Source organism: Schistocerca gregaria, unplaced genomic scaffold (assembly GCF_023897955.1).
Source record: "Schistocerca gregaria isolate iqSchGreg1 unplaced genomic scaffold, iqSchGreg1.2 ptg000350l, whole genome shotgun sequence".
Lineage (NCBI taxonomy): Eukaryota > Metazoa > Arthropoda > Insecta > Orthoptera > Acrididae > Schistocerca > Schistocerca gregaria.
The window spans coordinates 3864273-4008451 of NW_026061810.1; the positions used below are offsets into that span (position 1 = coordinate 3864273).

Below are 144179 nucleotides of genomic sequence, written 5' to 3' on the forward strand. Positions count from 1 at the left end.
CAGCATCTCTCCATGCTGCCTAATGTTTTCCTAACGTCACACTCGTCACGTACTTCACTTTTATGTCATAATCATTTCTGAGAGGCAAAGAAATTGCATGACAACAAGCAGAGCTAGTGGCGTCAAAATTAACACACATACTTTATGTGACTCAAAAGCCGAACGAGTTACTTTCCGACGTTGTTTTAGATGTGCAAGTGCCAGTCAAAACTCGCGGTGTCGGCACTCTGCCGACCATTTCGCTAGTTAACACCGGTCTTGCTGTGTGTGTTTCAAGCTCAAGAGCATCTCCAAGCAAAAAATGGTCAACAGCAACATTCAGACGGTTTCGTACTGCTCAATTGCTACATTAAAACGGTATGTTTCTTTTTCAGAACTGGAAAAACACAAGCGTGACAGCATTCGAACCTGTAATCTTCAGAGCCGAAGTCCGACGCCTTATCCATTAGGCCACACGGTCACTGACGACCAACATTTACATGTATACGACTCATCTCGAAACGCTCACACCCCTGAGGATTTGTGTTTTCGTTCTACACAGCCGCTGCCCCTTGCTCTTTCCCACCCATTCGTTACATTCAACCTCTGACGTGACCGACCAAATATAGACTGAGAAACCAGACCACACACTTTGTGCATTCGGAATCGAAGGCATGGCGTCCCTCGCCGCATTTGCTACGATGGCCATTTTCTACTTCTGCAGAAGCGGCGGCGGCGGCGGCGACGACGACGACGAAGATCGCGAGGGGCTCTGAGATATGTGAGAAATACATCTATAAAATGTAATTCAGACTGCCTCGTCCCACCTTATGCTGTACCGCTTTGGCAAATGCTTTATCTGCGCCATTCGCCTTAATCACATCTGAGAGTAAATCTTAAAAAAACGCCTGTCGCTAATTGTTCGTCATCACAGGTACTGTTTGCTATACGGCCACGACGCGCAACTGATTTCCAAAATTCATCTTTCTCCTGTGAGGAGGGAACTTACAACCCCTGGTTTATTAGACCAGTGCTCTACCACTGAGCTAAAGAGGCGCGGCCTAGCGGTACTCTTGGGTACTTCGTCCTTACGGTCGTCTGCATCATCAGACTTTAGCTGACAACAATTCATATTATCGGCTAATATTTGCAGCTATGGCGACAAATTACTGCTTGGCTACACATCTGACACGTAACCGATGTGCTCTCCAAACCACAACACTTGCATTTCAGAACATGTCTTTTACACATATCTACAAAATCACCTTCACCTTCAAATACAGTTTCCTTGCGACTGACAGAGACGTAGGCAAAGTTTAAAGTTGCTATTTCCATTAAATCTCGTTAATAAGAAAAACGGTAATTTACACCTGCAGCGGAACAAAATTCCGTTTCGCCCAGCGTCTGGCTCGAACCCACAACCCTGGGATTAAGTGTCTGACGCTCTACCGACTGAGATAGCCGGCTACCTCGGTGAATACTTGCCGGGTAGCACGTCACACAGTACTCGTTTGGGTTGGGTGGTCCCATACAGCATCTCTCCATGCTGCCTAATGTTTTCCTAACGTCACACTCGTCACGTACTTCACTTTTATGTCATAATCATTTCTGAGAGGCAAAGAAATTGCATGACAACAAGCAGAGCTAGTGGCGTCAAAATTAACACACATACTTTATGTGACTCAAAAGCCGAACGAGTTACTTTCCGACGTTGTTTTAGATGTGCAAGTGCCAGTCAAAACTCGCGGTGTCGGCACTCTGCCGACCATTTCGCTAGTTAACACCGGTCTTGCTGTGTGTGTTTCAAGCTCAAGAGCATCTCCAAGCAAAAAATGGTCAACAGCAACATTCAGACGGTTTCGTACTGCTCAATTGCTACATTAAAACGGTATGTTTCTTTTTCAGAACTGGAAAAACACAAGCGTGACAGCATTCGAACCTGTAATCTTCAGAGCCGAAGTCCGACGCCTTATCCATTAGGCCACACGGTCACTGACGACCAACATTTACATGTATACGACTCATCTCGAAACGCTCACACCCCTGAGGATTTGTGTTTTCGTTCTACACAGCCGCTGCCCCTTGCTCTTTCCCACCCATTCGTTACATTCAACCTCTGACGTGACCGACCAAATATAGACTGAGAAACCAGACCACACACTTTGTGCATTCGGAATCGAAGGCATGGCGTCCCTCGCCGCATTTGCTACGATGGCCATTTTCTACTTCTGCAGAAGCGGCGGCGGCGGCGGCGACGACGACGACGACGACGACGACGACGACGACGACGAAGATCGCGAGAGGCTCTGAGATATGTGAGAAATACATCTATAAAATGTAATTCAGACTGCCTCGTCCCACCTTATGCTGTACCGCTTTGGCAAATGCTTTATCTGCGCCATTCGCCTTAATCACATCTGAGAGTAAATCTTAAAAAAACGCCTGTCGCTAATTGTTCGTCATCACAGGTACTGTTTGCTATACGGCCACGACGCGCAACTGATTTCCAAAATTCATCTTTCTCCTGTGAGGATGGAACTTACGACCCCTGGTTTATTAGACCAGTGCTCTACCACTGAGCTAAAGAGGCGCGGCCTAGCGGTACTCTTGGGTACTTCGTCCTTACGGTCGTCTGCATCATCAGACTTTAGCTGACAACAATTCATATTATCGGCTAATATTTGCAGCTATGGCGACAAATTACTGCTTGGCTACACATCTGACACGTAACCGATGTGCTCTCCAAACCACAACACTTGCATTTCAGAACATGTCTTTTACACATGTCTACAAAATCACCTTCACCTTCAAATACAGTTTCCTTGCGACTGACAGAGACGTAGGCAAAGTTTAAAGTTGCTATTTCCATTAAATCTCGTTAATCAGAAAAACAGTAATTTACACCTGCAGCGGAACAAAATTGCGTTTCGCCCAGCGTCTGGCTCGACCCCACGACCCTGGGATTAAGTGTCTGACGCTCTACCGACTGAGGTAGCCGGCTACCTCGGTGAATACTTGCCGGGTAGCACGTCACACAGTACTCGTTTGGGTTGGGTGGTCCCATACAGCATCTCTCCATGCTGCCTAATGTTTTCCTAACGTCACACTCGTCACGTACTTCACTTTTATGTCATAATCATTTCTGAGAGGCAAAGAAATTGCATGACAACAAGCAGAGCTAGTGGCGTCAAAATTAACACACATACTTTATGTGACTCAAAAGCCGAACGAGTTACTTTCCGACGTTGTTTTAGATGTGCAAGTGCCAGTCAAAACTCGCGGTGTCGGCACTCTGCCGACCATTTCGCTAGTTAACACCGGTCTTGCTGTGTGTGTTTCAAGCTCAAGAGCATCTCCAAGCAAAAAATGGTCAACAGCAACATTCAGACGGTTTCGTACTGCTCAATTGCTACATTAAAACGGTATGTTTCTTTTTCAGAACTGGAAAAGCACAAGCGTGACAGCATTCGAAACTGTAATCTTCAGATCCGAAGTCCGACGCCTTATCCATTAGGCCACACGGTCACTGACGACCAACATTTACATGTATACGACTCATCTCGAAACGCTCACACCCCTGAGGATTTGTGTTTTCGTTCTACACAGCCGCTGCCCCTTGCTCTTTCCCACCCATTCGTTACATTCAACCTCTGACGTGACCGACCAAATATAGACTGAGAAACAAGACCACACACTTTGTGCATTCGGAATCGAAGGCAGGCCGTCCCTCGCCGCATTTGCTACGATGGCCATTTGCTACTTCTGCAGAAGCGGCGGCGGCGACGACGACGACGACGACGACGACGACGACGACGACGACGAAGATCGCGAGAGGCTCTGAGATATGTGAGAAATACATCTATAAAATGTAATTCAGACTGCCTCGTCCCACCTTATGCTGTACCGCTTTGGCAAATGCTTTATCTGCGCCATTCGCCTTAATCACATCTGAGAGTAAATCTTAAAAAAACGCCTGTCGCTAATTGTTCGTCATCACAGGTACTGTTTGCTATACGGCCACGACGCGCAACTGATTTCCAAAATTCATCTTTCTCCTGTGAGGATGGAACTTACGACCCCTGGTTTATTAGACCCGTGCTCTACCACTGAGCTAAAGAGGCGCGGCCTAGCGGTACTCTTGGGTACTTCGTCTTTACGGTCGTCTGCATCATCAGACTTTAGCTGACAACAATTCATATTATCGGCTAATATTTGCAGCTATGGCGACAAATTACTGCTTGGCTACACATCTGACACGTAACCGATGTGCTCTCCAAACCACAACACTTGCATTTCAGAACATGTCTTTTACACATGTCTACAAAATCACCTTCACCTTCAAATACAGTTTCCTTGCGACTGACAGAGACGTAGGCAAAGTTTAAAGTTGCTATTTCCATTAAATCTCGTTAATCAGAAAAACAGTAATTTACACCTGCAGCGGAACAGAATTGCGTTTCGCCCAGCGTCTGGCTCGAACCCACGACCCTGGGATTAAGTGTCTGACGCTCTACCGACTGAGGTAGCCGGCTACCTCGGTGAATACTTGCCGGGTAGCACGTCACACAGTACTCGTTTGGGTTGGGTGGTCCCATACAGCATCTCTCCATGCTGCCTAATGTTTTCCTAACGTCACACTCGTCACGTACTTCACTTTTATGTCATAATCATTTCTGAGAGGCAAAGAAATTGCATGACAACAAGCAGAGCTAGTGGCGTCAAAATTAACACACATACTTTATGTGACTCAAAAGCCGAACGAGTTACTTTCCGACGTTGTTTTAGATGTGCAAGTGCCAGTCAAAACTCGCGGTGTCGGCACTCTGCCGACCATTTCGCTAGTTAACACCGGTCTTGCTGTGTGTGTTTCAAGCTCAAGAGCATCTCCAAGCAAAAAATGGTCAACAGCAACATTCAGACGGTTTCGTACTGCTCAATTGCTACATTAAAACGGTATGTTTCTTTTTCAGAACTGGAAAAACACAAGCGTGACAGCATTCGAACCTGTAATCTTCAGAGCCGAAGTCCGACGCCTTATCCATTAGGCCACACGGTCACTGACGACCAACATTTACATGTATACGACTCATCTCGAAACGCTCACACCCCTGAGGATTTCTGTTTTCGTTCTACACAGCCGCTGCCCCTTGCTCTTTCCCACCCATTCGTTACATTCAACCTCTGACGTGACCGACCAAATATAGACTGAGAAACCAGACCACACACTTTGTGCATTCGGAATCGAAGGCATGGCGTCCCTCGCCGCATTTGCTACGATGGCCATTTTCTACTTCTGCAGAAGCGGCGGCGGCGGCGGCGACGACGACGACGACGACGACGACGACGACGACGACGACGACGACGACGAAGATCGCGAGAGGCTCTGAGATATGTGAGAAATACATCTATAAAATGTAATTCAGACTGCCTCGTCCCACCTTATGCTGTACCGCTTTGGCAAATGCTTTATCTGCGCCATTCGCCTTAATCACATCTGAGAGTAAATCTTAAAAAAACGCCTGTCGCTAATTGTTCGTCATCACAGGTACTGTTTGCTATACGGCCACGACGCGCAACTGATTTCCAAAATTCATCTTTCTCCTGTGAGGATGCAACTTACGACCCCTGGTTTATTAGACCAGTGCTCTACCACTGAGCTAAAGAGGCGCGGCCTAGCGGTACTCTTGGGTACTTCGTCCTTACGGTCGTCTGCATCATCAGACTTTAGCTGACAACAATTCATATTATCGGCTAATATTTGCAGCTATGGCGACAAATTACTGCTTGGCTACACATCTGACACGTAACCGATGTGCTCTCCAAACCACAACACTTGCATTTCAGAACATGTCTTTTACACATGTCTACAAAATCACCTTCACCTTCAAATACAGTTTCCTTGCGACTGACAGAGACGTAGGCAAAGTTTAAAGTTGCTATTTCCATTAAATCTCGTTAATCAGAAAAACAGTAATTTACACCTGCAGCGGAACAAAATTGCGTTTCGCCCAGCGTCTGGCTCGAACCCACGACCCTGGGATTAAGTGTCTGACGCTCTACCGACTGAGGTAGCCGGCTACCTCGGTGAATACTTGCCGGGTAGCACGTCACACAGTACTCGTTTGGGTTGGGTGGTCCCATACAGCATCTCTCCATGCTGCCTAATGTTTTCCTAACGTCACACTCGTCACGTACTTAACTTTTATGTCATTATCATTTCTGAGAGGCAAAGAAATTGCATGACAACAAGCAGAGCTAGTGGCGTCAAAATTAACACACATACTTTATGTGACTCAAAAGCCGAACGAGTTACTTTCCGACGTTATTTTAGATGTGCAAGTGCCAGTCAAAACTCGCGGTGTCGGCACTCTGCCGACCATTTCGCTAGTTAACACCGGTCTTGCTGTGTGTGTTTCAAGCTCAAGAGCATCTCCAAGCAAAAAATGGTCAACAGCAACATTCAGACGGTTTCGTACTGCTCAATTGCTACATTAAAACGGTATGTTTCTTTTTCAGAACTGGAAAAACACAAGCGTGACAGCATTCGAACCTGTAATCTTCAGAGCCGAAGTCCGACGCCTTATCCATTAGGCCACACAGTCACTGACGACCAACATTTACATGTATACGACTCATCTCGAAACGCTCACACCCCTGAGGATTTGTGTTTTCGTTCTACACAGCCGCTGCCCCTTGCTCTTTCCCACCCATTCGTTACATTCAACCTCTGACGTGACCGACCAAATATAGACTGAGAAACAAGACCACACACTTTGTGCATTCGGAATCGAAGGCAGGCCGTCCCTCGCCGCATTTGCTACGATGGCCATTTTCTACTTCTGCAGAAGCGGCGGCGGCGACGACGACGACGACGACGACGACGACGACGACGAAGATCGCGAGAGGCTCTGAGATATGTGAGAAATACATCTATAAAATGTAATTCAGACTGCCTCGTCCCACCTTATGCTGTACCGCTTTGGCAAATGCTTTATCTGCGCCATTCGCCTTAATCACATCTGAGAGTAAATCTTAAAAAAACGCCTGTCGCTAATTGTTCGTCATCACAGGTACTGTTTGCTATACGGCCACGACGCGCAACTGATTTCCAAAATTCTTCTTTCTCCTGTGAGGATGGAACTTACGACCCCTGCTTTATTAGACCAGTGCTCTACCACTGAGCTAAAGAGGCGCAGACTAGCGGTACTCTTGGGTACTTCGTCCTTACGGTCGTCTGCATCATCAGACTTAAGCTGACAACAATTCATATTATCGGCTAATATTTGCAGCTATGGCGACAAATTACTGCTTGGCTACACATCTGACACGTAACCGATGTGCTCTCCAAACCACAACACTTGCATTTCAGAACATGTCTTTTACACATGTCTACAAAATCACCTTCACCTTCAAATACAGTTTCCTTGCGACTGACAGAGACGTAGGCAAAGTTTAAAGTTGCTATTTCCATTAAATCTCGTTAATCAGAAAAACGGTAATTTACACCTGCAGCGGAACAAAATTCCGTTTCGCCCAGCGTCTGGCTCGAAACCACAACCCTGGGATTAAGTGTCTGACGCTCTACCGACTGAGATAGCCGGCTACCTCGGTGAATACTTGCCGGGTAGCACGTCACACAGTACTCGTTTGGGTTGGGTGGTCCCATACAGCATCTCTCCATGCTGCCTAATGTTTTCCTAACGTCACACTCGTCACGTACTTAACTTTTATGTCATAATCATTTCTGAGAGGCAAAGAAATTGCATGACAACAAGCAGAGCTAGTGGCGTCAAAAGTAACGCACATACTTTATGTGACTCAAAAGCCGAACGAGTTACTTTCCGACGTTGTTTTAGATGTGCAAGTGCCAGTCAAAACTCGCGGTGTCGGCACTCTTCCGACCATTTCGCTAGTTAACACCGGTCTTGCTGTGTGTGTTTCAAGCTCAAGAGCATATCCAAGCAAAAAATGGTCAACAGCAACATTCAGACGGTTTCGTACTGCTCAATTGCTACATTAAAACGGTATGTTTCTTATTCAGAACTGGAAAAACACAAGCGTGACAGCATTCGAACCTGTAATCTTCAGAGCCGAAGTCCGACGCCTTATCCATTAGGCCACACGGTCACTGACGACCAACATTTACATGTATACGACTCATCTCGAAACGCTCACACCCCTGAGGATTTGTGTTTTCGTTCTGCACAGCCGCTGCCCCTTGCTCTTTCCCACCCATTCGTTACATTCAACCTCTGACGTGACCGACCAAATATAGACTGAGAAACAAGACCACACACTTTGTGCATTCGGAATCGAAGGCAGGGCGTCCCTCGCCGCATTTGCTACGATGGCCATTTTCTACTTCTGCAGAAGCGGCGGCGGCGGCGACGACGACGACGACGACGACGACGACGACGACGACGAAGATCGCGAGAGGCTCTGAGATATGTGAGAAATACATCTATAAAATGTAATTCAGACTGCCTCGTCCCACCTTATGCTGTACCGCTTTGGCAAATGCTTTATCTGCGCCATTCGCCTTAATCACATCTGAGAGTAAATCTTAAAAAACGCCTGTCGCTAATTGATCGTCATCACAGGTACTGTTTGCTATACGGCCACGACGCGCAACTGATTTCCAAAATTCATCTTTCTCCTGTGAGGATGGAACTTACGACCCCTGGTTTATTAGACCAGTGCTCTACCACTGAGCTAAAGAGGCGCGGCCTAGCGGTACTCTTGGGTACTTCGTCCTTACGGTCGTCTGCATCATCAGACTTTAGCTGACAACAATTCATATTATCGGCTAATATTTGCAGCTATGGCGACAAATTACTGCTTGGCTACACATCTGACACGTAACCGATGTGCTCTCCAAACCACAACACTTGCATTTCAGAACATGTCTTTTACACATGTCTACAAAATCACCTTCACCTTCAAATACAGTTTCCTTGCGACTGACAGAGACGTAGGCAAAGTTTAAAGTTGCTATTTCCATTAAATCGCGTTAATCAGAAAAACAGTAATTTACACCTGCAGCGGAACAAAATTGCGTTTCGCCCAGCGTCTGGCTCGAACCCACGACCCTGGGATTAAGTGTCTGACGCTCTACCGACTGAGGTAGCCGGCTACCTCGTTGAATACTTGCCGGGTAGCACGTCACACAGTACTCGTTTGGGTTGGGTGGTCCCATACAGCATCTCTCCATGCTGCCTAATGTTTTCCTAACGTCACACTCGTCACGTACTTCACTTTTATGTCATAATCATTTCTGAGAGGCAAAGAAATTGCATGACAACAAGCAGAGCTAGTGGCGTCAAAATTAACACACATACTTTATGTGACTCAAAAGCCGAACGAGTTACTTTCCGACGTTGTTTTAGATGTGCAAGTGCCAGTCAAAACTCGCGGTGTCGGCACTCTGCCGACCATTTCGCTAGTTAACACCGGTCTTGCTGTGTGTGTTTCAAGCTCAAGAGCATATCCAAGCAAAAAATGGTCAACAGCAACATTCAGACGGTTTCGTACTGCTCAATTGCTACATTAAAACGGTATGTTTCTTTTTCAGAACTGGAAAAACACAAGCGTGACAGCATTCGAACCTGTAATCTTCAGAGCCGAAGTCCGACGCCTTATCCATTAGGCCACACGGTCACTGACGACCAACATTTACATGTATACGACTCATCTCGAAACGCTCACACCCCTGAGGATTTGTGTTTTCGTTCTGCACAGCCGCTGCCCCTTGCTCTTTCCCACCCATTCGTTACATTCAACCTCTGACGTGACCGACCAAATATAGACTGAGAAACCAGACCACACACTTTGTGCATTCGGAATCGAAGGCATGGCGTCCCTCGCCGCATTTGCTACGATGGCCATTTGCTACTTCTGCAGAAGCGGCGGCGGCGACGACGACGAAGATCGCGAGAGGCTCTGAGATATGTGAGAAATACATCTATAAAATGTAATTCAGACTGCCTCGTCCCACCTTATGCTGTACCGCTTTGGCAAATGCTTTATCTGCGCCATTCGCCTTAATCACATCTGAGAGTAAATCTTAAAAAAACGCCTGTCGCTAATTGTTCGTCATCACAGGTACTGTTTGCTATATGGCCACGACGCGCAACTGATTTCCAAAATTCTTCTTTCTCCTGTGAGGATGGAACTTACGACCCCTGGTTTATTAGACCAGTGCTCTACCACTGAGCTAAAGAGGCGCAGACTAGCGGTACTCTTGGGTACTTCGTCCTTACGGTCGTCTGCATCATCAGACTTAAGCTGACAACAATTCATATTATCGGCTAATATTTGCAGCTATGGCGACAAATTACTGCTTGGCTACACATCTGACACGTAACCGATGTGCTCTCCAAACCACAACACTTGCATTTCAGAACATGTCTTTTACACATGTCTACAAAATCACCTTCACCTTCAAATACAGTTTCCTTGCGACTGACAGAGACGTAGGCAAAGTTTAAAGTTGCTATTTCCATTAAATCTCGTTAATCAGAAAAACGGTAATTTACACCTGCAGCGGAACAAAATTCCGTTTCGCCCAGCGTCTGGCTCGAACCCACGACCCAGGGATTAAGTGTCTGACGCTCTACCGACTGATATAGCCTGCTACCTTGGTGAATACTTGCCGGGTAGCACGTCACACAGTACTCGTTTGGGTTGGGTGGTCCCATACAGCATCTCTCCATGCTGCCTAATGTTTTCCTAACGTCACACTCGTCACGTACTTAACTTTTATGTCATAATCATTTCTGAGAGGCAAAGAAATTGCATGACAACAAGCAGAGCTAGTGGCGTCAAAAGTAACGCACATACTTTATGTGACTCAAAAGCCGAACGAGTTACTTTCCGACGTTGTTTTAGATGTGCAAGTGCCAGTCAAAACTCGCGGTGTCGGCACTCTTCCGACCATTTCGCTAGTTAACACCGGTCTTGCTGTGTGTGTTTCAAGCTCAAGAGCATATCCAAGCAAAAAATGGTCAACAGCAACATTCAGACGGTTTCGTACTGCTCAATTGCTACATTAAAACGGTATGTTTCTTTTTCAGAACTGGAAAAACACAAGCGTGACAGCATTCGAACCTGTAATCTTCAGAGCCGAAGTCCGACGCCTTATCCATTAGGCCACACGGTCACTGACGACCAACATTTACATGTATACGACTCATCTCGAAACGCTCACACCCCTGAGGATTTGTGTTTTCGTTCTGCACAGCCGCTGCCCCTTGCTCTTTCCCACCCATTCGTTACATTCAACCTCTGACGTGACCGACCAAATATAGACTGAGAAACCAGACCACACACTTTGTGCATTCGGAATCGAAGGCATGGCGTCCCTCGCCGCATTTGCTACGATGGCCATTTGCTACTTCTGCAGAGCGGCGGCGGCGACGACGACGAAGATCGCGAGAGGCTCTGAGATATGTGAGAAATACATCTATAAAATGTAATTCAGACTGCCTCGTCCCACCTTATGCTGTACCGCTTTGGCAAATGCTTTATCTGCGCCATTCGCCTTAATCACATCTGAGAGTAAATCTTAAAAAAACGCCTGTCGCTAATTGTTCGTCATCACAGGTACTGTTTGCTATACGGCCACGACGCGCAACTGATTTCCAAAATTCATCTTTCTCCTGTGAGGATGGAACTTACGACCCCTGGTTTATTAGACCAGTGCTCTACCACTGAGCTAAAGAGGCGCGGCCTAGCGGTACTCTTGGGTACTTCGTCCTTACGGTCGTCTGCATCATCAGACTTTAGCTGACAACAATTCATATTATCGGCTAATATTTGCAGCTATGGCGACAAATTACTGCTTGGCTACACATCTGACACGTAACCGATGTGCTCTCCAAACCACAACACTTGCTTTTCAGAACATGTCTTTCACACATGTCTACAAAATCACCTTCACCTTCAAATACAGTTTCCTTGCGACTGACAGAGACGTAGGCAAAGTTTAAAGTTGCTATTACCATTAAATCTCGTTAATCAGAAAAACGGTAATTTACACCTGCAGCGGAACAAAATTCCGTTCCGCCCAGCGTCTGGCTCGAACCCACGACCCTGGGATTAAGAGTCTGACGCTCTACCGACTGAGATAGCCGGCTACCTCGGTGAATACTTGCCGGGTAGCACGTCACACAGTACTCGTTTGGGTTGGGTGGTCCCATACAGAATCTCTCCATGCTGCCTAATGTTTTCCTAACGTCACACTCGTCACGTACTTCACTTTTATGTCATAATCATTTCTGAGAGGCAAAGAAATTGCATGACAACAAGCAGAGCTAGTGGCGTCAAAATTAACACACATACTTTATGTGACTCAAAAGCCGAACGAGTTACATTCCGACGTTGTTTTAGATGTGCAAGTGCCAGTCAAAACTCGCGGTGTCGGCACTCTGCCGACCATTTCGTTAGTTAACACCGGTCTTGCTGTGTGTGTTTCAAGCTCAAGAGCATCTCCAAGCAAAAAATGGTCAACAGCAACATTCAGACGGTTTCGTACTGCTCAATTGCTACATTAAAACGGTATGTTTCTTTTTCAGAACTGGAAAAACACAAGCGTGACAGCATTCGAACCTGTAATCTTCAGAGCCGAAGTCCGACGCCTTATCCATTAGGCCACACGGTCACTGACGACCAACATTTACATGTATACGACTCATCTCGAAACGCTCACACCCCTGAGGATTTGTGTTTTCGTTCTGCACAGCCGCTGCCCCTTGCTCTTTCCCACCCATTCGTTACATTCAACCTCTGACGTGACCGACCAAATATAGACTGAGAAACCAGACCACACACTTTGTGCATTCGGAATCGAAGGCATGGCGTCCCTCGCCGCATTTGCTACGATGGCCATTTGCTACTTCTGCAGAGCGGCGGCGGCGACGACGACGAAGATCGCGAGAGGCTCTGAGATATGTGAGAAATACATCTATAAAATGTAATTCAGACTGCCTCGTCCCACCTTATGCTGTACCGCTTTGGCAAATGCTTTATCTGCGCCATTCGCCTTAATCACATCTGAGAGTAAATCTTAAAAAAACGCCTGTCGCTAATTGTTCGTCATCACAGGTACTGTTTGCTATACGGCCACGACGCGCAACTGATTTCCAAAATTCATCTTTCTCCTGTGAGGATGGAACTTACGACCCCTGGTTTATTAGACCAGTGCTCTTCCACTGAGCTAAAGAGGCGCGGCCTAGCGGTACTCTTGGGTACTTCGTCCTTACGGTCGTCTGCATCATCAGACTTTAGCTGACAACAATTCATATTATCGGCTAATATTTGCAGCTATGGCGACAAATTACTGCTTGGCTACACATCTGACACGTAACCGATGTGCTCTCCAAACCACAACACTTGCTTTTCAGAACATGTCTTTCACACATGTCTACAAAATCACCTTCACCTTCAAATACAGTTTCCTTGCGACTGACAGAGACGTAGGCAAAGTTTAAAGTTGCTATTACCATTAAATCTCGTTAATCAGAAAAACGGTAATTTACACCTGCAGCGGAACAAAATTCCGTTCCGCCCAGCGTCTGGCTCGAACCCACGACCCTGGGATTAAGAGTCTGACGCTCTACCGACTGAGATAGCCGGCTACCTCGGTGAATACTTGCCGGGTAGCACGTCACACAGTACTCGTTTGGGTTGGGTGGTCCCATACAGAATCTCTCCATGCTGCCTAATGTTTTCCTAACGTCACACTCGTCACGTACTTCACTTTTATGTCATAATCATTTCTGAGAGGCAAAGAAATTGCATGACAACAAGCAGAGCTAGTGGCGTCAAAATTAACACACATACTTTATGTGACTCAAAAGCCGAACGAGTTACATTCCGACGTTGTTTTAGATGTGCAAGTGCCAGTCAAAACTCGCGGTGTCGGCACTCTGCCGACCATTTCGTTAGTTAACACCGGTCTTGCTGTGTGTGTTTCAAGCTCAAGAGCATCTCCAAGCAAAAAATGGTCAACAGCAACATTCAGACGGTTTCGTACTGCTCAATTGCTACATTAAAACGGTATGTTTCTTTTTCAGAACTGGAAAAACACAAGCGTGACAGCATTCGAACCTGTAATCTTCAGAGCCGAAGTCCGACGCCTTATCCATTAGGCCACACGGTCACTGACGACCAACATTTACATGTATACGACTCATCTCGAAACGCTCACACCCCTGAGGATTTGTGTTTTCGTTCTGCACAGCCGCTGCCCCTTGCTCTTTCCCACCCATTCGTTACATTCAACCTCTGACGTGACCGACCAAATATAGACTGAGGAACCAGACCACACACTTTGTGCATTCGGAATCGAAGGCATGGCGTCCCTCGCCGCATTTGCTACGATGGCCATTTGCTACTTCTGCAGAAGCGGTGGCGGCGACGACGACGACGACGACGACGACGACGAAGATCGCGAGAGGCTCTGAGATATGTGAGAAATACATCTATAAAATGTAATTCAGACTGCCTCGTCCCACCTTATGCTGTACCGCTTTGGCAAATGCTTTATCTGCGCCATTCGCCTTAATCACATCTGAGAGTAAATCTTAAAAAAACGCCTGTCGCTAATTGTTCGTCATCACAGGTACTGTTTGCTATACGGCCACGACGCGCAACTGATTTCCAAAATTCTTCTTTCTCCTGTGAGGATGGAACTTACGACCCCTGCTTTATTAGACCAGTGCTCTACCACTGAGCTAAAGAGGCGCAGACTAGCGGTACTCTTGGGTACTTCGTCCTTACGGTCGTCTGCATCATCAGACTTAAGCTGACAACAATTCATTTTATCGGCTAATATTTGCAGCTATGGCGACAAATTACTGCTTGGCTACACATCTGACACGTAACCGATGTGCTCTCCAAACCACAACACTTGCATTTCAGAACATGTCTTTTACACATGTCTACAAAATCACCTTCACCTTCAAATACAGTTTCCTTGCGACTGACAGAGACGTAGGCAAAGTTTAAAGTTGCTATTTCCATTAAATCTCGTTAATCAGAAAAACGGTAATTTACACCTGCAGCGGAACAAAATTCCGTTTCGCCCAGCGTCTGGCTCGAACCCACGACCCAGGGATTAAGTGTCTGACGCTCTACCGACTGATATAGCCGGCTACCTCGGTGAATACTTGCCGGGTAGCACGTCACACAGTATTCGTTTGGGTTGGGTGGTCCCATACAGCATCTCTCCATGCTGCCTAATGTTTTCCTAACGTCACACTCGTCACGTACTTAACTTTTATGTCATAATCATTTCTGAGAGGCAAAGAAATTGCATGACAACAAGCAGAGCTAGTGGCGTCAAAAGTAACGCACATACTTTATGTGACTCAAAAGCCGAACGAGTTACTTTCCGACGTTGTTTTAGATGTGCAAGTGCCAGTCAAAACTCGCGGTGTCGGCACTCTTCCGACCATTTCGCTAGTTAACACCGGTCTTGCTGTGTGTGTTTCAAGCTCAAGAGCATATCCAAGCAAAAAATGGTCAACAGCAACATTCAGACGGTTTCGTACTGCTCAATTGCTACATTAAAACGGTATGTTTCTTTTTCAGAACTGGAAAAACACAAGCGTGACAGCATTCGAACCTGTAATCTTCAGAGCCGAAGTCCGACGCCTTATCCATTAGGCCACACGGTCACTGACGACCAACATTTACATGTATACGACTCATCTCGAAACGCTCACACCCCTGAGGATTTGTGTTTTCGTTCTGCACAGCCGCTGCCCCTTGCTCTTTCCCACCCATTCGTTACATTCAACCTCTGACGTGACCGACCAAATATAGACTGAGAAACCAGACCACACACTTTGTGCATTCGGAATCGAAGGCATGGCGTCCCTCGCCGCATTTGCTACGATGGCCATTTGCTACTTCTGCAGAAGCGGCGGCGGCGACGACGACGACGACGACGAAGATCGCGAGAGGCTCTGAGATATGTGAGAAATACATCTATAAAATGTAATTCAGACTGCCTCGTCCCACCTTATGCTGTACCGCTTTGGCAAATGCTTTATCTGCGCCATTCGCCTTAATCACATCTGAGAGTAAATCTTAAAAAAACGCCTGTCGCTAATTGTTCGTCATCACAGGTACTGTTTGCTATACGGCCACGACGCGCAACTGATTTCCAAAATTCATCTTTCTCCTGTGAGGATGGAACTTACGACCCCTGGTTTATTAGACCAGTGCTCTACCACTGAGCTAAAGAGGCGCGGCCTAGCAGTACTCTTGGGTACTTCGTCCTTACGGTCGTCTGCATCATCAGACTTTAGCTGACAACAGTTCATATTATCGGCTAATATTTGCAGCTATGGCGACAAATTACTGCTTGGCTACACATCTGACACGTAACCGATGTGCTCTCCAAACCACAACACTTGCATTTCAGAACATGTCTTTTACACATGTCTACAAAATCACCTTCACCTTCAAATACAGTTTCCTTGCGACTGACAGAGACGTAGGCAAAGTTTAAAGTTGCTATTTCCATTAAATCTCGTTAATCAGAAAAACAGTAATTTACACCTGCAGCGGAACAAAATTGCGTTTCGCCCAGCGTCTGGCTCGAACCCACGACCCTGGGATTAAGTGTCTGACGCTCTACCGACTGAGGTAGCCGGCTACCTCGGTGAATACTTGCCGGGTAGCACGTCACACAGTACTCGTTTGGGTTGGGTAGTCCCATACAGCATCTCTCCATGCTGCCTAATGTTTTCCTAACGTCACACTCGTCACGTACTTCACTTTTATGTCATAATCATTTCTGAGAGGCAAAGAAATTGCATGACAACAAGCAGAGCTAGTGGCGTCAAAATTAACACACATACTTTATGTGACTCAAAAGCCGAACGAGTTACTTTCCGACGTTGTTTTAGATGTGCAAGTGCCAGTCAAAACTCGCGGTGTCGGCACTCTGCCGACCATTTCGCTAGTTAACACCGGTCTTGCTGTGTGTGTTTCAAGCTCAAGAGCATCTCCAAGCAAAAAATGGTCAACAGCAACATTCAGACGGTTTCGTACTGCTCAATTGCTACATTAAAACGGTATGTTTCTTTTTCAGAACTGGAAAAACACAAGCGTGACAGCATTCGAACCTGTAATCTTCAGAGCCGAAGTCCGACGCCTTATCCATTAGGCCACACAGTCACTGACGACCAACATTTACATGTATACGACTCATCTCGAAACGCTCACACCCCTGAGGATTTGTGTTTTCGTTCTACACAGCCGCTGCCCCTTGCTCTTTCCCACCCATTCGTTACATTCAACCTCTGACGTGACCGACCAAATATAGACTGAGAAACAAGACCACACACTTTGTGCATTCAGAATCGAAGGCAGGGCGTCCCTCGCCGCATTTGCTACGATGGCCATTTTCTACTTCTGCAGAAGCGGCGGCGGCGGCGACGACGACGACGACGACGACGACGACGACGACGACGACGAAGATCGCGAGAGGCTCTGAGATATGTGAGAAATACATCTATAAAATGTAATTCAGACTGCCTCGTCCCACCTTATGCTGTACCACTTTGGCAAATGCTTTATCTGCGCCATTCGCCTTAATCACATCTGAGAGTAAATCTTAAAAAACGCCTGTCGCTAATTGTTCGTCATCACAGGTACTGTTTGCTATACGGCCACGACGCGCAACTGATTTCCAAAATTCATCTTTCTCCTGTGAGGATGGAACTTACGACCCCTGGTTTATTAGACCAGTGCTCTACCACTGAGCTAAAGAGGCGCGGCCTAGCGGTACTCTTGGGTACTTCGTCCTTACGGTCGTCTGCATCATCAGACTTTAGCTGACAACAATTCATATTATCGGCTAATATTTGCAGCTATGGCGACAAATTACTGCTTGGCTACACATCTGACACGTAACCGATGTGCTCTCCAAACCACAACACTTGCATTTCAGAACATGTCTTTTACACATGTCTACAAAATCACCTTCACCTTCAAATACAGTTTCCTTGCGACTGACAGAGACGTAGGCAAAGTTTAAAGTTGCTATTTCCATTAAATCGCGTTAATCAGAAAAACAGTAATTTACACCTGCAGCGGAACAAAATTGCGTTTCGCCCAGCGTCTGGCTCGAACCCACGACCCTGGGATTAAGTGTCTGACGCTCTACCGACTGAGGTAGCCGGCTACCTCGGTGAATACTTGCCGGGTAGCACGTCACACAGTACTCGTGTGGGTTGGGTGGTCCCATACAGCATCTCTCCATGCTGCCTAATGTTTTCCTAACGTCACACTCGTCACGTACTTCACTTTTATGTCATAATCATTTCTGAGAGGCAAAGAAATTGCATGACAACAAGCAGAGCTAGTGGCGTCAAAATTAACACACATACTTTATGTGACTCAAAAGCCGAACGAGTTACTTTCCGACATTGTTTTAGATGTGCAAGTGCCAGTCAAAACTCGCGGTGTCGGCACTCTGCCGACCATTTCGCTAGTTAACACCGGTCTTGCTGTGTGTGTTTCAAGCTCAAGAGCATCTCCAAGCAAAAAATGGTCAACAGCAACATTCAGACGGTTTCGTACTGCTCAATTGCTACATTAAAACGGTATGTTTCTTTTTCAGAACTGGAAAAACACAAGCGTGACAGCATTCGAACCTGTAATCTTCAGAGCCGAAGTCCGACGCCTTATCCATTAGGCCACACGGTCACTGACGACCAACATTTACATGTATACGACTCATCTCGAAACGCTCACACCCCTGAGGATTTGTGTTTTCGTTCTGCACAGCCGCTGCCCCTTGCTCTTTCCCACCCATTCGTTACATTCAACCTCTGACGTGACCGACCAAATATAGACTGAGAAACCAGACCACACACTTTGTGCATTCGGAATCGAAGGCATGGCGTCCCTCGCCGCATTTGCTACGATGGCCATTTGCTACTTCTGCAGAAGCGGCGGCGGCGACGACGACGACGACGACGACGAAGATCGCGAGAGGCTCTGAGATATGTGAGAAATACATCTATAAAATGTAATTCAGACTGCCTCGTCCCACCTTATGCTGTACCGCTTTGGCAAATGCTTTATCTGCGCCATTCGCCTTAATCACATCTGAGAGTAAATCTTAAAAAAACGCCTGTCGCTAATTGTTCGTCATCACAGGTACTGTTTGCTATACGGCCACGACGCGCAACTGATTTCCAAAATTCATCTTTCTCCTGTGAGGATGGAACTTACGACCCCTGGTTTATTAGACCAGTGCTCTACCACTGAGCTAAAGAGGCGCGGCCTAGCGGTACTCTTGGGTACTTCGTCCTTACGGTCGTCTGCATCATCAGACTTTAGCTGACAACAATTCATATTATCGGCTAATATTTGCAGCTATGGCGACAAATTACTGCTTGGCTACACATCTGACACGTAACCGATGTGCTCTCCAAACCACAACACTTGCATTTCAGAACATGTCTTTTACACATGTCTACAAAATCACCTTCACCTTCAAATACAGTTTCCTTGCGACTGACAGAGACGTAGGCAAAGTTTAAAGTTGCTATTTCCATTAAATCTCGTTAATCAGAAAAACAGTAATTTACACCTGCAGCGGAACAAAATTGCGTTTCGCCCAGCGTCTGGCTCGAACCCACGACCCTGGGATTAAGTGTCTGACGCTCTACCGACTGAGGTAGCCGGCTACCTCGGTGAATACTTGCCGGGTAGCACGTCACACAGTACTCGTTTGGGTTGGGTAGTCCCATACAGCATCTCTCCATGCTGCCTAATGTTTTCCTAACGTCACACTCGTCACGTACTTCACTTTTATGTCATAATCATTTCTGAGAGGCAAAGAAATTGCATGACAACAAGCAGAGCTAGTGGCGTCAAAATTAACACACATACTTTATGTGACTCAAAAGCCGAACGAGTTACTTTCCGACGTTGTTTTAGATGTGCAAGTGCCAGTCAAAACTCGCGGTGTCGGCACTCTGCCGACCATTTCGCTAGTTAACACCGGTCTTGCTGTGTGTGTTTCAAGCTCAAGAGCATCTCCAAGCAAAAAATGGTCAACAGCAACATTCAGACGGTTTCGTACTGCTCAATTGCTACATTAAAACGGTATGTTTCTTTTTCAGAACTGGAAAAACACAAGTGTGACAGCATTCGAACCTGTAATCTTCAGAGCCGAAGTCCGACGCCTTATCCATTAGGCCACACGGTCACTGACGACCAACATTTACATGTATACGACTCATCTCGAAACGCTCACACCCCTGAGGATTTGTGTTTTCGTTCTACACAGCCGCTGCCCCTTGCTCTTTCCCACCCATTCGTTACATTCAACCTCTGACGTGACCGACCAAATATAGACTGAGAAACAAGACCACACACTTTGTGCAATCGGAATCGAAGGCAGGGCGTCCCTCGCCGCATTTGCTACGATGGCCATTTTCTACTTCTGCAGAAGCGGCGGCGGCGACGACGACGACGACGACGACGACGACGAAGATCGCGAGAGGCTCTGAGATATGTGAGAAATACATCTATAAAATGTAATTCAGACTTCCTCGTCCCACCTTATGCTGTACCGCTTTGCAAATGCTTTATCTGCGCCATTCGCCTTAATCACATCTGAGAGTAAATCTTAAAAAACGCCTGTCGCTAATTGCTCGTCATCACAGGTACTGTTTGCTATACGGCCACGACGCGCAACTGATTTCCAAAATTCATCTTTCTCCTGTGAGGATGGAACTTACGACCCCTGGTTTATTAGACCAGTGCTCTACCACTGAGCTAAAGAGGCGCGGCCTAGCGGTACTCTTGGGTACTTCGTCCTTACGGTCGTCTGCATCATCAGACTTTAGCTGACAACAATTCATATTATCGGCTAATATTTGCAGCTATGGCGACAAATTACTGCTTGGCAACACATCTGACACGTAACCGATGTGCTCTCCAAACCACAACACTTGCATTTCAGAACATGTCTTTTACACATGTCTACAAAATCACCTTCACCTTCAAATACAGTTTCCTTGCGACTGACAGAGACGTAGGCAAAGTTTAAAGTTGCTATTTCCATTAAATCGCGTTAATCAGAAAAACAGTAATTTACACCTGCAGCGGAACAAAATTGCGTTTCGCCCAGCGTCTGGCTCGAACCCACGACCCTGGGATTAAGTGTCTGACGCTCTACCGACTGAGGTAGCCGGCTACCTCGGTGAATACTTGCCGGGTAGCACGTCACACAGTACTCGTGTGGGTTGGGTGGTCCCATACAGCATCTCTCCATGCTGCCTAATGTTTTCCTAACGTCACACTCGTCACGTACTTCACTTTTATGTCATAATCATTTCTGAGAGGCAAAGAAATTGCATGACAACAAGCAGAGCTAGTGGCGTCAAAATTAACACACATACTTTATGTGACTCAAAAGCCGAACGAGTTACTTTCCGACATTGTTTTAGATGTGCAAGTGCCAGTCAAAACTCGCGGTGTCGGCACTCTGCCGACCATTTCGCTAGTTAACACCGGTCTTGCTGTGTGTGTTTCAAGCTCAAGAGCATCTCCAAGCAAAAAATGGTCAACAGCAACATTCAGACGGTTTCGTACTGCTCAATTGCTACATTAAAACGGTATGTTTCTTTTTCAGAACTGGAAAAACACAAGCGTGACAGCATTCGAACCTGTAATCTTCAGAGCCGAAGTCCGACGCCTTATTCATTAGGCCACACGGTCACTGACGACCAACATTTACATGTATACGACTCATCTCGAAACGCTCACACCCCTGAGGATTTGTGTTTTCGTTCTACACAGCCGCTGCCCCTTGCTCTTTCCCACCCATTCGTTACATTCAACCTCTGACGTGACCGACCAAATATAGACTGAGAAACAAGACCACACACTTTGTGCAATCGGAATCGAAGGCAGGGCGTCCCTCGCCGCATTTGCTACGATGGCCATTTTCTACTTCTGCAGAAGCGGCGGCGGCGGCGACGACGACGACGACGACGACGAAGATCGCGAGAGGCTCTGAGATATGTGAGAAATACATCTATAAAATGTAATTCAGACTGCCTCGTCCCACCTTATGCTGTACCGCTTTGGCAAATGCTTTATCTGCGCCATTCGCCTTAATCACATCTGAGAGTAAATCTTAAAAAAACGCCTGTCGCTAATTGTTCGTCATCACAGGTACTGTTTGCTATACGGCCACGACGCGCAACTGATTTCCAAAATTCATCTTTCTCCTGTGAGGATGGAACTTACGACCCCTGCTTTATTAGACCAGTGCTCTACCACTGAGCTAAAGAGGCGCAGCCTAGCGGTACTCTTGGGTACTTCGTCCTTACGGTCGTCTGCATCATCAGACTTAAGCTGACAACAATTCATATTATCGGCTAATATTTGCAGCTATGGCGACAAATTACTGCTTGGCTACACATCTGACACGTAACCGATGTGCTCTCCAAACCACAACACTTGCATTTCAGAACATGTCTTTTACACATGTCTACAAAATCACCTTCACCTTCAAATACAGTTTCCTTGCGACTGACAGAGACGTAGGCAAAGTTTAAAGTTGCTATTTCCATTAAATCTCGTTAATCAGAAAAACGGTAATTTACACCTGCAGCGGAACAAAATTGCGTTTCGCCCAGCGTCTGGCTCGAACCCACGACCCAGGGATTAAGTGTCTGACGCTCTACCGACTGAGATAGCCGGCTACCTCGGTGAATACTTGCCGGGTAGCACGTCACACAGTACTCGTTTGGGTTGGGTGGTCCCATACAGCATCTCTCCATGCTGCCTAATGTTTTCCTAACGTCACACTCGTCACGTACTTCACTTTTATGTCATAATCATTTCTGAGAGGCAAAGAAATTGCATGACAACAAGCAGAGCTAGTGGCGTCAAAATTAACACACATACTTTATGTGACTCAAAAGCCGAACGAGTTACTTTCCGACGTTGTTTTAGATGTGCAAGTGCCAGTCAAAACTCGCGGTGTCGGCACTCTGCCGACCATTTCGCTAGTTAACACCGGTCTTGCTGTGTGTGTTTCAAGCTCAAGAGCATATCCAAGCAAAAAATTGTCAACAGCAACATTCAGACGGTTTCGTACTGCTCAATTGCTACATTAAAACGGTATGTTTCTTTTTCAGAACTGGAAAAACACAAGCGTGACAGTATTCGAACCTGTAATCTTCAGAGCCGAAGTCCGACGCCTTATCCATTAGGCCACACGGTCACTGACGACCAACATTTACATGTATACGACTCATCTCGAAACGCTCACACCCCTGAGGATTTGTGTTTTCGTTCTGCACAGCCGCTGCCCCTTGCTCTTTCCCACCCATTCGTTACATTCAACCTCTGACGTGACCGACCAAATATAGACTGAGGAACCAGACCACACACTTTGTGCATTCGGAATCGAAGGCATGGCGTCCCTCGCCGCATTTGCTACGATGGCCATTTGCTACTTCTGCAGAAGCGGCGGCGGCGACGACGACGAAGATCGCGAGAGGCTCTGAGATATGTGAGAAATACATCTATAAAATGTAATTCAGACTGCCTCGTCCCACCTTATGCTGTACCGCTTTGGCAAATGCTTTATCTGCGCCATTCGCCTTAATCACATCTGAGAGTAAATCTTAAAAAAACGCCTGTCGCTAATTGTTCGTCATCACAGGTACTGTTTGCTATACGGCCACGACGCGCAACTGATTTCCAAAATTCATCTTTCTCCTGTGAGGATGGAACTTACGACCCCTGGTTTATTAGACCAGTGCTCTACCACTGAGCTAAAGAGGCGCGGCCTAGCGGTACTCTTGGGTACTTCGTCCTTACGGTCGTCTGCATCATCAGACTTTAGCTGACAACAATTCATATTATCGGCTAATATTTGCAGCTATGGCGACAAATTACTGCTTGGCTACACATCTGACACGTAACCGATGTGCTCTCCAAACCACAACACTTGCTTTTCAGAACATGTCTTTCACACATGTCTACAAAATCACCTTCACCTTCAAATACAGTTTCCTTGCGACTGACAGAGACGTAGGCAAAGTTTAAAGTTGCTATTTCCATTAAATCTCGTTAATCAGAAAAACGGTAATTTACACCTGCAGCGGAACAAAATTCCGTTCCGCCCAGCGTCTGGCTCGAACCCACGACCCTGGGATTAAGAGTCTGACGCTCTACCGACTGAGATAGCCGGCTACCTCGGTGAATACTTGCCGGGTAGCACGTCACACAGTACTCGTTTGGGTTGGGTGGTCCCATACAGAATCTCTCCATGCTGCCTAATGTTTTCCTAACGTCACACTCGTCACGTACTTCACTTTTATGTCATAATCATTTCTGAGAGGCAAAGAAATTGCATGACAACAAGCAGAGCTAGTGGCGTCAAAATTAACACACATACTTTATGTGACTCAAAAGCCGAACGAGTTACTTTCCGACATTGTTTTAGATGTGCAAGTGCCAGTCAAAACTCGCGGTGTCGGCACTCTGCCGACCATTTCGCTAGTTAACACCGGTCTTGCTGTGTGTGTTTCAAGCTCAAGAGCATCTCCAAGCAAAAAATGGTCAACAGCAACATTCAGACGGTTTCGTACTGCTCAATTGCTACATTAAAACGGTATGTTTCTTTTTCAGAACTGGAAAAACACAAGTGTGACAGCATTCGAACCTGTAATCTTCAGAGCCGAAGTCCGACGCCTTATCCATTAGGCCACACGGTCACTGACGACCAACATTTACATGTATACGACTCATCTCGAAACGCTCACACCCCTGAGGATTTGTGTTTTCGTTCTACACAGCCGCTGCCCCTTGCTCTTTCCCACCCATTCGTTACATTCAACCTCTGACGTGACCGACCAAATATAGACTGAGAAACAAGACCACACACTTTGTGCAATCGGAATCGAAGGCAGGGCGTCCCTCGCCGCATTTGCTACGATGGCCATTTTCTACTTCTGCAGAAGCGGCGGCGGCGACGACGACGACGACGACGACGACGACGAAGATCGCGAGAGGCTCTGAGATATGTGAGAAATACATCTATAAAATGTAATTCAGACTGCCTCGTCCCACCTTATGCTGTACCGCTTTGGCAAATGCTTTATCTGCGCCATTCGCCTTAATCACATCTGAGAGTAAATCTTAAAAAACGCCTGTCGCTAATTGTTCGTCATCACAGGTACTGTTTGCTATACGGCCACGACGCGCAACTGATTTCCAAAATTCATCTTTCTCCTGTGAGGATGGAACTTACGACCCCTGGTTTATTAGACCAGTGCTCTACCACTGAGCTAAAGAGGCGCGGCCTAGCGGTACTCTTGGGTACTTCGTCCTTACGGTCGTCTGCATCATCAGACTTTAGCTGACAACAATTCATATTATCGGCTAATATTTGCAGCTATGGCGACAAATTACTGCTTGGCTACACATCTGACACGTAACCGATGTGCTCTCCAAACCACAACACTTGCATTTCAGAACATGTCTTTTACACATGTCTACAAAATCACCTTCACCTTCAAATACAGTTTCCTTGCGACTGACAGAGACGTAGGCAAAGTTTAAAGTTGCTATTTCCATTAAATCGCGTTAATCAGAAAAACAGTAATTTACACCTGCAGCGGAACAAAATTGCGTTTCGCCCAGCGTCTGGCTCGAACCCACGACCCTGGGATTTAGTGTCTGACGCTCTACCGACTGAGGTAGCCGGCTACCTCGGTGAATACTTGCCGGGTAGCACGTCACACAGTACTCGTGTGGGTTGGGTGGTCCCATACAGCATCTCTCCATGCTGCCTAATGTTTTCCTAACGTCACACTCGTCACGTACTTCACTTTTATGTCATAATCATTTCTGAGAGGCAAAGAAATTGCATGACAACAAGCAGAGCTAGTGGCGTCAAAATTAACACACATACTTTATGTGACTCAAAAGCCGAACGAGTTACTTTCCGACATTGTTTTAGATGTGCAAGTGCCAGTCAAAACTCGCGGTGTCGGCACTCTGCCGACCATTTCGCTAGTTAACACCGGTCTTGCCGTGTGTGTTTCAAGCTCAAGAGCATCTCCAAGCAAAAAATGGTCAACAGCAACATTCAGACGGTTTCGTACTGCTCAATTGCTACATTAAAACGGTATGTTTCTTTTTCAGAACTGGAAAAACACAAGCGTGACAGCATTCGAACCTGTAATCTTCAGAGCCGAAGTCCGACGCCTTATCCATTAGGCCACACGGTCACTGACGACCAACATTTACATGTATACGACTCATCTCGAAACGCTCACACCCCTGAGGATTTGTGTTTTCGTTCTACACAGCCGCTGCCCCTTGCTCTTTCCCACCCATTCGTTACATTCAACCTCTGACGTGACCGACCAAATATAGACTGAGAAACAAGACCACACACTTTGTGCAATCGGAATCGAAGGCAGGCCGTCCCTCGCCGCATTTGCTACGATGGCCATTTGCTACTTCTGCAGAAGCGGCGGCGGCGACGACGACGACGACGACGACGACGAAGATCGCGAGAGGCTCTGAGATATGTGAGAAATACATCTATAAAATGTAATTCAGACTGCCTCGTCCCACCTTATGCTGTACCGCTTTGGCAAATGCTTTATCTGCGCCATTCGCCTTAATCACATCTGAGAGTAAATCTTAAAAAAACGCCTGTCGCTAATTGTTCGTCATCACAGGTACTGTTTGCTATACGGCCACGACGCGCAACTGATTTCCAAAATTCATCTTTCTCCTGTGAGGATGGAACTTACGACCCCTGCTTTATTAGACCAGTGCTCTACCACTGAGCTAAAGAGGCGCAGCCTAGCGGTACTCTTGGGTACTTCGTCCTTACGGTCGTCTGCATCATCAGACTTAAGCTGACAACAATTCATATTATCGGCTAATATTTGCAGCTATGGCGACAAATTACTGCTTGGCTACACATCTGACACGTAACCGATGTGCTCTCCAAACCACAACACTTGCATTTCAGAACATGTCTTTTACACATGTCTACAAAATCACCTTCACCTTCAAATACAGTTTCCTTGCGACTGACAGAGACGTAGGCAAAGTTTAAAGTTGCTATTTCCATTAAATCTCGTTAATCAGAAAAACGGTAATTTACACCTGCAGCGGAACAAAATTGCGTTTCGCCCAGCGTCTGGCTCGAACCCACGACCCAGGGATTAAGTGTCTGACGCTCTACCGACTGAGATAGCCGGCTACCTCGGTGAATACTTGCCGGGTAGCACGTCACACAGTACTCGTTTGGGTTGGGTGGTCCCATACAGCATCTCTCCATGCTGCCTAATGTTTTCCTAACGTCACACTCGTCACGTACTTCACTTTTATGTCATAATCATTTCTGAGAGGCAAAGAAATTGCATGACAACAAGCAGAGCTAGTGGCGTCAAAATTAACACACATACTTTATGTGACTCAAAAGCCGAACGAGTTACTTTCCGACGTTGTTTTAGATGTGCAAGTGCCAGTCAAAACTCGCGGTGTCGGCACTCTGCCGACCATTTCGCTAGTTAACACCGGTCTTGCTGTGTGTGTCTCAAGCTCAAGAGCATATCCAAGCAAAAAATGGTCAACAGCAACATTCAGACGGTTTCGTACTGCTCAATTGCTACATTAAAACGGTATGTTTCTTTTTCAGAACTGGAAAAACACAAGCGTGACAGCATTCGAACCTGTAATCTTCAGAGCCGAAGTCCGACGCCTTATCCATTAGGCCACACGGTCACTGACGACCAACATTTACATGTATACGACTCATCTCGAAACGCTCACACCCCTGAGGATTTGTGTTTTCGTTCTGCACAGCCGCTGCCCCTTGCTCTTTCCCACCCATTCGTTACATTCAACCTCTGACGTGACCGACCAAATATAGACTGAGGAACCAGACCACACACTTTGTGCATTCGGAATCGAAGGCATGGCGTCCCTCGCCGCATTTGCTACGATGGCCATTTGCTACTTCTGCAGAAGCGGCGGCGGCGACGACGACGAAGATCGCGAGAGGCTCTGAGATATGTGAGAAATACATCTATAAAATGTAATTCAGACTGCCTCGTCCCACCTTATGCTGTACCGCTTTGGCAAATGCTTTATCTGCGCCATTCGCCTTAATCACATCTGAGAGTAAATCTTAAAAAAACGCCTGTCGCTAATTGTTCGTCATCACAGGTACTGTTTGCTATACGGCCACGACGCGCAACTGATTTCCAAAATTCATCTTTCTCCTGTGAGGATGGAACTTACGACCCCTGGTTTATTAGACCAGTGCTCTACCACTGAGCTAAAGAGGCGCGGCCTAGCGGTACTCTTGGGTACTTCGTCCTTACGGTCGTCTGCATCATCAGACTTTAGCTGACAACAATTCATATTATCGGCTAATATTTGCAGCTATGGCGACAAATTACTGCTTGGCTACACATCTGACACGTAACCGATGTGCTCTCCAAACCACAACACTTGCTTTTCAGAACATGTCTTTCACACATGTCTACAAAATCACCTTCACCTTCAAATACAGTTTCCTTGCGACTGACAGAGACGTAGGCAAAGTTTAAAGTTGCTATTTCCATTAAATCTCGTTAATCAGAAAAACGGTAATTTACACCTGCAGCGGAACAAAATTCCGTTCCGCCCAGCGTCTGGCTCGAACCCACGACCCTGGGATTAAGAGTCTGACGCTCTACCGACTGAGATAGCCGGCTACCTCGGTGAATACTTGCCGGGTAGCACGTCACACAGTACTCGTTTGGGTTGGGTGGTCCCATACAGAATCTCTCCATGCTGCCTAATGTTTTCCTAACGTCACACTCGTCACGTACTTCACTTTTATGTCATAATCATTTCTGAGAGGCAAAGAAATTGCATGACAACAAGCAGAGCTAGTGGCGTCAAAATTAACACACATACTTTATGTGACTCAAAAGCCGAACGAGTTACTTTCCGACGTTGTTTTAGATGTGCAAGTGCCAGTCAAAACTCGCGGTGTCGGCACTCTGCCGACCATTTCGTTAGTTAACACCGGTCTTGCTGTGTGTGTTTCAAGCTCAAGAGCATCTCCAAGCAAAAAATGGTCAACAGCAACATTCAGACGGTTTCGTACTGCTCAATTGCTACATTAAAACGGTATGTTTCTTTTTCAGAACTGGAAAAACACAAGCGTGACAGCATTCGAACCTGTAATCTTCAGAGCCGAAGTCCGACGCCGTATCCATTAGGCCACACGGTCACTGACGACCAACATTTACATGTATACGACTCATCTCGAAACGCTCACACCCCTGAGGATTTGTGTTTTCGTTCTGCACAGCCGCTGCCCCTTGCTCTTTCCCACCCATTCGTTACATTCAACCTCTGACGTGACCGACCAAATATAGACTGAGGAACCAGACCACACACTTTGTGCATTCGGAATCGAAGGCATGGCGTCCCTCGCCGCATTTGCTACGATGGCCATTTGCTACTTCTGCAGAAGCGGCGGCGGCGACGACGACGAAGATCGCGAGAGGCTCTGAGATATGTGAGAAATACATCTATAAAATGTAATTCAGACTGCCTCGTCCCACCTTATGCTGTACCGCTTTGGCAAATGCTTTATCTGCGCCATTCGCCTTAATCACATCTGAGAGTAAATCTTAAAAAAACGCCTGTCGCTAATTGTTCGTCATCACAGGTACTGTTTGCTATACGGCCACGACGCGCAACTGATTTCCAAAATTCATCTTTCTCCTGTGAGGATGGAACTTACGACCCCTGGTTTATTAGACCAGTGCTCTACCACTGAGCTAAAGAGGCGCGGCCTAGCGGTACTCTTGGGTACTTCGTCCTTACGGTCGTCTGCATCATCAGACTTTAGCTGACAACAATTCATATTATCGGCTAATATTTGCAGCTATGGCGACAAATTACTGCTTGGCTACACATCTGACACGTAACCGATGTGCTCTCCAAACCACAACACTTGCTTTTCAGAACATGTCTTTCACACATGTCTACAAAATCACCTTCACCTTCAAATACAGTTTCCTTGCGACTGACAGAGACGTAGGCAAAGTTTAAAGTTGCTATTTCCATTAAATCTCGTTAATCAGAAAAACGGTAATTTACACCTGCAGCGGAACAAAATTCCGTTCCGCCCAGCGTCTGGCTCGAACCCACGACCCTGGGATTAAGAGTCTGACGCTCTACCGACTGAGATAGCCGGCTACCTCGGTGAATACTTGCCGGGTAGCACGTCACACAGTACTCGTTTGGGTTGGGTGGTCCCATACAGAATCTCTCCATGCTGCCTAATGTTTTCCTAACGTCACACTCGTCACGTACTTCACTTTTATGTCATAATCATTTCTGAGAGGCAAAGAAATTGCATGACAACAAGCAGAGCTAGTGGCGTCAAAATTAACACACATACTTTATGTGACTCAAAAGCCGAACGAGTTACTTTCCGACGTTGTTTTAGATGTGCAAGTGCCAGTCAAAACTCGCGGTGTCGGCACTCTGCCGACCATTTCGTTAGTTAACACCGGTCTTGCTGTGTGTGTTTCAAGCTCAAGAGCATCTCCAAGCAAAAAATGGTCAACAGCAACATTCAGACGGTTTCGTACTGCTCAATTGCTACATTAAAACGGTATGTTTCTTTTTCAGAACTGGAAAAACACAAGCGTGACAGCATTCGAACCTGTAATCTTCAGAGCCGAAGTCCGACGCCGTATCCATTAGGCCACACGGTCACTGACGACCAACATTTACATGTATACGACTCATCTCGAAACGCTCACACCCCTGAGGATTTGTGTTTTCGTTCTGCACAGCCGCTGCCCCTTGCTCTTTCCCACCCATTCGTTACATTCAACCTCTGACGTGACCGACCAAATATAGACTGAGGAACCAGACCACACACTTTGTGCATTCGGAATCGAAGGCATGGCGTCCCTCGCCGCATTTGCTACGATGGCCATTTGCTACTTCTGCAGAAGCGGCGGCGGCGACGACGACGAAGATCGCGAGAGGCTCTGAGATATGTGAGAAATACATCTATAAAATGTAATTCAGACTGCCTCGTCCCACCTTATGCTGTACCGCTTTGGCAAATGCTTTATCTGCGCCATTCGCCTTAATCACATCTGAGAGTAAATCTTAAAAAAACGCCTGTCGCTAATTGTTCGTCATCACAGGTACTGTTTGCTATACGGCCACGACGCGCAACTGATTTCCAAAATTCATCTTTCTCCTGTGAGGATGGAACTTACGACCCCTGGTTTATTAGACCAGTGCTCTACCACTGAGCTAAAGAGGCGCGGCCTAGCGGTACTCTTGGGTACTTCGTCCTTACGGTCGTCTGCATCATCAGACTTTAGCTGACAACAATTCATATTATCGGCTAATATTTGCAGCTATGGCGACAAATTACTGCTTGGCTACACATCTGACACGTAACCGATGTGCTCTCCAAACCACAACACTTGCTTTTCAGAACATGTCTTTCACACATGTCTACAAAATCACCTTCACCTTCAAATACAGTTTCCTTGCGACTGACAGAGACGTAGGCAAAGTTTAAAGTTGCTATTTCCATTAAATCTCGTTAATCAGAAAAACGGTAATTTACACCTGCAGCGGAACAAAATTCCGTTCCGCCCAGCGTCTGGCTCGAACCCACGACCCTGGGATTAAGAGTCTGACGCTCTACCGACTGAGATAGCCGGCTACCTCGGTGAATACTTGCCGGGTAGCACGTCACACAGTACTCGTTTGGGTTGGGTGGTCCCATACAGAATCTCTCCATGCTGCCTAATGTTTTCCTAACGTCACACTCGTCACGTACTTCACTTTTATGTCATAATCATTTCTGAGAGGCAAAGAAATTGCATGACAACAAGCAGAGCTAGTGGCGTCAAAATTAACACACATACTTTATGTGACTCAAAAGCCGAACGAGTTACTTTCCGACGTTGTTTTAGATGTGCAAGTGCCAGTCAAAACTCGCGGTGTCGGCACTCTGCCGACCATTTCGTTAGTTAACACCGGTCTTGCTGTGTGTGTTTCAAGCTCAAGAGCATCTCCAAGCAAAAAATGGTCAACAGCAACATTCAGACGGTTTCGTACTGCTCAATTGCTACATTAAAACGGTATGTTTCTTTTTCAGAACTGGAAAAACACAAGCGTGACAGCATTCGAACCTGTAATCTTCAGAGCCGAAGTCCGACGCCTTATCCATTAGGCCACACGGTCACTGACGACCAACATTTACATGTATACGACTCATCTCGAAACGCTCACACCCCTGAGGATTTGTGTTTTCGTTCTGCACAGCCGCTGCCCCTTGCTCTTTCCCACCCATTCGTTACATTCAACCTCTGACGTGACCGACCAAATATAGACTGAGGAACCAGACCACACACTTTGTGCATTCGGAATCGAAGGCATGGCGTCCCTCGCCGCATTTGCTACGATGGCCATTTGCTACTTCTGCAGAAGCGGCGGCGACGACGACGACGACGACGACGACGACGACGACGACGACGAAGATCGCGAGAGGCTCTGAGATATGTGAGAAATACATCTATAAAATGTAATTCAGACTGCCTCGTCCCACCTTATGCTGTACCGCTTTGGCAAATGCTTTATCTGCGCCATTCGCCTTAATCACATCTGAGAGTAAATCTTAAAAAAACGCCTGTCGCTAATTGTTCGTCATCACAGGTACTGTTTGCTATACGGCCACGACGCGCAACTGATTTCCAAAATTCATCTTTCTTCTGTGAGGATGGAACTTACGACCCCTGCTTTATTAGACCAGTGCTCTACCACTGAGCTAAAGAGGCGCAGCCTAGCGGTACTCTTGGGTACTTCGTCCTTACGGTCGTCTGCATCATCAGACTTAAGCTGACAACAATTCATATTATCGGCTAATATTTGCAGCTATGGCGACAAATTACTGCTTGGCTACACATCTGACACGTAACCGATGTGCTCTCCAAACCACAACACTTGCATTTCAGAACATGTCTTTTACACATGTCTACAAAATCACCTTCACCTTCAAATACAGTTTCCTTGCGACTGACAGAGACGTAGGCAAAGTTTAAAGTTGCTATTTCCATTAAATCTCGTTAATCAGAAAAACGGTAATTTACACCTGCAGCGGAACAAAATTGCGTTTCGCCCAGCGTCTGGCTCGAACCCACGACCCAGGGATTAAGTGTCTGACGCTCTACCGACTGAGATAGCCGGCTACCTCGGTGAATACTTGCCGGGTAGCACGTCACACAGTACTCGTTTGGGTTGGGTGGTCCCATACAGCATCTCTCCATGCTGCCTAATGTTTTCCTAACGTCACACTCGTCACGTACTTCACTTTTATGTCATAATCATTTCTGAGAGGCAAAGAAATTGCATGACAACAAGCAGAGCTAGTGGCGTCAAAATTAACACACATACTTTATGTGACTCAAAAGCCGAACGAGTTACTTTCCGACGTTGTTTTAGATGTGCAAGTGCCAGTCAAAACTCGCGGTGTCGGCACTCTGCCGACCATTTCGCTAGTTAACACCGGTCTTGCTGTGTGTGTCTCAAGCTCAAGAGCATATCCAAGCAAAAAATGGTCAACAGCAACATTCAGACGGTTTCGTACTGCTCAATTGCTACATTAAAACGGTATGTTTCTTTTTCAGAACTGGAAAAACACAAGCGTGACAGCATTCGAACCTGTAATCTTCAGAGCCGAAGTCCGACGCCTTATCCATTAGGCCACACGGTCACTGACGACCAACATTTACATGTATACGACTCATCTCGAAACGCTCACACCCCTGAGGATTTGTGTTTTCGTTCTGCACAGCCGCTGCCCCTTGCTCTTTCCCACCCATTCGTTACATTCAACCTCTGACGTGACCGACCAAATATAGACTGAGAAACCAGACCACACACTTTGTGCATTCGGAATCGAAGGCATGGCGTCCCTCGCCGCATTTGCTACGATGGCCATTTGCTACTTCTGCAGAAGCGGCGGCGGCGACGACGACGACGACGACGACGACGAAGATCGCGAGAGGCTCTGAGATATGTGAGAAATACATCTATAAAATGTAATTCAGACTGCCTCGTCCCACCTTATGCTGTACCGCTTTGGCAAATGCTTTATCTGCGCCATTCGCCTTAATCACATCTGAGAGTAAATCTTAAAAAAACGCCTGTCGCTAATTGTTCGTCATCACAGGTACTGTTTGCTATACGGCCACGACGCGCAACTGATTTCCAAAATTCATCTCTCTCCTGTGAGGATGGAACTTACGACCCCTGGTTTATTAGACCAGTGCTCTACCACTGAGCTAAAGAGGCGCGGCCTAGCGGTACTCTTGGGTACTTCGTCCTTACGGTCGTCTGCATCATCAGACTTTAGCTGACAACAATTCATATTATCGGCTAATATTTGCAGCTATGGCGACAAATTACTGCTTGGCTACACATCTGACACGTAACCGATGTGCTCTCCAAACCACAACACTTGCTTTTCAGAACATGTCTTTCACACATGTCTACAAAATCACCTTCACCTTCAAATACAGTTTCCTTGCGACTGACAGAGACGTAGGCAAAGTTTAAAGTTGCTATTTCCATTAAATCTCGTTAATCAGAAAAACGGTAATTTACACCTGCAGCGGAACAAAATTCCGTTTCGCCCAGCGTCTGGCTCGAACCCACGACCCTGGGATTAAGAGTCTGACGCTCTACCGACTGAGATAGCCGGCTACCTCGGTGAATACTTGCCGGGTAGCACGTCACACAGTACTCGTTTGGGTTGGGTGGTCCCATACAGATTCTCTCCATGCTGCCTAATGTTTTCCTAACGTCACACTCGTCACGTACTTCACTTTTATGTCATAATCATTTCTGAGAGGCAAAGAAATTGCATGACAACAAGCAGAGCTAGTGGCGTCAAAATTAACACACGTACTTTATGTGACTCAAAAGCCGAACGAGTTACTTTCCGACGTTGTTTTAGATGTGCAAGTGCCAGTCAAAACTCGCGGTGTCGGCACTCTGCCGACCATTTCGCTAGTTAACACCGGTCTTGCTGTGTGTGTTTCAAGCTCAAGAGCATCTCCAAGCAAAAAATGGTCAACAGCAACATTCAGACGGTTTCGTACTGCTCAATTGCTACATTAAAACGTTATGTTTCTTTTTCAGAACTGGAAAAACACAAGCGTGAGAGCATTCGAACCTGTAATCTTCAGATCCGAAGTCCGACGCCTTATCCATTAGGCCACACGGTCACTGACGACCAACATTTACATGTATACGACTCATCTCGAAACGCTCACACCCCTGAGGATTTGTGTTTTCGTTCTACACAGCCGCTGCCCCTTGCTCTTTCCCACCCATTCGTTACATTCAACCTCTGACGTGACCGACCAAATATAGACTGAGAAACAAGACCACACACTTTGTGCATTCGGAATCGAAGGCAGGGCGTCCCTCGCCGCATTTGCTACGATGGCCATTTGCTACTTCTGCAGAAGCGACGACGACGACGACGACGACGACGAAGATCGCGAGAGGCTCTGAGATATGTGAGAAATACATCTATAAAATGTAATTCAGACTGCCTCGTCCCACCTTATGCTGTACCGCTTTGGCAAATGCTTTATCTGCGCCATTCGCCTTAATCACATCTGAGAGTAAATCTTAAAAAAACGCCTGTCGCTAATTGTTCGTCATCACAGGTACTGTTTGCTATACGGCCACGACGCGCAACTGATTTCCAAAATTCATCTTTCTCCTGTGAGGATGGAACTTACGACCCCTGGTTTATTAGACCAGTGCTCTACCACTGAGCTAAAGAGGCGCAGCCTAGCGGTACTCTTGGGTACTTCGTCCTTACGGTCGTCTGCATCATCAGACTTTAGCTGACAACAATTCATATTATCGGCTAATATTTGCAGCTATGGCGACAAATTACTGCTTGGCTACACATCTGACACGTAACCGATGTGCTCTCCAAACCACAACACTTGCTTTTCAGAGCATGTCTTTCACACATGTCTACAAAATCACCTTCACCTTCAAATACAGTTTCCTTGCGACTGACAGAGACGTAGGCAAAGTTTAAAGTTGCTATTTCCATTAAATCTCGTTAATCAGAAAAACGGTAATTTACACCTGCAGCGGAACAAAATTCCGTTCCGCCCAGCGTCTGGCTCGAACCCACGACCCTGGGATTAACAGTCTGACGCTCTACCGACTGAGATAGCCGGCTACCTCGGTGAATACTTGCCGGGTAGCACGTCACACAGTACTCGTTTGGGTTGGGTGGTCCCATACAGAATCTCTCCATGCTGCCTAATGTTTTCCTAACGTCACACTCGTCACGTACTTCACTTTTATGTCATAATCATTTCTGAGAGGCAAAGAAATTGCATGACAACAAGCAGAGCTAGTGGCGTCAAAATTAACACACATACTTTATGTGACTCAAAAGCCGAACGAGTTACTTTCCGACGTTGTTTTAGATGTGCAAGTGCCAGTCAAAACTCGCGGTGTCGGCACTCTGCCGACCATTTCGTTAGTTAACACCGGTCTTGCTGTGTGTGTTTCAAGCTCAAGAGCATCTCCAAGCAAAAAAGGGTCAACAGCAACATTCAGACGGTTTCGTACTGCTCAATTGCTACATTAAAACTGTATGTTTCTTTTTTAGAACTGGAAAAACACAAGCGTGACAGCATTCGAACCTGTAATCTTCAGAGCCGAAGTCCGACGCCTTATCCATTAGGCCACACGGTCACTGACGACCAACATTTACATGTATACGACTCATCTCGAAACGCTCACACCCCTGAGGATTTGTGTTTTCGTTCTACACAGCCGCTGCCCCTTGCTCTTTCCCACCCATTCGTTACATTCAACCTCTGACGTGACCGACCAAATATAGACTGAGAAACAAGACCACACACTTTGTGCATTCGGAATCGAAGGCAGGGCGTCCCTCGCCGCATTTGCTACGATGGCCATTTGCTACTTCTGCAGAAGCGGCGGCGGCGACGACGACGACGACGACGACGACGACGACGACGACGACGAAGATCGCGAGAGGCTCTGAGATATGTGAGAAATACATCTATAAAATGTAATTCAGACTGCCTCGTCCCACCTTATGCTGTACCGCTTTGGCAAATGCTTTATCTGCGCCATTCGCCTTAATCACATCTGAGAGTAAATCTTAAAAAAACGCCTGTCGCTAATTGTTCGTCATCACAGGTACTGTTTGCTATACGGCCACGACGCGCAACTGATTTCCAAAATTCATCTTTCTCCTGTGAGGAGGGAACTTACAACCCCTGGTTTATTAGACCAGTGCTCTACCACTGAGCTAAAGAGGCGCGGCCTAGCGGTACTCTTGGGTACTTCGTCCTTACGGTCGTCTGCACCATCAGACTTTAGCTGACAACACTTCATATTACCGGCTAATATTTGCAGCTATGGCGACAAATTACTGCTTGGCTACACATCTGACACGTAACCGATGTGCTCTCCAAACCACAACACTTGCTTTTCAGAACATGTCTTTCACACATGTCTACAAAATCACCTTCACCTTCAAATACAGTTTTCTTGCGACTGACAGAGACGTAGGCAAAGTTTAAAGTTGCTATTTCCATTAAATCTCGTTAATCAGAAAAACGGTAATTTACACCTGCAGCGGAACAAAATTCCGTTCCGCCCAGCGTCTGGCTCGAACCCACGACCCTGGGATTAAGAGTCTGACGCTCTACCGACTGAGATAGCCGGCTACCTCGGTGAATACTTGCCGGGTAGCACGTCACACAGTACTCGTTTGGGTTGGGTGGTCCCATACAGAATCTCTCCATGCTGCCTAATGTTTTCCTAACGTCACACTCGTCACGTACTTCACTTTTATGTCATAATCATTTCTGAGAGGCAAAGAAATTGCATGACAACAAGCAGAGCTAGTGGCGTCAAAATTAACACACATACTTTATGTGACTCAAAAGCCGAACGAGTTACTTTCCGACGTTGTTTTAGATGTGCAAGTGCCAGTCAAAACTCGCGGTGTCGGCACTCTGCCGACCATTTCGTTAGTTAACACCGGTCTTGCTGTGTGTGTTTCAAGCTCAAGAGCATCTCCAAGCAAAAAATGGTCAACAGCAACATTCAGACGGTTTCGTACTGCTCAATTGCTACATTAAAACGGTATGTTTCTTTTTCAGAACTGGAAAAACACAAGCGTGACAGCATTCGAACCTGTAATCTTCAGAGCCGAAGTCCGACGCCTTATCCATTAGGCCACACGGTCACTGACGACCAACATTTACATGTATACGACTCATCTCGAAACGCTCACACCCCTGAGGATTTGCGTTTTCGTTCTACACAGCCGCTGCCCTTGCTCTTTCCCACCCATTCGTTACATTCAACCTCTGACGTGACCGACCAAATATAGACTGAGAAACAAGACCACACACTTTGTGCATTCGGAATCGAAGGCAGGGCGTCCCTCGCCGCATTTGCTACGATGGCCATTTGCTACTTCTGCAGAAGCGACGACGACGACGACGACGACGACGACGACGAAGATCGCGAGAGGCTCTGAGATATGTGAGAAATACATCTATAAAATGTAATTCAGACTGTCTCGTCCCACCTTATGCTGTACCGCTTTGGCAAATGCTTTATCTGCGCCATTCGCCTTAATCACATCTGAGAGTAAATCTTAAAAAAACGCCTGTCGCTAATTGTTCGTCATCACAGGTACTGTTTGCTATACGGCCACGACGCGCAACTGATTTCCAAAATTCATCTTTCTCCTGTGAGGATGGAACTTACGACCCCTGGTTTATTAGACCAGTGCTCTACCACTGAGCTAAAGAGGCGCGGCCTAGCGGTACTCTTGGGTACTTCGTCCTTACGGTCGTCTGCATCATCAGACTTTAGCTGACAACAATTCATATTATCGGCTAATATTTGCAGCTATGGCGACAAATTACTGCTTGGCTACACATCTGACACGTAACCGATGTGCTCTCCAAACCACAACACTTGCTTTTCAGAACATGTCTTTCACACATGTCTACAAAATCACCTTCACCTTCAAATACAGTTTCCTTGCGACTGACAGAGACGTAGGCAAAGTTTAAAGTTGCTATTTCCATTAAATCTCGTTAATCAGAAAAACGGTAATTTACACCTGCAGCGGAACAAAATTCCGTTCCGCCCAGCGTCTGGCTCGAACCCACGACCCTGGGATTAAGAGTCTGACGCTCTACCGACTGAGATAGCCGGCTACCTCGGTGAATACTTGCCGGGTAGCACGTCACACAACACTCGTTTGGGTTGGGTGGTCCCATACAGAATCTCTCCATGCTGCCTAATGTTTTCCTAACGTCACACTCGTCACGTACTTCACTTTTATGTCATAATCATTTCTGAGAGGCAAAGAAATTGCATGACAACAAGCAGAGCTAGTGGCGTCAAAATTAACACACATACTTTATGTGACTCAAAAGCCGAACGAGTTACTTTCCGACGTTGTTTTAGATGTGCAAATGCCAGTCAAAACTCGCGGTGTCGGCACTCTGCCGACCATTTCGTTAGTTAACACCGGTCTTGCTGTGTGTGTTTCAAGCTCAAGAGCATCTCCAAGCAAAAAATGGTCAACAGCAACATTCAGACGGTTTCGTACTGCTCAATTGCTACATTAAAACGGTATGTTTCTTTTTCAGAACTGGAAAAACACAAGCGTGACAGCATTCGAACCTGTAATCTTCAGAGCCGAAGTCCGACGCCTTATCCATTAGGCCACACGGTCACTGACGACCAACATTTACATGTATACGACTCATCTCGAAACGCTCACACCCCTGAGGATTTGTGTTTTCGTTCTACACAGCCGCTGCCCCTTGCTCTTTCCCACCCATTCGTTACATTCAACCTCTGACGTGACCGACCAAATATAGACTGAGAAACAAGACCACACACTTTGTGCATTCGGAATCGAAGGCAGGGCGTCCCTCGCCGCATTTGCTACGATGGCCATTTGCTACTTCTGCAGAAGCGGCGGCGGCGACGACGACGACGACGACGACGACGACGAAGATCGCGAGAGGCTCTGAGATATGTGAGAAATACATCTATAAAATGTAATTCAGACTGCCTCGTCCCACCTTATGCTGTACCGCTTTGGCAAATGCTTTATCTGCGCCATTCGCCTTAATCACATCTGAGAGTAAATCTTAAAAAAACGCCTGTCGCTAATTGTTCGTCATCACAGGTACTGTTTGCCATACGGCCACGACGCGCAACTGATTTCCAAAATTCATCTTTCTCCTGTGAGGAGGGAACTTACAACCCCTGGTTTATTAGACCAGTGCTCTACCACTGAGCTAAAGAGGCGCGGCCTAGCGGTACTCTTGGGTACTTCGTCCTTACGGTCGTCTGCACCATCAGACTTTAGCTGACAACACTTCATATTACCGGCTAATATTTGCAGCTATGGCGACAAATTACTGCTTGGCTACACATCTGACACGTAACCGATGTGCTCTCCAAACCACAACACTTGCTTTTCAGAACATGTCTTTCACACATGTCTACAAAATCACCTTCACCTTCAAATACAGTTTTCTTGCGACTGACAGAGACGTAGGCAAAGTTTAAAGTTGCTATTTCCATTAAATCTCGTTAATCAGAAAAACGGTAATTTACACCTGCAGCGGAACAAAATTCCGTTCCGCCCAGCGTCTGGCTCGAACCCACGACCCTGGGATTAAGAGTCTGACGCTCTACCGACTGAGATAGCCGGCTACCTCGGTGAATACTTGCCGGGTAGCACGTCACACAGTACTCGTTTGGGTTGGGTGGTCCCATACAGAATCTCTCCATGCTGCCTAATGTTTTCCTAACGTCACACTCGTCACGTACTTCACTTTTATGTCATAATCATTTCTGAGAGGCAAAGAAATTGCATGACAACAAGCAGAGCTAGTGGCGTCAAAATTAACACACATACTTTATGTGACTCAAAAGCCGAACGAGTTACTTTCCGACGTTGTTTTAGATGTGCAAGTGCCAGTCAAAACTCGCGGTGTCGGCACTCTGCCGACCATTTCGTTAGTTAACACCGGTCTTGCTGTGTGTGTTTCAAGCTCAAGAGCATCTCCAAGCAAAAAATGGTCAACAGCAACATTCAGACGGTTTCGTACTGCTCAATTGCTACATTAAAACGGTATGTTTCTTTTTCAGAACTGGAAAAACACAAGCGTGACAGCATTCGAACCTGTAATCTTCAGAGCCGAAGTCCGACGCCTTATCCATTAGGCCACACGGTCACTGACGACCAACATTTACATGTATACGACTCATCTCGAAACGCTCACACCCCTGAGGATTTGCGTTTTCGTTCTACACAGCCGCTGCCCCTTGCTCTTTCCCACCCATTCGTTACATTCAACCTCTGACGTGACCGACCAAATATAGACTGAGAAACAAGACCACACACTTTGTGCATTCGGAATCGAAGGCAGGGCGTCCCTCGCCGCATTTGCTACGATGGCCATTTGCTACTTCTGCAGAAGCGACGACGACGACGACGACGACGACGACGACGACGAAGATCGCGAGAGGCTCTGAGATATGTGAGAAATACATCTATAAAATGTAATTCAGACTGTCTCGTCCCACCTTATGCTGTACCGCTTTGGCAAATGCTTTATCTGCGCCATTCGCCTTAATCACATCTGAGAGTAAATCTTAAAAAAACGCCTGTCGCTAATTGTTCGTCATCACAGGTACTGTTTGCTATACGGCCACGACGCGCAACTGATTTCCAAAATTCATCTTTCTCCTGTGAGGATGGAACTTACGACCCCTGGTTTATTAGACCAGTGCTCTACCACTGAGCTAAAGAGGCGCGGCCTAGCGGTACTCTTGGGTACTTCGTCCTTACGGTCGTCTGCATCATCAGACTTTAGCTGACAACAATTCATATTATCGGCTAATATTTGCAGCTATGGCGACAAATTACTGCTTGGCTACACATCTGACACGTAACCGATGTGCTCTCCAAACCACAACACTTGCTTTTCAGAACATGTCTTTCACACATGTCTACAAAATCACCTTCACCTTCAAATACAGTTTCCTTGCGACTGACAGAGACGTAGGCAAAGTTTAAAGTTGCTATTTCCATTAAATCTCGTTAATCAGAAAAACGGTAATTTACACCTGCAGCGGAACAAAATTCCGTTCCGCCCAGCGTCTGGCTCGAACCCACGACCCTGGGATTAAGAGTCTGACGCTCTACCGACTGAGATAGCCGGCTACCTCGGTGAATACTTGCCGGGTAGCACGTCACACAGCACTCGTTTGGGTTGGGTGGTCCCATACAGAATCTCTCCATGCTGCCTAATGTTTTCCTAACGTCACACTCGTCACGTACTTCACTTTTATGTCATAATCATTTCTGAGAGGCAAAGAAATTGCATGACAACAAGCAGAGCTAGTGGCGTCAAAATTAACACACATACTTTATGTGACTCAAAAGCCGAACGAGTTACTTTCCGACGTTGTTTTAGATGTGCAAATGCCAGTCAAAACTCGCGGTGTCGGCACTCTGCCGACCATTTCGTTAGTTAACACCGGTCTTGCTGTGTGTGTTTCAAGCTCAAGAGCATCTCCAAGCAAAAAATGGTCAACAGCAACATTCAGACGGTTTCGTACTGCTCAATTGCTACATTAAAACGGTATGTTTCTTTTTCAGAACTGGAAAAACACAAGCGTGACAGCATTCGAACCTGTAATCTTCAGAGCCGAAGTCCGACGCCTTATCCATTAGGCCACACGGTCACTGACGACCAACATTTACATGTATACGACTCATCTCGAAACGCTCACACCCCTGAGGATTTGTGTTTTCGTTCTACACAGCCGCTGCCCCTTGCTCTTTCCCACCCATTCGTTACATTCAACCTCTGACGTGACCGACCAAATATAGACTGAGAAACAAGACCACACACTTTGTGCATTCGGAATCGAAGGCAGGGCGTCCCTCGCCGCATTTGCTACGATGGCCATTTGCTACTTCTGCAGAAGCGGCGGCGGCGACGACGACGACGACGACGACGACGACGACGACGAAGATCGCGAGAGGCTCTGAGATATGTGAGAAATACATCTATAAAATGTAATTCAGACTGCCTCGTCCCACCTTATGCTGTACCGCTTTGGCAAATGCTTTATCTGCGCCATTCGCCTTAATCACATCTGAGAGTAAATCTTAAAAAAACGCCTGTCGCTAATTGTTCGTCATCACAGGTACTGTTTGCCATACGGCCACGACGCGCAACTGATTTCCAAAATTCATCTTTCTCCTGTGAGGAGGGAACTTACAACCCCTGGTTTATTAGACCAGTGCTCTACCACTGAGCTAAAGAGGCGCGGCCTAGCGGTACTCTTGGGTACTTCGTCCTTACGGTCGTCTGCACCATCAGACTTTAGCTGACAACACTTCATATTACCGGCTAATATTTGCAGCTATGGCGACAAATTACTGCTTGGCTACACATCTGACACGTAACCGATGTGCTCTCCAAACCACAACACTTGCTTTTCAGAACATGTCTTTCACACATGTCTACAAAATCACCTTCACCTTCAAATACAGTTTTCTTGCGACTGACAGAGACGTAGGCAAAGTTTAAAGTTGCTATTTCCATTAAATCTCGTTAATCAGAAAAACGGTAATTTACACCTGCAGCGGAACAAAATTCCGTTCCGCCCAGCGTCTGGCTCGAACCCACGACCCTGGGATTAAGAGTCTGACGCTCTACCGACTGAGATAGCCGGCTACCTCGGTGAATACTTGCCGGGTAGCACGTCACACAGTACTCGTTTGGGTTGGGTGGTCCCATACAGAATCTCTCCATGCTGCCTAATGTTTTCCTAACGTCACACTCGTCACGTACTTCACTTTTATGTCATAATCATTTCTGAGAGGCAAAGAAATTGCATGACAACAAGCAGAGCTAGTGGCGTCAAAATTAACACACATACTTTATGTGACTCAAAAGCCGAACGAGTTACTTTCCGACGTTGTTTTAGATGTGCAAGTGCCAGTCAAAACTCGCGGTGTCGGCACTCTGCCGACCATTTCGTTAGTTAACACCGGTCTTGCTGTGTGTGTTTCAAGCTCAAGAGCATCTCCAAGCAAAAAATGGTCAACAGCAACATTCAGACGGTTTCGTACTGCTCAATTGCTACATTAAAACGGTATGTTTCTTTTTCAGAACTGGAAAAACACAAGCGTGACAGCATTCGAACCTGTAATCTTCAGAGCCGAAGTCCGACGCCTTATCCATTAGGCCACACGGTCACTGACGACCAACATTTACATGTATACGACTCATCTCGAAACGCTCACACCCCTGAGGATTTGCGTTTTCGTTCTACACAGCCGCTGCCCCTTGCTCTTTCCCACCCATTCGTTACATTCAACCTCTGACGTGACCGACCAAATATAGACTGAGAAACAAGACCACACACTTTGTGCATTCGGAATCGAAGGCAGGGCGTCCCTCGCCGCATTTGCTACGATGGCCATTTGCTACTTCTGCAGAAGCGACGACGACGACGACGACGACGACGACGACGACGAAGATCGCGAGAGGCTCTGAGATATGTGAGAAATACATCTATAAAATGTAATTCAGACTGTCTCGTCCCACCTTATGCTGTACCGCTTTGGCAAATGCTTTATCTGCGCCATTCGCCTTAATCACATCTGAGAGTAAATCTTAAAAAAACGCCTGTCGCTAATTGTTCGTCATCACAGGTACTGTTTGCTATACGGCCACGACGCGCAACTGATTTCCAAAATTCATCTTTCTCCTGTGAGGATGGAACTTACGACCCCTGGTTTATTAGACCAGTGCTCTACCACTGAGCTAAAGAGGCGCGGCCTAGCGGTACTCTTGGGTACTTCGTCCTTACGGTCGTCTGCATCATCAGACTTTAGCTGACAACAATTCATATTATCGGCTAATATTTGCAGCTATGGCGACAAATTACTGCTTGGCTACACATCTGACACGTAACCGATGTGCTCTCCAAACCACAACACTTGCTTTTCAGAACATGTCTTTCACACATGTCTACAAAATCACCTTCACCTTCAAATACAGTTTCCTTGCGACTGACAGAGACGTAGGCAAAGTTTAAAGTTGCTATTTCCATTAAATCTCGTTAATCAGAAAAACGGTAATTTACACCTGCAGCGGAACAAAATTCCGTTCCGCCCAGCGTCTGGCTCGAACCCACGACCCTGGGATTAAGAGTCTGACGCTCTACCGACTGAGATAGCCGGCTACCTCGGTGAATACTTGCCGGGTAGCACGTCACACAGCACTCGTTTGGGTTGGGTGGTCCCATACAGAATCTCTCCATGCTGCCTAATGTTTTCCTAACGTCACACTCGTCACGTACTTCACTTTTATGTCATAATCATTTCTGAGAGGCAAAGAAATTGCATGACAACAAGCAGAGCTAGTGGCGTCAAAATTAACACACATACTTTATGTGACTCAAAAGCCGAACGAGTTACTTTCCGACGTTGTTTTAGATGTGCAAATGCCAGTCAAAACTCGCGGTGTCGGCACTCTGCCGACCATTTCGTTAGTTAACACCGGTCTTGCTGTGTGTGTTTCAAGCTCAAGAGCATCTCCAAGCAAAAAATGGTCAACAGCAACATTCAGACGGTTTCGTACTGCTCAATTGCTACATTAAAACGGTATGTTTCTTTTTCAGAACTGGAAAAACACAAGCGTGACAGCATTCGAACCTGTAATCTTCAGAGCCGAAGTCCGACGCCTTATCCATTAGGCCACACGGTCACTGACGACCAACATTTACATGTATACGACTCATCTCGAAACGCTCACACCCCTGAGGATTTGTGTTTTCGTTCTACACAGCCGCTGCCCCTTGCTCTTTCCCACCCATTCGTTACATTCAACCTCTGACGTGACCGACCAAATATAGACTGAGAAACAAGACCACACACTTTGTGCATTCGGAATCGAAGGCAGGGCGTCCCTCGCCGCATTTGCTACGATGGCCATTTGCTACTTCTGCAGAAGCGGCGGCGGCGACGACGACGACGACGACGAAGATCGCGAGAGGCTCTGAGATATGTGAGAAATACATCTATAAAATGTAATTCAGACTGCCTCGTCCCACCTTATGCTGTACCGCTTTGGCAAATGCTTTATCTGCGCCATTCGCCTTAATCACATCTGAGAGTAAATCTTAAAAAAACGCCTGTCGCTAATTGTTCGTCATCACAGGTACTGTTTGCTATACGGCCACGACGCGCAACTGATTTCCAAAATTCATCTCTCTCCTGTGAGGATGGAACTTACGACCCCTGGTTTATTAGACCAGTGCTCTACCACTGAGCTAAAGAGGCGCGGCCTAGCGGTACTCTTGGGTACTTCGTCCTTACGGTCGTCTGCATCATCAGACTTTAGCTGACAACAATTCATATTATCGGCTAATATTTGCAGCTATGGCGACAAATTACTGCTTGGCTACACATCTGACACGTAACCGATGTGCTCTCCAAACCACAACACTTGCTTTTCAGAACATGTCTTTCACACATGTCTACAAAATCACCTTCACCTTCAAATACAGTTTCCTTGCGACTGACAGAGACGTAGGCAAAGTTTAAAGTTGCTATTTCCATTAAATCTCGTTAATCAGAAAAACGGTAATTTACACCTGCAGCGGAACAAAATTCCGTTTCGCCCAGCGTCTGGCTCGAACCCACGACCCTGGGATTAAGAGTCTGACGCTCTACCGGCTGAGATAGCCGGCTACCTCGGTGAATACTTGCCGGGTAGCACGTCACACAGTACTCGTTTGGGTTGGGTGGTCCCATACAGAATCTCTCCATGCTGCCTAATGTTTTCCTAACGTCACACTCGTCACGTACTTCACTTTTATGTCATAATCATTTCTGAGAGGCAAAGAAATTGCATGACAACAAGCAGAGCTAGTGGCGTCAAAATTAACACACATACTTTATGTGACTCAAAAGCCGAACGAGTTACTTTCCGACGTTGTTTTAGATGTGCAAGTGCCAGTCAAAACTCGCGGTGTCGGCACTCTGCCGACCATTTCGTTAGTTAACACCGGTCTTGCTGTGTGTGTTTCAAGCTCAAGAGCATCTCCAAGCAAAAAATGGTCAACAGCAACATTCAGACGGTTTCGTACTGCTCAATTGCTACATTAAAACGGTATGTTTCTTTTTCAGAACTGGAAAAACACAAGCGTGACAGCATTCGAACCTGTAATCTTCAGAGCCGAAGTCCGACGCCTTATCCATTAGGCCACACGGTCACTGACGACCAACATTTACATGTATACGACTCATCTCGAAACGCTCACACCCCTGAGGATTTGTGTTTTCGTTCTACACAGCCGCTGCCCCTTGCTCTTTCCCACCCATTCGTTACATTCAACCTCTGACGTGACCGACCAAATATAGACTGAGAAACAAGACCACACACTTTGTGCATTCGGAATCGAAGGCAGGGCGTCCCTCGCCGCATTTGCTACGATGGCCATTTGCTACTTCTGCAGAAGCGACGACGACGACGACGACGACGAAGATCGCGAGAGGCTCTGAGATATGTGAGAAATACATCTATAAAATGTAATTCAGACTGCCTCGTCCCACCTTATGCTGTACCGCTTTGGCAAATGCTTTATCTGCGCCATTCGCCTTAATCACATCTGAGAGTAAATCTTAAAAAAACGCCTGTCGCTAATTGTTCGTCATCACAGGTACTGTTTGCTATACGGCCACGACGCGCAACTGATTTCCAAAATTCATCTTTCTCCTGTGAGGATGGAACTTACGACCCCTGGTTTATTAGACCAGTGCTCTACCACTGAGCTAAAGAGGCGCAGCCTAGCGGTACTCTTGGGTACTTCGTCCTTACGGTCGTCTGCATCATCAGACTTTAGCTGACAACAATTCATATTATCGGCTAATATTTGCAGCTATGGCGACAAATTACTGCTTGGCTACACATCTGACACGTAACCGATGTGCTCTCCAAACCACAACACTTCCTTTTCAGAGCATGTCTTTCACACATGTCTACAAAATCACCTTCACCTTCAAATACAGTTTCCTTGCGACTGACAGAGACGTAGGCAAAGTTTAAAGTTGCTATTTCCATTAAATCTCGTTAATCAGAAAAACGGTAATTTACACCTGCAGCGGAACAAAATTCCGTTCCGCCCAGCGTCTGGCTCGAACCCACGACCCTGGGATTAAGAGTCTGACGCTCTACCGACTGAGATAGCCGGCTACCTCGGTGAATACTTGCCGGGTAGCACGTCACACAGTACTCGTTTGGGTTGGGTGGTCCCATACAGAATCTCTCCATGCTGCCTAATGTTTTCCTAACGTCACACTCGTCACGTACTTCACTTTTATGTCATAATCATTTCTGAGAGGCAAAGAAATTGCATGACAACAAGCAGAGCTAGTGGCGTCAAAATTAACACACATACTTTATGTGACTCAAAAGCCGAACGAGTTACTTTCCGACGTTGTTTTAGATGTGCAAGTGCCAGTCAAAACTCGCGGTGTCGGCACTCTGCCGACCATTTCGTTAGTTAACACCGGTCTTGCTGTGTGTGTTTCAAGCTCAAGAGCATCTCCAAGCAAAAAATGGTCAACAGCAACATTCAGACGGTTTCGTACTGCTCAATTGCTACATTAAAACTGTATGTTTCTTTTTTAGAACTGGAAAAACACAAGCGTGACAGCATTCGAACCTGTAATCTTCAGAGCCGAAGTCCGACGCCTTATCCATTAGGCCACACGGTCACTGACGACCAACATTTACATGTATACGACTCATTTCGAAACGCTCACACCCCTGAGGATTTGTGTTTTCGTTCTACACAGCCGCTGCCCCTTGCTCTTTCCCACCCATTCGTTACATTCAACCTCTGACGTGACCGACCAAATATAGACTGAGAAACAAGACCACACACTTTGTGCATTCGGAATCGAAGGCAGGGCGTCCCTCGCCGCATTTGCTACGATGGCCATTTGCTACTTCTGCAGAAGCGACGACGACGACGACGACGACGACGACGACGAAGATCGCGAGAGGCTCTGAGATATGTGAGAAATACATCTATAAAATGTAATTCAGACTGCCTCGTCCCACCTTATGCTGTACCGCTTTGGCAAATGCTTTATCTGCGCCATTCGCCTTAATCACATCTGAGAGTAAATCTTAAAAAAACGCCTGTCGCTAATTGTTCGTCATCACATGTACTGTTTGCTATACGGCCACGACGCGCAACTGATTTCCAAAATTCATCTTTCTCCTGTGAGGATGGAACTTACGACCCCTGGTTTATTAGACCAGTGCTCTACCACTGAGCTAAAGAGTCGCAGCCTAGCGGTACTCTTGGGTACTTCGTCCTTACGGTCGTCTGCATCATCAGACTTTAGCTGACAACAATTCATATTATCGGCTAATATTTGCAGCTATGGCGACAAATTACTGCTTGGCTACACATCTGACACGTAACCGATGTGCTCTCCAAACCACAACACTTGCTTTTCAGAGCATGTCTTTCACACATGTCTACAAAATCACCTTCACCTTCAAATACAGTTTCCTTGCGACTGACAGAGACGTAGGCAAAGTTTAAAGTTGCTATTTCCCATTAAATCTCGTTAATCAGAAAAACGGTAATTTACACCTGCAGCGGAACAAAATTCCGTTCCGCCCAGCGTCTGGCTCGAACCCACGACCCTGGGATTAAGAGTCTGACGCTCTACCGACTGAGATAGCCGGCTACCTCGGTGAATACTTGCCGGGTAGCACGTCACACAGTACTCGTTTGGGTTGGGTGGTCCCATACAGAATCTCTCCATGCTGCCTAATGTTTTCCTAACGTCACACTCGTCACGTACTTCACTTTTATGTCATAATCATTTCTGAGAGGCAAAGAAATTGCATGACAACAAGCAGAGCTAGTGGCGTCAAAATTAACACACATACTTTATGTGACTCAAAAGCCGAACGAGTTACTTTCCGACGTTGTTTTAGATGTGCAAGTGCCAGTCAAAAGTCGCGGTGTCGGCACTCTGCCGACCATTTCGTTAGTTAACACCGGTCTTGCTGTGTGTGTTTCAAGCTCAAGAGCATCTCCAAGCAAAAAATGGTCAACAGCAACATTCAGACGGTTTCGTACTGCTCAATTGCTACATTAAAACGGTATGTTTCTTTTTCAGAACTGGAAAAACACAAGCGTGACAGCATTCGAACCTGTAATCTTCAGAGCCGAAGTCCGACGCCTTATCCATTAGGCCACACGGTCACTGACGACCAACATTTACATGTATACGACTCATCTCGAAACGCTCACACCCCTGAGGATTTGTGTTTTCGTTCTACACAGCCGCTGCCCCTTGCTCTTTCCCACCCATTCGTTACATTCAACCTCTGACGTGACCGACCAAATATAGACTGAGAAACAAGACCACACACTTTGTGCATTCGGAATCGAAGGCAGGGCGTCCCTCGCCGCATTTGCTACGATGGCCATTTGCTACTTCTGCAGAAGCGGCGGCGGCGACGACGACGACGACGACGACTAAGATCGCGAGAGGCTCTGAGATATGTGAGAAATACATCTATGAAATGTAATTCAGACTGCCTCGTCCCACCTTATGCTGTACCGCTTTGGCAAATGCTTTATCTGCGCCATTCGCCTTAATCACATCTGAGAGTAAATCTTAAAAAAACGCCTGTCGCTAATTGTTCGTCATCACAGGTACTGTTTGCTATACGGCCACGACGCGCAACTGATTTCCAAAATTCATCTTTCTCCTGTGAGGAGGGAACTTACAACCCCTGGTTTATTAGACCAGTGCTCTACCACTGAGCTAAAGAGGCGCGGCCTAGCGGTACTCTTGGGTACTTCGTCCTTACGGTCGTCTGCACCATCAGACTTTAGCTGACAACACTTCATAATACCGGCTAATATTTGCAGCTATGGCGACAAATTACTGCTTGGCTACACATCTGACACGTAACCGATGTGCTCTCCAAACCACAACACTTGCTTTTCAGAACATGTCTTTCACACATGTCTACAAAATCACCTTCACCTTCAAATACAGTTTCCTTGCGACTGACAGAGACGTAGGCAAAGTTTAAAGTTGCTATTTCCATTAAATCTCGTTAATCAGAAAAACGGTAATTTACACCTGCAGCGGAACAAAATTCCGTTCCGCCCAGCGTCTGGCTCGAACCCACGACCCTGGGATTAAGAGTCTGACGCTCTACCGACTGAGATAGCCGGCTACCTCGGTGAATACTTGCCGGGTAGCACGTCACACAGTACTCGTTTGGGTTGGGTGGTCCCATACAGAATCTCTCCATGCTGCCTAATGTTTTCCTAACGTCACACTCGTCACGTACTTCACTTTTATGTCATAATCATTTCTGAGAGGCAAAGAAATTGCATGACAACAAGCAGAGCTAGTGGCGTCAAAATTAACACACATACTTTATGTGACTCAAAAGCCGAACGAGTTACTTTCCGACGTTGTTTTAGATGTGCAAGTGCCAGTCAAAACTCGCGGTGTCGGCACTCTGCCGACCATTTCGTTAGTTAACACCGGTCTTGCTGTGTGTGTTTCAAGCTCAAGAGCATCTCCAAGCAAAAAATGGTCAACAGCAACATTCAGACGGTTTCGTACTGCTCAATTGCTACATTAAAACGGTATGTTTCTTTTTCAGAACTGGAAAAACACAAGCGTGACAGCATTCGAACCTGTAATCTTCAGAGCCGAAGTCCGACGCTTTATCCATTAGGCCACACGGTCACTGACGACCAACATTTACATGTATACGACTCATCTCGAAACGCTCACACCCCTGAGGATTTGTGTTTTCGTTCTACACAGCCGCTGCCCCTTGCTCTTTCCCACCCATTCGTTACATTCAACCTCTGACGTGACCGACCAAATATAGACTGAGAAACAAGACCACACACTTTGTGCATTCGGAATCGAAGGCAGGGCGTCCCTCGCCGCATTTGCTACGATGGCCATTTGCTACTTCTGCAGAAGCGGCGGCGGCGACGACGACGACGACGACGACGAAGATCGCGAGAGACTCTGAGATATGTGAGAAATACATCTATAAAATGTAATTCAGACTGCCTCGTCCCACCTTATGCTGTACCGCTTTGGCAAATGCTTTATCTGCGCCATTCGCCTTAATCACATCTGAGAGTAAATCTTAAAAAAACGCCTGTCGCTAATTGTTCGTCATCACAGGTACTGTTTGCTATACGGCCACGACGCGCAACTGATTTCCAAAATTCATCTTTCTCCTGTGAGGATGGAACTTTCGACCCCTGGTTTATTAGACCAGTGCTCTACCACTGAGCTAAAGAGGCGCGGCCTAGCGGTACTCTTGGGTACTTCGTCCTTACGGTCGTCTGCATCATCAGACTTTAGCTGACAACAATTCATATTATCGGCTAATATTTGCAGCTATGGCGACCAATTACTGCTTGGCTACACATCTGACACGTAACCGATGTGCTCTCCAAACCACAACACTTGCTTTTCAGAACATGTCTTTCACACATGTCTACAAAATCACCTTCACCTTCAAATACAGTTTCCTTGCGACTGACAGAGACGTAGGCAAAGTTTAAAGTTGCTATTTCCATTAAATCTCGTTAATCAGAAAAACGGTAATTTACACCTGCAGCGGAACAAAATTCCGTTCCGCCCAGCGTCTGGCTCGAACCCACGACCCTGGGATTAAGAGTCTGACGCTCTACCGACTGAGATAGCCGGCTACCTCGGTGAATACTTGCCGGGTAGCACGTTACACAGTACTCGTTTGGGTTGGGTGGTCCCATACAGAATCTCTCCATGCTGCCTAATGTTTTCCTAACGTCACACTCGTCACGTACTTCACTTTTATGTCATAATCATTTCTGAGAGGCAAAGAAATTGCATGACAACAAGCAGAGCTAGTGGCGTCAAAATTAACACACATACTTTATGTGACTCAAAAGCCGAACGAGTTACTTTCCGACGTTGTTTTAGATGTGCAAGTGCCAGTCAAAAGTCGCGGTGTCGGCACTCTGCCGACCATTTCGTTAGTTAACACCGGTCTTGCTGTGTGTGTTTCAAGCTCAAGAGCATCTCCAAGCAAAAAATGGTCAACAGCAACATTCAGACGGTTTCGTACTGCTCAATTGCTACATTAAAACGGTATGTTTCTTTTTCAGAACTGGAAAAACACAAGCGTGACAGCATTCGAACCTGTAATCTTCAGAGCCGAAGTCCGACGCCTTATCCATTAGGCCACACGGTCACTGACGACCAACATTTACATGTATACGACTCATCTCGAAACGCTCACACCCCTGAGGATTTGTGTTTTCGTTCTACACAGCCGCTGCCCCTTGCTCTTTCCCACCCATTCGTTACATTCAACCTCTGACGTGACCGACCAAATATAGACTGAGAAACAAGACCACACACTTTGTGCATTCGGAATCGAAGGCAGGGCGTCCCTCGCCGCATTTGCTACGATGGCCATTTGCTACTTCTGCAGAAGCGGCGGCGGCGACGACGACGACGACGACTAAGATCGCGAGAGGCTCTGAGATATGTGAGAAATACATCTATGAAATGTAATTCAGACTGCCTCGTCCCACCTTATGCTGTACCGCTTTGGCAAATGCTTTATCTGCGCCATTCGCCTTAATCACATCTGAGAGTAAATCTTAAAAAAACGCCTGTCGCTAATTGTTCGTCTTCACAGGTACTGTTTGCTATACGGCCACGACGCGCAACTGATTTCCAAAATTCATCTTTCTCCTGTGAGGAGGGAACTTACAACCCCTGGTTTATTAGACCAGTGCTCTACCACTGAGCTAAAGAGGCGCGGCCTAGCGGTACTCTTGGGTACTTCGTCCTTACGGTCGTCTGCACCATCAGACTTTAGCTGACAACACTTCATAATACCGGCTAATATTTGCAGCTATGGCGACAAATTACTGCTTGGCTACACATCTGACACGTAACCGATGTGCTCTCCAAACCACAACACTTGCTTTTCAGAACATGTCTTTCACACATGTCTACAAAATCACCTTCACCTTCAAATACAGTTTCCTTGCGACTGACAGAGACGTAGGCAAAGTTTAAAGTTGCTATTTCCATTAAATCTCGTTAATCAGAAAAACGGTAATTTACACCTGCAGCGGAACAAAATTCCGTTCCGCCCAGCGTCTGGCTCGAACCCACGACCCTGGGATTAAGAGTCTGACGCTCTACCGACTGAGATAGCCGGCTACCTCGGTGAATACTTGCCGGGTAGCACGTCACACAGTACTCGTTTGGGTTGGGTGGTCCCATACAGAATCTCTCCATGCTGCCTAATGTTTTCCTAACGTCACACTCGTCACGTACTTCACTTTTATGTCATAATCATTTCTGAGAGGCAAAGAAATTGCATGACAACAAGCAGAGCTAGTGGCGTCAAAATTAACACACATACTTTATGTGACTCAAAAGCCGAACGAGTTACTTTCCGACGTTGTTTTAGATGTGCAAATGCCAGTCAAAACTCGCGGTGTCGGCACTCTGCCGACCATTTCGTTAGTTAACACCGGTCTTGCTGTGTGTGTTTCAAGCTCAAGAGCATCTCCAAGCAAAAAATGGTCTACAGCAACATTCAGACGGTTTCGTACTGCTCAATTGCTACATTAAAACGGTATGTTTCTTTTTCAGAACTGGAAAAACACAAGCGTGACAGCATTCGAACCTGTAATCTTCAGAGCCGAAGTCCGACGCCTTATCCATTAGGCCACACGGTCACTGACGACCAACTCTTACATGTATACGAGTCATCTCGAAACGCTCACACCCCTGAGGATTTGTGTTTTCGTTCTACACAGCCGCTGCCCCTTGCTCTTTCCCACCCATTCGTTACACTCAACCTCTGACGTGACCGACCAAATATAGACTGAGAAACAAGACCACACACTTTGTGCATTCGGAATCGAAGGCAGGGCGTCCCTCGCCGCATTTGCTACGATGGCCATTTGCTACTTCTGCAGAAGCGGCGACGACGACGACGACGACGACGACGACGACGACGAAGATCGCGAGAGGCTCTGAGATATGTGAGAAATACATCTATAAAATGTAATTCAGACTGCCTCGTCCCACCTTATGCTGTACCGCTTTGGCAAATGCTTTATCTGCGCCATTCGCCTTAATCACATCTGAGAGTAAATCTTAAAAAAACGCCTGTCGCTAATTGTTCGTCATCACAGGTACTGTTTGCTATACGGCCACGACGCGCAACTGATTTCCAAAATTCATCTTTCCCCTGTGAGGAGGGAACTTACAACCCCTGGTTTATTAGACCAGTGCTCTACCACTGAGCTAAAGAGGCGCGGCCTAGCGGTACTCTTGGGTACTTCGTCCTTACGGTCGTCTGCACCATCAGACTTTAGCTGACAACACTTCATATTACCGGCTAATATTTGCAGCTATGGCGACAAATTACTGCTTGGCTACACATCTGACACGTAACCGATGTGCTCTCCAAACCACAACACTTGCTTTTCAGAACATGTCTTTCACACATGTCTACAAAATCACCTTCACCTTCAAATACAGTTTCCTTGCGACTGACAGAGACGTAGGCAAAGTTTAAAGTTGCTATTTCCATTAAATCTCGTTAATCAGAAAAACGGTAATTTACACCTGCAGCGGAACAAAATTCCGTTCCGCCCAGCGTCTGGCTCGAACCCACGACCCTGGGATTAAGAGTCTGACGCTCTACCGACTGAGATAGCCGGCTACCTCGGTGAATACTTGCCGGGTAGCACGTCACACAGTACTCGTTTGGGTTGGGTGGTCCCATACAGAATCTCTCCATGCTGCCTAATGTTTTCCTAACGTCACACTCGTCACGTACTTCACTTTTATGTCATAATCATTTCTGAGAGGCAAAGAAATTGCATGACAACAAGCAGAGCTAGTGGCGTCAAAATTAACACACATACTTTATGTGACTCAAAAGCCGAACGAGTTACTTTCCGACGTTGTTTTAGATGTGCAAATGCCAGTCAAAACTCGCGGTGTCGGCACTCTGCCGACCATTTCGTTAGTTAACACCGGTCTTGCTGTGTGTGTTTCAAGCTCAAGAGCATCTCCAAGCAAAAAATGGTCTACAGCAACATTCAGACGGTTTCGTACTGCTCAATTGCTACATTAAAACGGTATGTTTCTTTTTCAGAACTGGAAAAACACAAGCGTGACAGCATTCGAACCTGTAATCTTCAGAGCCGAAGTCCGACGCCTTATCCATTAGGCCACACGGTCACTGACGACCAACTCTTACATGTATACGACTCATCTCGAAACGCTCACACCCCTGAGGATTTGTGTTTTCGTTCTACACAGCCGCTGCCCCTTGCTCTTTCCCACCCATTCGTTACACTCAACCTCTGACGTGACCGACCAAATATAGACTGAGAAACAAGACCACACACTTTGTGCATTCGGAATCGAAGGCAGGGCGTCCCTCGCCGCATTTGCTACGATGGCCATTTGCTACTTCTGCAGAAGCGGCGGCGGCGACGACGACGACGACGACGACGACGACGAAGATCACGAGAGGCTCTGAGATATGTGAGAAATACATCTATAAAATGTAATTCGGACTGCCTCGTCCCACCTTATGCTGTACCGCTTTGGCAAATGCTTTATCTGCGCCATTCGCCTTAATCACATCTGAGAGTAAATCTTAAAAAAACGCCTGTCGCTAATTGTTCGTCATCACAGGTACTGTTTGCTATACGGCCACGACGCGCAACTGATTTCCAAAATTCATCTTTCCCCTGTGAGGAGGGAACTTACAACCCCTGGTTTATTAGACCAGTGCTCTACCACTGAGCTAAAGAGGCGCGGCCTAGCGGTACTCTTGGGTACTTCGTCCTTACGGTCGTCTGCACCATCAGACTTTAGCTGACAACACTTCATATTACCGGCTAATATTTGCAGCTATGGCGACAAATTACTGCTTGGCTACACATCTGACACGTAACCGATGTGCTCTCCAAACCACAACACTTGCTTTTCAGAACATGTCTTTCACACATGTCTACAAAATCACCTTCACCTTCAAATACAGTTTCCTTGCGACTGACAGAGACGTAGGCAAAGTTTAAAGTTGCTATTTCCATTAAATCTCGTTAATCAGAAAAACGGTAATTTACACCTGCAGCGGAACAAAATTCCGTTCCGCCCAGCGTCTGGCTCGAACCCACGACCCTGGGATTAAGAGTCTGACGCTCTACCGACTGAGATAGCCGGCTACCTCGGTGAATACTTGCCGGGTAGCACGTCACACAGTACTCGTTTGGGTTGGGTGGTCCCATACAGAATCTCTCCATGCTGCCTAATGTTTTCCTAACGTCACACTAGTCACGTACTTCACTTTTATGTCATAATCATTTCTGAGAGGCAAAGAAATTGCATGACAACAAGCAGAGCTAGTGGCGTCAAAATTAACACACATACTTTATGTGACTCAAAAGCCGAACGAGTTACTTTCCGACGTTGTTTTAGATGTGCAAGTGCCAGTCAAAACTCGCGGTGTCGGCACTCTGCCGACCATTTCGTTAGTTAACACCGGTCTTGCTGTGTGTGTTTCAAGCTCAAGAGCATCTCCAAGCAAAAAATGGTCTACAGCAACATTCAGACGGTTTCGTACTGCTCAATTGCTACATTAAAACGGTATGTTTCTTTTTCAGAACTGGAAAAACACAAGCGTGACAGCATTCGAACCTGTAATCTTCAGACCCGAAGTCCGACGCCTTATCCATTAGGCCACACGGTCACTGACGACCAACATTTACATGTATACGACTCATCTCGAAACGCTCACACCCCTGAGGATTTGTGTTTTCGTTCTACACAGCCGCTGCCCCTTGCTCTTTCCCACCCATTCGTTACATTCAACCTCTGACGTGACCGACCAAATATAGATTGAGAAACAAGACCACACACTTTGTGCATTCGGAATCGAAGGCAGGGCGTCCCTCGCCGCATTTGCTACGATGGCCATTTGCTACTTCTGCAGAAGCGACGGCGGCGACGACGACGACGACGACTAAGATCGCGAGAGGCTCTGAGATATGTGAGAAATACATCTATAAAATGTAATTCAGACTGCCTCGTCCCACCTTATGCTGTACCGCTTTGGCAAATGCTTTATCTGCGCCATTCGCCTTAATCACATCTGAGAGTAAATCTTAAAAAAACGCCTGTCGCTAATTGTTCGTCATCACAGGTACTGTTTGCTATACGGCCACGACGCGCAACTGATTTCCAAAATTCATCTTTCTCCTGTGAGGAGGGAACTTACAACCCCTGGTTTATTAGACCAGTGCTCTACCACTGAGCTAAAGAGGCGCGGCCTAGCGGTACTCTTGGGTACTTCGTCCTTACGGTCGTCTGCACCATCAGACTTTAGCTGACAACACTTCATATTACCGGCTAATATTTGCAGCTATGGCGACAAATTACTGCTTGGCTACACATCTGACACGTAACCGATGTGCTCTCCAAACCACAACACTTGCTTTTCAGAACATGTCTTTCACACATGTCTACAAAATCACCTTCACCTTCAAATACAGTTTCCTTGCGACTGACAGAGACGTAGGCAAAGTTTAAAGTTGCTATTTCCATTAAATCTCGTTAATCAGAAAAACGGTAATTTACACCTGCAGCGGAACAAAATTCCGTTCCGCCCAGCATCTGGCTCGAACCCACGACCCTGGGATTAAGAGTCTGACGCTCTACCGACTGAGATAGCCGGCTACCTCGGTGAATACTTGCCGGGTAGCACGTCACACAGTACTCGTTTGTGTTGGGTGGTCCCATACAGAATCTCTCCATGCTGCCTAATGTTTTCCTAACGTCACACTCGTCACGTACTTCACTTTTATGTCATAATCATTTCTGAGAGGCAAAGAAATTGCATGACAACAAGCAGAGCTAGTGGCGTCAAAATTAACACACATACTTTATGTGACTCAAAAGCCGAACGAGTTACTTTCCGACGTTGTTTTAGATGTGCAAATGCCAGTCAAAACTCGCGGTGTCGGCACTCTGCCGACCATTTCGTTAGTTAACACCGGTCTTGCTGTGTGTGTTTCAAGCTCAAGAGCATCTCCAAGCAAAAAATGGTCTACAGCAACATTCAGACGGTTTCGTACTGCTCAATTGCTACATTAAAACGGTATGTTTCTTTTTCAGAACTGGAAAAACACAAGCGTGACAGCATTCGAACCTGTAATCTTCAGAGCCGAAGTCCGACGGCTTATCCATTAGGCCACACGGTCACTGACGACCAACTCTTACATGTATACGACTCATCTCGAAACGCTCACACCCCTGAGGATTTGTGTTTTCGTTCTACACAGCCGCTGCCCCTTGCTCTTTCCCACCCATTCGTTACACTCAACCTCTGACGTGACCGACCAAATATAGACTGAGAAACAAGACCACACACTTTGTGCATTCGGAATCGAAGGCAGGGCGTCCCTCGCCGCATTTGCTACGATGGCCATTTGCTACTTCTGCAGAAGCGGCGGCGGCGACGACGACGACGACGACGACGACGACGAAGATCGCGAGAGGCTCTGAGATATGTGAGAAATACATCTATAAAATGTAATTCGGACTGCCTCGTCCCACCTTATGCTGTACCGCTTTGGCAAATGCTTTATCTGCGCCATTCGCCTTAATCACATCTGAGAGTAAATCTTAAAAAAACGCCTGTCGCTAATTGTTCGTCATCACAGGTACTGTTTGCTATACGGCCACGACGCGCAACTGATTTCCAAAATTCATCTTTCTCCTGTGAGGAGGGAACTTACAACCCCTGGTTTATTAGACCAGTGCTCTACCACTGAGCTAAAGAGGCGCGGCCTAGCGGTACTCTTGGGTACTTCGTCCTTACGGTCGTCTGCACCATCAGACTTTAGCTGACAACACTTCATATTACCGGCTAATATTTGCAGCTATGGCGACAAATTACTGCTTGGCTACACATCTGACACGTAACCGATGTGCTCTCCAAACCACAACACTTGCTTTTCAGAACATGTCTTTCACACATGTCTACAAAATCACCTTCACCTTCAAATACAGTTTCCTTGCGACTGACAGAGACGTAGGCAAAGTTTAAAGTTGCTATTTCCATTAAATCTCGTTAATCAGAAAAACGGTAATTTACACCTGCAGCGGAACAAAATTCCGTTCCGCCCAGCGTCTGGCTCGAACCCACGACCCTGGGATTAAGAGTCTGACGCTCTACCGACTGAGATAGCCGGCTACCTCGGTGAATACTTGCCGGGTAGCACGTCACACAGTACTCGTTTGGGTTGGGTGGTCCCATACAGAATCTCTCCATGCTGCCTAATGTTTTCCTAACGTCACACTAGTCACGTACTTCACTTTTATGTCATAATCATTTCTGAGAGGCAAAGAAATTGCATGACAACAAGCAGAGCTAGTGGCGTCAAAATTAACACACATACTTTATGTGACTCAAAAGCCGAACGAGTTACTTTCCGACGTTGTTTTAGATGTGCAAGTGCCAGTCAAAACTCGCGGTGTCGGCACTCTGCCGACCATTTCGTTAGTTAACACCGGTCTTGCTGTGTGTGTTTCAAGCTCAAGAGCATCTCCAAGCAAAAAATGGTCTACAGCAACATTCAGACGGTTTCGTACTGCTCAATTGCTACATTAAAACGGTATGTTTCTTTTTCAGAACTGGAAAAACACAAGCGTGACAGCATTCGAACCTGTAATCTTCAGAGCCGAAGTCCGACGCCTTATCCATTAGGCCACACGGTCACTGACGACCAACATTTACATGTATACGACTCATCTCGAAACGCTCACACCCCTGAGGATTAGTGTTTTCGTTCTACACAGCCGCTGCCCCTTGCTCTTTCCCACCCATTCGTTACATTCAACCTCTGACGTGACCGACCAAATATAGACTGAGAAACAAGACCACACACTTTGTGCATTCGGAATCGAAGGCAGGGCGTCCCTCGCCGCATTTGCTACGATGGCCATTTGCTACTTCTGCAGAAGCGGCGGCGGCGACGACGACGACGACGACGACGACGACGACGACGACGACGACGACGAAGATCGCGAGAGGCTCTGAGATATGTGAGAAATACATCTATAAAATGTAATTCAGACTGCCTCGTCCCACCTTATGCTGTACCGCTTTGGCAAATGCTTTATCTGCGCCATTCGCCTTAATCACATCTGAGAGTAAATCTTAAAAAAACGCCTGTCGCTAATTGTTCGTCATCACAGGTACTGTTTGCTATACGGCCACGACGCGCAACTGATTTCCAAAATTCATCTTTCTCCTGTGAGGAGGGAACTTACAACCCCTGGTTTATTAGACCAGTGCTCTACCACTGAGCTAAAGAGGCGCGGCCTAGCGGTACTCTTGGGTACTTCGTCCTTACGGTCGTCTGCACCATCAGACTTTAGCTGACAACACTTCATATTACCGGCTAATATTTGCAGCTATGGCGACAAATTACTGCTTGGCTACACATCTGACACGTAACCGATGTGCTCTCCAAACCACAACACTTGCTTTTCAGAACATGTCTTTCACACATGTCTACAAAATCACCTTCACCTTCAAATACAGTTTCCTTGCGACTGACAGAGACGTAGGCAAAGTTTAAAGTTGCTATTTCCATTAAATCTCGTTAATCAGAAAAACGGTAATTTACACCTGCAGCGGAACAAAATTCCGTTCCGCCCAGCGTCTGGCTCGAACCCACGACCCTGGGATTAAGAGTCTGACGCTCTACCGACTGAGATAGCCGGCTACCTCGGTGAATACTTGCCGGGTAGCACGTCACACAGTACTCGTTTGGGTTGGGTGGTCCCATACAGAATCTCTCCATGCTGCCTAATGTTTTCCTAACGTCACACTAGTCACGTACTTCACTTTTATGTCATAATCATTTCTGAGAGGCAAAGAAATTGCATGACAACAAGCAGAGCTAGTGGCGTCAAAATTAACACACATACTTTATGTGACTCAAAAGCCGAACGAGTTACTTTCCGACGTTGTTTTAGATGTGCAAGTGCCAGTCAAAACTCGCGGTGTCGGCACTCTGCCGACCATTTCGTTAGTTAACACCGGTCTTGCTGTGTGTGTTTCAAGCTCAAGAGCATCTCCAAGCAAAAAATGGTCTACAGCAACATTCAGACGGTTTCGTACTGCTCAATTGCTACATTAAAACGGTATGTTTCTTTTTCAGAACTGGAAAAACACAAGCGTGACAGCATTCGAACCTGTAATCTTCAGAGCCGAAGTCCGACGCCTTATCCATTAGGCCACACGGTCACTGACGACCAACTCTTACATGTATACGAGTCATCTCGAAACGCTCACACCCCTGAGGATTTGTGTTTTCGTTCTACACAGCCGCTGCCCCTTGCTCTTTCCCACCCATTCGTTACACTCAACCTCTGACGTGACCGACCAAATATAGACTGAGAAACAAGACCACACACTTTGTGCATTCGGAATCGAAGGCAGGGCGTCCCTCGCCGCATTTGCTACGATGGCCATTTGCTACTTCTGCAGAAGCGGCGGCGGCGGCGACGACGACGACGACGACGACGACGACGACGACGACGACGACGACGACGACGACGAAGATCGCGAGAGGCTCTGAGATATGTGAGAAATACATCTATAAAATGTAATTCAGACTGCCTCGTCCCACCTTATGCTGTACCGCTTTGGCAAATGCTTTATCTGCGCCATTCGCCTTAATCACATCTGAGAGTAAATCTTAAAAAAACGCCTGTCGCTAATTGTTCGTCATCACAGGTACTGTTTGCTATACGGCCACGACGCGCAACTGATTTCCAAAATTCATCTTTCTCCTGTGAGGAGGGAACTTACAACCCCTGGTTTATTAGACCAGTGCTCTACCACTGAGCTAAAGAGGCGCGGCCTAGCGGTACTCTTGGGTACTTCGTCCTTACGGTCGTCTGCACCATCAGACTTTAGCTGACAACACTTCATATTACCGGCTAATATTTGCAGCTATGGCGACAAATTACTGCTTGGCTACACATCTGACACGTAACCGATGTGCTCTCCAAACCACAACACTTGCTTTTCAGAACATGTCTTTCACACATGTCTACAAAATCACCTTCACCTTCAAATACAGTTTCCTTGCGACTGACAGAGACGTAGGCAAAGTTTAAAGTTGCTATTTCCATTAAATCTCGTTAATCAGAAAAACGGTAATTTACACCTGCAGCGGAACAAAATTCCGTTCCGCCCAGCGTCTGGCTCGAACCCACGACCCTGGGATTAAGAGTCTGACGCTCTACCGACTGAGATAGCCGGCTACCTCGGTGAATACTTGCCGGGTAGCACGTCACACAGTACTCGTTTGGGTTGGGTGGTCCCATACAGAATCTCTCCATGCTGCCTAATGTTTTCCTAACGTCACACTAGTCACGTACTTCACTTTTATGTCATAATCATTTCTGAGAGGCAAAGAAATTGCATGACAACAAGCAGAGCTAGTGGCGTCAAAATTAACACACATACTTTATGTGACTCAAAAGCCGAACGAGTTACTTTCCGACGTTGTTTTAGATGTGCAAGTGCCAGTCAAAACTCGCGGTGTCGGCACTCTGCCGACCATTTCGTTAGTTAACACCGGTCTTGCTGTGTGTGTTTCAAGCTCAAGAGCATCTCCAAGCAAAAAATGGTCTACAGCAACATTCAGACGGTTTCGTACTGCTCAATTGCTACATTAAAACGGTATGTTTCTTTTTCAGAACTGGAAAAACACAAGCGTGACAACATTCGAACCTGTAATCTTCAGAGCCGAAGTCCGACGCCTTATCCATTAGGCCACACGGTCACTGACGACCAACTCTTACATGTATACGACTCATCTCGAAACGCTCACACCCCTGAGGATTTGTGTTTTCGTTCTACACAGCCGCTGCCCCTTGCTCTTTCCCACCCATTCGTTACACTCAACCTCTGACGTGACCGACCAAATATAGACTGAGAAACAAGACCACACACTTTGTGCATTCGGAATCGAAGGCAGGGCGTCCCTCGCCGCATTTGCTACGATGGCCATTTGCTACTTCTGCAGAAGCGGCGGCGGCGACGACGACGACGACGACGACGACGACGACGACGACGACGACGACGACGAAGATCGCGAGAGGCTCTGAGATATGTGAGAAATACATCTATAAAATGTAATTCGGACTGCCTCGTCCCACCTTATGCTGTACCGCTTTGGCAAATGCTTTATCTGCGCCATTCGCCTTAATCACATCTGAGAGTAAATCTTAAAAAAACGCCTGTCGCTAATTGTTCGTCATCACAGGTACTGTTTGCTATACGGCCACGACGCGCAACTGATTTCCAAAATTCATCTTTCCCCTGTGAGGAGGGAACTTACAACCCCTGGTTTATTAGACCAGTGCTCTACCACTGAGCTAAAGAGGCGCGGCCTAGCGGTACTCTTGGGTACTTCGTCCTTACGGTCGTCTGCACCATCAGACTTTAGCTGACAACACTTCATATTACCGGCTAATATTTGCAGCTATGGCGACAAATTACTGCTTGGCTACACATCTGACACGTAACCGATGTGCTCTCCAAACCACAACACTTGCTTTTCAGAACATGTCTTTCACACATGTCTACAAAATCACCTTCACCTTCAAATACAGTTTCCTTGCGACTGACAGAGACGTAGGCAAAGTTTAAAGTTGCTATTTCCATTAAATCTCGTTAATCAGAAAAACGGTAATTTACACCTGCAGCGGAACAAAATTCCGTTCCGCCCAGCGTCTGGCTCGAACCCACGACCCTGGGATTAAGAGTCTGACGCTCTACCGACTGAGATAGCTTTTTTTTTTTTGTTTTTTTTTTTCCTTTCAAGTCTCTGTTCAGTTCACACACACTCATTCGCACTTTTTTACAACACTTGTATATGCATTCTACTTGTTACGCCAACATTCTTATTTTCTGAAGCAATTGGGCTGAAAAAAATCACTATTCATGCAACAGATGAGAAACAGCGCTGTATCGCTCTATTTGTCGTATACATACTTATTCTTACACTTCATGTATCGACAAAGATATTAGATGCAATCATAGCAACACGTCGGTGCTCTGGGGTCGTTATCGTGCGTTGCTTTCAGATGAAAGTGAATTGCAGTTTTCAGAACAGCAGCGAGCCAAGAAGTGGAATACGCTGCACTGGAAATACTGTGCGATCAGTCACACACGTTGGCTGTCAGAGTAGCTGCACTTGTAAATCTCTCATGAACCGCCCTCAGTGGCGTCGTGTCACGGATGTACAGTTACCTGTACGGAGAATTCGGGGCAGCGTGCTTTTACCGCCATTGCAGTACCGAGTGAAGACTCTCTGATCGTCATGCATAGGCCTTTGAAGGTGAGACAACTGGTCTCACAAGAAAAAAACCTGCTAACAGGCACGTTTCGAAAAAGGTATGTGCCCTTTGACATAATATACCATGCAGGATAACAGAATTTCGAGAAATTTACTTGCGTATGAAACGTAAACAATCTGTATCATACTGCTGAGTACACAACGATTGCTGTCTCTCGAACACGCTAGTGGTCACCCATGTTCCAATACCAATGTCGTCTTCAGCGCGTGTTTCTAAAAATTGACCATCCCTTGTGGGGATCGAACCCACGACCTTTGGATTAGAAGTCCAACGCGCTATCCTCTGCGGCAAAGGGACGCTGGATTAGTGTTTTCTAGCAGTCTAAATAAATCTCCAAGAAATGGCAATTGATACCTGCCTTTCAAGTCTCTGTTCAGTTCACACACACTCATTCGCACTTCTTTACAACACTTGTATATGCATTCTACTTGTTACGCCAACATTCTTATTTTCTGAAGCAATTGGGCTGAAAAAAATCACTATTCATGCAACAGATGGGAAACAGCGCTGTATCGCTCTATTTGTCGTATACATACTTATTCTTACACTTCATGTATCGACAAAGATATTAGACGCAATCATAGCAACACGTCGGTGCTCTGGGGTCATTATCGTGTGTTGCTTTCAGATGAAACTGAATTGCAGTCTTCAGAACAGCAGCGAGCCACCAAGTGGAATACGCTGCACTGGAAATACTGTGCGATCAGTCACACACGTTGGCTCTCAGAGTAGCTGCACTTGTTAATCTCTCATGAACCGCCGTCAGTGGCGTCGTGTCACGGATGTACAGTTACCTGTACGGAGAATTCGGGGCAGCGTGCTTTTACCGCCATTGCAGTACCGAGTGAAGACTCTCTGATCGTCATGCATAGGCCTTTAAAGGTGAGACAACTGGTCTCACAAGAAAAAAACCTGCTAACATTCACGTTTCGAAAAAGGTATGTGCCCTTTGACATAATATACCATGCAGGATAACAGAATTTCGAGTAATTTACTTGCGTATGAAACGTAAACAATCTGTATCATACTGCTGAGTACACAACGATTGCTGTCTCTCGAACACGCTAGTGGTCACCCATGTTCCAATACCAATGTCGTCTTCAGCACGTGTTTCTAAAAATTGCCCATCCCTTGTGGGGATCGAACCCACGACCTTTGGATTAGAAGTCCAACGCGGTATCCTCTGCGCCAAATTTTTTTTTTTCTTGTTTTTTTTCTATTTTTTGTCTTTCACACATGTCTACAAAATCACCTTCGCCTTCAAATACAGTTTCCTTGCGACTGACAGAGACGTAGGCAAAGTTTAAAGTTGCTATTTCCATTAAATCTCGTTAATCAGAAAAACGGTAATTTACACTGGCAGCGGAACAAAATTCCGTTCCGCACAGCGTCTGGCTCGAACCCACGACCCTGGAATTAAGAGTCTGACACTCTACCGACTGAGCTAGCTTTTTTTTTTTTTTTTCTTTTTTGCTCCCAGAGGGAATCTGATTTCGAGTCAGACGCCTTAACCGCTTTTTTTTTTTTTTTTCACCATGGAACTTTTTTTTTTAACCACTTTTGTTTCTCATTCTTTTAAAGCCAGGTATCCAAGCCACTTTTCCTTTAGTCTGGCGCCTTGGACCGCTTTTTATTGTTTTTTATAAGGATGCATATCAGTAGGCGCATGACGGGGACAACGAGGGCAGGGGTCAAAGAACTCGAGGCCTGGCCAGGATGCCCCCACCATCACTCCCACCGAATGGCTCCTTCAGTGCATTTTAATTGTTATAGAAAAGCGGGTATAGTCGTGTATATTTTTCGCCTGCTCTCTTTATTGTGGTAAGGAGCACTGATTGTACGACATCTGGGGGTGAGATCCCATTGCAAAGCCGTCATTCGAGTTTTCAGTCAACAGACATTCGAGTAAGAAACATGTGATTATACTGCAATATACAGCGAGCATTTATGAGACACTTATTGGGGGCAGACGTAACATGAATGGATAAAAGAAGAGGCATTTCCTTCATCTTGAACGTAGATTTATACTTCACTTCTTCATTACCCCTAAAATAGTACATTTAGTGTTAGACTGTGCGCTTTAACCAACACCTATTCGTTCGAATAAAATGATCAACATGTTTCCATACATTTTCCTGTGGTCTGCATATTGCTGAATGTTGCTGTACTCCATTTGCATAAAAAGCTTGAATTCCGTTTCGTCGTCACCACCTATTTTATTGATAATGTAATGGACAAACTGTCCCATTAACCAGTGTATTGCATTATTTTTGGTTTTCGGGTAATATTTAGTTTCAGGTCTGAAAAGCACCATAGGAGTAATGGAATTGGGTGACGTTCGTTGCAGTAGTGCAAGACTTTTCCTGAGCCAATGCCAATTGTAGAGATTTCCAGCACACGTAAATCTATGAATCACAGTGTCAACTAGGTTACATTTCTGACATAAGGGGGTTTCAGCTTTCCCAATTTTATAAAGCCGCTCGTTGGTGCTGACAATATTATTGACGGCTTTGTACCATGCCGTTACCACATCTGAATTGAGCCCGTTAAAACTAATATTCTCCCAAATTGCATCCCAGTTGTGACTCATATATTTCGTGGCAATTTTATTTTGTCCTTCATATTGTTGTCTTTGTCTCATGATATCTCTGGCTGTAATGTGCAGTGAAGTTCTGAGTTTCTCGTTAACATAGCTCAATTCTGTGTATAAGATCCTAACGTATCGCAGTCGGGGGTTAATTTTTTGTACGTCTGCCGGTGGTTGAAGGCTTTCTGGTTGGACACATTTAAACAATTGTGTAGTAATACTGCCGGGGTTGGCGTGAAATATGTTTAAAGACCTTTTTATGAAAAGCGCAGAAGCTTTATTGCGTATGTCCACCAGTCCGAGGCCTCCATTTCTAGGATGTAAAGTCGCAGTTCTTAGGTTAACCCTGAAGATTTCCCCCTTCCATAAGAAATTTGCAACCCTCGACATTATTTTCTGAGCTATCAACTTCGGCAAGGGAAAAACTTGTGCCATATAGAATGCCTTTGAGAGAATGCATAAGTTAATGAACCTGACCCTCTGAACCTGGTTCATAAGTCGTTGTGAGTTCTCAATAAGTCCCCCTTGAATCTTTGTTAAAACCTCTTTCCAATTGAGGGCTGTCATCCTCATTGGACATGCCGTCAGGATTGTCCCCAGGGTTTTATGTGTGGTAACTGACTTCGCCCAATCGATTTGTATCCGTTCAACACCCCGCATTCCCAGGATTGTACTTTTATTTTCGTTTGTTGTCGCACCCGATGCGTGGCAGTAGTTTTGAAGAATGGCCCCTAGTCGAATTACATCATCTTGCCCTCTTATGACGACACCAACATCGTCAGCATAGGCTCTCACTACAGTTTTCCTGCCAGTTATAGTTATGCCCTTTAACCTTTCATGAACACTTCTTAAAAAGGGCTCTAACGACACAACAAACAAAAACATAGATAATGGACTTCCCTGTGGGATGCCACGGTTTATTTGAATTTGCCGCGTCAGCTGACAGTTGACAGCTAATTTAGCGTTCAGACCAGTAGCAACGTTTTTTATAACATTAACTGTTTTGTGGACGAGTCCCATTTTTGTCAGTACCTCAAATAGGAAGCGGTGATTCACCGAGTCGAAAGCCTTAGTAAAATCTATAAAAAGTAAAGCACATTTGATATTAGAAACCGATGCTAAGGCGATGATGTCTCTATATTCAGAAATCGTATTAAAAATACTTCTATTTGCTGCACATGACTGATGTTGACTAATTAATTTGTCGGTCAGAGGGGAAAGTCTCTTTTTTAAAATCCTGCATACTATTTTGTAGTCAGAGTTTAAAAGTGAAATAGGGCGGTAATTGTTTAAACTTTTCGTCCCTTTGTTTTTCGGTAGAAGTACAATTTTGCTGTCTTTAAAATCTGCAGGTATCGTCTGCTCGTTAAAAATCTCATTGACAATGCATGTAAACGTGTCACCAATTAAAAACCAGAACTTTCTGTAAAATTCTACAGGGAGTCCGTCGGGTCCAGCAGATTTATTCATCGGGGACTTGGTTATTGTCTCACGAACCTCTTCGTTACTGACTTCAGAAAGGATTTCGTCGTTTTCAGAACTTGTCAACTGTGGGGATAAAACACTGAGAAACTCTTGCAGAGACCCCTCGTGAGGTGGGCTGGAGGAATATAATGCATAGTAGTACTGGTATACTGCATTTAGAATCTCCTTCTGAGACGTCAGTGTTGTCCCATTGGGGGTTTTAAGTTCACTAATAACAGTGCGTCGCCTATTCTTTGCATGCCGAAGCAGATGATATAAGGATGTTGTTTCATCATCTACCACCGACTTCGCCTTTGACTTCAGTTTTAAACCTTCCATCTGTTGTCGTTTAATGGCGAGTAATTTCGCTTTGGTGTGTCTGATGTCTTGTAATCTAATGGTTGACACGTTTGCCTGTTCATAGAGGTCTCGCAACAAACTGTAATAAAATTCCATACTGTTTTTTAACTCCCACGCTCTTTCTCTGCTGTATCTGATACACACTTTTCTCAGTCTCGGCTTTGCAACCTTAAGCCACCAGTCTAATACTGTGGGGTGCCTCTCGATCGATCGCAGACATAAGGTCCACGCATCCGATACCGCGTCTGCCAAATCTAGCCGGCTACCTCGGTGAATACTTGCCGGGTAGCACGTCACACAGTACTCGTTTGGGTTGGGTGGTCCCATACAGAATCTCTCCATGCTGCCTAATGTTTTCCTAACGTCACACTAGTCACGTACTTCACTTTTATGTCATAATCATTTCTGAGAGGCAAAGAAATTGCATGACAACAAGCAGAGCTAGTGGCGTCAAAATTAACACACATACTTTATGTGACTCAAAAGCCGAACGAGTTACTTTCCGACGTTGTTTTAGATGTGCAAGTGCCAGTCAAAACTCGCGGTGTCGGCACTCTGCCGACCATTTCGTTAGTTAACACCGGTCTTGCTGTGTGTGTTTCCAGCTCAAGAGCATCTCCAAGCAAAAAATGGTCAACAGCAACATTCAGACGGTTTCGTACTGCTCAATTGCTACATTAAAACGGTATGTTTCTTTTTCAGAACTGGAAAAACACAAGCGTGACAGCATTCGAACCTGTAATCTTCAGAGCCGAAGTCCGACGCCTTATCCATTAGGCCACACGGTCACTGACGACCAACATTTACATGTATACGACTCATCTCGAAACGCTCACACCCCTGAGGATTAGTGTTTTCGTTCTACACAGCCGCTGCCCCTTGCTCTTTCCCACCCATTCGTTACATTCAACCTCTGACGTGACCGACCAAATATAGACTGAGAAACAAGACCACACACTTTGTGCATTCGGAATCGAAGGCAGGGCGTCCCTCGCCGCATTTGCTACGATGGCCATTTGCTACTTCTGCAGAAGCGGCGGCGGCGACGACGACGACGACGACGACGACGACGACGACGACGACGAAGATCGCGAGAGGCTCTGAGATATGTGAGAAATACATCTATAAAATGTAATTCAGACTGCCTCGTCCCACCTTATGCTGTACCGCTTTGGCAAATGCTTTATCTGCGCCATTCGCCTTAATCACATCTGAGAGTAAATCTTAAAAAAACGCCTGTCGCTAATTGTTCGTCATCACAGGTACTGTTTGCTATACGGCCACGACGCGCAACTGATTTCCAAAATTCATCTTTCTCCTGTGAGGAGGGAACTTACAACCCCTGGTTTATTAGACCAGTGCTCTACCACTGAGCTAAAGAGGCGCGGCCTAGCGGTACTCTTGGGTACTTCGTCCTTACGGTCGTCTGCACCATCAGACTTTAGCTGACAACACTTCATATTACCGGCTAATATTTGCAGCTATGGCGACAAATTACTGCTTGGCTACACATCTGACACGTAACCGATGTGCTCTCCAAACCACAACACTTGCTTTTCAGAACATGTCTTTCACACATGTCTACAAAATCACCTTCACCTTCAAATACAGTTTCCTTGCGACTGACAGAGACGTAGGCAAAGTTTAAAGTTGCTATTTCCATTAAATCTCGTTAATCAGAAAAACGGTAATTTACACCTGCAGCGGAACAAAATTCCGTTTCGCCCAGCGTCTGGCTCGAACCCACGACCCTGGGATTAAGAGTCTGACGCTCTACCGACTGAGATAGCCGGCTACCTCGGTGAATACTTGCCGGGTAGCACGTCACACAGTACTCGTTTGGGTTGGGTGGTCCCATACAGAATCTCTCCATGCTGCCTAATGTTTTCCTAACGTCACACTCGTCACGTACTTCACTTTTATGTCATAATCATTTCTGAGAGGCAAAGAAATTGCATGACAACAAGCAGAGCTAGTGGCGTCAAAATTAACACACATACTTTATGTGACTCAAAAGCCGAACGAGTTACTTTCCGACGTTGTTTTAGATGTGCAAGTGCCAGTCAAAACTCGCGGTGTCGGCACTCTGCCGACCATTTCGTTAGTTAACACCGGTCTTGCTGTGTGTGTTTCAAGCTCAAGAGCATCTCCAAGCAAAAAATGGTCTACAGCAACATTCAGACGGTTTCGTACTGCTCAATTGCTACATTAAAACGGTATGTTTCTTTTTCAGAACTGGAAAAACACAAGCGTGACAGCATTCGAACCTGTAATCTTCAGAGCCGAAGTCCGACGCCTTATCCATTAGGCCACACGGTCACTGACGACCAACTCTTACATGTATACGAGTCATCTCGAAACGCTCACACCCCTGAGGATTTGTGTTTTCGTTCTACACAGCCGCTGCCCCTTGCTCTTTCCCACCCATTCGTTACACTCAACCTCTGACGTGACCGACCAAATATAGACTGAGAAACAAGACCACACACTTTGTGCATTCGGAATCGAAGGCAGGGCGTCCCTCGCCGCATTTGCTACGATGGCCATTTGCTACTTCTGCAGAAGCGGCGGCGGCGACGACGACGACGACGACGACGAAGATCGCGAGAGGCTCTGAGATATGTGAGAAATACATCTATAAAATGTAATTCAGACTGCCTCGTCCCACCTTATGCTGTACCGCTTTGGCAAATGCTTTATCTGCGCCATTCGCCTTAATCACATCTGAGAGTAAATCTTAAAAAAACGCCTGTCGCTAATTGTTCGTCATCACAGGTACTGTTTGCTATACGGCCACGACGCGCAACTGATTTCCAAAATTCATCTTTCTCCTGTGAGGAGGGAACTTACAACCCCTGGTTTATTAGACCAGTGCTCTACCACTGAGCTAAAGAGGCGCGGCCTAGCGGTACTCTTGGGTACTTCGTCCTTACGGTCGTCTGCACCATCAGACTTTAGCTGACAACACTTCATATTACCGGCTAATATTTGCAGCTATGGCGACAAATTACTGCTTGGCTACACATCTGACACGTAACCGATGTGCTCTCCAAACCACAACACTTGCTTTTCAGAACATGTCTTTCACACATGTCTACAAAATCACCTTCACCTTCAAATACAGTTTCCTTGCGACTGACAGAGACGTAGGCAAAGTTTAAAGTTGCTATTTCCATTAAATCTCGTTAATCAGAAAAACGGTAATTTACACCTGCAGCGGAACAAAATTCCGTTCCGCCCAGCGTCTGGCTCGAACCCACGACCCTGGGATTAAGAGTCTGACGCTCTACCGACTGAGATAGCCGGCTACCTCGGTGAATACTTGCCGGGTAGCACGTCACACAGTACTCGTTTGGGTTGGGTGGTCCCATACAGAATCTCTCCATGCTGCCTAATGTTTTCCTAACGTCACACTAGTCACGTACTTCACTTTTATGTCATAATCATTTCTGAGAGGCAAAGAAATTGCATGACAACAAGCAGAGCTAGTGGCGTCAAAATTAACACACATACTTTATGTGACTCAAAAGCCGAACGAGTTACTTTCCGACGTTGTTTTAGATGTGCAAGTGCCAGTCAAAACTCGCGGTGTCGGCACTCTGCCGACCATTTCGTTAGTTAACACCGGTCTTGCTGTGTGTGTTTCAAGCTCAAGAGCATCTCCAAGCAAAAAATGGTCTACAGCAACATTCAGACGGTTTCGTACTGCTCAATTGCTACATTAAAACGGTATGTTTCTTTTTCAGAACTGGAAAAACACAAGCGTGACAGCATTCGAACCTGTAATCTTCAGAGCCGAAGTCCGACGCCTTATCCATTAGGCCACACGGTCACTGACGACCAACTCTTACATGTATACGAGTCATCTCGAAACGCTCACACCCCTGAGGATTTGTGTTTTCGTTCTACACAGCCGCTGCCCCTTGCTCTATCCCACCCATTCGTTACACTCAACCTCTGACGTGACCGACCAAATATAGACTGAGAAACAAGACCACACACTTTGTGCATTCGGAATCGAAGGCAGGGCGTCCCTCGCCGCATTTGCTACGATGGCCATTTGCTACTTCTGCAGAAGCGGCGGCGGCGGCGACGACGACGACGACGACGACGACGACGAAGATCGCGAGAGGCTCTGAGATATGTGAGAAATACATCTATAAAATGTAATTCAGACTGCCTCGTCCCACCTTATGCTGTACCGCTTTGGCAAATGCTTTATCTGCGCCATTCGCCTTAATCACATCTGAGAGTAAATCTTAAAAAAACGCCTGTCGCTAATTGTTCGTCATCACAGGTACTGTTTGCTATACGGCCACGACGCGCAACTGATTTCCAAAATTCATCTTTCTCCTGTGAGGAGGGAACTTACAACCCCTGGTTTATTAGACCAGTGCTCTACCACTGAGCTAAAGAGGCGCGGCCTAGCGGTACTCTTGGGTACTTCGTCCTTACGGTCGTCTGCACCATCAGACTTTAGCTGACAACACTTCATATTACCGGCTAATATTTGCAGCTATGGCGACAAATTACTGCTTGGCTACACATCTGACACGTAACCGATGTGCTCTCCAAACCACAACACTTGCTTTTCAGAACATGTCTTTCACACATGTCTACAAAATCACCTTCACCTTCAAATACAGTTTCCTTGCGACTGACAGAGACGTAGGCAAAGTTTAAAGTTGCTATTTCCATTAAATCTCGTTAATCAGAAAAACGGTAATTTACACCTGCAGCGGAACAAAATTCCGTTCCGCCCAGCGTCTGGCTCGAACCCACGACCCTGGGATTAAGAGTCTGACGCTCTACCGACTGAGATAGCCGGCTACCTCGGTGAATACTTGCCGGGTAGCACGTCACACAGTACTCGTTTGGGTTGGGTGGTCCCATACAGAATCTCTCCATGCTGCCTAATGTTTTCCTAACGTCACACTAGTCACGTACTTCACTTTTATGTCATAATCATTTCTGAGAGGCAAAGAAATTGCATGACAACAAGCAGAGCTAGTGGCGTCAAAATTAACACACATACTTTATGTGACTCAAAAGCCGAACGAGTTACTTTCCGACGTTGTTTTAGATGTGCAAGTGCCAGTCAAAACTCGCGGTGTCGGCACTCTGCCGACCATTTCGTTAGTTAACACCGGTCTTGCTGTGTGTGTTTCAAGCTCAAGAGCATCTCCAAGCAAAAAATGGTCTACAGCAACATTCAGACGGTTTCGTACTGCTCAATTGCTACATTAAAACGGTATGTTTCTTTTTCAGAACTGGAAAAACACAAGCGTGACAGCATTCGAACCTGTAATCTTCAGAGCCGAAGTCCGACGCCTTATCCATTAGGCCACACGGTCACTGACGACCAACTCTTACATGTATACGAGTCATCTCGAAACGCTCACACCCCTGAGGATTTGTGTTTTCGTTCTACACAGCCGCTGCCCCTTGCTCTTTCCCACCCATTCGTTACACTCAACCTCTGACGTGACCGACCAAATATAGACTGAGAAACAAGACCACACACTTTGTGCATTCGGAATCGAAGGCAGGGCGTCCCTCGCCGCATTTGCTACGATGGCCATTTGCTACTTCTGCAGAAGCGGCGGCGGCGACGACGACGACGACGACGACGACGACGAAGATCGCGAGAGGCTCTGAGATATGTGAGAAATACATCTATAAAATGTAATTCAGACTGCCTCGTCCCACCTTATGCTGTACCGCTTTGGCAAATGCTTTATCTGCGCCATTCGCCTTAATCACATCTGAGAGTAAATCTTAAAAAAACGCCTGTCGCTAATTGTTCGTCATCACAGGTACTGTTTGCTATACGGCCACGACGCGCAACTGATTTCCAAAATTCATCTTTCTCCTGTGAGGAGGGAACTTACAACCCCTGGTTTATTAGACCAGTGCTCTACCACTGAGCTAAAGAGGCGCGGCCTAGCGGTACTCTTGGGTACTTCGTCCTTACGGTCGTCTGCACCATCAGACTTTAGCTGACAACACTTCATATTACCGGCTAATATTTGCAGCTATGGCGACAAATTACTGCTTGGCTACACATCTGACACGTAACCGATGTGCTCTCCAAACCACAACACTTGCTTTTCAGAACATGTCTTTCACACATGTCTACAAAATCACCTTCACCTTCAAATACAGTTTCCTTGCGACTGACAGAGACGTAGGCAAAGTTTAAAGTTGGTATTTCCATTAAATCTCGTTAATCAGAAAAACGGTAATTTACACCTGCAGCGGAACAAAATTCCGTTCCGCCCAGCGTCTGGCTCGAACCCACGACCCTGGGATTAAGAGTCTGACGCTCTACCGACTGAGATAGCCGGCTACCTCGGTGAATACTTGCCGGGTAGCACGTCACACAGTACTCGTTTGGGTTGGGTGGTCCCATACAGAATCTCTCCATGCTGCCTAATGTTTTCCTAACGTCACACTCGTCACGTACTTCACTTTTATGTCATAATCATTTCTGAGAGGCAAAGAAATTGCATGACAACAAGCAGAGCTAGTGGCGTCAAAATTAACACACATACTTTATGTGACTCAAAAGCCGAACGAGTTACTTTCCGACGTTGTTTTAGATGTGCAAATGCCAGTCAAAACTCGCGGTGTCGGCACTCTGCCGACCATTTCGTTAGTTAACACCGGTCTTGCTGTGTGTGTTTCAAGCTCAAGAGCATCTCCAAGCAAAAAATGGTCTACAGCAACATTCAGACGGTTTCGTACTGCTCAATTGCTACATTAAAACGGTATGTTTCTTTTTCAGAACTGGAAAAACACAAGCGTGACAGCATTCGAACCTGTAATCTTCAGAGCCGAAGTCCGACGCCTTATCCATTAGGCCACACGGTCACTGACGACCAACTCTTACATGTATACGAGTCATCTCGAAACGCTCACACCCCTGAGGATTTGTGTTTTCGTTCTACACAGCCGCTGCCCCTTGCTCTTTCCCACCCATTCGTTACACTCAACCTCTGACGTGACCGACCAAATATAGACTGAGAAACAAGACCACACACTTTGTGCATTCGGAATCGAAGGCAGGGCGTCCCTCGCCGCATTTGCTACGATGGCCATTTGCTACTTCTGCAGAAGCGGCGGCGGCGACGACGACGACGACGACGACGACGACGACGACGAAGATCGCGAGAGGCTCTGAGATATGTGAGAAATACATCTATAAAATGTAATTCAGACTGCCTCGTCCCACCTTATGCTGTACCGCTTTGGCAAATGCTTTATCTGCGCCATTCGCCTTAATCATATCTGAGAGTAAATCTTAAAAAAACGCCTGTCGCTAATTGTTCGTCATCACAGGTACTGTTTGCTATACGGCCACGACGCGCAACTGATTTCCAAAATTCATCTTTCTCCTGTGAGGAGGGAACTTACAACCCCTGGTTTATTAGACCAGTGCTCTACCACTGAGCTAAAGAGACGCGGCCTCGCGGTACTCTTGGGTACTTCGTCCTTACGGTCGTCTGCACCATCAGACTTTAGCTGACAACACTTCATATTACCGGCTAATATTTGCAGCTATGGCGACAAATTACTGCTTGGCTACACATCTGACACGTAACCGATGTGCTCTCCAAACCACAACACTTGCTTTTCAGAACATGTCTTTCACACATGTCTACAAAATCACCTTCACCTTCAAATACAGTTTCCTTGCGACTGACAGAGACGTAGGCAAAGTTTAAAGTTGCTATTTCCATTAAATCTCGTTAATCAGAGAAACGGTAATTTACACCTGCAGCGGAACAAAATTCCGTTCCGCCCAGCGTCTGGCTCGAACCCACGACCCTGGGATTAAGAGTCTGACGCTCTACCGACTGAGATAGCCGGCTACCTCGGTGAATACTTGCCGGGTAGCACGTCACACAGTACTCGTTTGGGTTGGGTGGTCCCATACAGAATCTCTCCATGCTGCCTAATGTTTTCCTAACGTCACACTAGTCACGTACTTCACTTTTATGTCATAATCATTTCTGAGAGGCAAAGAAATTGCATGACAACAAGCAGAGCTAGTGGCGTCAAAATTAACACACATACTTTATGTGACTCAAAAGCCGAACGAGTTACTTTCCGACGTTGTTTTAGATGTGCAAGTGCCAGTCAAAACTCGCGGTGTCGGCACTCTGCCGACCATTTCGTTAGTTAACACCGGTCTTGCTGTGTGTGTTTCAAGCTCAAGAGCATCTCCAAGCAAAAAATGGTCTACAGCAACATTCAGACGGTTTCGTACTGCTCAATTGCTACATTAAAACGGTATGTTTCTTTTTCAGAACTGGAAAAACACAAGCGTGACAGCATTCGAACCTGTAATCTTCAGAGCCGAAGTCCGACGCCTTATCCATTAGGCCACACGGTCACTGACGACCAACTCTTACATGTACACGAGTCATCTCGAAACGCTCACACCCCTGAGGATTTGTGTTTTCGTTCTACACAGCCGCTGCCCCTTGCTCTTTCCCACCCATTCGTTACACTCAACCTCTGACGTGACCGACCAAATATAGACTGAGAAACAAGACCACACACTTTGTGCATTCGGAATCGAAGGCAGGGCGTCCCTCGCCGCATTTGCTACGATGGCCATTTGCTACTTCTGCAGAAGCGGCGGCGGCGACGACGACGACGACGACGACGACGAAGATCGCGAGAGGCTCTGAGATATGTGAGAAATACATCTATAAAATGTAATTCAGACTGCCTCGTCCCACCTTATGCTGTACCGCTTTGGCAAATGCTTTATCTGCGCCATTCGCCTTAATCACATCTGAGAGTAAATCTTAAAAAAACGCCTGTCGCTAATTGTTCGTCATCACAGGTACTGTTTGCTATACGGCCACGACGCGCAACTGATTTCCAAAATTCATCTTTCTCCTGTGAGGAGGGAACTTACAACCCCTGGTTTATTAGACCAGTGCTCTACCACTGAGCTAAAGAGGCGCGGCCTAGCGGTACTCTTGGGTACTTCGTCCTTACGGTCGTCTGCACCATCAGACTTTAGCTGACAACACTTCATATTACCGGCTAATATTTGCAGCTATGGCGACAAATTACTGCTTGGCTACACATCTGACACGTAACCGATGTGCTCTCCAAACCACAACACTTGCTTTTCAGAACATGTCTTTCACACATGTCTACAAAATCACCTTCACCTTCAAATACAGTTTCCTTGCGACTGACAGAGACGTAGGCAAAGTTTAAAGTTGCTATTTCCATTAAATCTCGTTAATCAGAAAAACGGTAATTTACACCTGCAGCGGAACAAAATTCCGTTCCGCCCAGCGTCTGGCTCGAACCCACGACCCTGGGATTAAGAGTCTGACGCTCTACCGACTGAGATAGCCGGCTACCTCGGTGAATACTTGCCGGGTAGCACGTCACACAGTACTCGTTTGGGTTGGGTGGTCCCATACAGAATCTCTCCATGCTGCCTAATGTTTTCCTAACGTCACACTCGTCACGTACTTCACTTTTATGTCATAATCATTTCTGAGAGGCAAAGAAATTGCATGACAACAAGCAGAGCTAGTGGCGTCAAAATTAACACACATACTTTATGTGACTCAAAAGCCGAACGAGTTACTTTCCGACGTTGTTTTAGATGTGCAAATGCCAGTCAAAACTCGCGGTGTCGGCACTCTGCCGACCATTTCGTTAGTTAACACCGGTCTTGCTGTGTGTGTTTCAAGCTCAAGAGCATCTCCAAGCAAAAAATGGTCTACAGCAACATTCAGACGGTTTCGTACTGCTCAATTGCTACATTAAAACGGTATGTTTCTTTTTCAGAACTGGAAAAACACAAGCGTGACAGCATTCGAACCTGTAATCTTCAGAGCCGAAGTCCGACGCCTTATCCATTAGGCCACACGGTCACTGACGACCAACTCTTACATGTATACGAGTCATCTCGAAACGCTCACACCCCTGAGGATTTGTGTTTTCGTTCTACACAGCCGCTGCCCCTTGCTCTTTCCCACCCATTCGTTACACTCAACCTCTGACGTGACCGACCAAATATAGACTGAGAAACAAGACCACACACTTTGTGCATTCGGAATCGAAGGCAGGGCGTCCCTCGCCGCATTTGCTACGATGGCCATTTGCTACTTCTGCAGAAGCGGCGGCGGCGACGACGACGACGACGACGACGACGACGACGACGACGACGAAGATCGCGAGAGGCTCTGAGATATGTGAGAAATACATCTATAAAATGTAATTCAGACTGCCTCGTCCCACCTTATGCTGTACCGCTTTGGCAAATGCTTTATCTGCGCCATTCGCCTTAATCACATCTGAGAGTAAATCTTAAAAAAACGCCTGTCGCTAATTGTTCGTCATCACAGGTACTGTTTGCTATACGGCCACGACGCGCAACTGATTTCCAAAATTCATCTTTCTCCTGTGAGGAGGGAACTTACAACCCCTGGTTTATTAGACCAGTGCTCTACCACTGAGCTAAAGAGACGCGGCCTAGCGGTACTCTTGGGTACTTCGTCCTTACGGTCGTCTGCACCATCAGACTTTAGCTGACAACACTTCATATTACCGGCTAATATTTGCAGCTATGGCGACAAATTACTGCTTGGCTACACATCTGACACGTAACCGATGTGCTCTCCAAACCACAACACTTGCTTTTCAGAACATGTCTTTCACACATGTCTACAAAATCACCTTCACCTTCAAATACAGTTTCCTTGCGACAGACAGAGACGTAGGCAAAGTTTAAAGTTGCTATTTCCATTAAATCTCGTTAATCAGAAAAACGGTAATTTACACCTGCAGCGGAACAAAATTCCGTTCCGCCCAGCGTCTGGCTCGAACCCACGACCCTGGGATTAAGAGTCTGACGCTCTACCGACTGAGATAGCCGGCTACCTCGGTGAATACTTGCCGGGTAGCACGTCACACAGTACTCGTTTGGGTTGGGTGGTCCCATACAGAATCTCTCCATGCTGCCTAATGTTTTCCTAACGTCACACTAGTCACGTACTTCACTTTTATGTCATAATCATTTCTGAGAGGCAAAGAAATTGCATGACAACAAGCAGAGCTAGTGGCGTCAAAATTAACACACATACTTTATGTGACTCAAAAGCCGAACGAGTTACTTTCCGACGTTGTTTTAGATGTGCAAGTGCCAGTCAAAACTCGCGGTGTCGGCACTCTGCCGACCATTTCGTTAGTTAACACCGGTCTTGCTGTGTGTGTTTCAAGCTCAAGAGCATCTCCAAGCAAAAAATGGTCTACAGCAACATTCAGACGGTTTCGTACTGCTCAATTGCTACATTAAAACGGTATGTTTCTTTTTCAGAACTGGAAAAACACAAGCGTGACAGCATTCGAACCTGTAATCTTCAGAGCCGAAGTCCGACGCCTTATCCATTAGGCCACACAGTCACTGACGACCAACTCTTACATGTACACGAGTCATCTCGAAACGCTCACACCCCTGAGGATTTGTGTTTTCGTTCTACACAGCCGCTGCCCCTTGCTCTTTCCCACCCATTCGTTACACTCAACCTCTGACGTGACCGACCAAATATAGACTGTGAAACAAGACCACACACTTTGTGCATTCGGAATCGAAGGCAGGGCGTCCCTCGCCGCATTTGCTACGATGGCCATTTGCTACTTCTGCAGAAGCGGCGGCGGCGACGACGACGACGACGACGACGACGACGACGACGACGAAGATCGCGAGAGGCTCTGAGATATGTGAGAAATACATCTATAAAATGTAATTCAGACTGCCTCGTCCCACCTTATGCTGTACCGCTTTGGCAAATGCTTTATCTGCGCCATTCGCCTTAATCACATCTGAGAGTAAATCTTAAAAAAACGCCTGTCGCTAATTGTTCGTCATCACAGGTACTGTTTGCTATACGGCCACGACGCGCAACTGATTTCCAAAATTCATCTTTCTCCTGTGAGGAGGGAACTTACAACCCCTGGTTTATTAGACCAGTGCTCTACCACTGAGCTAAAGAGACGCGGCCTAGCGGTACTCTTGGGTACTTCGTCCTTACGGTCGTCTGCACCATCAGACTTTAGCTGACAACACTTCATATTACCGGCTAATATTTGCAGCTATGGCGACAAATTACTGCTTGGCTACACATCTGACACGTAACCGATGTGCTCTCCAAACCACAACACTTGCTTTTCAGAACATGTCTTTCACACATGTCTACAAAATCACCTTCACCTTCAAATACAGTTTCCTTGCGACAGACAGAGACGTAGGCAAAGTTTAAAGTTGCTATTTCCATTAAATCTCGTTAATCAGAAAAACGGTAATTTACACCTGCAGCGGAACAAAATTCCGTTCCGCCCAGCGTCTGGCTCGAACCCACGACCCTGGGATTAAGAGTCTGACGCTCTACCGACTGAGATAGCCGGCTACCTCGGTGAATACTTGCCGGGTAGCACGTCACACAGTACTCGTTTGGGTTGGGTGGTCCCATACAGAATCTCTCCATGCTGCCTAATGTTTTCCTAACGTCACACTAGTCACGTACTTCACTTTTATGTCATAATCATTTCTGAGAGGCAAAGAAATTGCATGACAACAAGCAGAGCTAGTGGCGTCAAAATTAACACACATACTTTATGTGACTCAAAAGCCGAACGAGTTACTTTCCGACGTTGTTTTAGATGTGCAAGTGCCAGTCAAAACTCGCGGTGTCGGCACTCTGCCGACCATTTCGTTAGTTAACACCGGTCTTGCTGTGTGTGTTTCAAGCTCAAGAGCATCTCCAAGCAAAAAATGGTCTACAGCAACATTCAGACGGTTTCGTACTGCTCAATTGCTACATTAAAACGGTATGTTTCTTTTTCAGAACTGGAAAAACACAAGCGTGACAGCATTCGAACCTGTAATCTTCAGAGCCGAAGTCCGACGCCTTATCCATTAGGCCACACAGTCACTGACGACCAACTCTTACATGTACACGAGTCATCTCGAAACGCTCACACCCCTGAGGATTTGTGTTTTCGTTCTACACAGCCGCTGCCCCTTGCTCTTTCCCACCCATTCGTTACACTCAACCTCTGACGTGACCGACCAAATATAGACTGTGAAACAAGACCACACACTTTGTGCATTCGGAATCGAAGGCAGGGCGTCCCTCGCCGCATTTGCTACGATGGCCATTTGCTACTTCTGCAGAAGCGGCGGCGGCGACGACGACGACGACGACGACGACGACGACGACGACGAAGATCGCGAGAGGCTCTGAGATATGTGAGAAATACATCTATAAAATGTAATTCAGACTGCCTCGTCCCACCTTATGCTGTACCGCTTTGGCAAATGCTTTATCTGCGCCATTCGCCTTAATCACATCTGAGAGTAAATCTTAAAAAAACGCCTGTCGCTAATTGTTCGTCATCACAGGTACTGTTTGCTATACGGCCACGACGCGCAACTGATTTCCAAAATTCATCTTTCTCCTGTGAGGAGGGAACTTACAACCCCTGGTTTATTAGACCAGTGCTCTACCACTGAGCTAAAGAGGCGCGGCCTAGCGGTACTCTTGGGTACTTCGTCCTTACGGTCGTCTGCACCATCAGACTTTAGCTGACAACACTTCATATTACCGGCTAATATTTGCAGCTATGGCGACAAATTACTGCTTGGCTACACATCTGACACGTAACCGATGTGCTCTCCAAACCACAACACTTGCTTTTCAGAACATGTCTTTCACACATGTCTACAAAATCACCTTCACCTTCAAATACAGTTTCCTTGCGACTGACAGAGACGTAGGCAAAGTTTAAAGTTGCTATTTCCATTAAATCTCGTTAATCAGAAAAACGGTAATTTACACCTGCAGCGGAACAAAATTCCGTTCCGCCCAGCGTCTGGCTCGAACCCACGACCCTGGGATTAAGAGTCTGACGCTCTACCGACTGAGATAGCCGGCTACCTCGGTGAATACTTGCCGGGTAGCACGTCACACAGTACTCGTTTGGGTTGGGTGGTCCCATACAGAATCTCTCCATGCTGCCTAATGTTTTCCTAACGTCACACTAGTCACGTACTTCACTTTTATGTCATAATCATTTCTGAGAGGCAAAGAAATTGCATGACAACAAGCAGAGCTAGTGGCGTCAAAATTAACACACATACTTTATGTGACTCAAAAGCCGAACGAGTTACTTTCCGACGTTGTTTTAGATGTGCAAGTGCCAGTCAAAACTCGCGGTGTCGGCACTCTGCCGACCATTTCGTTAGTTAACACCGGTCTTGCTGTGTGTGTTTCAAGCTCAAGAGCATCTCCAAGCAAAAAATGGTCAACAGCAACATTCAGACGGTTTCGTACTGCTCAATTGCTACATTAAAACGGTATGTTTCTTTTTCAGAACTGGAAAAACACAAGCGTGACAGCATTCGAACCTGTAATCTTCAGAGCCGAAGTCCGACGCCTTATCCATTAGGCCACACGGTCACTGACGACCAACATTTACATGTATACGACTCATCTCGAAACGCTCACACCCCTGAGGATTTGTGTTTTCGTTCTACACAGCCGCTGCCCCTTGCTCTTTCCCACCCATTCGTTACACTCAACCTCTGACGTGACCGACCAAATATAGACTGAGAAACAAGACCACACACTTTGTGCATTCGGAATCGAAGGCAGGGCGTCCCTCGCCGCATTTGCTACGATGGCCATTTGCTACTTCTGCAGAAGCGGCGGCGGCGACGACGACGACGACGACGACGACGACGACGACGACGACGACGACGACGAAGATCGCGAGAGGCTCTGAGATATGTGAGAAATACATCTATAAAATGTAATTCAGACTGCCTCGTCCCACCTTATGCTGTACCGCTTTGGCAAATGCTTTATCTGCGCCATTCGCCTTAATCACATCTGAGAGTAAATCTTAAAAAAACGCCTGTCGCTAATTGTTCGTCATCACAGGTACTGTTTGCTATACGGCCACGACGCGCAACTGATTTCCAAAATTCATCTTTCTCCTGTGAGGAGGGAACTTACAACCCCTGGTTTATTAGACCAGTGCTCTACCACTGAGCTAAAGAGGCGCGGCCTAGCGGTACTCTTGGGTACTTCGTCCTTACGGTCGTCTGCACCATCAGACTTTAGCTGACAACACTTCATATTACCGGCTAATATTTGCAGCTATGGCGACAAATTACTGCTTGGCTACACATCTGACACGTAACCGATGTGCTCTCCAAACCACAACACTTGCTTTTCAGAACATGTCTTTCACACATGTCTACAAAATCACCTTCACCTTCAAATACAGTTTCCTTGCGACTGACAGAGACGTAGGCAAAGTTTAAAGTTGCTATTTCCATTAAATCTCGTTAATCAGAAAAACGGTAATTTACACCTGCAGCGGAACAAAATTCCGTTCCGCCCAGCGTCTGGCTCGAACCCACGACCCTGGGATTAAGAGTCTGACGCTCTACCGACTGAGATAGCCGGCTACCTCGGTGAATACTTGCCGGGTAGCACGTCACACAGTACTCGTTTGGGTTGGGTGGTCCCATACAGAATCTCTCCATGCTGCCTAATGTTTTCCTAACGTCACACTAGTCACGTACTTCACTTTTATGTCATAATCATTTCTGAGAGGCAAAGAAATTGCATGACAACAAGCAGAGCTAGTGGCGTCAAAATTAACACACATACTTTATGTGACTCAAAAGCCGAACGAGTTACTTTCCGACGTTGTTTTAGATGTGCAAGTGCCAGTCAAAACTCGCGGTGTCGGCACTCTGCCGACCATTTCGTTAGTTAACACCGGTCTTGCTGTGTGTGTTTCAAGCTCAAGAGCATCTCCAAGCAAAAAATGGTCAACAGCAACATTCAGACGGTTTCGTACTGCTCAATTGCTACATTAAAACGGTATGTTTCTTTTTCAGAACTGGAAAAACACAAGCGTGACAGCATTCGAACCTGTAATCTTCAGAGCCGAAGTCCGACGCCTTATCCATTAGGCCACACGGTCACTGACGACCAACATTTACATGTATACGACTCATCTCGAAACGCTCACACCCCTGAGGATTTGTGTTTTCGTTCTACACAGCCGCTGCCCCTTGCTCTTTCCCACCCATTCGTTACATTCAACCTCTGACGTGACCGACCAAATATAGACTGAGAAACAAGACCACACACTTTGTGCATTCGGAATCGAAGGCAGGGCGTCCCTCGCCGCATTTGCTACGATGGCCATTTGCTACTTCTGCAGAAGCGGCGGCGGCGACGACGACGACGACGACGACGACGACGAAGATCGCGAGAGGCTCTGAGATATGTGAGAAATACATCTATAAAATGTAATTCAGACTGCCTCGTCCCACCTTATGCTGTACCGCTTTGGCAAATGCTTTATCTGCGCCATTCGCCTTAATCACATCTGAGAGTAAATCTTAAAAAAACGCCTGTCGCTAATTGTTCGTCATCACAGGTACTGTTTGCTATACGGCCACGACGCGCAACTGATTTCCAAAATTCATCTTTCTCCTGTGAGGAGGGAACTTACAACCCCTGGTTTATTAGACCAGTGCTCTACCACTGAGCTAAAGAGGCGCGGCCTAGCGGTACTCTTGGGTACTTCGTCCCTACGGTCGTCTGCACCATCAGACTTTAGCTGACAACACTTCATATTACCGGCTAATATTTGCAGCTATGGCGACAAATTACTGCTTGGCTACACATCTGACACGTAACCGATGTGCTCTCCAAACCACAACACTTGCTTTTCAGAACATGTCTTTCACACATGTCTACAAAATCACCTTCACCTTCAAATACAGTTTCCTTGCGACTGACAGAGACGTAGGCAAAGTTTAAAGTTGCTATTTCCATTAAATCTCGTTAATCAGAAAAACGGTAATTTACACCTGCAGCGGAACAAAATTCCGTTCCGCCCAGCGTCTGGCTCGAACCCACGACCCTGGGATTAAGAGTCTGACGCTCTACCGACTGAGATAGCCGGCTACCTCGGTGAATACTTGCCGGGTAGCACGTCACACAGTACTCGTTTGGGTTGGGTGGTCCCATACAGAATCTCTCCATGCTGCCTAATGTTTTCCTAACGTCACACTCGTCACGTACTTCACTTTTATGTCATAATCATTTCTGAGAGGCAAAGAAATTGCATGACAACAAGCAGAGCTAGTGGCGTCAAAATTAACACACATACTTTATGTGACTCAAAAGCCGAACGAGTTACTTTCCGACGTTGTTTTAGATGTGCAAGTGCCAGTCAAAACTCGCGGTGTCGGCACTCTGCCGACCATTTCGTTAGTTAACACCGGTCTTGCTGTGTGTGTTTCAAGCTCAAGAGCATCTCCAAGCAAAAAATGGTCAACAGCAACATTCAGACGGTTTCGTACTGCTCAATTGCTACATTAAAACGGTATGTTTCTTTTTCAGAACTGGAAAAACACAAGCGTGACAGCATTCGAACCTGTAATCTTCAGAGCCGAAGTCCGACGCCTTATCCATTAGGCCACACGGTCACTGACGACCAACATTTACATGTATACGACTCATCTCGAAACGCTCACACCCCTGAGGATTTGTGTTTTCGTTCTACACAGCCGCTGCCCCTTGCTCTTTCCCACCCATTCGTTACATTCAACCTCTGACGTGACCGACCAAATATAGACTGAGAAACAAGACCACACACTTTGTGCATTCGGAATCGAAGGCAGGGCGTCCCTCGCCGCATTTGCTACGATGGCCATTTGCTACTTCTGCAGAAGCGGCGGCGGCGACGACGACGACGACGACGACGACGACGACGAAGATCGCGAGAGGCTCTGAGATATGTGAGAAATACATCTATAAAATGTAATTCAGACTGCCTCGTCCCACCTTATGCTGTACCGCTTTGGCAAATGCTTTATCTGCGCCATTCGCCTTAATCACATCTGAGAGTAAATCTTAAAAAAACGCCTGTCGCTAATTGTTCGTCATCACAGGTACTGTTTGCTATACGGCCACGACGCGCAACTGATTTCCAAAATTCATCTTTCTCCTGTGAGGAGGGAACTTACAACCCCTGGTTTATTAGACCAGTGCTCTACCACTGAGCTAAAGAGGCGCGGCCTAGCGGTACTCTTGGGTACTTCGTCCTTACGGTCGTCTGCACCATCAGACTTTAGCTGACAACACTTCATATTACCGGCTAATATTTGCAGCTATGGCGACAAATTACTGCTTGGCTACACATCTGACACGTAACCGATGTGCTCTCCAAACCACAACACTTGCTTTTCAGAACATGTCTTTCACACATGTCTACAAAATCACCTTCACCTTCAAATACAGTTTCCTTGCGACTGACAGAGACGTAGGCAAAGTTTAAAGTTGCTATTTCCATTAAATCTCGTTAATCAGAAAAACGGTAATTTACACCTGCAGCGGAACAAAATTCCGTTCCGCCCAGCGTCTGGCTCGAACCCACGACCCTGGGATTAAGAGTCTGACGCTCTACCGACTGAGATAGCCGGCTACCTCGGTGAATACTTGCCGGGTAGCACGTCACACAGTACTCGTTTGGGTTGGGTGGTCCCATACAGAATCTCTCCATGCTGCCTAATGTTTTCCTAACGTCACACTCGTCACGTACTTCACTTTTATGTCATAATCATTTCTGAGAGGCAAAGAAATTGCATGACAACAAGCAGAGCTAGTGGCGTCAAAATTAACACACATACTTTATGTGACTCAAAAGCCGAACGAGTTACTTTCCGACGTTGTTTTAGATGTGCAAATGCCAGTCAAAACTCGCGGTGTCGGCACTCTGCCGACCATTTCGTTAGTTAACACCGGTCTTGCTGTGTGTGTTTCAAGCTCAAGAGCATCTCCAAGCAAAAAATGGTCTACAGCAACATTCAGACGGTTTCGTACTGCTCAATTGCTACATTAAAACGGTATGTTTCTTTTTCAGAACTGGAAAAACACAAGCGTGACAGCATTCGAACCTGTAATCTTCAGAGCCGAAGTCCGACGCCTTATCCATTAGGCCACACGGTCACTGACGACCAACTCTTACATGTATACGAGTCATCTCGAAACGCTCACACCCCTGAGGATTTGTGTTTTCGTTCTACACAGCCGCTGCCCCTTGCTCTTTCCCACCCATTCGTTACACTCAACCTCTGACGTGACCGACCAAATATAGACTGAGAAACAAGACCACACACTTTGTGCATTCGGAATCGAAGGCAGGGCGTCCCTCGCCGCATTTGCTACGATGGCCATTTGCTACTTCTGCAGAAGCGGCGGCGGCGACGACGACGACGAAGATCGCGAGAGGCTCTGAGATATGTGAGAAATACATCTATAAAATGTAATTCAGACTGCCTCGTCCCACCTTATGCTGTACCGCTTTGGCAAATGCTTTATCTGCGCCATTCGCCTTAATCACATCTGAGAGTAAATCTTAAAAAAACGCCTGTCGCTAATTGTTCGTCATCACAGGTACTGTTTGCTATACGGCCACGACGCGCAACTGATTTCCAAAATTCATCTTTCTCCTGTGAGGATGGAACTTACAACCCCTGGTTTATTAGACCAGTGCTCTACCACTGAGCTAAAGAGGCGCGGCCTAGCGGTACTCTTGGGTACTTCGTCCTTACGGTCGTCTGCACCATCAGACTTTAGCTGACAACACTTCATATTACCGGCTAATATTTGCAGCTATGGCGACAAATTACTGCTTGGCTACACATCTGACACGTAACCGATGTGCTCTCCAAACCACAACACTTGCTTTTCAGAACATGTCTTTCACACATGTCTACAAAATCACCTTCACCTTCAAATACAGTTTCCTTGCGACTGACAGAGACGTAGGCAAAGTTTAAAGTTGCTATTTCCATTAAATCTCGTTAATCAGAAAAACGGTAATTTACACCTGCAGCGGAACAAAATTCCGTTCCGCCCAGCGTCTGGCTCGAACCCACGACCCTGGGATTAAGAGTCTGACGCTCTACCGACTGAGATAGCCGGCTACCTCGGTGAATACTTGCCGGGTAGCACGTCACACAGTACTCGTTTGGGTTGGGTGGTCCCATACAGAATCTCTCCATGCTGCCTAATGTTTTCCTAACGTCACACTCGTCACGTACTTCACTTTTATGTCATAATCATTTCTGAGAGGCAAAGAAATTGCATGACAACAAGCAGAGCTAGTGGCGTCAAAATTAACACACATACTTTATGTGACTCAAAAGCCGAACGAGTTACTTTCCGACGTTGTTTTAGATGTGCAAATGCCAGTCAAAACTCGCGGTGTCGGCACTCTGCCGACCATTTCGTTAGTTAACACCGGTCTTGCTGTGTGTGTTTCAAGCTCAAGAGCATCTCCAAGCAAAAAATGGTCTACAGCAACATTCAGACGGTTTCGTACTGCTCAATTGCTACATTAAAACGGTATGTTTCTTTTTCAGAACTGGAAAAACACAAGCGTGACAGCATTCGAACCTGTAATCTTCAGAGCCGAAGTCCGACGCCTTATCCATTAGGCCACACGGTCACTGACGACCAACTCTTACATGTATACGAGTCATCTCGAAACGCTCACACCCCTGAGGATTTGTGTTTTCGTTCTACACAGCCGCTGCCCCTTGCTCTTTCCCACCCATTCGTTACACTCAACCTCTGACGTGACCGACCAAATATAGACTGAGAAACAAGACCACACACTTTGTGCATTCGGAATCGAAGGCAGGGCGTCCCTCGCCGCATTTGCTACGATGGCCATTTGCTACTTCTGCAGAAGCGGCGGCGGCGACGACGACGACGAAGATCGCGAGAGGCTCTGAGATATGTGAGAAATACATCTATAAAATGTAATTCAGACTGCCTCGTCCCACCTTATGCTGTACCGCTTTGGCAAATGCTTTATCTGCGCCATTCGCCTTAATCACATCTGAGAGTAAATCTTAAAAAAACGCCTGTCGCTAATTGTTCGTCATCACAGGTACTGTTTGCTATACGGCCACGACGCGCAACTGATTTCCAAAATTCATCTTTCTCCTGTGAGGAGGGAACTTACAACCCCTGGTTTATTAGACCAGTGCTCTACCACTGAGCTAAAGAGGCGCGGCCTAGCGGTACTCTTGGGTACTTCGTCCTTACGGTCGTCTGCACCATCAGACTTTAGCTGACAACACTTCATATTACCGGCTAATATTTGCAGCTATGGCGACAAATTACTGCTTGGCTACACATCTGACACGTAACCGATGTGCTCTCCAAACCACAACACTTGCTTTTCAGAACATGTCTTTCACACATGTCTACAAAATCACCTTCACCTTCAAATACAGTTTCCTTGCGACTGACAGAGACGTAGGCAAAGTTTAAAGTTGCTATTTCCATTAAATCTCGTTAATCAGAAAAACGGTAATTTACACCTGCAGCGGAACAAAATTCCGTTCCGCCCAGCGTCTGGCTCGAACCCACGACCCTGGGATTAAGAGTCTGACGCTCTACCGACTGAGATAGCCGGCTACCTCGGTGAATACTTGCCGGGTAGCACGTCACACAGTACTCGTTTGGGTTGGGTGGTCCCATACAGAATCTCTCCATGCTGCCTAATGTTTTCCTAACGTCACACTCGTCACGTACTTCACTTTTATGTCATAATCATTTCTGAGAGGCAAAGAAATTGCATGACAACAAGCAGAGCTAGTGGCGTCAAAATTAACACACATACTTTATGTGACTCAAAAGCTGAACGAGTTACTTTCCGACGTTGTTTTAGATGTGCAAATGCCAGTCAAAACTCGCGGTGTCGGCACTCTGCCGACCATTTCGTTAGTTAACACCGGTCTTGCTGTGTGTGTTTCAAGCTCAAGAGCATCTCCAAGCAAAAAATGGTCTACAGCAACATTCAGACGGTTTCGTACTGCTCAATTGCTACATTAAAACGGTATGTTTCTTTTTCAGAACTGGAAAAACACAAGCGTGACAGCATTCGAACCTGTAATCTTCAGAGCCGAAGTCCGACGCCTTATCCATTAGGCCACACGGTCACTGACGAGCAACTCTTACATGTATACGAGTCATCTCGAAACGCTCACACCCCTGAGGATTTGTGTTTTCGTTCTACACAGCCGCTGCCCCTTGCTCTTTCCCACCCATTCGTTACACTCAACCTCTGACGTGACCGACCAAATATAGACTGAGAAACAAGACCACACACTTTGTGCATTCGGAATCGAAGGCAGGGCGTCCCTCGCCGCATTTGCTACGATGGCCATTTGCTACTTCTGCAGAAGCGGCGGCGGCGACGACGACGACGACGAAGAAGATCGCGAGAGACTCTGAGATATGTGAGAAATACATCTATAAAATGTAATTCAGACTGCCTCGTCCCACCTTATGCTGTACCGCTTTGGCAAATGCTTTATCTGCGCCATTCGCCTTAATCACATCTGAGAGTAAATCTTAAAAAAACGCCTGTCGCTAATTGTTCGTCATCACAGGTACTGTTTGCTATACGGCCACGACGCGCAACTGATTTCCAAAATTCATCTTTCTCCTGTGAGGATGGAACTTACGACCCCTGGTTTATTAGACCAGTGCTCTACCACTGAGCTAAAGAGGCGCGGCCTAGCGGTACTCTTGGGTACTTCGTCCTTACGGTCGTCTGCATCATCAGACTTTAGCTGACAACAATTCATATTATCGCCTAATATTTGCAGCTATGGCGACAAATTACTGCTTGGCTACACATCTGACACGTAACCGATGTGCTCTCCAAACCACAACACTTGCATTTCAGAACATGTCTTTCACACATGTCTACAAAATCACCTTCACCTTCAAATACAGTTTCCTTGCGACTGACAGAGACGTAGGCAAAGTTTAAAGTTGCTATTTCCATTAAATCTCGTTAATCAGAAAAACGGTAATTTACACCTGCAGCGGAACAAAATTCCGTTCCGCCCAGCGTCTGGCTCGAACCCACGACGCTGGGATTAAGAGTCTGACGCTCTACCGACTGAGATAGCCGGCTACCTCGGTGAATACTTGCCGGGTAGCACGTCACACAGTACTCGTTTGGGTTGGGTGGTCCCATACAGAATCTCTCCATGCTGCCTAATGTTTTCCTAACGTCACACTCGTCACGTACTTCACTTTTATGTCATAATCATTTCTGAGAGGCAAAGAAATTGCATGACAACAAGCAGAGCTAGTGGCGTCAAAATTAACACACATACTTTATGTGACTCAAAAGCCGAACGAGTTACTTTCCGACGTTGTTTTAGATGTGCAAGTGCCAGTCAAAACTCGCGGTGTCGGCACTCTGCCGACCATTTCGCTAGTTAACACCGGTCTTGCTGTGTGTGTTTCAAGCTCAAGAGCATCTCCAAGCAAAAAATGGTCAACAGCAACATTCAGACGGTTTCGTACTGCTCAATTGCTACATTAAAACGGTATGTTTCTTTTTCAGAACTGGAAAAACACAAGCGTGACAGCATTCGAACCTGTAATCTTCAGAGCCGAAGTCCGACGCCTTATCCATTAGGCCACACGGTCACTGACGACCAACATTTACATGTATACGACTCATCTCGAAACGCTCACACCCCTGAGGATTTGTGTTTTCGTTCTACACAGCCGCTGCCCCTTGCTCTTTCCCACCCATTCGTTACATTCAACCTCTGACTTGACCGACCAAATATAGACTGAGAAACAAGACCACACACTTTGTGCATTCGGAATCGAAGGCAGGGCGTCCCTCGCCGCATTTGCTACGATGGCCATTTGCTACTTCTGCAGAAGCGGCGGCGGCGACGACGACGACGACGAAGAAGATCGCGAGAGACTCTGAGATATGTGAGAAATACATCTATAAAATGTAATTCAGACTGCCTCGTCCCACCTTATGCTGTACCGCTTTGGCAAATGCTTTATCTGCGCCATTCGCCTTAATCACATCTGAGAGTAAATCTTAAAAAAACGCCTGTCGCTAATTGTTCGTCATCACAGGTACTGTTTGCTATACGGCCACGACGCGCAACTGATTTCCAAAATTCATCTTTCTCCTGTGAGGATGGAACTTACGACCCCTGGTTTATTAGACCAGTGGTCTACCACTGAGCTAAAGAGGCGCGGCCTAGCGGTACTCTTGGGTACTTCGTCCTTACGGTCGTCTGCATCATCAGACTTTAGCTGACAACAATTCATATTATCGCCTAATATTTGCAGCTATGGCGACAAATTACTGCTTGGCTACACATCTGACACGTAACCGATGTGCTCTCCAAACCACAACACTTGCATTTCAGAACATGTCTTTCACACATGTCTACAAAATCACCTTCACCTTCAAATACAGTTTCCTTGTGACTGACAGAGACGTAGGCAAAGTTTAAAGTTGCTATTTCCATTAAATCTCGTTAATCAGAAAAACGGTAATTTACACCTGCAGCGGAACAAAATTCCGTTCCGCCCAGCGTCTGGCTCGAACCCACGACGCTGGGATTAAGAGTCTGACGCTCTACCGACTGAGATAGCCGGCTACCTCGGTGAATACTTGCCGGGTAGCACGTCACACAGTACTCGTTTGGGTTGGGTGGTCCCATACAGAATCTCTCCATGCTGCCTAATGTTTTCCTAACGTCACACTCGTCACGTACTTCACTTTTATGTCATAATCATTTCTGAGAGGCAAAGAAATTGCATGACAACAAGCAGAGCTAGTGGCGTCAAAATTAACACACATACTTTATGTGACTCAAAAGCCGAACGAGTTACTTTCCGACGTTGTTTTAGATGTGCAAGTGCCAGTCAAAACTCGCGGTGTCGGCACTCTGCCGACCATTTCGCTAGTTAACACCGGTCTTGCTGTGTGTGTTTCAAGCTCAAGAGCATCTCCAAGCAAAAAATGGTCAACAGCAACATTCAGACGGTTTCGTACTGCTCAATTGCTACATTAAAACGGTATGTTTCTTTTTCAGAACTGGAAAAACACAAGCGTGACAGCATTCGAACCTGTAATCTTCAGAGCCGAAGTCCGACGCCTTATCCATTAGGCCACACGGTCACTGACGACCAACATTTACATGTATACGACTCATCTCGAAACGCTCACACCCCTGAGGATTTGTGTTTTCGTTCTACACAGCCGCTGCCCCTTGCTCTTTCCCACCCATTCGTTACATTCAACCTCTGACTTGACCGACCAAATATAGACTGAGAAACAAGACCACACACTTTGTGCATTCGGAATCGAAGGCAGGGCGTCCCTCGCCGCATTTGCTACGATGGCCATTTGCTACTTCTGCAGAAGCGGCGGCGGCGACGACGACGACGACGACGACGACGACGAAGATCGCGAGAGGCTCTGAGATATGTGAGAAATACATCTATAAAATGTAATTCAGACTGCCTCGTCCCACCTTATCCTGTACCGCTTTGGCAAATGCTTTATCTGCGCCATTCGCCTTAATCACATCTGAGAGTAAATCTTAAAAAAACGCCTGTCGCTAATTGTTCGTCATCACAGGTACTGTTTGCTATACGGCCACGACGCGCAACTGATTTCCAAAATTCATCTTTCTCCTGTGAGGAGGGAACTTACAACCCCTGGTTTATTAGACCAGTGCTCTACCACTGAGCTAAAGAGGCGCGGCCTAGCGGTACTCTTGGGTACTTCGTCCTTACGGTCGTCTGCACCATCAGACTTTAGCTGACAACGCTTCATATTACTGGCTAATATTTGCAGCTATGGCGACAAATTACTGCTTGGCTACACATCTGACACGTAACCGATGTGCTCTCCAAACCACAACACTTGCATTTCAGAACATGTCTTTCACACATGTCTACAAAATCACCTTCACCTTCAAATACAGTTTCCTTGCGACTGACAGAGACGTAGGCAAAGTTTAAAGTTGCTATTTCCATTAAATCTCGTTAATCAGAAAAACGGTAATTTACACCTGCAGCGGAACAAAATTCCGTTCCGCCCAGCGTCTGGCTCGAACCCACGACCCTGGGATTAAGAGTCTGACGCTCTACCGACTGAGATAGCCGGCTACCTCGGTGAATACTTGCCGGGTAGCACGTCACACAGTACTCGTTTGGGTTGGGTGGTCCCATACAGAATCTCTCCATGCTGCCTAATGTTTTCCTAACGTCACACTCGTCACGTACTTCACTTTTATGTCATAATCATTTCTGAGAGGCAAAGAAATTGCATGACAACAAGCAGAGCTAGTGGCGTCAAAATTAACACACATACTTTATGTGACTCAAAAGCCGAACGAGTTACTTTCCGACGTTGTTTTAGATGTGCAAGTGCCAGTCAAAACTCGCGGTGTCGGCACTCTGCCGACCATTTCGCTAGTTAACACCGGTCTTGCTGTGTGTGTTTCAAGCTCAAGAGCATCTCCAAGCAAAAAATGGTCAACAGCAACATTCAGACGGTTTCGTACTGCTCAATTGCTACATTAAAACGGTATGTTTCTTTTTCAGAACTGGAAAAAACACAAGCGTGACAGCATTCGAACCTGTAATCTTCAGAGCCGAAGTCCGACGCCTTATCCATTAGGCCACACGGTCACTGACGACCAACATTTACATGTATACGACTCATCTCGAAACGCTCACACCCCTGAGGATTTGTGTTTTCGTTCTACACAGCCGCTGCCCCTTGCTCTTTCCCACCCATTCGTTACATTCAACCTCTGACTTGACCGACCAAATATAGACTGAGAAACAAGACCACACACTTTGTGCATTCGGAATCGAAGGCAGGGCGTCCCTCGCCGCATTTGCTACGATGGCCATTTGCTACTTCTGCAGAAGCGGCGGCGGCGACGACGACGACGACGAAGAAGATCGCGAGAGACTCTGAGATATGTGAGAAATACATCTATAAAATGTAATTCAGACTGCCTCGTCCCACCTTATGCTGTACCGCTTTGGCAAATGCTTTATCTGCGCCATTCGCCTTAATCACATCTGAGAGCAAATCTTAAAAAAACGCCTGTCGCTAATTGTTCGTCATCACAGGTACTGTTTGCTATACGGCCACGACGCGCAACTGATTTCCAAAATTCATCTTTCTCCTGTGAGGATGGAACTTACAACCCCTGGTTTATTAGACCAGTGCTCTACCACTGAGCTAAAGAGGCGCGGCCTAGCGGTACTCTTGGGTACTTCGTCCTTACGGTCGTCTGCACCATCAGACTTTAGCTGACAACACTTCATATTACCGGCTAATATTTGCAGCTATGGCGACAAATTACTGCTTGGCTACACATCTGACACGTAACCGATGTGCTCTCCAAACCACAACACTTGCATTTCAGAACATGTCTTTCACACATGTCTACAAAATCACCTTCACCTTCAAATACAGTTTCCTTGCGACTGACAGAGACGTAGGCAAAGTTTAAAGTTGCTATTTCCATTAAATCTCGTTAATCAGAAAAACGGTAATTTACACCTGCAGCGGAACAAAATTCCGTTCCGCCCAGCGTCTGGCTCGAACCCACGACCCTGGGATTAAGAGTCTGACGCTCTACCGACTGAGATAGCCGGCTACCTCGGTGAATACTTGCCGGGTAGCACGTCACACAGCACTCGTTTGGGTTGGGTGGTCCCATACAGAATCTCTCCATGCTGCCTAATGTTTTCCTAACGTCACACTCGTCACGTACTTCACTTTTATGTCATAATCATTTCTGAGAGGCAAAGAAATTGCATGACAACAAGCAGAGCTAGTGGCGTCAAAATTAACACACATACTTTATGTGACTCAAAAGCCGAACGAGTTACTTTCCGACGTTGTTTTAGATGTGCAAGTGCCAGTCAAAACTCGCGGTGTCGGCACTCTGCCGACCATTTCGTTAGTTAACACCGGTCTTGCTGTGTGTGTTTCAAGCTCAAGAGCATCTCCAAGCAAAAAATGGTCAACAGCAACATTCAGACGGTTTCGTACTGCTCAATTGCTACATTAAAACGGTATGTTTCTTTTTCAGAACTGGAAAAACACAAGCGTGACAGCATTCGAACCTGTAATCTTCAGATACGAAGTCCGACGCCTTATCCATTAGACCACACGGTCACTGACGATCAACATTTACATGTATACGACTCATCTCGAAACGCTCACACCCCTGAGGATTTGTGTTTTCGTTCTACACAGCCGCTGCCCCTTGCTCTTTCCCACCCATTCGTTACATTCAACCTCTGACGAGACCGACCAAATATAGACTGAGAAACAAGACCACACAATTGTGCATTCGGAATCGAAGGCAGGCCGTCCCTCGCCGCATTTGCTACGATGGCCATTTGCTACTTCTGCAGAAGCGGCGGCGGCGACGACGACGACGACGACGACGACGACGACGACGACGAAGATCGCGAGAGACTCTGAGATACGTGAGAAATACATCTATAAAATGTAATTCAGACTGCCTCGTCCCACCTTATGCTGTACCGCTTTGGCAAATGCTTTATCTGCGCCATTCGCCTTAATCACATCTGAGAGTAAATCTTAAAAAAACGCCTGTCGCTAATTGTTCGTCATCACAGGTACTGTTTGCTATACGGCCACGACGCGCAACTGATTTCCAAAATTCATCTTTCTCCTGTGATGATGGAACTTACAACCCCTGGTTTATTAGACCAGTGCTCTACCACTGAGCTAAAGAGGCGCGGCCTAGCGGTACTCTTGGGTACTTCGTCCTTACGGTCGTCTGCACCATCAGACTTAAGCTGACAACACTTCATATTACCGGCTAATATTTGCAGCTATGGCGACAAATTACTGCTTGGCTACACATCTGACACGTAACCGATGTGCTCTCCAAACCACAACACTTGCATTTCAGAACATGTCTTTCACACATGTCTACAAAATCACCTTCACCTTCAAATACAGTTTCCTTGCGACTGACAGAGACGTAGGCAAAGTTTAAAGTTGCTATTTCCATTAAATCTCGTTAATCAGAAAAACGGTAATTTACACCTGCAGCGGAACAAAATTCCGTTTCGCCCAGCGTCTGGCTCGAACCCACGACCCTGGGATTAAGTGTCTGACGCTCTACCGACTGAGATAGCCGGTTACCTCGGAGAATATTTGCCGGGTAGCACGTCACACAGCACTCGTTTGGGTTGGGTGGTCCCATACAGCATCTCTCCATGCTGCCTAATGATTTCCTAACGTCACACTCGTCACGCACTTCACTTTTATGTCATAATCATTTCTGAGAGGCAAAGAAATTGCATGACAACAAGCAGAGCTAGTGGCGTCAAAATTAACACACATACTTTATGAGACTCAAAAGCCGAACGAGTTACTTTCCGACGTTGTTTTAGATGTGCAAGTGCCAGTCAAAACTCGCGGTGTCGGCACTCTGCCGACCATTTCGTTAGTTAACACCGGTCTTGCTGTGTGTGTTTCAAGCTCAAGAGCATCTCCAAGCAAAAAATGGTCAACAGCAACATTCAGACGGTTTCGTACTGCTCAATTGCTACATTAAAACGGTATGTTTCTTTTTCAGAACTGGAAAAACACAAGCGTGACAGCATTCGAACCTGTAATCTTCAGAGCCGAAGTCCGACGCCTTATCCATTAGGCCACACGGTCACTGACGACCAACATTTACATGTATACGACTCATCTCGAAACGCTCACACCACTGAGGATTTGTGTTTTCGTTCTACACAGCCGCTGCCCCTTGCTCTTTCCCACCCATTCGTTACATTCAACCTCTGACGTGACCGACCAAATATAGACTGAGAAACAAGACCACACAATTTGTGCATTCGCAATCGAAGGCAGGCCGTCCCTCGCCGCATTTGCTACGATGGCCATTTGCTACTTCTGCAGAAGCGGCGGCGGCGACGACGACGACGACGAAGAAGATCGCGAGAGACTCTGAGATATGTGAGAAATACATCTATAAAATGTAATTCAGACTGCCTCGTCCCACCTTATGCTGTACCGCTTTGGCAAATGCTTTATCTGCGCCATTCGCCTTAATCACATCTGAGAGTAAATCTTAAAAAAACGCCTGTCGCTAATTGTTCGTCATCACAGGTACTGTTTGCTATACGGCCACGACGCGCAACTGATTTCCAAAATTCATCTTTCTCCTGTGAGGTTGGAACTTACAACCCCTGGTTTATTAGACCAGTGCTCTACCACTGAGCTAAAGAGGCGCGGCCTAGCGGTACTCTTGGGTACTTCGTCCTTACGGTCGTCTGCACCATCAGACTTTAGCTGACAACACTTCATATTACCGGCTAATATTTGCAGCTATGGCGACAAATTACTGCTTGGCTACACATCTGACACGTAACCGATGTGCTCTCCAAACCACAACACTTGCATTTCAGAACATGTCTTTCACACATGTCTACAAAATCACCTTCACCTTCAAATACAGTTTCCTTGCGACTGACAGAGACGTAGGCAAAGTTTAAAGTTGCTATTTCCATTAAATCTCGTTAATCAGAAAAACGGTAATTTACACCTGCAGCGGAACAAAATTCCGTTCCGCCCAGCGTCTGGCTCGAACCCACGACCCTGGGATTAAGAGTCTGACGCTCTACCGACTGAGATAGCCGGCTACCTCGGTGAATACTTGCCGGGTAGCACGTCACACAGCACTCGTTTGGGTTGGGTGGTCCCATACAGAATCTCTCCATGCTGCCTAATGTTTTCCTAACGTCACACTCGTCACGTACTTCACTTTTATGTCATAATCATTTCTGAGAGGCAAAGAAATTGCATGACAACAAGCAGAGCTAGTGGCGTCAAAATTAACACACATACTTTATGTGACTCAAAAGCTGAACGAGTTACTTTCCGACGTTGTTTTAGATGTGCAAATGCCAGTCAAAACTCGCGGTGTCGGCACTCTGCCGACCATTTCGTTAGTTAACACCGGTCTTGCTGTGTGTGTTTCAAGCTCAAGAGCATCTCCAAGCAAAAAATGGTCTACAGCAACATTCAGACGGTTTCGTACTGCTCAATTGCTACATTAAAACGGTATGTTTCTTTTTCAGAACTGGAAAAACACAAGCGTGACAGCATTCGAACCTGTAATCTTCAGAGCCGAAGTCCGACGCCTTATCCATTAGGCCACACGGTCACTGACGACCAACTCTTACATGTATACGAGTCATCTCGAAACGCTCACACCCCTGAGGATTTGTGTTTTCGTTCTACACAGCCGCTGCCCCTTGCTCTTTCCCACCCATTCGTTACACTCAACCTCTGACGTGACCGACCAAATATAGACTGAGAAACAAGACCACACACTTTGTGCATTCGGAATCGAAGGCAGGGCGTCCCTCGCCGCATTTGCTACGATGGCCATTTGCTACTTCTGCAGAAGCGGCGGCGGCGACGACGACGACGAAGATCGCGAGAGGCTCTGAGATATGTGAGAAATACATCTATAAAATGTAATTCAGACTGCCTCGTCCCACCTTATCCTGTACCGCTTTGGCAAATGCTTTATCTGCGCCATTCGCCTTAATCACATCTGAGAGTAAATCTTAAAAAAACGCCTGTCGCTAATTGTTCGTCATCACAGGTACTGTTTGCTATACGGCCACGACGCGCAACTGATTTCCAAAATTCATCTTTCTCCTGTGAGGAGGGAACTTACAACCCCTGGTTTATTAGACCAGTGCTCTACCACTGAGCTAAAGAGGCGCGGCCTAGCAGTACTCTTGGGTACTTCGTCCTTACGGTCGTCTGCACCATCAGACTTTAGCTGACAACACTTCATATTACCGGCTAATATTTGCAGCTATGGCGACAAATTACTGCTTGGCTACACATCTGACACGTAACCGATGTGCTCTCCAAACCACAACACTTGCTTCTCAGAACATGTCTTTCACACATGTCTACAAAATCACCTTCACCTTCAAATACAGTTTCCTTGCGACTGACAGAGACGTAGGCAAAGTTTAAAGTTGCTATTTCCATTAAATCTCGTTAATCAGAAAAACGGTAATTTACACCTGCAGCGGAACAAAATTCCGTTCCGCCCAGCGTCTGGCTCGAACCCACGACCCTGGGATTAAGAGTCTGACGCCTTACCGACTGAGATAGCCGGCTACCTCGGTGAATACTTGCCGGGTAGCACGTCACACAGTACTCGTTTGGGTTGGGTGGTCCCATACAGAATCTCTCCATGCTGCCTAATGTTTTCCTAACGTCACACTCGTCACGTACTTCACTTTTATGTCATAATCATTTCTGAGAGGCAAAGAAATTGCATGACAACAAGCAGAGCTAGTGGCGTCAAAATTAACACACATACTTTATGTGACTCAAAAGCCGAACGAGTTACTTTCCGACGTTGTTTTAGATGTGCAAGTGCCAGTCAAAACTCGCGGTGTCGGCACTCTGCCGACCATTTCGTTAGTTAACACCGGTCTTGCTGTGTGTGTTTCAAGCTCAAGAGCATCTCCAAGCAAAAAATGGTCAACAGCAACATTCAGACGGTTTCGTACTGCTCAATTGCTACATTAAAACGGTATGTTTCTTTTTCAGAACTGGAAAATCACAAGCGTGACAGCATTCGAACCTGTAATCTTCAGAGCCGAAGTCCGACGCCTTATCCATTAGGCCACACGGTCACTGACGACCAACATTTACATGTATACGACTCATCTCGAAACGCTCACACCCCTGAGGATTTGTGTTTTCGTTCTACACAGCCGCTGCCCCTTGCTCTTTCCCACCCATTCGTTACATTCAACCTCTGACGTGACCGACCAAATATAGACTGAGAAACAAGACCACACAATTTGTGCATTCGGAATCGAAGGCAGGCCGTCCCTCGCCGCATTTGCTACGATGGCCATTTGCTACTTCTGCAGAAGCGGCGGCGGCGACGACGACGACGACGAAGAAGATCGCGAGAGACTCTGAGATATGTGAGAAATACATCTATAAAATGTAATTCAGACTGCCTCGTCCCACCTTATGCTGTACCGCTTTGGCAAATGCTTTATCTGCGCCATTCGCCTTAATCACATCTGAGAGTAAATCTTAAAAAAACGCCTGTCGCTAATTGTTCGTCATCACAGGTACTGTTTGCTATACGGCCACGACGCGCAACTGATTTCCAAAATTCATCTTTCTCCTGTGAGGATGGAACTTACGACCCCTGGTTTATTAGACCAGTGCTCTACCACTGAGCTAAAGAGGCGCGGCCTAGCGGTACTCTTGGGTACTTCGTCCTTACGGTCGTCTGCATCATCAGACTTTAGCTGACAACAATTCATATTATCGCCTAATATTTGCAGCTATGGCGACAAATTACTGCTTGGCTACACATCTGACACGTAACCGATGTGCTCTCCAAACCACAACACTTGCATTTCAGAACATGTCTTTCACACATGTCTACAAAATCACCTTCACCTTCAAATACAGTTTCCTTGCGACTGACAGAGACGTAGGCAAAGTTTAAAGTTGCTATTTCCATTAAATCTCGTTAATCAGAAAAACGGTAATTTACACCTGCAGCGGAACAAAATTCCGTTCCGCCCAGCGTCTGGCTCGAACCCACGACGCTGGGATTAAGAGTCTGACGCTCTACCGACTGAGATAGCCGGCTACCTCGGTGAATACTTGCCGGGTAGCACGTCACACAGTACTCGTTTGGGTTGGGTGGTCCCATACAGAATCTCTCCATGCTGCCTAATGTTTTCCTAACGTCACACTCGTCACGTACTTCACTTTTATGTCATAATCATTTCTGAGAGGCAAAGAAATTGCATGACAACAAGCAGAGCTAGTGGCGTCAAAATTAACACACATACTTTATGTGACTCAAAAGCCGAACGAGTTACTTTCCGACGTTGTTTTAGATGTGCAAGTGCCAGTCAAAACTCGCGGTGTCGGCACTCTGCCGACCATTTCGCTAGTTAACACCGGTCTTGCTGTGTGTGTTTCAAGCTCAAGAGCATCTCCAAGCAAAAAATGGTCAACAGCAACATTCAGACGGTTTCGTACTGCTCAATTGCTACATTAAAACGGTATGTTTCTTTTTCAGAACTGGAAAAACACAAGCGTGACAGCATTCGAACCTGTAATCTTCAGAGCCGAAGTCCGACGCCTTATCCATTAGGCCACACGGTCACTGACGACCAACATTTACATGTATACGACTCATCTCGAAACGCTCACACCCCTGAGGATTTGTGTTTTCGTTCTACACAGCCGCTGCCCCTTGCTCTTTCCCACCCATTCGTTACATTCAACCTCTGACTTGACCGACCAAATATAGACTGAGAAACAAGACCACACACTTTGTGCATTCGGAATCGAAGGCAGGGCGTCCCTCGCCGCATTTGCTACGATGGCCATTTGCTACTTCTGCAGAAGCGGCGGCGGCGACGACGACGACGACGACGACGACGACGAAGATCGCGAGAGGCTCTGAGATATGTGAGAAATACATCTATAAAATGTAATTCAGACTGCCTCGTCCCACCTTATCCTGTACCGCTTTGGCAAATGCTTTATCTGCGCCATTCGCCTTAATCACATCTGAGAGCAAATCTTAAAAAAACGCCTGTCGCTAATTGTTCGTCATCACAGGTACTGTTTGCTATACGGCCACGACGCGCAACTGATTTCCAAAATTCATCTTTCTCCTGTGAGGAGGGAACTCACAACCCCTGGTTTATTAGACCAGTGCTCTACCACTGAGCTAAAGAGGCGCGGCCTAGCGGTACTCTTGGGTACTTCGTCCTTACGGTCGTCTGCACCATCAGACTTTAGCTGACAACGCTTCATATTACTGGCTAATATTTGCAGCTATGGCGACAAATTACTGCTTGGCTACACATCTGACACGTAACCGATGTGCTCTCCAAACCACAACACTTGCATTTCAGAACATGTCTTTCACACATGTCTACAAAATCACCTTCACCTTCAAATACAGTTTCCTTGCGACTGACAGAGACGTAGGCAAAGTTTAAAGTTGCTATTTCCATTAAATCTCGTTAATCAGAAAAACGGTAATTTACACCTGCAGCGGAACAAAATTCCGTTCCGCCCAGCGTCTGGCTCGAACCCACGACCCTGGGATTAAGAGTCTGACGCTCTACCGACTGAGATAGCCGGCTACCTCGGTGAATACTTGCCGGGTAGCACGTCACACAGTACTCGTTTGGGTTGGGTGGTCCCATACAGAATCTCTCCATGCTGCCTAATGTTTTCCTAACGTCACACTCGTCACGTACTTCACTTTTATGTCATAATCATTTCTGAGAGGCAAAGAAATTGCATGACAACAAGCAGAGCTAGTGGCGTCAAAATTAACACACATACTTTATGTGACTCAAAAGCCGAACGAGTTACTTTCCGACGTTGTTTTAGATGTGCAAGTGCCAGTCAAAACTCGCGGTGTCGGCACTCTGCCGACCATTTCGCTAGTTAACACCGGTCTTGCTGTGTGTGTTTCAAGCTCAAGAGCATCTCCAAGCAAAAAATGGTCAACAGCAACATTCAGACGGTTTCGTACTGCTCAATTGCTACATTAAAACGGTATGTTTCTTTTTCAGAACTGGAAAAAACACAAGCGTGACAGCATTCGAACCTGTAATCTTCAGAGCCGAAGTCCGACGCCTTATCCATTAGGCCACACGGTCACTGACGACCAACATTTACATGTATACGACTCATCTCGAAACGCTCACACCCCTGAGGATTTGTGTTTTCGTTCTACACAGCCGCTGCCCCTTGCTCTTTCCCACCCATTCGTTACATTCAACCTCTGACTTGACCGACCAAATATAGACTGAGAAACAAGACCACACACTTTGTGCATTCGGAATCGAAGGCAGGGCGTCCCTCGCCGCATTTGCTACGATGGCCATTTGCTACTTCTGCAGAAGCGGCGGCGGCGACGACGACGACGACGAAGAAGATCGCGAGAGACTCTGAGATATGTGAGAAATACATCTATAAAATGTAATTCAGACTGCCTCGTCCCACCTTATGCTGTACCGCTTTGGCAAATGCTTTATCTGCGCCATTCGCCTTAATCACATCTGAGAGTAAATCTTAAAAAAACGCCTGTCGCTAATTGTTCGTCATCACAGGTACTGTTTGCTATACGGCCACGACGCGCAACTGATTTCCAAAATTCATCTTTCTCCTGTGAGGATGGAACTTACAACCCCTGGTTTATTAGACCAGTGCTCTACCACTGAGCTAAAGAGGCGCGGCCTAGCGGTACTCTTGGGTACTTCGTCCTTACGGTCGTCTGCACCATCAGGCTTTAGCTGACAACACTTCATATTACCGGCTAATATTTGCAGCTATGGCGACAAATTACTGCTTGGCTACACATCTGACACGTAACCGATGTGCTCTCCAAACCACAACACTTGCATTTCAGAACATGTCTTTCACACATGTCTACAAAATCACCTTCACCTTCAAATACAGTTTCCTTGCGACTGACAGAGACGTAGGCAAAGTTTAAAGTTGCTATTTCCATTAAATCTCGTTAATCAGAAAAACGGTAATTTACACCTGCAGCGGAACAAAATTCCGTTCCGCCCAGCGTCTGGCTCGAACCCACGACCCTGGGATTAAGAGTCTGACGCTCTACCGACTGAGATAGCCGGCTACCTCGGTGAATACTTGCCGGGTAGCACGTCACACAGCACTCGTTTGGGTTGGGTGGTCCCATACAGAATCTCTCCATGCTGCCTAATGTTTTCCTAACGTCACACTCGTCACGTACTTCACTTTTATGTCATAATCATTTCTGAGAGGCAAAGAAATTGCATGACAACAAGCAGAGCTAGTGGCGTCAAAATTAACACACATACTTTATGTGACTCAAAAGCCGAACGAGTTACTTTCCGACGTTGTTTTAGATGTGCAAGTGCCAGTCAAAACTCGCGGTGTCGGCACTCTGCCGACCATTTCGTTAGTTAACACCGGTCTTGCTGTGTGTGTTTCAAGCTCAAGAGCATCTCCAAGCAAAAAATGGTCAACAGCAACATTCAGACGGTTTCGTACTGCTCAATTGCTACATTAAAACGGTATGTTTCTTTTTCAGAACTGGAAAAACACAAGCGTGACAGCATTCGAACCTGTAATCTTCAGATACGAAGTCCGACGCCTTATCCATTAGACCACACGGTCACTGACGATCAACATTTACATGTATACGACTCATCTCGAAACGCTCACACCCCTGAGGATTTGTGTTTTCGTTCTACACAGCCGCTGCCCCTTGCTCTTTCCCACCCATTCGTTACATTCAACCTCTGACGAGACCGACCAAATATAGACTGAGAAACAAGACCACACAATTGTGCATTCGGAATCGAAGGCAGGCCGTCCCTCGCCGCATTTGCTACGATGGCCATTTGCTACTTCTGCAGAAGCGGCGGCGGCGACGACGACGACGACGACGACGACGACGACGAAGATCGCGAGAGACTCTGAGATACGTGAGAAATACATCTATAAAATGTAATTCAGACTGCCTCGTCCCACCTTATGCTGTACCGCTTTGGCAAATGCTTTATCTGCGCCATTCGCCTTAATCACATCTGAGAGTAAATCTTAAAAAAACGCCTGTCGCTAATTGTTCGTCATCACAGGTACTGTTTGCTATACGGCCACGACGCGCAACTGATTTCCAAAATTCATCTTTCTCCTGTGATGATGGAACTTACAACCCCTGGTTTATTAGACCAGTGCTCTACCACTGAGCTAAAGAGGCGCGGCCTAGCGGTACTCTTGGGTACTTCGTCCTTACGGTCGTCTGCACCATCAGACTTAAGCTGACAACACTTCATATTACCGGCTAATATTTGCAGCTATGGCGACAAATTACTGTTTGGCTACACATCTGACACGTAACCGATGTGCTCTCCAAACCACAACACTTGCATTTCAGAACATGTCTTTCACACATGTCTACAAAATCACCTTCACCTTCAAATACAGTTTCCTTGCGACTGACAGAGACGTAGGCAAAGTTTAAAGTTGCTATTTCCATTAAATCTCGTTAATCAGAAAAACGGTAATTTACACCTGCAGCGGAACAAAATTCCGTTTCGCCCAGCGTCTGGCTCGAACCCACGACCCTGGGATTAAGTGTCTGACGCTCTACCGACTGAGATAGCCGGTTACCTCGGAGAATATTTGCCGGGTAGCACGTCACACAGCACTCGTTTGGGTTGGGTGGTCCCATACAGCATCTCTCCATGCTGCCTAATGATTTCCTAACGTCACACTCGTCACGCACTTCACTTTTATGTCATAATCATTTCTGAGAGGCAAAGAAATTGCATGACAACAAGCAGAGCTAGTGGCGTCAAAATTAACACACATACTTTATGAGACTCAAAAGCCGAACGAGTTACTTTCCGACGTTGTTTTAGATGTGCAAGTGCCAGTCAAAACTCGCGGTGTCGGCACTCTGCCGACCATTTCGTTAGTTAACACCGGTCTTGCTGTGTGTGTTTCAAGCTCAAGAGCATCTCCAAGCAAAAAATGGTCAACAGCAACATTCAGACGGTTTCGTACTGCTCAATTGCTACATTAAAACGGTATGTTTCTTTTTCAGAACTGGAAAAACACAAGCGTGACAGCATTCGAACCTGTAATCTTCAGAGCCGAAGTCCGACGCCTTATCCATTAGGCCACACGGTCACTGACGACCAACATTTACATGTATACGACTCATCTCGAAACGCTCACACCACTGAGGATTTGTGTTTTCGTTCTACACAGCCGCTGCCCCTTGCTCTTTCCCACCCATTCGTTACATTCAACCTCTGACGTGACCGACCAAATATAGACTGAGAAACAAGACCACACAATTTGTGCATTCGCAATCGAAGGCAGGCCGTCCCTCGCCGCATTTGCTACGATGGCCATTTGCTACTTCTGCAGAAGCGGCGGCGGCGACGACGACGACGACGAAGAAGATCGCGAGAGACTCTGAGATATGTGAGAAATACATCTATAAAATGTAATTCAGACTGCCTCGTCCCACCTTATGCTGTACCGCTTTGGCAAATGCTTTATCTGCGCCATTCGCCTTAATCACATCTGAGAGTAAATCTTAAAAAAACGCCTGTCGCTAATTGTTCGTCATCACAGGTACTGTTTGCTATACGGCCACGACGCGCAACTGATTTCCAAAATTCATCTTTCTCCTGTGAGGTTGGAACTTACAACCCCTGGTTTATTAGACCAGTGCTCTACCACTGAGCTAAAGAGGCGCGGCCTAGCGGTACTCTTGGGTACTTCGTCCTTACGGTCGTCTGCACCATCAGACTTTAGCTGACAACACTTCATATTACCGGCTAATATTTGCAGCTATGGCGACAAATTACTGCTTGGCTACACATCTGACACGTAACCGATGTGCTCTCCAAACCACAACACTTGCATTTCAGAACATGTCTTTCACACATGTCTACAAAATCACCTTCACCTTCAAATACAGTTTCCTTGCGACTGACAGAGACGTAGGCAAAGTTTAAAGTTGCTATTTCCATTAAATCTCGTTAATCAGAAAAACGGTAATTTACACCTGCAGCGGAACAAAATTCCGTTCCGCCCAGCGTCTGGCTCGAACCCACGACCCTGGGATTAAGAGTCTGACGCTCTACCGACTGAGATAGCCGGCTACCTCGGTGAATACTTGCCGGGTAGCACGTCACACAGCACTCGTTTGGGTTGGGTGGTCCCATACAGAATCTCTCCATGCTGCCTAATGTTTTCCTAACGTCACACTCGTCACGTACTTCACTTTTATGTCATAATCATTTCTGAGAGGCAAAGAAATTGCATGACAACAAGCAGAGCTAGTGGCGTCAAAATTAACACACATACTTTATGTGACTCAAAAGCCGAACGAGTTACTTTCCGACGTTGTTTTAGATGTGCAAGTGCCAGTCAAAACTCGCGGTGTCGGCACTCTGCCGACCATTTCGTTAGTTAACACCGGTCTTGCTGTGTGTGTTTCAAGCTCAAGAGCATCTCCAAGCAAAAAATGGTCAACAGCAACATTCAGACGGTTTCGTACTGCTCAATTGCTACATTAAAACGGTATGTTTCTTTTTCAGAACTGGAAAAACACAAGCGTGACAGCATTCGAACCTGTAATCTTCAGATACGAAGTCCGACGCCTTATCCATTAGACCACACGGTCACTGACGATCAACATTTACATGTATACGACTCATCTCGAAACGCTCACACCCCTGAGGATTTGTGTTTTCGTTCTACACAGCCGCTGCCCCTTGCTCTTTCCCACCCATTCGTTACATTCAACCTCTGACGAGACCGACCAAATATAGACTGAGAAACAAGACCACACAATTGTGCATTCGGAATCGAAGGCAGGCCGTCCCTCGCCGCATTTGCTACGATGGCCATTTGCTACTTCTGCAGAAGCGGCGGCGGCGACGACGACGACGACGACGACGACGACGACGACGACGACGACGAAGATCGCGAGAGACTCTGAGATACGTGAGAAATACATCTATAAAATGTAATTCAGACTGCCTCGTCCCACCTTATGCTGTACCGCTTTGGCAAATGCTTTATCTGCGCCATTCGCCTTAATCACATCTGAGAGTAAATCTTAAAAAAACGCCTGTCGCTAATTGTTCGTCATCACAGGTACTGTTTGCTATACGGCCACGACGCGCAACTGATTTTAAAAATTCATCTTTCTCCTGTGATGATGGAACTTACAACCCCTGGTTTATTAGACCAGTGCTCTACCACTGAGCTAAAGAGGCGCGGCCTAGCGGTACTCTTGGGTACTTCGTCCTTACGGTCGTCTGCACCATCAGACTTAAGCTGACAACACTTCATATTACCGGCTAATATTTGCAGCTATGGCGACAAATTACTGCTTGGCTACACATCTGACACGTAACCGATGTGCTCTCCAAACCACAACACTTGCATTTCAGAACATGTCTTTCACACATGTCTACAAAATCACCTTCACCTTCAAATACAGTTTCCTTGCGACTGACAGAGACGTAGGCAAAGTTTAAAGTTGCTATTTCCATTAAATCTCGTTAATCAGAAAAACGGTAATTTACACCTGCAGCGGAACAAAATTCCGTTTCGCCCAGCGTCTGGCTCGAACCCACGACCCTGGGATTAAGTGTCTGACGCTCTACCGACTGAGATAGCGGGTTACCTCGGAGAATATTTGCCGGGTAGCACGTCACACAGCACTCGTTTGGGTTGGGTGGTCCCATACAGCATCTCTCCATGCTGCCTAATGTTTTCCTAACGTCACACTCGTCACGCACTTCACTTTTATGTCATAATTATTTCTGAGAGGCAAAGAAATTGCATGACAACAAGCAGAGCTAGTGGCGTCAAAATTAACACACATACTTTATGAGACTCAAAAGCCGAACGAGTTACTTTCCGACGTTGTTTTAGATGTGCAAGTGCCAGTCAAAACTCGCGGTGTCGGCACTCTGCCGACCATTTCGTTAGTTAACACCGGTCTTGCTGTGTGTGTTTCAAGCTCAAGAGCATCTCCAAGCAAAAAATGGTCAACAGCAACATTCAGACGGTTTCGTACTGCTCAATTGCTACATTAAAACGGTATGTTTCTTTTTCAGAACTGGAAAAACACAAGCATGACAGCATTCGAACCTGTAATCTTCAGAGCCGAAGTCCGACGCCTTATCCATTAGGCCACACGGTCACTGACGACCAACATTTACATGTATACGACTCATCTCGAAACGCTCACACCACTGAGGATTTGTGTTTTCGTTCTACACAGCCGCTGCCCCTTGTTTTTTCCCACCCATTCGTTACATTCAACCTCTGACGTGACCGACCAAATATAGACTGAGAAACAAGACCACACAATTTGTGCATTCGGAATCGAAGGCAGGCCGTCCCTCGCCGCATTTGCTACGATGGCCATTTGCTACTTCTGCAGAAGCGGCGGCGACGACGACGACGACGACGACGAAGATCGCGAGAGACTCTGAGATATGTGAGAAATACATCTATAAAATGTAATTCAGACTGCCTCGTCCCACCTTATGCTGTACCGCTTTGGCAAATGCTTTATCTGCGCCATTCGCCTTAATCACATCTGAGAGTAAATCTTAAAAAAACGCCTGTCGCTAATTGTTCGTCATCACAGGTACTGTTTGCTATACGGCCACGACGCGCAACTGATTTCCAAAATTCATCTTTCTCCTGTGAGGATGGAACTTACGACCCCTGGTTTATTAGACCAGTGCTCTACCACTGAGCTAAAGAGGCGCGGCCTAGCGGTACTCTTGGGTACTTCGTCCTTACGGTCGTCTGCATCATCAGACTTTAGCTGACAACAATTCATATTATCGGCTAATATTTGCAGCTATGGCGACAAATTACTGCTTGGCTACACATCTGACACGTAACCGATGTGCTCTCCAAACCACAACACTTGCATTTCAGAACATGTCTTTCACACATGTCTACAAAATCACCTTCACCTTCAAATACAGTTTCCTTGCGACTGACAGAGACGTAGGCAAAGTTTAAAGTTGCTATTTCCATTAAATCTCGTTAATCAGAAAAACGGTAATTTACACCTGCAGCGGAACAAAATTCCGTTCCGCCCAGCGTCTGGCTCGAACCCACGACCCTGGGATTAAGAGTCTGACGCTCTACCGACTGAGATAGCCGGCTACCTCGGTGAATACTTGCCGGGTAGCACGTCACACAGTACTCGTTTGGGTTGGGTGGTCCCATACAGAATCTCTCCATGCTGCCTAATGTTTTCCTAACGTCACACTCGTCACGTACTTCACTTTTATGTCATAATCATTTCTGAGAGGCAAAGAAATTGCATGACAACAAGCAGAGCTAGTGGCGTCAAAATTAACACACATACTTTATGTGACTCAAAAGCCGAACGAGTTACTTTCCGACGTTGTTTTAGATGTGCAAGTGCCAGTCAAAACTCGCGGTGTCGGCACTCTGCCGACCATTTCGTTAGTTAACACCGGTCTTGCTGTGTGTGTTTCAAGCTCAAGAGCATCTCCAAGCAAAAAATGGTCAACAGCAACATTCAGACGGTTTCGTACTGCTCAATTGCTACATTAAAACGGTATGTTTCTTTTTCAGAACTGGAAAAACACAAGCGTGACAGCATTCGAACCTGTAATCTTCAGATACGAAGTCCGACGCCTTATCCATTAGACCACACGGTCACTGACGATCAACATTTACATGTATACGACTCATCTCGAAACGCTCACACCCCTGAGGATTTGTGTTTTCGTTCTACACAGCCGCTGCCCCTTGCTCTTTCCCACCCATTCGTTACATTCAACCTCTGACGAGACCGACCAAATATAGACTGAGAAACAAGACCACACAATTGTGCATTCGGAATCGAAGGCAGGCCGTCCCTCGCCGCATTTGCTACGATGGCCATTTGCTACTTCTGCAGAAGCGGCGGCGGCGACGACGACGACGACGACGACGACGACGACTCGACGACGATCGCGAGAGGCTCTGAGATATGTGAGAAATACATCTATAAAATGTAATTCAGACTGCCTCGTCCCACCTTATGCTGTACCGCTTTGGCAAATGCTTTATCTGCGCCATTCGCCTTAATCACATCTGAGAGTAAATCTTAAAAAAACGCCTGTCGCTAATTGTTCGTCATCACAGGTACTGTTTGCTATACGGCCACGACGCGCAACTGATTTCCAAAATTCATCTTTCTCCTGTGAGGATGGAACTTACAACCCCTGGTTTATTAGACCAGTGCTCTACCACTGAGCTAAAGAGGCGCGGCCTAGCGGTACTCTTGGGTACTTCGTCCTTACGGTCGTCTGCACCATCAGACTTTAGCTGACAACACTTCATATTACCGGCTAATATTTGCAGCTATGGCGACAAATTACTGCTTGGCTACACATCTGACACGTAACCGATGTGCTCTCCAAACCACAACACTTGCATTTCAGAACATGTCTTTCACACATGTCTACAAAATCACCTTCACCTTCAAATACAGTTTCCTTGCGACTGACAGAGACGTAGGCAAAGTTTAAAGTTGCTATTTCCATTAAATCTCGTTAATCAGAAAAACGGTAATTTACACCTGCAGCGGTACAAAATTCCGTTTCGCCCAGCGTCTGGCTCGAACCCACGACCCTGGGATTAAGTGTCTGACGCTCTACCGACTGAGATAGCCGGTTACCTCGGAGAATATTTGCCGGGTAGCACGTCACACAGTACTCGTTTGGGTTGGGTGGTCCCATACAGCATCTCTCCATGCTGCCTAATGTTTTCCTAACGTCACACTCGTCACGCACTTCACTTTTATGTCATAATCATTTCTGAGAGGCAAAGAAATTGCATGACAACAAGCAGAGCTAGTGGCGTCAAAATTAACACACATACTTTATGAGACTCAAAAGCCGAACGAGTTACTTTCCGACGTTGTTTTAGATGTGCAAGTGCCAGTCAAAACTCGCGGTGTCGGCACTCTGCCGACCATTTCGTTAGTTAACACCGGTCTTGCTGTGTGTGTTTCAAGCTCAAGAGCATCTCCAAGCAAAAAATGGTCAACAGCAACATTCAGACGGTTTCTTACTGCTCAATTGCTACATTAAAACGGTATGTTTCTTTTTCAGAACTGGAAAAACACAAGCGTGACAGCATTCGAACCTGTAATCTTCAGAGCCGAAGTCCGACGTCTTATCCATTAGACCACACGGTCACTGACGACCAACATTTACATGTATACGACTCATCTCGAAACGCTCACACCCCTGAGGATTTGTGTTTTCGTTCTACACAGCCGCTGCCCCTTGCTCTTTCCCACTTATTCGTTACATTCAACCTCTGACGAGACCGACCAAATATAGACTGAGAAACAAGACCACACACTTTGTGCATTCGGAATCGAAGGCAGGCCGTCCCTCGCCGCATTTGCTACGATGGCCATTTGCTACTTCTGCAGAAGCGGCGGCGGCGACGACGACGACGACGACGAAGATCGCGAGAGGCTCTGAGATATGTGAGAAATACATCTATAAAATGTAATTCAGACTGCCTCGTCCCACCTTATGCTGTACCGCTTTGGCAAATGCTTTATCTGCGCCATTCGCCTTAATCACATCTGAGAGTAAATCTTAAAAAAACGCCTGTCGCTAATTGTTCGTCATCACAGGTACTGTTTGCTATACGGCCACGACGCGCAACTGATTTCCAAAATTCATCTTTCTCCTGTGAGGATGGAACTTACAACCCCTGGTTTATTAGACCAGTGCTCTACCACTGAGCTAAAGAGGCGCGGCCTAGCGGTACTCTTGGGTACTTCGTCCTTACGGTCGTCTGCACCATCAGACTTTAGCTGACAACACTTCATATTACCGGCTAATATTTGCAGCTATGGCGACAAATTACTGCTTGGCTACACATCTGACACGTAACCGATGTGCTCTCCAAACCACAACACTTGCATTTCAGAACATGTCTTTCACACATGTCTACAAAATCACCTTCACCTTCAAATACAGTTTCCTTGCGACTGACAGAGACGTAGGCAAAGTTTAAAGTTGCTATTTCCATTAAATCTCGTTAATCAGAAAAACGGTAATTTACACCTGCAGCGGAACAAAATTCCGTTCCGCCCAGCGTCTGGCTCGAACCCACGACCCTGGGATTAAGAGTCTGACGCTCTACCGACTGAGATAGCCGGCTACCTCGGTGAATACTTGCCGGGTAGCACGTCACACAGTACACGTTTGGGTTGGGTGGTCCCATACAGAATCTCTCCATGCTGCCTAATGTTTTCCTAACGTCACACTCGTCACGTACTTCACTTTTATGTCATAATCATTTCTGAGAGGCAAAGAAATTGCATGACAACAAGCAGAGCTAGTGGCGTCAAAATTAACACACATACTTTATGTGACTCAAAAGCCGAACGAGTTACTTTCCGACGTTGTTTTAGATGTGCAAGTGCCAGTCAAAACTCGCGGTGTCGGCACTCTGCCGACCATTTCGTTAGTTAACACCGGTCTTGCTGTGTGTGTTTCAAGCTCAAGAGCATCTCCAAGCAAAAAATGGTCAACAGCAACATTCAGACGGTTTCGTACTGCTCAATTGCTACATTAAAACGGTATGTTTCTTTTTCAGAACTGGAAAAACACAAGCGTGACAGCATTCGAACCTGTAATCTTCAGATACGAAGTCCGACGCCTTATCCATTAGACCACACGGTCACTGACGATCAACATTTACATGTATACGACTCATCTCGAAACGCTCACACCCCTGAGGATTTGTGTTTTCGTTCTACACAGCCGCTGCCCCTTGCTCTTTCCCACCCATTCGTTACATTCAACCTCTGACGAGACCGACCAAATATAGACTGAGAAACAAGACCACACAATTGTGCATTCGGAATCGAAGGCAGGCCGTCCCTCGCCGCATTTGCTACGATGGCCATTTGCTACTTCTGCAGAAGCGGCGGCGGCGACGACGACGACGACGACGACGACGACGACGAAGATCGCGAGAGACTCTGAGATACGTGAGAAATACATCTATAAAATGTAATTCAGACTGCCTCGTCCCACCTTATGCTGTACCGCTTTGGCAAATGCTTTATCTGCGCCATTCGCCTTAATCACATCTGAGAGTAAATCTTAAAAAAACGCCTGTCGCTAATTGTTCGTCATCACAGGTACTGTTTGCTATACGGCCACGACGCGCAACTGATTTCCAAAATTCATATTTCTCCTGTGAGGATGGAACTTACAACCCCTGGTTTATTAGACCAGTGCTCTACCACTGAGCTAAAGAGGCGCGGCCTAGCGGTACTCTTGGGTACTTCGTCCTTACGGTCGTCTGCACCATCAGACTTTAGCTGACAACACTTCATATTACCGGCTAATATTTGCAGCTATGGCGACAAATTACTGCTTGGCTACACATCTGACACGTAACCGATGTGCTCTCCAAACCACAACACTTGCATTTCAGAACATGTCTTTCACACATGTCTACAAAATCACCTTCACCTTCAAATACAGTTTCCTTGCGACTGACAGAGACGTAGGCAAAGTTTAAAGTTGCTATTTCCATTAAATCTCGTTAATCAGAAAAACGGTAATTTACACCTGCAGCGGAACAAAATTCCGTTCCGCCCAGCGTCTGGCTCGAACCCACGACCCTGGGATTAAGAGTCTGACGCTCTACCGACTGAGATAGCCGGCTACCTCGGTGAATACTTGCCGGGTAGCACGTCACACAGCACTCGTTTGGGTTGGGTGGTCCCATACAGAATCTCTCCATGCTGCCTAATGTTTTCCTAACGTCACACTCGTCACGTACTTCACTTTTATGTCATAATCATTTCTGAGAGGCAAAGAAATTGCATGACAACAAGCAGAGCTAGTGGCGTCAAAATTAACACACATACTTTATGTGACTCAAAAGCCGAACGAGTTACTTTCCGACGTTGTTTTAGATGTGCAAGTGCCAGTCAAAACTCGCGGTGTCGGCACTCTGCCGACCATTTCGTTAGTTAACACCGGTCTTGCTGTGTGTGTTTCAAGCTCAAGAGCATCTCCAAGCAAAAAATGGTCAACAGCAACATTCAGACGGTTTCGTACTGCTCAATTGCTACATTAAAACGGTATGTTTCTTTTTCAGAACTGGAAAAACACAAGCGTGACAGCATTCGAACCTGTAATCTTCAGATACGAAGTCCGACGCCTTATCCATTAGACCACACGGTCACTGACGATCAACATTTACATGTATACGACTCATCTCGAAACGCTCACACCGCTGAGGATTTGTGTTTTCGTTCTACACAGCCGCTGCCCCTTGCTCTTTCCCACCCATTCGTTACATTCAACCTCTGACGAGACCGACCAAATATAGACTGAGAAACAAGACCACACAATTGTGCATTCGGAATCGAAGGCAGGCCGTCCCTCGCCGCATTTGCTACGATGGCCATTTGCTACTTCTGCAGAAGCGGCGGCGACGACGACGACGACGACGACGACGAAGATCGCGAGAGAGTCTGAGATACGTGAGAAATACATCTATAAAATGTAATTCAGACTGCCTCGTCCCACCTTATGCTGTACCGCTTTGGCAAATGCTTTATCTGCGCCATTCGCCTTAATCACATCTGAGAGTAAATCTTAAAAAAACGCCTGTCGCTAATTGTTCGTCATCACAGGTACTGTTTGCTATACGGCCACGACGCGCAACTGATTTCCAAAATTCATCTTTCTCCTGTGAGGATGGAACTTACGACCCCTGGTTTATTAGACCAGTGCTCTACCACTGAGCTAAAGAGGCGCGGCCTAGCGGTACTCTTAGGTACTTCGTCCTTACAGTCGTCTGCATCATCAGACTTTAGCTGACAACAATTCATATTATCGGCTAATATTTGCAGCTATGGCGACAAATTACTGCTTGGCTACACATCTGACACGTAACCGATGTGCTCTCCAAACCACAACACTTGCATTTCAGAACATGTCTTTCACACATGTCTACAAAATCACCTTCACCTTCAAATACAGTTTCCTTGCGACTGACAGAGACGTAGGCAAAGTTTAAAGTTGCTATTTCCATTAAATCTCGTTAATCAGAAAAACGGTAATTTACACCTGCAGCGGAACAAAATTCCGTTCCGCCCAGCGTCTGGCTCGAACCCACGACCCTGGGATTAAGAGTCTGACGCTCTACCGACTGAGATAGCCGGCTACCTCGGTGAATACTTGCCGGGTAGCACGTCACACAGTACTCGTTTGGGTTGGGTGGTCCCATACAGAATCTCTCCATGCTGCCTAATGTTTTCCTAACGTCACACTCGTCACGTACTTCACTTTTATGTCATAATCATTTCTGAGAGGCAAAGAAATTGCATGACAACAAGCAGAGCTAGTGGCGTCAAAATTAACACACATACTTTATGTGACTCAAAAGCCGAACGAGTTACTTTCCGACGTTGTTTTAGATGTGCAAGTGCCAGTCAAAACTCGCGGTGTCGGCACTCTGCCGACCATTTCGTTAGTTAACACCGGTCTTGCTGTGTGTGTTTCAAGCTCAAGAGCATCTCCAAGCAAAAAATGGTCAACAGCAACATTCAGACGGTTTCGTACTGCTCAATTGCTACATTAAAACGGTATGTTTCTTTTTCAGAACTGGAAAAACACAAGCGTGACAGCATTCGAACCTGTAATCTTCAGATACGAAGTCCGACGCCTTATCCATTAGACCACATGGTCACTGACGATCAACATTTACATGTATACGACTCATCTCGAAACGCTCACACCCCTGAGGATTTGTGTTTTCGTTCTACACAGCCGCTGCCCCTTGCTCTTTCCCACCCATTCGTTACATTCAACCTCTGACGAGACCGACCAAATATAGACTGAGAAACAAGACCACACAATTGTGCATTCGGAATCGAAGGCAGGCCGTCCCTCGCCGCATTTGCTACGATGGCCATTTGCTACTTCTGCAGAAGCGGCGGCGACGACGACGACGACGACGACGACGAAGATCGCGAGAGACTCTGAGATACGTGAGAAATACATCTATAAAATGTAATTCAGACTGCCTCGTCCCACCTTATGCTGTACCGCTTTGGCAAATGCTTTATCTGCGCCATTCGCCTTAATCACATCTGAGAGTAAATCTTAAAAAAACGCCTGTCGCTAATTGTTCGTCATCACAGGTACTGTTTGCTATACGGCCACGACGCGCAACTGATTTCCAAAATTCATCTTTCTCCTGTGAGGATGGAACTTACAACCCCTGGTTTATTAGACCAGTGCTCTACCACTGAGCTAAAGAGGCGCGGCCTAGCGGTACTCTTGGGTACTTCGTCCTTACGGTCGTCTGCACCATCAGACTTTAGCTGACAACACTTCATATTACCGGCTAATATTTGCAGCTATGGCGACAAATTACTGCTTGGCTACACATCTGACACGTAACCGATGTGCTCTCCAAACCACAACACTTGCTTTTCAGAACATGTCTTTCACACATGTCTACAAAATCACCTTCACCTTCAAATACAGTTTCCTTGCGACTGACAGAGACGTAGGCAAAGTTTAAAGTTGCTATTTCCATTAAATCTCGTTAATCAGAAAAACGGTAATTTACACCTGCAGCGGAACAAAATTCCGTTCCGCCCAGCGTCTGGCTCGAACCCACGACCCTGGGATTAAGAGTCTGACGCTCTACCGATTGAGATAGCCGGCTACCTCAGTGAATACTTGCCGGGTAGCACGTCACACAGCACTCGTTTGGGTTGAGTTGTCCCTTACAGAATCTCTCCATGCTGCCTAATGTTTTCCTAACGTCACACTCGTCACGTACTTCACTTTTATGTCATAATCATTTCTGAGAGGCAAAGAAATTGCATGACAACAAGCAGAGCTAGTGGCGTCAAAATTAACACACATACTTTATGTGACTCAAAAGCCGAACGAGTTACTTTCCGACGTTGTTTTAGATGTGCAAGTGCCAGTCAAAACTCGCGGTGTCGGCACTCTGCCGACCATTTCGTTAGTTAACACCGGTCTTGCTGTGTGTGTTTCAAGCTCAAGAGCATCTCCAAGCAAAAAATGGTCAACAGCAACATTCAGACGGTTTCGTACTGCTCAATTGCTACATTAAAACGGTATGTTTCTTTTTCAGAACTGGAAAAACACAAGCGTGACAGCATTCGAACCTGTAATCTTCAGATACGAAGTCCGACGCCTTATCCATTAGACCACACGGTCACTGACGATCAACATTTACATGTATACGACTCATCTCGAAACGCTCACACCCCTGAGGATTTGTGTTTTCGTTCTACACAGCCGCTGCCCCTTGCTCTTTCCCACCCATTCGTTACATTCAACCTCTGACGAGACCGACCAAATATAGACTGAGAAACAAGACCACACAATTTGTGCATTCGGAATCGAAGGCAGGCCGTCCCTCGCCGCATTTGCTACGATGGCCATTTGCTACTTCTGCAGAAGCGGCGGCGGCGACGACGACGACGACGACGACGACGACGAAGATCGCGAGAGACTCTGAGATACGTGAGAAATACATCTATAAAATGTAATTCAGACTGCCTCGTCCCACCTTATGCTGTACCGCTTTGGCAAATGCTTTATCTGCGCCATTCGCCTTAATCACATCTGAGAGTAAATCTTAAAAAAACGCCTGTCGCTAATTGTTCGTCATCACAGGTACTGTTTGCTATACGGCCACGACGCGCAACTGATTTCCAAAATTCATCTTTCTCCTGTGAGGATGGAACTTACAACCCCTGGTTTATTAGACCAGTGCTCTACCACTGAGCTAAAGAGGCGCGGCCTAGCGGTACTCTTGGGTACTTCGTCCTTACGGTCGTCTGCACCATCAGACTTTAGCTGACAACACTTCATATTACCGGCTAATATTTGCAGCTATGGCGACAAATTACTGCTTGGCTACACATCTGACACGTAACCGATGTGCTCTCCAAACCACAACACTTGCTTTTCAGAACATGTCTTTCACACATGTCTACAAAATCACCTTCACCTTCAAATACAGTTTCCTTGCGACTGACAGAGACGTAGGCAAAGTTTAAAGTTGCTATTTCCATTAAATCTCGTTAATCAGAAAAACGGTAATTTACACCTGCAGCGGAACAAAATTCCGTTCCGCCCAGCGTCTGGCTCGAACCCACGACCCTGGGATTAAGAGTCTGACGCTCTACCGATTGAGATAGCCGGCTACCTCGGTGAATACTTGCCGGGTAGCACGTCACACAGCACTCGTTTGGGTTGAGTTGTCCTTACAGAATCTCTCCATGCTGCCTAATGTTTTCCTAACGTCACACTCGTCACGTACTTCACTTTTATGTCATAATCATTTCTGAGAGGCAAAGAAATTGCATGACAACAAGCAGAGCTAGTGGCGTCAAAATTAACACACATACTTTATGTGACTCAAAAGCCGAACGAGTTACTTTCCGACGTTGTTTTAGATGTGCAAGTGCCAGTCAAAACTCGCGGTGTCGGCACTCTGCCGACCATTTCGTTAGTTAACACCGGTCTTGCTGTGTGTGTTTCAAGCTCAAGAGCATCTCCAAGCAAAAAATGGTCAACAGCAACATTCAGACGGTTTCGTACTGCTCAATTGCTACATTAAAACGGTATGTTTCTTTTTCAGAACTGGAAAAACACAAGCGTGACAGCATTCGAACCTGTAATCTTCAGATACGAAGTCCGACGCCTTATCCATTAGACCACACGGTCACTGACGATCAACATTTACATGTATACGACTCATCTCGAAACGCTCACACCCCTGAGGATTTGTGTTTTCGTTCTACACAGCCGCTGCCCCTTGCTCTTTCCCACCCATTCGTTACATTCAACCTCTGACGAGACCGACCAAATATAGACTGAGAAACAAGACCACACAATTGTGCATTCGGAATCGAAGGCAGGCCGTCCCTCGCCGCATTTGCTACGATGGCCATTTGCTACTTCTGCAGAAGCGGCGGCGGCGACGACGACGACGACGACGACGACGACGACGACGACGACGAAGATCGCGAGAGACTCTGAGATACGTGAGAAATACATCTATAAAATGTAATTCAGACTGCCTCGTCCCACCTTATGCTGTACCGCTTTGGCAAATGCTTTATCTGCGCCATTCGCCTTAATCACATCTGAGAGTAAATCTTAAAAAAACGCCTGTCGCTAATTGTTCGTCATCACAGGTACTGTTTGCTATACGGCCACGACGCGCAACTGATTTCCAAAATTCATCTTTCTCCTGTGAGGATGGAACTTACAACCCCTGGCTTATTAGACCAGTGCTCTACCACTGAGCTAAAGAGGCGCGGCCTAGCGGTACTCTTGGGTACTTCGTCCTTATGGTCGTCTGCACCATCAGACTTTAGCTGACAACACTTCATATTACCGGCTAATATTTGCAGCTATGGCGACAAATTACTGCTTGGCTACACATCTGACACGTAACCGATGTGCTCTCCAAACCACAACACTTGCATTTCAGAACATGTCTTTTACACATGTCTACAAAATCACCTTCACCTTCAAATACAGTTTCCTTGCGACTGACAGAGACGTAGGCAAAGTTTAAAGTTGCTATTTCCATTAAATCTCGTTAATCAGAAAAACGGTAATTTACACCTGCAGCGGAACAAAATTCCGTTTCGCCCAGCGTCTGGCTCCAACCCACGACCCTGGGATTAAGTGTCTGACGCTCTACCGACTGAGATAGCCGGTTACCTCGGTGAATATTTGCCGGGTAGCACGTCACACAGTACTCGTTTGGGTTGGGTGGTCCCATACAGCATCTCTCCATGCTGCCTAATGTTTTCCTAACGTCACACTCGTCACGCACTTCACTTTTATGTCATAATCATTTCTGAGAGGCAAAGAAATTGCATGACAACAAGCAGAGCTAGTGGCGTCAAAATTAACACACATACTTTATGTGACTCAAAAGCCGAACAAGTTACTTTCCGACGTTGTTTTAGATGTGCAAGTGCCAGTCAAAACTCGCGGTGTCGGCACTCTGCCGACCATTTCGTTAGTTAACACCGGTCTTGCTGTGTGTGTTTCAAGCTCAAGAGCATCTCCAAGCAAAAAATGGTCAACAGCAACATTCAGACGGTTTCGTACTGCTCAATTGCTACATTAAAACGGTATGTTTCTTTTTCAGAACTGGAAAAACACAAGCGTGACAGCATTCGAACCTGTAATCTTCAGAGCCGAAGTCCGACGCCTTATCCATTAGGCCACACGGTCACTGACGACCAACATTTACATGTATACGACTCATCTCGAAACGCTCACACCCCTGAGGATTTGTGTTTTCGTTCTACACAGCCGCTGCCCCTTGCTCTTTCCCACCCATTCGTTACATTCAACCTCTGACGTGACCGACCAAATATAGACTGAGAAACAAGACCACACAATTTGTGCATTCGGAATCGAAGGCAGGCCGTCCCTCGCCGCATTTGCTACGATGGCCATTTGCTACTTCTGCAGAAGCGGCGGCGGCGACGACGACGACGACGACGACGACGACGACGACGACGACGACGACGAAGATCGCGAGAGACTCTGAGATATGTGAGAAATACATCTATAAAATGTAATTCAGACTGCCTCGTCCCACCTTATGCTGTACCGCTTTGGCAAATGCTTTATCTGCGCCATTCGCCTTAATCACATCTGAGAGTAAATCTTAAAAAAACGCCTGTCGCTAATTGTTCGTCATCACAGGTACTGTTTGCTATACGGCCACGACGCGCAACTGATTTCCAAAATTCATCTTTCTCCTGTGAGGATGGAACTTACGACCCCTGGTTTATTAGACCAGTGGTCTACCACTGAGCTAAAGAGGCGCGGCCTAGCGGTACTCTTGGGTACTTCGTCCTTACGGTCGTCTGCATCATCAGTCTTTAGCTGACAACAATTCATATTATCGGCTAATATTTGCAGCTATGGCGACAAATTACTGCTTGGCTACACATCTGACACGTAACCGATGTGCTCTCCAAACCACAACACTTGCATTTCAGAACATGTCTTTTACACATGTCTACAAAATCACCTTCACCTTCAAATACAGTTTCCTTGCGACTGACAGAGACGTAGGCAAAGTTTAAAGTTGCTATTTCCATTAAATCTCGTTAATCAGAAAAACGGTAATTTACACCTGCAGCGGAACAAAATTCCGTTTCGCCCAGCGTCTGGCTCGAACCCACGACCCTGGGATTAAGTGTCTGACGCTCTACCGACTGAGATAGCCGGCTACCTCGGTGAATATTTGCCGGGTAGCACGTCACACAGTACTCGTTTGGGTTGGGTGGTCCCATACAGCATCTCTCCATGCTGCCTAATGTTTTCCTAACGTCACACTCGTCACGTACTTCACTTTTATGTCATAATCATTTCTGAGAGGCAAAGAAATTGCATGACAACAAGCAGAGCTAGTGGCGTCAAAATTAACACACATACTTTATGTGACTCAAAAGCCGAACGAGTTACTTTCCGACGTTGTTTTAGATGTGCAAGTGCCAGTCAAAACTCGCGGTGTCGGCACTCTGCCGACCATTTCGTTAGTTAACACCGGTCTTGCTGTGTGTGTTTCAAGCTCAAGAGCATCTCCAAGCAAAAAATGGTCAACAGCAACATTCAGACGGTTTCGTACTGCTCAATTGCTACATTAAAACGGTATGTTTCTTTTTCAGAACTGGAAAAACACAAGCGTGACAGCATTCGAACCTGTAATCTTCAGAGCCGAAGTCCGACGCCTTATCCATTAGGCCACACGGTCACTGACGACCAACATTTACATGTATACGACTCATCTCGAAACGCTCACACCCCTGAGGATTTGTGTTTTCGTTCTACACAGCCGCTGCCCCTTGCTCTTTCCCACCCATTCGTTACATTCAACCTCTGACGTGACCGACCAAATATAGACTGAGAAACAAGACCACACAATTTGTGCGTTCGGAATCGAAGGCAGGCCGTCCCTCGCCGCATTTGCTACGATGGCCATTTGCTACTTCTGCAGAAGCGGCGGCGACGACGACGACGACGACGACGACGAAGATCGCGAGAGACTCTGAGATATGTGAGAAATACATCTATAAAATGTAATTCAGACTGCCTCGTCCCACCTTATGCTGTACCGCTTTGGCAAATGCTTTATCTGCGCCATTCGCCTTAATCACATCTGAGAGTAAATCTTAAAAAAACGCCTGTCGCTAATTGTTCGTCATCACAGGTACTGTTTGCTATACGGCCACGACGCGCAACTGATTTCCAAAATTCATCTTTCTCCTGTGAGGATGGAACTTACGACCCCTGGTTTATTAGACCAGTGCTCTACCACTGAGCTAAAGAGGCGCGGCCTAGCGGTACTCTTCGGTACTTCGTCCTTACGGTCGTCTGCATCATCAGACTTTAGCTGACAACAATTCATATTATCGGCTAATATTTGCAGCTATGGCGACAAATTACTGCTTGGCTACACATCTGACACGTAACCGATGTGCTCTCCAAACCACAACACTTGCATTTCAGAACATGTCTTTTACACATGTCTACAAAATCACCTTCACCTTCAAATACAGTTTCCTTGCGACTGACAGAGACGTAGGCAAAGTTTAAAGTTGCTATTTCCATTAAATCTCGTTAATCAGAAAAACGGTAATTTACACCTGCAGCGGAACAAAATTCCGTTTCGCCCAGCGTCGGGCTCGAACCCACGACCCTGGGATTAAGTGTCTGACGCTCTACCGACTGAGATAGCCGGCTACCTCGGTGAATACTTGCCGGGTAGCACGTCACACAGTACTCGTTTGGGTTGGGTGGTCCCATACAGCATCTCTCCATGCTGCCTAATGTTTTCCTAACGTCACACTCGTCACGCACTTCACTTTTATGTCATAATCATTTCTGAGAGGCAAAGAAATTGCATGACAACAAGCAGAGCTAGTGGCGTCAAAATTAACACACATACTTTATGTGACTCAAAAGCCGAACGAGTTACTTTCCGACGTTGTTTTAGATGTGCAAGTGCCAGTCAAAACTCGCGGTGTCGGCACTCTGCCGACCATTTCGTTAGTTAACACCGGTCTTGCTGTGTGTGTTTCAAGCTCAAGAGCATCTCCAAGCAAAAAATGGTCAACAGCAACATTCAGACGGTTTCGTACTGCTCAATTGCTACATTAAAACGGTATGTTTCTTTTTCAGAACTGGATAAACACAAGCGTGACAGCATTCGAACCTGTAATCTTCAGAGCCGAAGTCCGACGCCTTATCCATTAGGCCACACGGTCACTGACGACCAACATTTACATGTATACGACTCATCTCGAAACGCTCACACCCCTGAGGATTTGTGTTTTCGTTCTACACAGCCGCTGCCCCTTGCTCTTTCCCACCCATTCGTTACATTCAACCTCTGACGAGACCGACCAAATATAGACTGAGAAACAAGACCACACAATTGTGCATTCGGAATCGAAGACAGGCCGTCCCTCGCCGCATTTGCTACGATGGCCATTTGCTACTTCTGCAGAAGCGGCGGCGGCGACGACGACGACGACGACGACGACGACGACGACGACGACGACGACGACGAAGATCGCGAGAGACTCTGAGATACGTGAGAAATACATCTATAAAATGTTATTCAGACTGCCTCGTCCCACCTTATGCTGTACCGCTTTGGCAAATGCTTTATCTGCGCCATTCGCCTTAATCACATCTGAGAGTAAATCTTAAAAAAACGCCTGTCGCTAATTGTTCGTCATCACAGGTACTGTTTGCTATACGGCCACGACGCGCAACTGATTTCCAAAATTCATCTTTCTCCTGTGAGGATGGAACTTACAACCCCTGGTTTATTAGACCAGTGCTCTACCACTGAGCTAAAGAGGCGCGGCCTAGCGGTACTCTTGGGTACTTCGTCCTTACGGTCGTCTGCACCATCAGACTTTAGCTGACAACACTTCATATTACCGGCTAATATTTGCAGCTATGGCGACAAATTACTGCTTGGCTACACATCTGACACGTAACCGATGTGCTCTCCAAACCACAACACTTGCATTTCAGAACATGTCTTTTACACATGTCTACAAAATCACCTTCACCTTCAAATACAGTTTCCTTGCGACTGACAGAGACGTAGGCAAAGTTTAAAGTTGCTATTTCCATTAAATCTCGTTAATCAGAAAAACGGTAATTTACACCTGCAGCGGAACAAAATTCCGTTCCGCCCAGCGTCTGGCTCGAACCCACGACCCTGGGATTAAGTGTCTGACGCTCTACCGACTGAGATAGCCGGTTACCTCGGTGAATATTTGCCGGGTAGCACGTCACACAGTACTCGTTTGGGTTGGGTGGTCCCATACAGCATCTCTCCATGCTGCCTAATGTTTTCCTAACGTCACACTCGTCACGCACTTCACTTTTATGTCATAATCATTTCTGAGAGGCAAAGAAATTGCATGACAACAAGCAGAGCTAGTGGCGTCAAAATTAACACACATACTTTATGTGACTCAAAAGCCGAACGAGTTACTTTCCGACGTTGTTTTAGATGTGCAAGTGCCAGTCAAAACTCGCGGTGTCGGCACTCTGCCGACCATTTCGTTAGTTAACACCGGTCTTGCTGTGTGTGTTTCAAGCTCAAGAGCATCTCCAAGCAAAAAATGGTCAACAGCAACATTCAGACGGTTTCGTACTGCTCAATTGCTACATTAAAACGGTATGTTTCTTTTTCAGAACTGGAAAAACACAAGCGTGACAGCATTCGAACCTGTAATCTTCAGAGCCGAAGTCCGACGCCTTATCCATTAGGCCACACGGTCACTGACGACCAACATTTACATGTATACGACTCATCTCGAAACGCTCACACCCCTGAGGATTTGTGTTTTCGTTCTACACAGCCGCTGCCCCTTGCTCTTTCCCACCCATTCGTTACATTCAACCTCTGACGTGACCGACCAAATATAGACTGAGAAACAAGACCACACAATTTGTGCATTCGGAATCGAAGGCAGGCCGTCCCTCGCCGCATTTGCTACGATGGCCATTTGCTACTTCTGCAGAAGCGGCGGCGACGACGACGACGACGACGACGACGAAGATCGCGAGAGACTCTGAGATATGTGAGAAATACATCTATAAAATGTAATTCAGACTGCCTCGTCCCACCTTATGCTGTACCGCTTTGGCAAATGCTTTATCTGCGCCATTCGCCTTAATCACATCTGAGAGTAAATCTTAAAAAAACGCCTGTCGCTAATTGTTCGTCATCACAGGTACTGTTTGCTATACGGCCACGACGCGCAACTGATTTCCAAAATTCATCTTTTTCCTGTGAGGACGGAACTTACGACCCCTGGTTTATTAGACCAGTGCTCTACCACTGAGCTAAAGAGGCGCGGCCTAGCGGTACTCTTGGGTACTTCGTCCTTACGGTCGTCTGCATCATCAGTCTTTAGCTGACAACAATTCATATTATCGGCTAATATTTGCAGCTATGGCGACAAATTACTGCTTGGCTACACATCTGACACGTAACCGATGTGCTCTCCAAACCACAACACTTGCATTTCAGAACATGTCTTTTACACATGTCTACAAAATCACCTTCACCTTCAAATACAGTTTCCTTGCGACTGACAGAGACGTAGGCAAAGTTTAAAGTTGCTATTTCCATTAAATCTCGTTAATCAGAAAAACGGTAATTTACACCTGCAGCGGAACAAAATTCCGTTTCGCCCAGCGTCTGGCTCGAACCCACGACCCTGGGATTAAGTGTCTGACACTCTACCGACTGAGATAGCCGGCTACCTCGGTGAATATTTGCCGGGTAGCACGTCACACAGTACTCGTTTGGGTTGGGTGGTCCCATACAGCATCTCTCCATGCTGCCTAATGTTTTCCTAACGTCACACTCGTCACGCACTTCACTTTTATGTCATAATCATTTCTGAGAGGCAAAGAAATTGCATGACAACAAGCAGAGCTAGTGGCGTCAAAATTAACACACATACTTTATGTGACTCAAAAGCCGAACGAGTTACTTTCCGACGTTGTTTTAGATGTGCAAGTGCCAGTCAAAACTCGCGGTGTCGGCACTCTGCCGACCATTTCGTTAGTTAACACCGGTCTTGCTGTGTGTGTTTCAAGCTCAAGAGCATCTCCAAGCAAAAAATGGTCAACAGCAACATTCAGACGGTTTCGTACTGCTCAATTGCTACATTAAAACGGTATGTTTCTTTTTCAGAACTGGAAAAACACAAGCGTGACAGCACTCGAACCTGTAATCTTCAGAGCCGAAGTCCGACGCCTTATCCATTAGGCCACACGGTCACTGACGACCAACATTTACATGTATACGACTCATCTCGAAACGCTCACACCCCTGAGGATTTGTGTTTTCGTTCTACACAGCCGCTGCCCCTTGCTCTTTCCCACCCATTCGTTACATTCAACCTCTGACGTGACCGACCAAATATAGACTGAGAAACAAGACCACACAATTTGTGCATTCGGAATCTAAGGCAGGCCGTCCCTCGCCGCATTTGCTACGATGGCCATTTGCTACTTCTGCAGAAGCGGCGGCGACGACGACGACGACGACGACGACGAAGATCGCGAGAGACTCTGAGATATGTGAGAAATACATCTATAAAATGTAATTCAGACTGCCTCGTCCCACCTTATGCTGTACCGCTTTGGCAAATGCTTTATCTGCGCCATTCGCCTTAATCACATCTGAGAGTAAATCTTAAAAAAACGCCTGTCGCTAATTGTTCGTCATCACAGGTACTGTTTGCTATACGGCCACGACGCGCAACTGATTTCCAAAATTCATCTTTCTCCTGTGAGGATGGAACTTACGACCCCTGGTTTATTAGACCAGTGCTCTACCACTGAGCTAAAGAGGCGCGGCCTAGCGGTACTCTTGGGTACTTCGTCCTTACGGTCGTCTGCATCATCAGTCTTTAGCTGACAACAATTCATATTATCGGCTAATATTTGCAGCTATGGCGACAAATTACTGCTTGGCTACACATCTGACACGTAACCGATGTGCTCTCCAAACCACAACACTTGCATTTCAGAACATGTCTTTTACACATGTCTACAAAATCACCTTCACCTTCAAATACAGTTTCCTTGCGACTGACAGAGACGTAGGCAAAGTTTAAAGTTGCTATTTCCATTAAATCTCGTTAATCAGAAAAACGGTAATTTACACCTGCAGCGGAACAAAATTCCGTTTCGCCCAGCGTCTGGCTCGAACCCACGACCCTGGGATTAAGTGTCTGACGCTCTACCGACTGAGATAGCCGGCTACCTCGGTGAATATTTGCCGGGTAGCACGTCACACAGTACTCGTTTGGGTTGGGTGGTCCCATACAGCATCTCTCCATGCTGCCTAATGTTTTCCTAACGTCACACTCGTCACGCACTTCACTTTTATGTCATAATCATTTCTGAGAGGCAAAGAAATTGCATGACAACAAGCAGAGCTAGTGGCGTCAAAATTAACACACATACTTTATGTGACTCAAAAGCCGAACGAGTTACTTTCCGACGTTCTTTTAGATGTGCAAGTGCCAGTCAAAACTCGCGGTGTCGGCACTCTGCCGACCATTTCGTTAGTTAACACCGGTCTTGCTGTGTGTGTTTCAAGCTCAAGAGCATCTCCAAGCAAAAAATGGTCAACAGCAACATTCAGACGGTTTCGTACTGCTCAATTGCTACATTAAAACGGTATGTTTCTTTTTCACAACTGGAAACACACAAGCGTGACAGCATTCGAACCTGTAATCTTCAGAGCCGAAGTCCGACGCCTTATCCATTAGGCCACACGGTCACTGACGACCAACATTTACATGTATACGACTCATCTCGAAACGCTCACACCCCTGAGGATTTGTGTTTTCGTTCTACACAGCCGCTGCCCCTTGCTCTTTCCCACCCATTCGTTACATTCAACCTCTGACGTGACCGACCAAATATAGACTGAGAAACAAGACCACACAATTTGTGCATTCGGAATCGAAGGCAGGCCGTCCCTCGCCGCATTTGCTACGATGGCCATTTGCTACTTCTGCAGAAGCGGCGGCGACGACGACGACGACGACGACGAAGATCGCGAGAGACTCTGAGATATGTGAGAAATACATCTATAAAATGTAATTCAGACTGCCTCGTCCCACCTTATGCTGTACCGCTTTGGCAAATGCTTTATCTGCGCCATTCGCCTTAATCACATCTGAGAGTAAATCTTAAAAAAACGCCTGTCGCTAATTGTTCGTCATCACAGGTACTGTTTGCTATACGGCCACGACGCGCAACTGATTTCCAAAATTCATCTTTTTCCTGTGAGGATGGAACTTACGACCCCTGGTTTATTAGACCAGTGCTCTACCACTGAGCTAAAGAGGCGCGGCCTAGCGGTACTCTTGGGTACTTCGTCCTTACGGTCGTCTGCATCATCAGTCTTTAGCTGACAACAATTCATATTATCGGCTAATATTTGCAGCTATGGCGACAAATTACTGCTTGGCTACACATCTGACACGTAACCGATGTGCTCTCCAAACCACAACACTTGCATTTCAGAACATGTCTTTTACACATGTCTACAAAATCACCTTCACCTTCAAATACAGTTTCCTTGCGACTGACAGAGACGTAGGCAAAGTTTAAAGTTGCTATTTCCATTAAATCTCGTTAATCAGAAAAACGGTAATTTACACCTGCAGCGGAACAAAATTCCGTTTCGCCCAGCGTCTGGCTCGAACCCACGACCCTGGGATTAAGTGTCTGACGCTCTACCGACTGAGATAGCCGGCTACCTCGGTGAATATTTGCCGGGTAGCACGTCACACAGTACTCGTTTGGGTTGGGTGGTCCCATACAGCATCTCTCCATGCTGCCTAATGTTTTCCTAACGTCACACTCGTCACGCACTTCACTTTTATGTCATAATCATTTCTGAGAGGCAAAGAAATTGCATGACAACAAGCAGAGCTAGTGGCGTCAAAATTAACACACATACTTTATGTGACTCAAAAGCCGAACGAGTTACTTTCCGACGTTGTTTTAGATGTGCAAGTGCCAGTCAAAACTCGCGGTGTCGGCACTCTGCCGACCATTTCGTTAGTTAACACCGGTCTTGCTGTGTGTGTTTCAAGCTCAAGAGCATCTCCAAGCAAAAAATGGTCAACAGCAACATTCAGACGGTTTCGTACTGCTCAATTGCTACATTAAAACGGTATGTTTCTTTTTCAGAACTGGAAAAACACAAGCGTGACAGCATTCGAACCTGTAATCTTCAGAGCCGAAGTCCGACGCCTTATCCATTAGGCCACACGGTCACTGACGACCAACATTTACATGTATACGACTCATCTCGAAACGCTCACACCCCTGAGGATTTGTGTTTTCGTTCTACACAGCCGCTGCCCCTTGCTCTTTCCCACCCATTCGTTACATTCAACCTCTGACGTGACCGACCAAATATAGACTGAGAAACAAGACCACACAATTTGTGCATTCGGAATCTAAGGCAGGCCGTCCCTCGCCGCATTTGCTACGATGGCCATTTGCTACTTCTGCAGAAGCGGCGGCGACGACGACGACGACGACGACGACGAAGATCGCGAGAGACTCTGAGATATGTGAGAAATACATCTATAAAATGTAATTCAGACTGCCTCGTCCCACCTTATGCTGTACCGCTTTGGCAAATGCTTTATCTGCGCCATTCGCCTTAATCACATCTGAGAGTAAATCTTAAAAAAACGCCTGTCGCTAATTGTTCGTCATCACAGGTACTGTTTGCTATACGGCCACGACGCGCAACTGATTTCCAAAATTCATCTTTCTCCTGTGAGGATGGAACTTACGACCCCTGGTTTATTAGACCAGTGCACTACCACTGAGCTAAAGAGGCGCGGCCTAGCGGTACTCTTGGGTACTTCGTCCTTACGGTCGTCTGCATCATCAGTCTTTAGCTGACAACAATTCATATTATCGGCTAATATTTGCAGCTATGGCGACAAATTACTGCTTGGCTACACATCTGACACGTAACCGATGTGCTCTCCAAACCACAACACTTGCATTTCAGAACATGTCTTTTACACATGTCTACAAAATCACCTTCACCTTCAAATACAGTTTCCTTGCGACTGACAGAGACGTAGGCAAAGTTTAAAGTTGCTATTTCCATTAAATCTCGTTAATCAGAAAAACGGTAATTTACACCTGCAGCGGAACAAAATTCCGTTTCGCCCAGCGTCTGGCTCGAACCCACGACCCTGGGATTAAGTGTCTGACGCTCTACCGACTGAGATAGCCGGCTACCTCGGTGAATATTTGCCGGGTAGCACGTCACACAGTACTCGTTTGGGTTGGGTGGTCCCATACAGCATCTCTCCATGCTGCCTAATGTTTTCCTAACGTCACACTCGTCACGCACTTCACTTTTATGTCATAATCATTTCTGAGAGGCAAAGAAATTGCATGACAACAAGCAGAGCTAGTGGCGTCAAAATTAACACACATACTTTATGTGACTCAAAAGCCGAACGAGTTACTTTCCGACGTTCCTTTAGATGTGCAAGTGCCAGTCAAAACTCGCGGTGTCGGCACTCTGCCGACCATTTCGTTAGTTAACACCGGTCTTGCTGTGTGTGTTTCAAGCTCAAGAGCATCTCCAAGCAAAAAATGGTCAACAGCAACATTCAGACGGTTTCGTACTGCTCAATTGCTACATTAAAACGGTATGTTTCTTTTTCAGAACTGGAAAAACACAAGCGTGACAGCATTCGAACCTGTAATCTTCAGAGCCGTAGTCCGACGCCTTATCCATTAGGCCACACGGTCACTGACGACCAACATTTACATGTATACGACTCATCTCGAAACGCTCACACCCCTGAGGATTTGTGTTTTCGTTCTACACAGCCGCTGCCCCTTGCTCTTTCCCACCCATTCGTTACATTCAACCTCTGACGTGACCGACCAAATATAGACTGAGAAACAAGACCACACAATTTGTGCATTCGGAATCGAAGGCAGGCCGTCCCTCGCCGCATTTGCTACGATGGCCATTTGCTACTTCTGCAGAAGCGGCGGCGACGACGACGACGACGACGACGACGACGAAGATCGCGAGAGACTCTGAGATATGTGAGAAATACATCTATAAAATGTAATTCAGACTGCCTCGTCCCACCTTATGCTGTACCGCTTTGGCAAATGCTTTATCTGCGCCATTCGCCTTAATCACATCTGAGAGTAAATCTTAAAAAAACGCCTGTCGCTAATTGTTCGTCATCACAGGTACTGTTTGCTATACGGCCACGACGCGCAACTGATTTCCAAAATTCATCTTTTTCCTGTGAGGATGGAACTTACGACCCCTGGTTTATTAGACCAGTGCTCTACCACTGAGCTAAAGAGGCGCGGCCTAGCGGTACTGTTGGGTACTTCGTCCTTACGGTCGTCTGCATCATCAGTCTTTAGCTGACAACAATTCATATTATCGGCTAATATTTGCAGCTATGGCGACAAATTACTGCTTGGCTACACATCTGACACGTAACCGATGTGCTCTCCAAACCACAACACTTGCATTTCAGAACATGTCTTTTACACATGTCTACAAAATCACCTTCACCTTCAAATACAGTTTCCTTGCGACTGACAGAGACGTAGGCAAAGTTTAAAGTTGCTATTTCCATTAAATCTCGTTAATCAGAAAAACGGTAATTTACACCTGCAGCGGAACAAAATTCCGTTTCGCCCAGCGTCTGGCTCGAACCCACGACCCTGGGATTAAGTGTCTGACACTCTACCGACTGAGATAGCCGGCTACCTCGGTGAATATTTGCCGGGTAGCACGTCACACAGTACTCGTTTGGGTTGGGTGGTCCCATACAGCATCTCTCCATGCTGCCTAATGTTTTCCTAACGTCACACTCGTCACGCACTTCACTTTTATGTCATAATCATTTCTGAGAGGCAAAGAAATTGCATGACAACAAGCAGAGCTAGTGGCGTCAAAATTAACACACATACTTTATGTGATTCAAAAGCCGAACGAGTTACTTTCCGACGTTGTTTTAGATGTGCAAGTGCCAGTCAAAACTCGCGGTGTCGGCACTCTGCCGACCATTTCGTTAGTTAACACCGGTCTTGCTGTGTGTGTTTCAAGCTCAAGAGCATCTCCAAGCAAAAAATGGTCAACAGCAACATTCAGACGGTTTCGTACTGCTCAATTGCTACATTAAAACGGTATGTTTCTTTTTCAGAACTGGAAAAACACAAGCGTGACAGCACTCGAACCTGTAATCTTCAGAGCCGAAGTCCGACGCCTTATCCATTAGGCCACACGGTCACTGACGACCAACATTTACATGTATACGACTCATCTCGAAACGCTCACACCCCTGAGGATTTGTGTTTTCGTTCTACACAGCCGCTGCCCCTTGCTCTTTCCCACCCATTCGTTACATTCAACCTCTGACGTGACCGACCAAATATAGACTGAGAAACAAGACCACACAATTTGTGCATTCGGAATCTAAGGCAGGCCGTCCCTCGCCGCATTTGCTACGATGGCCATTTGCTACTTCTGCAGAAGCGGCGGCGACGACGACGACGACGACGACGACGAAGATCGCGAGAGACTCTGAGATATGTGAGAAATACATCTATAAAATGTAATTCAGACTGCCTCGTCCCACCTTATGCTGTACCGCTTTGGCAAATGCTTTATCTGCGCCATTCGCCTTAATCACATCTGAGAGTAAATCTTAAAAAAACGCCTGTCGCTAATTGTTCGTCATCACAGGTACTGTTTGCTATACGGCCACGACGCGCAACTGATTTCCAAAATTCATCTTTCTCCTGTGAGGATGGAACTTACGACCCCTGGTTTATTAGACCAGTGCTCTACCACTGAGCTAAAGAGGCGCGGCCTAGCGGTACTCTTGGGTACTTCGTCCTTACGGTCGTCTGCATCATCAGTCTTTAGCTGACAACAATTCATATTATCGGCTAATATTTGCAGCTATGGCGACAAATTACTGCTTGGCTACACATCTGACACGTAACCGATGTGCTCTCCAAACCACAACACTTGCATTTCAGAACATGTCTTTTACACATGTCTACAAAATCACCTTCACCTTCAAATACAGTTTCCTTGCGACTGACAGAGACGTAGGCAAAGTTTAAAGTTGCTATTTCCATTAAATCTCGTTAATCAGAAAAACGGTAATTTACACCTGCAGCGGAACAAAATTCCGTTTCGCCCAGCGTCTGGCTCGAACCCACGACCCTGGGATTAAGTGTCTGACGCTCTACCGACTGAGATAGCCGGCTACCTCGGTGAATATTTGCCGGGTAGCACGTCACACAGTACTCGTTTGGGTTGGGTGGTCCCATACAGCATCTCTCCATGCTGCCTAATGTTTTCCTAACGTCACACTCGTCACGCACTTCACTTTTATGTCATAATCATTTCTGAGAGGCAAAGAAATTGCATGACAACAAGCAGAGCTAGTGGCGTCAAAATTAACACACATACTTTATGTGACTCAAAAGCCGAACGAGTTACTTTCCGACGTTGTTTTAGATGTGCAAGTGCCAGTCAAAACTCGCGGTGTCGGCACTCTGCCGACCATTTCGTTAGTTAACACCGGTCTTGCTGTGTGTGTTTCAAGCTCAAGAGCATCTCCAAGCAAAAAATGGTCAACAGCAACATTCAGACGGTTTCGTACTGCTCAATTGCTACATTAAAACGGTATGTTTCTTTTTCACAACTGGAAACACACAAGCGTGACAGCATTCGAACCTGTAATCTTCAGAGCCGAAGTCCGACGCCTTATCCATTAGGCCACACGGTCACTGACGACCAACATTTACATGTATACGACTCATCTCGAAACGCTCACACCCCTGAGGATTTGTGTTTTCGTTCTACACAGCCGCTGCCCCTTGCTCTTTCCCACCCATTCGTTACATTCAACCTCTGACGTGACCGACCAAATATAGACTGAGAAACAAGACCACACAATTTGTGCATTCGGAATCGAAGGCAGGCCGTCCCTCGCCGCATTTGCTACGATGGCCATTTGCTACTTCTGCAGAAGCGGCGGCGACGACGACGACGACGACGACGACGACGACGACGACGACGAAGATCGCGAGAGACTCTGAGATATGTGAGAAATACATCTATAAAATGTAATTCAGACTGCCTCGTCCCACCTTATGCTGTACCGCTTTGGCAAATGCTTTATCTGCGCCATTCGCCTTAATCACATCTGAGAGTAAATCTTAAAAAACGCCTGTCGCTAATTGTTCGTCATCACAGGTACTGTTTGCTATACGGCCACGACGCGCAACTGATTTCCAAAATTCATCTTTTTCCTGTGAGGATGGAACTTACGACCCCTGGTTTATTAGACCAGTGCTCTACCACTGAGCTAAAGAGGCGCGGCCTAGCGGTACTCTTGGGTACTTCGTCCTTACGGTCGTCTGCATCATCAGTCTTTAGCTGACAACAATTCATATTATCGGCTAATATTTGCAGCTATGGCGACAAATTACTGCTTGGCTACACATCTGACACGTAACCGATGTGCTCTCCAAACCACAACACTTGCATTTCAGAACATGTCTTTTACACATGTCTACAAAATCACCTTCACCTTCAAATACAGTTTCCTTGCGACTGACAGAGACGTAGGCAAAGTTTAAAGTTGCTATTTCCATTAAATCTCGTTAATCAGAAAAACGGTAATTTACACCTGCAGCGGAACAAAATTCCGTTTCGCCCAGCGTCTGGCTCGAACCCACGACCCTGGGATTAAGTGTCTGACGCTCTACCGACTGAGATAGCCGGCTACCTCGGTGAATATTTGCCGGGTAGCACGTCACACAGTACTCGTTTGGGTTGGGTGGTCCCATACAGCATCTCTCCATGCTGCCTAATGTTTTCCTAACGTCACACTCGTCACGCACTTCACTTTTATGTCATAATCATTTCTGAGAGGCAAAGAAATTGCATGACAACAAGCAGAGCTAGTGGCGTCAAAATTAACACACATACTTTATGTGACTCAAAAGCCGAACGAGTTACTTTCCGACGTTGTTTTAGATGTGCAAGTGCCAGTCAAAACTCGCGGTGTCGGCACTCTGCCGACCATTTCGTTAGTTAACACCGGTCTTGCTGTGTGTGTTTCAAGCTCAAGAGCATCTCCAAGCAAAAAATGGTCAACAGCAACATTCAGACGGTTTCGTACTGCTCAATTGCTACATTAAAACGGTATGTTTCTTTTTCAGAACTGGAAAAACACAAGCGTGACAGCATTCGAACCTGTAATCTTCAGAGCCGAAGTCCGACGCCTTATCCATTAGGCCACACGGTCACTGACGACCAACATTTACATGTATACGACTCATCTCGAAACGCTCACACCCCTGAGGATTTGTGTTTTCGTTCTACACAGCCGCTGCCCCTTGCTCTTTCCCACCCATTCGTTACATTCAACCTCTGACGTGACCGACCAAATATAGACTGAGAAACAAGACCACACAATTTGTGCATTCGGAATCGAAGGCAGGCCGTCCCTCGCCGCATTTGCTACGATGGCCATTTGCTACTTCTGCAGAAGCGGCGGCGACGACGACGACGACGACGACGACGACGACGAAGATCGCGAGAGACTCTGAGATATGTGAGAAATACATCTATAAAATGTAATTCAGACTGCCTCGTCCCACCTTATGCTGTACCGCTTTGGCAAATGCTTTATCTGCGCCATTCGCCTTAATCACATCTGAGAGTAAATCTTAAAAAAACGCCTGTCGCTAATTGTTCGTCATCACAGGTACTGTTTGCTATACGGCCACGACGCGCAACTGATTTCCAAAATTCATCTTTCTCCTGTGAGGATGGAACTTACGACCCCTGGTTTATTAGACCAGTGCTCTACCACTGAGCTAAAGAGGCGCGGCCTAGCGGTACTCTTGGGTACTTCGTCCTTACGGTCGTCTGCATCATCAGTCTTTAGCTGACAACAATTCATATTATCGGCTAATATTTGCAGCTATGGCGACAAATTACTGCTTGGCTACACATCTGACACGTAACCGATGTGCTCTCCAAACCACAACACTTGCATTTCAGAACATGTCTTTTACACATGTCTACAAAATCACCTTCACCTTCAAATACAGTTTCCTTGCGACTGACAGAGACGTAGGCAAAGTTTAAAGTTGCTATTTCCATTAAATCTCGTTAATCAGAAAAACGGTAATTTACACCTGCAGCGGAACAAAATTCCGTTTCGCCCAGCGTCTGGCTCGAACCCACGACCCTGGGATTAAGTGTCTGACGCTCTACCGACTGAGATAGCCGGCTACCTCGGTGAATATTTGCCGGGTAGCACGTCACACAGTACTCGTTTGGGTTGGGTGGTCCCATACAGCATCTCTCCATGCTGCCTAATGTTTTCCTAACGTCACACTCGTCACGCACTTCACTTTTATGTCATAATCATTTCTGAGAGGCAAAGAAATTGCATGACAACAAGCAGAGCTAGTGGCGTCAAAATTAACACACATACTTTATGTGACTCAAAAGCCGAACGAGTTACTTTCCGACGTTCTTTTAGATGTGCAAGTGCCAGTCAAAACTCGCGGTGTCGGCACTCTGCCGACCATTTCGTTAGTTAACACCGGTCTTGCTGTGTGTGTTTCAAGCTCAAGAGCATCTCCAAGCAAAAAATGGTCAACAGCAACATTCAGACGGTTTCGTACTGCTCAATTGCTACATTAAAACGGTATGTTTCTTTTTCACAACTGGAAACACACAAGCGTGACAGCATTCGAACCTGTAATCTTCAGAGCCGAAGTCCGACGCCTTATCCATTAGGCCACACGGTCACTGACGACCAACATTTACATGTATACGACTCATCTCGAAACGCTCACACCCCTGAGGATTTGTGTTTTCGTTCTACACAGCCGCTGCCCCTTGCTCTTTCCCACCCATTCGTTACATTCAACCTCTGACGAGACCGACCAAATATAGACTGAGAAACAAGACCACACAATTGTGCATTCGGAATCGAAGGCAGGCCGTCCCTCGCCGCATTTGCTACGATGGCCATTTGCTACTTCTGCAGAAGCGGCGGCGGCGACGACGACGACGACGACGACGACGACGAAGATCGCGAGAGACTCTGAGATATGTGAGAAATACATCTATAAAATGTAATTCAGACTGCCTCGTCCCACCTTATGCTGTACCGCTTTGGCAAATGCTTTATCTGCGCCATTCGCCTTAATCACATCTGAGAGTAAATCTTAAAAAACGCCTGTCGCTAATTGTTCGTCATCACAGGTACTGTTTGCTATACGGCCACGACGCGCAACTGATTTCCAAAATTCATCTTTTTCCTGTGAGGATGGAACTTACGACCCCTGGTTTATTAGACCAGTGCTCTACCACTGAGCTAAAGAGGCGCGGCCTAGCGGTACTGTTGGGTACTTCGTCCTTACGGTCGTCTGCATCATCAGTCTTTAGCTGACAACAATTCATATTATCGGCTAATATTTGCAGCTATGGCGACAAATTACTGCTTGGCTACACATCTGACACGTAACCGATGTGCTCTCCAAACCACAACACTTGCATTTCAGAACATGTCTTTCACACATGTCTACAAAATCACCTTCACCTTCAAATACAGTTTCCTTGCGACTGACAGAGACGTAGGCAAAGTTTAAAGTTGCTATTTCCATTAAATCTCGTTAATCAGAAAAACGGTAATTTACACCTGCAGCGGAACAAAATTCCGTTTCGCCCAGCGTCTGGCTCGAACCCACGACCCTGGGATTAAGTGTCTGACGCTCTACCGACTGAGATAGCCGGCTACCTCGGTGAATATTTGCCGGGTAGCACGTCACACAGTACTCGTTTGGGTTGGGTGGTCCCATACAGCATCTCTCCATGCTGCCTAATGTTTTCCTAACGTCACACTCGTCACGCACTTCACTTTTATGTCATAATCATTTCTGAGAGGCAAAGAAATTGCATGACAACAAGCAGAGCTAGTGGCGTCAAAATTAACACACATACTTTATGTGACTCAAAAGCCGAACGAGTTACTTTCCGACGTTGTTTTAGATGTGCAAGTGCCAGTCAAAACTCGCGGTGTCGGCACTCTGCCGACCATTTCGTTAGTTAACACCGGTCTTGCTGTGTGTGTTTCAAGCTCAAGAGCATCTCCAAGCAAAAAATGGTCAACAGCAACATTCAGACGGTTTCGTACTGCTCAATTGCTACATTAAAACGGTATGTTTCTTTTTCAGAACTGGAAAAACACAAGCGTGACAGCATTCGAACCTGTAATCTTCAGAGCCGAAGTCCGACGCCTTATCCATTAGGCCACACGGTCACTGACGACCAACATTTACATGTATACGACTCATCTCGAAACGCTCACACCCCTGAGGATTTGTGTTTTCGTTCTACACAGCCGCTGCCCCTTGCTCTTTCCCACCCATTCGTTACATTCAACCTCTGACGTGACCGACCAAATATAGACTGAGAAACAAGACCACACAATTTGTGCATTCGGAATCTAAGGCAGGCCGTCCCTCGCCGCATTTGCTACGATGGCCATTTGCTACTTCTGCAGAAGCGGCGGCGACGACGACGACGACGACGACGACGACGAAGATCGCGAGAGACTCTGAGATATGTGAGAAATACATCTATAAAATGTAATTCAGACTGCCTCGTCCCACCTTATGCTGTACCGCTTTGGCAAATGCTTTATCTGCGCCATTCGCCTTAATCACATCTGAGAGTAAATCTTAAAAAAACGCCTGTCGCTAATTGTTCGTCATCACAGGTACTGTTTGCTATACGGCCACGACGCGCAACTGATTTCCAAAATTCATCTTTCTCCTGTGAGGATGGAACTTACGACCCCTGGTTTATTAGACCAGTGCTCTACCACTGAGCTAAAGAGGCGCGGCCTAGCGGTACTCTTGGGTACTTCGTCCTTACGGTCGTCTGCATCATCAGTCTTTAGCTGACAACAATTCATATTATCGGCTAATATTTGCAGCTATGGCGACAAATTACTGCTTGGCTACACATCTGACACGTAACCGATGTGCTCTCCAAACCACAACACTTGCATTTCAGAACATGTCTTTTACACATGTCTACAAAATCACCTTCACCTTCAAATACAGTTTCCTTGCGACTGACAGAGACGTAGGCAAAGTTTAAAGTTGCTATTTCCATTAAATCTCGTTAATCAGAAAAACGGTAATTTACACCTGCAGCGGAACAAAATTCCGTTTCGCCCAGCGTCTGGCTCGAACCCACGACCCTGGGATTAAGTGTCTGACGCTCTACCGACTGAGATAGCCGGCTACCTCGGTGAATATTTGCCGGGTAGCACGTCACACAGTACTCGTTTGGGTTGGGTGGTCCCATACAGCATCTCTCCATGCTGCCTAATGTTTTCCTAACGTCACACTCGTCACGCACTTCACTTTTATGTCATAATCATTTCTGAGAGGCAAAGAAATTGCATGACAACAAGCAGAGCTAGTGGCGTCAAAATTAACACACATACTTTATGTGACTCAAAAGCCGAACGAGTTACTTTCCGACGTTCTTTTAGATGTGCAAGTGCCAGTCAAAACTCGCGGTGTCGGCACTCTGCCGACCATTTCGTTAGTTAACACCGGTCTTGCTGTGTGTGTTTCAAGCTCAAGAGCATCTCCAAGCAAAAAATGGTCAACAGCAACATTCAGACGGTTTCGTACTGCTCAATTGCTACATTAAAACGGTATGTTTCTTTTTCACAACTGGAAACACACAAGCGTGACAGCATTCGAACCTGTAATCTTCAGAGCCGAAGTCCGACGCCTTATCCATTAGGCCACACGGTCACTGACGACCAACATTTACATGTATACGACTCATCTCGAAACGCTCACACCCCTGAGGATTTGTGTTTTCGTTCTACACAGCCGCTGCCCCTTGCTCTTTCCCACCCATTCGTTACATTCAACCTCTGACGAGACCGACCAAATATAGACTGAGAAACAAGACCACACAATTGTGCATTCGGAATCGAAGGCAGGCCGTCCCTCGCCGCATTTGCTACGATGGCCATTTGCTACTTCTGCAGAAGCGGCGGCGGCGACGACGACGACGACGACGACGACGACGAAGATCGCGAGAGACTCTGAGATACGTGAGAAATACATCTATAAAATGTAATTCAGACTGCCTCGT

The 144179-nt window shown here is 46.5% G+C and overlaps 1 non-coding gene across 1 annotated transcript; it reads right to left on the reverse strand.

The window, feature by feature from the left end:
* Positions 1–65973: 65973 nt before the first annotated feature.
* On the reverse strand, positions 65974–66046 carry Trnar-ucu (transfer RNA arginine (anticodon UCU)). Its single transcript has one exon. It is a non-coding gene; the product is annotated as a tRNA-Arg (tRNA).
* Positions 66047–144179: the final 78133 nt, after the last annotated feature.